Raw genomic sequence first — 134,963 nt, 5'->3', positions numbered from 1 at the left:
CACTGCCTGTGTGCCGGGACGGTCAGCAGGGCCTCCTCGTGCTGGCCCACGTGGGTCTGCAGGGCTCAGACTTGGCACCGCCCCGCCAAGGGCATCAGCCTTTCTGCGGGTCATGGCCGCGGGGCGTGGGGAGGCCGCCGCCTGTGGGTGGACACCAGGCCCGGGAAGGGGAGGACACTCATCGGGTTGTACATCTGCCCGTGGACTCCACTGCCCCGGGGCAGGGATGGACGCGTGCGCTCCGGGGGCCGTCCAGGATCTGAGCCCGCAGCTGGCGCCCCAGCGAACGACTGTCGCGAGGCCTTTGCTTCAGGCGACAAACCCAGCAGGAGCCTCACCCCAGGCAAGGTCCGGCAGAGGTGCCGGCCAGCCCAGGGGCCAGGCGGCCTGGGAGGGTCCCCACGGGCTCCCTGCCCATAGGACGCGGCCTCTGCCCCCGCAGAGTCACCCGCGAGGTGACGCCAGGACAAGTGTCTCTGCAGGGGTCCCCAGGGTCACCCGCGGGGACCGCCCAGACTGCCGGCCGGCGGGGCTCTGCAGGACAGACGTCAGGACTCGTGCCCGTCCCTCCGGGAGGCCGCAGCCACGCCCGGCAGGGGCCCCGCCTTGCTTTCACTTCTCTTTTCCTTCTGGAAGGTTCTGGTCACGACTTCCTGCTTCTTCTCGGGCTTAGCCAAGCCCAGATCTCAGGAAACGTCTGGTCTTGGGCGAGGAGAACCGTCACCTTCAGAGGACGAGCTCCGGTTCCTGGAGACGCCCCGGAGGGAGAGCCCCCTCCGGAGGGCCTGGGGGGCCGCGGGGCGGGGCCGTCTGGACGTGGTTGGGGGGCAGGAGCGGGGGCCGAGCCGGGGCCCTGTGCCGGCCCAGGTGGGCGCGAGGACAGCGGCTCCCAGAAGTGCCTCCGGCCAAGGGTGAGGACACCTGGTCTCTGGGGCAGGCTCGGCTCTGCCCACAACCGGCCCTGGCTCCGCGGCCCCCGCCCCTGCAGCCGGGTGTGGAGCTGCTGCAGAGGGAGGCCCTGGGCCCGCGCGCTTCTCTCCCCTCCCGCGCCCGCCCCCGCCCTGGACAGGGCTTCAGGGGGCCTGGCCTGCCCGCGCAGTAGGGAAGGACAAAGAGGGAGGGGCCGCTGGGCTCGACCCCGACCCCACTCCCACTGGACACACTGCGTCCCGGGCTGGGAGGCCGCCCACGGCACCGGGCGCCCTGACCCTGCAGCTGCAGCCTCAGGGCCAGGCAGGCGCAGGTGCTTCCCGGGAGAAGCCCGCCCAGCTGGAGCTGACCGCGGAGACGCTGGGGTCGGGGTCTCTCCTGGCCGGCAGAGCAGGGGCGGGGCCGGGAGGCGGCGGTCGGGGCCTCGTCCTGAGAAGACCTGGCTATTGGCGGGCGCGGGCGGCACGTGGCTCGGCCCCGGGGAGAGGGGGCTCCGCAGGCTTCCAGCACACAGGCTGCGCCTGGCGGGGGGCCGTGGGGGGCCGTGGGGGCCGCGGGGGTGGGCAGCTGAGCACCAAGGGTGTGGCTGGCGGGTCGCTGCGCCACTGCGTTTATTGGGGAATTCACAGTCTCTGTGCCCGGCTGGCGGCCACTTGCGGACTCAGGAGGCCGTCAGCGGACCGGCCTGCATGCCGCACCGCCAGACGGGATGGCGTCGGGCCGCCTTGTCCAAGCGTCCTCCCCGCTCTTAGGACAGCGGCGAGAGGCGGGGCTGGGGCTGCGGCTCCGGCTGGCCCGGCCAGGCCCCGGATGCTGCTCTCCGGGTCCGAGGCCTCAGAGCCCTCGCGCACACAGGCCTCTGCCGCGAGACGCGGGGCTGAGGTCAGGACAGAGGCTACGTGCACAGCGAGTACCTGTGCGGTGTCCCCGTGGCCGGCTGCCCCGCGGGGACGCTGCAAGGTCCAGCCCCGAGCTGTGGTCTCCAGAAGCCGGCACTGACCGGGCCGGCCCGTGGGACCAGCACCCTCACATCTGCATCTGCATCTGCGTGGCCCCCTCCCCGGCGGCACGGGTCTGTGTGCCCGCGGGCATTCCGCTGGGCCTCCGGGCCTCCAGATACTCCACGGTGCCGTAGGCCACCATGGTCACGCACAGGACCGCCAGGAGGATGTACAGCTTGACGTCCACGCACAGGAAGGTGCTGTAGCCGAAGGCGACCACGAAGCCCAGCGCCTCGCCCAGGCGGTAGGTGGCGAAGGCGGCCTCCTTGTTCCTCTCGAACAGCACGCCGTAGAGCGCTGGGGGAGGGAGGTGCAGAGTCTCAGGGCTGCCCAGTCCTCTCCCCCTCACAGGGCCCCCCACAGAGAGCTGGGGAGATCAGCACAGCAGGGTCCTCCCCCTCCAGGCGTCCCCCACCGCCCGCCCAGGCTCCTCTGCAGAATCAGGCCCTTTTCTTTCCGGATCAACCATGTCCGTGGCAGGTCATGGCGTGTCCCCTGGCAGCAGAGTTGCCCCACAGTCAGGAGGCCTCAGCCCAGGGGGTACGGGGCCTGAGAGCAGGGGAGGGAAGCAGAGGCATGGGCCTCCCGGGTCCCACACCCCAAGACAAGGCAGCAGCGATGGGGCCTCCCCTAGGAGCGTGTTTGGGCACCCCGTGTTTGGGCAGTGGCTGTGGCTGGCTGCGTGGGGGGACAGCTGCCCTGCGCTGCCACCCGCTGTGTCTGGTCACGGGCACCCTGCAGGCCAGGCCAGCCTGGTGGAGACCGCGCGGTGGTGGAGGGTGACTCTCGGTCACTCCTGGATGAGAGTGGACCTTCCAGAGATGTCTGGAAGTTCCCACAGGACGTCCAGCAGAGGGTACTTCCTAGGACAGCACGGGGCTGCCAGCCTCTGTCCCGCGGCACCATCCTGACTCCTCTGTGCCAGGAGCTCCAAGTCCCCAGTCCTGCCCCTGGACGCTGCACCAGGTGCCCCGCCCCAGGCCCACCCCTGGCCACTGTGGCCTGGAGCCTGCTGGCCACCCCCCAGACCCTCCCCTGCACCTCACCCTGGCCCTCCGCCCCTTCCCCTGCATCCCCCGAGCGGCTGGAGCCAGGACACCCCCCACACCTACCCTCACATCCCACCCTCAGCCCCTCCCCGGCATGTAGGAGGCGCCGGCCTCGAGGCCCTCACAGCTCGGGTGCCAGAAGCACAGGCTCCGCGTGGCCCCCGGAGCTCACGCCTGTCCCTCAGACGCTGCCTCCCCACCCGGCCCGGTGCAGGGTCCTGGCTCATGTATCGAGAGGACCCGCTTGCTCGGCGCTGGCCTCACCATACTCCCAGTGATCCCCGCTCGGTTGCCAGAATCTCCTCAGGGAAAGCCTCCTGCGCTGGGAAATGCAGGCGCCCGGCCCCTGGGGGAGACGACCCCAGCCCCGGCCTGCGTCGGCCGCCAGGCCCTGCTCCTGCACGCCACCTCGCTGCCCAGCCCCATCCGCTCGGCCCCCGGCCCTGCCCCTGCGCCTCTGCCCGCGAGTGCCCCTGGCCATGCCCCGCACCTCGTCCTGCGGACGCCCCTGAACCATCGAGAGTCGGCGAAGATGCCCTCGGAGGACCGGTTGTGGGTGGGAGGGGTGGCTGTCGGGTGGGAGCTGGGCGCCCTGGACCGACCTCAACACGCCGTCGTGACAGCACCAGGCACAGCCCCTCAGCCGTGGCCCCAGCCGTGGCCCCTGTCTGTCCCGTGATGGACGGGCCCTCTCTGAGCACCAGCCTTGCGCGGTCTGCCCCTCACACCTCCTTCCTGCACCCCGGGGTGCTTCACCCCTCGGGGCTCCTTCCACCCCAGACGCTGCCTTGACCACCCCCTCACCTGCAGCCCCCCACAGGCCCCCCACAGCCCCTGCTCCCGCAGCCCCCCTGCACCCCCAGCCTCCCAGCAGCACCCCCGCCTCCCCCTACAGGCCCCTCAGCAGTGTCCCCCCCATAGCCCCCTGCACCCGCCGGTGCCGCGCCCCCTGCAGCCTCGTCGCCCGTGTCACTGTAGACGCCCTCATGCCCGATGGCCTCGCCGGACTGTGGGGTAAACCACAGCCCTTCCCCAGCAGGCCCGGCCTGCGCAGCCCCCACCCGCCACCTTCCTCAAGCCTAGTGCTCCCCGCGTCCCCCCGACACACAGAATCAGCCCCCCCAGGGATGGAGTCAGAGGTGGGTCTCGAGGGGGTGGGCGCCCTTATCTGAGGGGCCCAGGAGCAGCTGCCCACCCATGGGCACGTGAGTGGACAGCCCAGGATGGTCCGGCTGCGCGGCTGGGCCCCCGCCTCCAGAAGCGGCATGAGAGCAGGCTGGACCTCCCAGGCGGGGGCTGTCACAGCAGCCCTGGCCCCAAGGCTCAGGCCCGGCCTCCCGGGCCCCCACCTGTCCAGGACAGCCCCTGGGCTGTCCCCCCACCCCCGCCCCTTTAGGACAACCCCTGGGCCACACCCCCGTCCTCGCCTGTCCAGGACAGCCCCTTGGCCACCCCCCGCCCCCTGCCCACCCTGGCCCGTTCTCTGAAGCCCGAGCCCCAGCTCAGAGGCCGTACTGGAGCCCGCAGGGTGCCCCGGCCCAGTTGCTGGAGCCCAGTTCGTCCTCGGAGGGACGTCTGCAGGGCAGAGGCATGGGGGGGGCCCCAGGGCCCTGCCCGGGATCCTCCTGAGGGTGCTCCCCAGGCTCTGGGAGCTGAACCAGAGCTCAGAGAAGCCGCAGGGTCCTGGAGCCAGGCCTGCCCCGCCCTGCCAGCACACCCTCCCTGAGCGGGAGCCGCAGCTCCAGACCCCGGGCCCGCTCTCACCGCTGTTCTGAGTCTGCCAGACGGCATCGGCCAGGCCCCAGAGGCCAGCGAAGACGAAGAACACAGCCAGCTGGTCAGGGTGGGGCTTCCAGAGCAGCAGGGCCACGATGCAGGCCACGTTGGTGGCCGCGCCTGCGGGCAGTGGGCCGGCGTGAGCCCCGGCTCCCATCCGTGGTGTGAGGGGCAGCCTGGCCTGGCCCAGCCCCCCGGGGCAGTTCCCCAAGTCTGATGGGGGTGTCCCCCAGGGCCGGCCCACAGCTCCCAGCCACCTGGCCCGCGCGGCCTCCTACCCAGCACGTAGAGCGCGACGCGGCCCGTGTACCGGGAGAGCCGGCCGAACAGCGCGGAGCACAGCGAGTCGGTGGCCGCGAAGCAGATCATCACGTACCCCACGAACTGGATGCCCAGGGCGCAGGTGACGTAGGACTGCGGGCAGGAGCTCGGGTTGGCCAGTGCAGGGGGCCAGGCGGGGGCAGGAGGGGTCCTGGACTGGCCTCAGGGGGCCAGTCAGGGGCGGGAGGGGTCCGGGGCTTGGCCGCGGGGGGCAGGTGGCTGGCTCTGGTCCGGGTATGGGTGGAAACGCTGCCCTGGACCTTGGCGCGGCACCGCTGGCCTGAGCGCTCCGTCTGGGGGCCAGCTCCGCGTGGGAGCCCCTGGAGGGCCTCTCTGGGCTCAGGAGTGAGGAGGACGGGTGGGCAGCGGGCGGGCAGCGGGCGGGCAGCGCTAGCTGTTCTCGGCGGGGCTGCTGACTCCCTCTGACCCCACCCTGTGACCCCACAGCCACACTGGCCACCCCCAGCACACGCTGGCCACCCCCGGGCCAACACCAGACCCCGCAGACCCGGCCTGCCCGTCGGGGTCACCAGCTCCTCGCTGGGCGGGGACACGGGTCACGGTGCGGCACGCGTGGGGCAGGGGTGGGGACACACGCGCTTTCCTCTCCGTTCTGCTGGGAAACCCAGTTGTTCTGAAACAACATCTCGAGGAGAGAGGAGCCGGGCCCTGAGGGAGGGAGCTGCAGGGGGGCGAGGGCAGGCCGTGGCCCTGCGGCCAGGCCCCAGGGCGTGTGAGGACTGGGGTGAGGGCAGCCCCCCCACCAGGGCCCCAGTGGGGTGCCAGGGAAGCTGTTGGCCTCTCGCAGGAGGCCGGTGGGCTGACCCAGGCTGACTGCCGTCCGCCTCTACCCGCTGGAGGGGGCAGAGCAGGGAGGTGTCCTGGGTGGGGGGCTGGCTGGGTGACTGGTCCCCCTCCTGCTCTCGACACCCTGCACCCCAGCTCCCAGGACGCTCCTGAGAAGAGGGTGCTCCGCGTGCTAACAGCGCCCTTGCGGCGGCTCATCCCAGCCTCTCCAGAAGGCCCTTCAGACGGGCCAGCTCCCGGCACCCCTGGTGGATGGCGGCCACCCAGCGCCACGGGCGCTCTGTCTGTCCAGTGCCCCGCCCGCTCTCGCTGCCCCCAGGGAGCGTCCTGGTCAGCACAGTGGCCGCTGGGCGGTGTGGGGTGGGGAGTCCCAAGCAGCTGAGGCGATTGGTGGGAGCCACGGCCACACCCTGACCACAGGGCAGTGGCCGCCTGGACCACGGGGAAGGCCCATGGCCGGGTGCTCCCTAAGCCGTCCTCCAAAATAAGCAGGTCGGGCAAGACGCCTCAGGAGAGCAGATGCGCAAGGCCGGGGTCGGCCGCAGGGCCCCGGGCCCGCGCTGCTGCTACGTGGGGGCCCTCCCCTCGCCAGCCCCGACCCCCAGCCCCTCCCCCCCCAGGCCCCCAGACCCCAGGCCTGTCCCATCGCCTTGCCCAGCCCGGCTGGCCGGTGCCCGCGGTGCTGCCCACCTTGGTGTAGTCCCCGGCCAGGAAGGCCTGCTGGAAGCCGCTGTACACGGGCAGCAGGGTGAGGAGGCACAGGCGTCTGTCCCTGAACAGCCTGAAGGTCGACAGCAGCGAGGAGCACACGGAGGCCGTGCCCCCGCTCTTCTGCAGGCCGCCCCCCGAGATGGGCTCCAGGAGCACGGCCACCAGCAGCACCCCCAGGACTCCGCTTCCTGGGGAGAGAGGACGGCTGGGGCCGGCCCGCGCCTCCCCCTCCCTGCCCCGAGGGGTCACTCCGCATCCAGGCCCGAGGGCAGCTGCACACGTGGGCAGCCCCAAGGCCGAGAGCTGCCCGCCACGTGGCCGTGACCACTGCCACCCTCAGCGCTGTCCTGGTGCCCAGCCGGACCCCCGGGGCCCCGCCCTGCCCCGGCCCTCGGCGCGCCCACCCGGTCACACCCGTCTTGGGGGCGCGGGGCTGAGGCCACCCGCCCAGCTCCGCCTCGGCCTCTAAATGCCCGACTGACCGCGGAGCCGCGCCGGCTGTGAGGGAGCAGCGCTGCGTCTGCTGGCCAGGAAAGGGGAGCCACCGCGAGGGCAGTGCGGTCGGGGGGGCCCGGGGAGCCCCGAGACAGGTGCTGAGGGGGAGGCACGCGGTCCCCACCACGCTAGTCCCCAGCGGGGATCTGGATCGCAACAGCCTGGGCGGCGTGCAAGCCCCCCGCCCCCAATGCAGAGACCCCCAGCTCCCCAGTGCAGAGCCCCCCGGTGCCCCAGTGCAGAGACCCCCCGCCCCCTCAGCGCAGAGCCCCAACCCCCAGCGCAGAGACACCCCCAGGCCCCCAGTGCAGAAACCACCGGCCCCGCCCCTGTGACCTGGGGCGCCCCTGGCGCCTGTGGCTCTGTGGCCCACCTCCTGCCCACCGTCAACCGGCCCCCGTGCCCGTGCCCCAGGCCCAGGCCGCCCCCACTGCTCCCCCAAGCCCTCTCCGGAGTTTCAACCAGCCCCAGAAAGGAGCCCCAGGCCCAGCCCGCTGCTGCCTGAGCCCCAGCAGCCCCACGCCCAGGACGCCGCTCGGCCCTCAACAGGGGACACGCCCCGGCCCCGCAGCTCCCACCTGTGTAGATGCCCAGCAGGGTGTAGACCAGCTCCTGGGAGGGGCGCTGGGTGCCGTTGACGGGCGCCTCGGCCATCAGGCAGTCGCTGGCCCCACAGGACTGCAGGAGCTCCTCCGGGATGGGCTCTGAGGGCGCGGGGGGACGCCGGGTGAGGACACGGGTGGAGGGGGGTGAGGGCACGGGGGAGGGGTGAGGACATGGGGGGCGCAACGGGGAAGACACGTGAGGGAGCCCTGGGGGGGTAGACGTGCCGGGGAGCGGCGCCTGGGCGGGCCGCACCAAGGTCAGGGGCTCAAGCAAGGTCGGAGGGTCAAAACGGGCACAGGTTATTTGACCCAGAATCTCAAAAGCCCTTCGTCCCGGACAGTCTGCGGCCCTGGCCAGGACCCATCACGCGCCGGGGGCACTCGCTGACCGCTCTCCTGACACGAGGGGCAGGGCCCGACCTGCAGGCTCCTCGGGGAGAGCGCGCGGCTGGGGTCATCCCTCCAGGCCGCAGGCGCCCGCTCCAGCCCCGGGCGGGGACGCCACGGCCTCCTGTGCGGGCCCCTTGTCGGCTGGCCACGAGGCCTGCGTTCCAGGCGCTCGCCGGACTGGGAGGGGACGCCTGGCCAGCAAGTGTCGCCTCAACTCAACCCAGACCCGCCGGGAGCCCTGCTGGGGTGGCCCAGGGTGTACGGGTGCCTGCAGGTGGGGTGCCCTGGCGGGAGGGGTGCCCGCAGAGGCTGCAGCCGGCCTGTGCCCGCCGGCCCTGCTGGGCTCTCCCGCCCACATGAGCGACAAGCAGGGACGCCTGCCCGCCGGCCAGGCCTCCGTGCACAGGCGCCTTCCGCGGGGCGGGTCCCGGGCCGGGCCCAGGGCCCAGGGGCGACTGTGCGACAGGAGGAAGGCGCCGCCGCGGCGGAGGGATGTTGGGCCCCGCAGCCCTGGCCAGGCCCGCAGCAGGGCAGGCGCGGCCGTGGGCACGGGGCCCGATGGCGGGCTTGGGGGAGGGAGAGGGCTGAGCCCGTTCTCAGTCTTGGGGCTGGCGACGCTGGCCGCCAGCTGGCCGCGGTAACCTCCCTTTCCTGGCCGCTCTTGCGTGGCCACGTGCTGGCCCTGGGAGGGCAGGGCCGGAGGCGGCCCCTCGGACGCGGGCTGTCCGGGCACCCGGGGACCCCGGCTTCACCTTTCGTGGGCGTCTGGCCAAGCACCAGGGACGAGATGAGGTTGCCCCAGACCCCGGACGACTGGATGATGAGGAAGAAGATGCCGAAGTACTGGCTGACCACGTCCTTGCCGACGCCGCCCGTGGCCTCCGCCCGCCTGTTGCCCACGACGGTGAGGTAGGTGCTCTGCGCCGACCACAGCGGGGCGGCCCCCAGCCCCAGCAGGATGGAGGTGGGGACCAGCGTGTACCTGGGGGCGAGCACGGGCTCCTGGAGCTGGGCCCACGGCGGCCGCTGCCCCGCGGCGACCAAGCCAGTGACTGGCAGGAGGGCTGTCCTCAGGACGCCCGCGGGTGCCGGGAGCTGGACGTGGCCAGCACCGGGCTGCAGCGCCTGACCACCTTCCATGACAGCCCCTGACTTTGCCCTGAACGGGCCGCGTGGAGACTGCGGCCTCAAGTCAGACCACGGTGGCGCTGCCCTGAGGGGCCCAGGGTCACGGGGCGCCCGCCGCTGGCCCCTAGGGTCCCCCTCCCTGGGCAGCGGGCCTCGGCGGCCCCCGGACCAGTCCTGCACCCACAGTCTGAGCTGGGAGCTCGGTCCTCCCCTGGCGTGGCCCGGGCCCTGGAGCACTGGCAGGGCGCCGGCTGGCCTGCCTGGGGCCGAGGGGGACCCCGCAGAGGGGCAGGGCAGCTTGGTGGGAAACGTGGGCGGCGAGAGGTCCTGCCCCAGAGGGTGAGGGGCGCAGGCGGGGCCTGCAGGAGGAGCCGGCTGTGGCGGCCAGGGCAGGGGTCCAGGGGCTGGGGCCAGGGGTGGGGTGCCGGGGCTGGGGCCGGGCAGGGGGCTGGGGCCGGGGCTGGGGCCGGGCGGGGGGCGGGGTGGGGCAGGGCGGGGCGGGGCGGGGCGCCGTACCAGCTAGGGTAGAAGTTGCCCAGGGAGAAGGCCACGTAGCCGCACATGGAGAGGACGATGGTCCACTTGCAGCCCAGCCTCTGGATGAGCAGGGGCGGCAGGAGCATGGAGGACAGCAGCACCCCGCCGTACAGCGTGCTGAGCGTGGTCACCCCCAGGCCCTTCTCGCTGTGCAGGCTGCTCTGTGGGGGCCCCGGCAGGGTCAGAGGCTGGGCTGCCGGGGCTGGTCCCCTGGCGCCCCTGGACCCCGCGTGGCTCGAGGGCAGTCTGCTCCAGCCGAGGGCGGGCGCGGGAGGGCTCGGCCTGGGGGTCTGGCGGGGAGCACCGCGCTGGGCGTCAGCGGGGCCGGTGCGGAGAGACCGGGGCGAGTGCAGGGTCGAGGCTGCTGCTGGGGCCCCCGGGAGGGGAGGAGATGGGGAGGGGGGAGGCTCTGGGAGAAGGGGGGTGAGGGGGTGCAGGGGAGGGAGGGGTAGGGGGAGGTGGTTGGGGGATGGTGTGGGAAGGGGTGGAGGGGAGGAGAGGGGCAGCGGGGAGGGGAGGGCGCGGGGGACAGGGAAGCCGTGGTGGTGGGAGGGGCGGCAGGGCTCCACCGCAGTGGCTTCTCCTGCCCCCCATCTGCCCATCTGCCCCCCAAGACCCAGCGGGCAGGGGAGGGGGCAGAGGAGGGGGCCTTGTGGGAACCCCCTGGGGGGCCGGGGCTGCGCCGCCCCCTCCCGCGGCTGGAGCCGCGATCCCCGATCCCCGGGAGTGAGTGCTGCGGAGCCCAGGAGGACTCGGGTCGGGCCGCGCCTCTGACGATGCGGGGCGGAGGAGGAGCAGACGCCCCCGAAGCACAGCGCCTGCGGAGGCCGGAGCCGGCCCCATGGATCGCCGGCCACCCCGTGCCGTGACGTCAGCCGGGCTGCCGCAGGACGCCCGCAGGACACCCAGAGGACACCCGCAGGACACCCGCAGGACACGGTCGCCAACGGGCCCCTGGGCGCGGCCGCCAGCAGCGCTGAGCTCCGGCTCGCGGCCTGCGCTACAGCGTCCTCTGGTGGCGGCCGTCACTCCCCGGCCGGCGCGCAGCCCACCTCTAGCCCCCCCGCCCCGCGTCCACTCTCCTAACACAAGGCCCCGCGCCCCTCTGGAGGCGACGTCCTGTCTGCACAGACATCCGGCGGCCCCGACCCCTCCTCACCCCAGGCCGCCCACCCCCGCCCGGCCGCTCCGGACGCTCCTCGCTGGTCTCAGCCCCACGCCCTGCCCAGCAGCGCTGGCCAGCGAAGCCCGATGCGCCGGAGGGTGGACGCCCTCTGCCCGGAGGTGAGGGTCCTGGAACGACTGCTCTGCTCTGCAGGCGCCGGCCTGCGAGCCTCGGTCCACTGCACATGGTCGCCACGCTCTCGGAAGCCGAGGCCCAGGGGAGGGACTTGGCACGAAGGTCCTCGGATAACGTCCCGGCCGGCCGGCCGGCGGCCGGCGGCGTGTTCGCGGAGGGCGCCCGGGAGCTCTGAGGAGACCAGCTGTGCGGGCCCCCGCAGGGCTCTCCCCGCCGCGGCCAGAGCTGCGGGTTTGGGGTGGGGGGTCGGCCACCACAATGGGGTTTCAGCGCGACCTGCTGGGAAGGCCGCAGCTGTGGGCTGCCAGCCTGGAGGCCAGGCCCAGGAGCAAGCGCCTTTGAGCGGGAACAGCCCGGGCCAAGCCCGGCGGAGCCCACTGCGGGGACGTGAGCAGACACGGCCACGCTCCACCCACGGGGCCACCCGGGCCAGCCCAGGACGCGGCTCAGCGAGCGCCTGCCAGGCCCGGGCGGTGGGGGGCTGAAGCCCAGGAGGCGAGAGGCCACAGTGGAGGCAGGAGGGCCCGTGAGGTGCAGAGGGGGGCCAGGAGGTGGGGAGCCCCACAGGCCCTGGCTGGGAGGCCAGCGCAGTGAGCGCTGGGAAGAGCTGAGGCTGGACGGACCCTTCGTCTGGAGCTGCAGCCCCAGAGGTCAGCACCTACCCAGGGTCCACCCCCAGTCCACCAGGTGCCCAGGGGCACTGCCGGGGGCGGGGGGCGTGAGGGCCACAGGGCACGGCCCTCCTAGGGGGCGCTCCCCCAGGCGGGGACGGCGAGGGCAGAGCTGACCCCACCTGAGCTCCAAGCTGCAGGCTGAGGAGACAGCCAGGCCCCTGCTGCTAGGTGTGCCCCTTCTCATGCCCAGGTCCTGCAGCCACGACCTTCCTCAGCCTAAGCAGTGGTCAAAGGCACCATGGCTGCCCCTGTAGACCCGCCCAGGGACTGCCTGCACCCAGGGGCTGCCCAGCGGTGCCCAGAGGACAGGCCACGCAGCACGGGCTGCTCCCACCAGGGAGCATGGGCGCTGCAGGAGCGGGGTGGGGGCAGCACCGAGCAGCCCTTGTGCCGGGACACACCCACCACCACTCGCAGGCAGCGCCGCCGCAGCCTTCCTGCAGGACACAGGCGTCCACCTGGCGTCCACCCGCCTTGTCCTCGGGAGTGAGGAGAGAATGCAATCCTGAGCGCCCGAGGCGCGGGGAGCTGCCCTGCCCTGGCCCGCCCACCGGCCCACGCCTGCCAAGTGTCTCTGGGTCACTGCCCTGCAGGGCGTCAACGCCCAAGTCCTGCCCCTGACCCACCCCGCCAGGCCCGCTGACGTCGTCAGAGTGAGAAGGTGGCCCCCTGGGGAGGCCCCGCACCACCCGGAGAGGCTGTCACCGTGGAAGCCAGACCTCGCCTGCAGCGGCCGGTGTGCCGGGCCTTCGAGGCACCGGCCTTCTGGTCTCCCTTGCAGAGGCTGAGGGGAGTGCCCTTGTCCCTGCAGCGGCCACCTGCTGGGCATCCACTGCGCTGAAGTCTGGCGTGGAGTCCTCAGGGCAGGGGCCTAACAGATCCACATTCCGCACCGGCCACAAGCCCAGGGCTGCCTTGGGCTCATCGCGCTGGCCTTGCGGCTCCTCCCAACCAGGCCTCCGGGGACCTGGCGCCTCCGTTTGGGCCGCGCACATGCCTGGGGGCCATCCAGGGGCCAGGACCCCAAGGGCCCTTGGGGGAGAGGTAGGCAGCAGGAGACCCCGCCCCACACAGTGCGACTGGGCAGCTGCTGAAGTGGGGGTTGGGGGGACCTCACCTGCAGGCTCTGCAGCGCCCCGTAGGCTGTGAAGAGCAGCAGGAAGCCGAAGGACACCACCAGGACGTTCCTCAGGGTCGGGTCCATCGCGCGGCTGAGTGCAGACCACCCGCAGACGGGGCAGCCCGGCGTGCCCTGAAAGAAACCAGCAGGCTGGGGAGAAGCAGTGGAGCCAAGAAGCGGCCACTCAGGCCGGAGCACTGAGCTTGGTCATCTCTGCCCAGGAGGCGCCGCGGGCGCGGTTACTCATTCACCACCACGAGCCCCAGCACAGCTCCTGGCAGGGCCCGGGGGATGCGCCCCATCTGTGATTCACTAGCGGGGATGTTCCGTGCACAGTGGCCGTGCCCACAGCGCGTGCACCGTGGGGTGCGGTGAGCCCCTCGCTGAGGGAGGTGTCTGCGGAGCCCCGCGCGGGGCGGCCTTTGGTCTTGAAGCAGCAGCGCTGGCATCTGGCCGCCTCGGAGGCGTGAGCAGGATGCCAAAGGCCAAAGTCCCGGGCTCCCAGGGCGCGATGGCTTTACAACCGCGGCAATAAAAAGCCGGCGATAGCAGCCGGGCCGCACCTCCAGGGCACCCCCGCGCCGCCCCCTGCCCCCGCAGCCACCCGCCAGCTGCCCGGCCCTGCGTCGGGGCTGCAGAGGCTTGTGGGGAGCAGCTCTGGGCCGGGCCGCGCTGCTCGGCATGGCGGCCGCGAGTCGTGGGTGGCCGGGGAGGCGGAGAGACTGCGCTGTGCCGAGGGCTGCGTCCCGTCAAGTGTGCGAGCAACAGCGGAGCCGGCAGGCCGGGCTCGCTCCCAGCCCTCGCGCTGACGGGTGAGCCAGGCCGAGTCCGCTCGCTCCCGAGCAGTCTGCGGTGTGGTAAACTCGGTGTTCGCAGGCGCGAGCCCGGGCGGCCCGTGTTGTGCCTGGGCTGACGTCGGGGCGTCCCGCGGGCCAGAGGAGGGGGCGGGAGGCCCGGCAGAATGTTCTCTGCCTCTGCCCTTGCGGCTGATGAGTCCACAAAAACGCACTTCCGGGGAAAACGCGGTTTCTGTCGCCCCCTCGGGGATCACTGTGTGGTGGAGGCAGGCGTGGCGCAGCCTGGTTTGGGGAGCCCCGGGCCCCCCTTCGTGTGCACACCCTCGGGTCCTGCCAGCTGAGCATCTGGGGGGCTGGGGCCTCTCGGAAAGGGGGCGTGGCCAAGGCCCCAGAAGCTGGTCGTCGCCGAGCCACGGAGCAGTCCTGGGCCAGGGCCACGGCCGTTCACAGGGACTGGTCAGTGGCGTTTCAGCGCCCGGAGAAAGCGCCAGCCCCCATCTTGCCCTCGGCCGAAGAGTGACCCTGCTGGGCGGCCTTGGCGCACACCACCTGGCCTGTCCACGCAGCCACCACGCTGCGTCCTTCGCGTCAGGCCCTGCGCGGCTGCTGGCTGGTGGCTACTCCAGCTCCCGGAGTCATCAGCCGCGCAGAGGCTTCTCCTGGGTCTGCCCGTTGGGGAGCAGCTCTGGAGGCCTCTCCCGCCCGCTCGCGGTGACCCGGGTGACCCGAGGGGCCCGGGCTTGGCAAAGAACCCGAGGAGTCGCATGCCCCGTCACGTAGGCTGTCCCCCCGCAGGGTCGATCACTGACCTCTGTTCGGTCCCCATCTGTATTAAGAGGGGGTCTTAAAATGAGCAGACGTTTTCCGGCGGGTTTGGCTGTCCAGCAGGACAGACGGCCACGTCCACCCTCCCAATCAGTGAGACGAGGGCCTCAGACATGGCCACAGCACTTCCCGCACCGCCGGGGGCCGAGGGGGGCCAGGTGTGTGTGCCTGACCATGGCCGCTGCGTCCTGGCAGTGGGAATGGAGGCCGGCAGGCTCGGGGTGGGGGAGCTGCGGACAGGGAGGTGTCCGGCCCTGGGAAGACACCAAACCCGCTGACCCTGAGCAGCCAGGCCAGCGGGAGGACACCGCCCTGAGAGGGGACGGCGCTGCGGGCTTGACGCGGGGGAGGAGGGTCCGAGGGCCACAGGACAGGCTGCGAGGCTCTGCCCCGAGGCCACTGCTCTGCCGCCAGAGCCCCCCCACCTGCACACGTGCTGTGGCCGGGACTTCCTGCCGTTTAGGGAGCCCGGTCAGAGGCCTGGCCGGTTCGAGAAAGGGGTGTGGACACGAGTAACACCCGTCCCTGGTGTTCAGGGCTGTCATCGTCCTTAAAAAAAGCAGCACCAAGTAAACTCAGACGTGCCCTGCCCACCTGCTCTAGCCCGACCTGCGTGGACGTGGAACGCCTGTGCTGGTGGGTGACCCGCAGCCTCCGTGAGGGGCCTCACACTTTGGGGGTCAGTGGACTCAGGGCTTGGTGTCTTGTAAGGAAAGGCGGCCCCCGGCCTTCCCAACAGCCACAGGCCCGGAGGGTGGGCGAGTCTCCCGACCCACGTCAGCGGCTAAGGGACCAAGTCGTCGGGGATTCGGGCCTGTCCTTCCTCGGCTGAGGTCCCTTCCGCTGACCCCAGCACTCACCAGAGCGGTAGGGACCCTCCTCAGAGCAAACCCAGCCCGTAAGGGACCCAGAGAGAGATTCACACCCCCAGACCCTCGGAGTGTCCCCAGAGACCTCGGACACGCGTGAATCCCAACACGGGGGTGCTCCTGGGGCCTGCCCCGCCCTCGGGACCCATGCCCGCCCGTGGCCTTGGAGCGGCCGTACTCTGCCGCTCAACCCCCTGGGGCTGCAGGTCCCCAGACCACGCTGCTGTGGGGCCGACCCCTGTGGCCTGCCAGCCTGAAGGCGGCCGGGGCCGTCCCTGTCAGAGTGTCCTGCACTGTCAGGCGGGGTGAGTGAGGGGGGCAGCCCTCGCCCCCCTGGCGTCAGGAAGTGGCGCTGGCTTGGCCGCATCTGCTGATGGTGCCCCCACCCACACGTCGTTGCTCCCCGCGGGAGGCTGGCGCGCACGCTCACCCCAGCTCACCCCAGCCGGCGGCAGCGCAGGTAGGAGTGCGGGGTCAACGGAACAGACCGGTCAGCTCACAGCTGGGTGGACACGGCACATTCCAGCGCCAGCTCAGCTGGCCCTCCGGCCCGGCCGGTCATCGCGCCCAGGAGCCAAGGGCTCGTGCTGTGGAGTTCCCGAGAGTGCAGCCCGCGACGCTGCTGAGGGTCCCGGAAGCCGCCCCTGCCCACGCCCACGCCGCTGCCCCGCAGGATGCAGCCTCCGCTGCCCAGGGCTACCTGGTCCCTTTGTCTCGGCTGCGCCCGATGGCGGCGCCCGGCTGCTCAGAGGCTGGGCCGCTGACCTGGCTGCCGCGGGCAGGACGGCTGCTCTGGACGTGGGAAGCTGGTGGACAGGAGCAGTTCTGCTTCAGCGAGTGGCCCAGCCTGTTCGCACGGCGCCATCCCCACGCGCCGGGCCGCTGCGCCCACTGTGCGGAGGACCTGCTGGGAGCGCAGGCAGGGGCCCCGCTCTGAGGGCCTGGGGGCCAGCGGGGCCAGCAAGCCCCAGCTTGGAGGAGGCGGAGCAGCAGCTAACGCGCTGGCACGGCACCCCCTGCTCAGCTCCCAGGCTCTTACTAGCAGAGCACGGCCCGGGGCGGCGTCCAGGGGGGCAGCCGCAGGCGAGGGGTACGCGGGGGGTGCACACCTGCTGCCACCGCACGCTCGGGGCCGCGTGGCCTGGCGAGAGGAGCGCGCCGGGCAGGGCCGAGCATGCCTGCCCTGCAGGCCCGGGCGGAGGGAGGGTGTTGGCCTGTCTGAGGCACTGTGACTTCCACACTTCCAGCAAGAGCATCTAACGTGAAAGAGAAAGAACTTTAAAGGGAAACGTACTTTTATAATGAAATTTGTATGTAGACGTTTACAAATCAAACTGAAACGCCGACTTGTTTCCAGGCCTCTGATACGGGACGTGCTGGGCCCCCCGGGACTCCCGCCTCGCTGCCCCCCACTGCCCTGGGGCGGCACAGCCGCGGCGGGGCTCTCTGGTCAACTCCAAGCGGTCACCTCCTGCTCTGGCGGGCACGGGCCCGGCCCCGCCTCCCCGGCCCTGCCGCCTGCCTGGCGGCGGCTCCGTGAACTGCCCACGGAGGATCAGGTGTCCGAGCGTGCAGCAGCTCTGGCCAGCGGAGGCTCGTGTGTCCACCGCTAGCTTGTCTCCGCAGCTCTCGGAGGCCCCACGCCCCTGTGCTAGAGAGCAAACAAGCTCCCACGACCCGCTGCGGCACCAGAGCCCACCCCGTGCCCCCAGACAGCCCGCGGCCCCTGTGCCCGCCCAGCCCTCCCCCACGGCAGCCTCAAGCCCTGCCCTCCGTGATGAGGTGATGAGTGGAGCCTGTGGGGTGGGGCCAGGCCTGCCCAGCCTGTTCTCCCAGAGTTCTCCGCCCACTGCCCAGGGCCAGGGATGGACAAGCCAGCTCAACCTGCAGCCCCAGTGCCCCCAGAGGGACCCACAACCCGCTCCTCTGGGCCCGGCTCCCCCCCAGGGCGCCGGGGAGGAGGGCCGGGGGCCGCTCTTGCTCGGGGAGAGGCCCTGCTGACGTGCGCTTGAAGGACTGTGACTCACAGTTCTGTGCTCACGGTGTCGCGGCAGGACTGGCCGCCGGGTGTCTGTGTTCTCGTGTCCGGCTTGCCCAGGCAGGCCCGACTGGTGTGACGCCCAAGCCCCCCAAATCTGCCCTGCAGGACGAGGGCCCACGGTCCTAAACTGCCACGGAGGGGCCACCCATGGCCTCGGAGCCCAACAGCAGCCCGGCCTGGACAGGACCCAGGATGGGGGCCGGCCTTCTGATTGCGCCAGCCGCATCGGGCGGGGGCCTCACACACCCACACCGTGGGTGCCCCGTGGACGGCATGGAGCCCGCCTGGTCCCCCGGGGCCCTGAAAGCACCTGTGGGGCCCGAGCTCTAACGTGTGACATGGAGACCAGCTGGAGAGGAAGCGGGGCCTGCAGGCATCCAGCACCCGCGTCCTTGTCCCTCGGGCCCCGGCGGCCGCCCCCAGCCGCCTCTGGTGACCTGCACACGCCGTCACCGGGCCCTGTGCTCGCACGTGTCTGAGCCTCATGTGGACAATTCTCAGTTTCTCCTGCTCACTAGCATGTGTGACCAGCGATGTGCAGAACTGCTGGTCGAGGCGCGAGCTGAACTGACCACCTTGTGTGCCCCACCCCCGCCCCCAGAACCCCACCTCCTGCCCGCCCCACCCTACATGGCCCCACCCCATGTCTGCCCGGGACTCGCGACCTGCACGCAGGTCCCCCTCCAGGTGACCGCTGCCCAGCCCGGCCGGTGCCCAGCCTCTCTGCCGGGCCGCTCAGGCACTGTCCATGCAGCGCTGTCCAGCGTCAGGGCCCGCAGGCCGCAGAGGCCTCGCCCACTCAACCCAAGGCTGAAAACCTGCCTTGGTCACTGCTGCGGCCCGGGGCCTCGCGGCCAGTCTCGCAGCGCTGGGCCTGGCCAGGCTCCCTGTGTGCCGGCTGCGCCGCCTTCTCGCCTCCCCCGGCTGCCCCTGCGCAACGCTGCGGTGAGCGGCCTCCGCCGGCCGAACCGAGCTGGTCCGAGCCCGGGGCTGGACGGGGCTTAGAGCCAACCCCGTGGTGCTCAAGATCTCTGCTCCCTCTTGGTGTCGGGACAGGACTCGCGGGGGACAGCCCCACCCCACGCACTAAACCCGTCCACCTGGCCGGGCCCGCGCCTGCCGTCCGCTGACGCCGGGCAACCTCGGGCTCATGGTTGAGTCACCAGATCGGAGCCCCGTGTCCCCTGCGGCCAGCGAGGCTCAGAGGAGGGGGCCCGGTCAGCTGGGGAAGGCTGGAGATGCCCCCATGTGCGGCCACCCCCGGCGCTATGTGGGCACTTTGCCGCGGGTCTCACAGAGACGAGACGTCACCAACCGTCATCCCCCAGAAAAGAGAGGGTGTCGTCCAGCAGCTGGGCCCCAGTTCCCGCCCTCTCCCACCCCCTCCTGCATGTCTAAGCCCCGCGCCTCCCCCGGACCCCCCTCTCCTGGGCCGAGCCCCGGCCGGCTGCACCCCTCAGGTGGCACGGGAAAGGGCCCTTGGGGGTGTCGCCCCCCTGGCCTGCCCTGGACGCCCCCCGCCATGGCACCTGCGTCTCCCCTGCCCTCAACAGACTGCGCAGGGAAGGGCGTCTCCTGGGATCCGCGGGCTGGCTTACCCGAGCGGCTGGGCCGTCACGAGCCCCCCCCCTCCCCACGCACCCCCAGGGTCCCCACCCCGTGGCCTGGGCGGCCTTCCCGCGAATTCTGCTCACCTCCTCCCGCTGCTGCCCGGTCAGTGCAGACACGAGCCCTGGCTCAGGCCTGGCCTGTCAGAGTCGGCAGCCCCCTGGGCACTCCCCTCAGGCCAGCCTCGGGCCTGGGGATGGGCGGGTCTGGCCCCTGATAAACAGGCCACGTAGGCGTCCAGTGTGGGCAGGTCCTGCCCCAGATGCCGGAGATAAGTCCAGTCCCCTCGGGCCTTGGCCTTGGCCTGGAGCCCAGGGCCGGGCTGGGGGGCGGGCTCCGTGGTTCCCCCAACCAGAGCCAGCTCTGCCATCCCAGCACCACTTCTGAGGACCCAAAGGCAGCCGGGAACTGCCAGGGCACCCGGCTGGGGTGGGAGTGGCCGGTGTCCAGCACACGCAACTGCAGGGGCCGTGGGGCGGTGCCCAGAGAAGGGCCCACGCGGCTTCCTGGGGGCTGCCCCTCCTCCTCCCTTCCGTGAGGGGCAGGCCCTCTCCGGGGCCCCCGAGGGATTCGCAGGGTCTCCGCTCAGCCCACCCGCCCGCGCGCCAGCCACCGGCGCCGGGGCCCGAGCTCAGACAGACTCCTGGCGGCTCGCGGTGGGGTCTGGGCCGGCGCCGGGGCGCGTGAAGCATGTGCCTTCCTTTAAGTGGCTGCGACCTCCCCGCCAGGCACCGTCCACGCGCTCAGCGGGCCCCAGGTCAAGTCCGCTCGGGAGGGCCCGCGGGCCGCAGCTCCGTCTTTTCCGCGGCTGGCTTTGCTTGTTCTCTGCTGGGCCCGGGACCCTGCCCCTGCGTCTGGCGGGGGCTGGCCTGGGCCGTGGTCTCGACGGCGCCCGCCCCCTCCCCCCGCCTCGCCGTGGGGTCTCCCGGCACCCGTTCCCGGAGCAGGTCCCCAAGCCCGGTGCTGGCGGCCGGAGTCTCAGTGACGCCGAGATTTTGTCCAGTCGGAGCGAGGATGAGAACCAGGGTCGTCAGCCCCGGGGAGGGAGCCAGGCATGAGGCCGAGTGGCCAGGGCCCTCAGGTGGGCCGGACAGAGGTCCTGGGGCCCCGGGGGTGCCTGGGCTGGCCCGAGGAACAGCGCGGGATGGGGTGACTCTCGCAGCCCGGGGGCGGGGCTGAGAGCCGGGGCAGCAGCGCGGGGCTCACGGGCCGGCAGGCAGGCTGGGTGCAGCAGGTTGGGAGGCGGGGACGGGGCAGGGAGTGACCGCGGTGACCTTGCAGCAGGAGCCCCGCCCGGGCCGCCCTGCCCGCCTCCGGCTGTCCCCGCTGTCTCGGCCGGACGCAGACTTCCGAGTGCAGCTGGGGCGCCTGCGCGCCTCTGCTGTCCCGGTCTCATCAGCTGGCCCTGCTCTGACGGGAGCTGACGTCGAGCTGTTGTCGCCCGAGGCGCAGCCCCACCGGCTGCTGAGCAAAGACCCAGTGGCCTGAGGCCCCGGCAGGGGAGGGGCCAGGAGCTGACCCCATGGGCGGGGTGGCGCTGACTGGGGCCGGGGACCCCAGAGACCCCAGGGCGGGGGCTGAGGGGCTGCTGAGTCCGGGTGTCACTTGAACTTGGGTCCCGAAGGGCGTGCCCGTTCCCGAGTGCTGTCCCCCGGCCCGGGGGCCACGGCTGCTTCCACGCCCCAGTGAGCGGTCATCTCGCGGTCATCGCTCGGACAGCAACCCTCTTGGGCAGGTGCTCAAGCCCCGCTCATGGGCCAAGGCGAGAGGAGGCTGTTCCGGCCCCCTGTGAGCTGCCCGCGGCGCCGCAAGACGAGCAGAAGCAGGAGGAGGCCACCGGCCCCCCCACCGCCCGGGCCCGGCGCTGGCCTCCCCCGTGGCCGCTGCACCGAAGACCCGCCCCTGGAGCTGCAGCCGCGGTCAGCGCACCCGGCCGCTCTCAACGTGCCGAGTCCGTCTCTGACCCAGAGCCGGCCCCGGGCGGCTCCTCCCGTCCTGGGTGTGGCTTTGCCAAGTGTCTCTCTGACCTCCGCGTGCCCCGCGGGGAGGCGGGCGAGGACCTTCTGCTCGGGGAAATAAGACAGACCAATCCTCAGGGTCCTCTTGGCCGAGGCCTCCGACGCAGCCTGCGCAGGGGCTGCGGGAGCAGAATGGGGGTCAGCAGGCTGCGGGGCGGGGGGCGGGGGTGAGCCCGGGCTCCACCGGCCACGTGGGCTCCTCCTAGCAGCGAGGAGGGGGAGGGGAGGCGGCTCCCTGCCACCCCAGGACCCCGCGTGGATGCGTCCCCTCCACAGACCCGAGTCCCACGGCGGCGCCTGGCTCTGAGGGACACGGGGAATCCAGATTTGTTTCAGGACGCCCAGAGCTCAGCTCAAGTGTGGAGTCCTGCTAGGCAGGAGAACCTGGCGACCAGCCGCGGGCCCGGACGCTTGCCCTGGACCCGGAGAGGCCCCGCGGTGGGCCCAGAAGAGGCGCCAGAGGGCCAGCTTCCGGAGCTGTGGGGCTGGTTGTTTAACCCGGCGCTCCCCGGCGCCCCAGTGCCAGCCTGGACGGTGCCCTGGGCAGAAGCAGCACCCACGGGCCAGGCTCCGCCTCCAGGGCCTCCAGCTTGGCGGCCCCCAGCCTCGGCCACAGAGTCCGTGCCCTCGCCCAGCCCACCCCTCCATCCGCGGGTCTGCCTGAGCCGGGTGGGGTGGGTGGTGACGGGAGTGGCCCCTGCGGGGCTTGTCCGGCAGGTTCCCTGCTGGCCTCAGCCCCGCCCTGGACTGCGTCTGGGGCTCTCCCGGCCCCTCTCCTCAGGTGCGCTGAGAAAGGACCTCTGGAAAGGGCTGGTCCCCGTCACCTGCCAGGCGGAATGAAAAGTCGGATGTGGAAGCTGCGTCCGTTATGAGGCGCCGGGAGGGCGCGGACACGGGTCCTTTGTCCCGGTGCCATCCGCGGCCCCTCCCTCTCCCCACGTTCTCGGAAGCTGCCTTCCCTGGGCTGGGCTCACCCTGGCTTGCTCCGTGTCTCTCGTGTCCACGTCTTTGTCCCCAGGATGCTCCTGGACGTCCCGCTGGCCGCCCACAGAGCCCTGTGCGAGGCCGCAGCCCGCCCTGCCGTCCGGAAAAGCGAGAACCGAGGCTGCGCTCGGCACACACACGGGCCGGGGGCCTGGCTGCGGCTGGTTTCCTCTGGTGTCCAGCTAAGCTATGGCTCTCGTCACTGGCCCGTGACTGTCCGTCTCCTTGACCCACCCGCGGCCCTCACCCTGGCCCCTGCCGCCCGGTGTCCACCCCCCTGCGGACGCCTCTTCAGGGGCGTCTGCTCTGGGCCCTCCACGAGCGAGTGCTGGCGCTGCCCGGGCTGGCGTCTGCTGCTGCTTCTGCCTCGGCGCTGCATCGGCGTCGTCCTGGTGAGTCTCGAGGGGGCGCAGGCCCTGGCCTGGAGTCCCAGACCAGCGGCTACTTTTCTCTGAGCTCTCTGGGGACCGCCGGATTCCTGTCGCCCTCGGCCTGGCTGCCCACGGCCGCCTGCTCGCGTTAGAGTTTTCTAAGATATTTGACCTTCTCTGGGCCTCCCTGGTGGTGCAAGGGGTGAAGCACAGCGCTGGGAAGCTGCCCGCAGCCTCTGCAGTGCGTGTTCGATCCCCAGCCAGGGAGCTGCCCGCAGGGCACAGCAGACCCCTCCTGTCTCCTGCTGCTCCCCTCAGCAGTGGATTTCATCAGTCTGCCTGTTCTGCTCCCCACTCATCTCTGGGGAGTCCTCTCACCCTCTCACCTGCCCCCCCACAGCTCTGGCCTGCACCCCAGCTCTTGGATGCATAAATAAATAAATCTTTTCTTTTTAAAAGATATTTGACTTTTCCTCTCGCTTTGTTTTTCCTGCAGCCAACGCCGCGCGCGGGACCTGTCCGTCCCGGCCGCTCCTGTTTTGCTTCCGGATCTGTGGTTCGTGTCCCTCAGCGATATTCTTTTTCAGTTTCTCCTGCTCTGGCCTCACAGTCTTACGTGCGTGTGGTTTTGTGACCTCTTTTCTTTCCCGAGATGGTCCAAACTGCCGCCCTGCTCTCCCCGCGCCCCGCCGCCCCCCGCACGGGCTGCTCCCGGCCGCCTGGCCAGCCCGACGGCCCGCCGCCTCCCTCGGCGCCCCCGACTCTTCCACGTGTGACTTCACTTTTTCAGTGGTTTATTTTACATTCGACCCCTTCATTTTTATAGCTTCCTACTCGGCTTTCACCCACCTTCCACTCCGCAAGCGTTCTGGGCGCGTCGTCTCCCACCGCGGCTCCTGATCTCGGGGATGCGCTCTGCGTCGCCCCGACACGCCGCGGCTCCTCCCCACGCCGCCCTGTGCTCCCAGCTCGCGCCGGCCGCCCGCCGCCCGGAGGCATCGCTTCTCTGCAGAAGGACTCGCTGGGGTGGAGTTTCGGGGCCGGCGAGGGCTGGGCGGGCCACCCCGGCGCGGGCCTCCACGCTCTGCTCCGTGTCCCCCTTCAGAGCCAGTCACCCTGGCAGAGCCCCCACCCCACACTCCGCTTGGAGCTCAGCTCCTTTTTTTCAAGAACTTTACTTTTTGCTCGTGCACAAGTTCCCTGCAGTAACCCGCTGCTAGTAATTGAGGTCATTTTTGGAGACACTGGGTTCAAGAGCGGGGTCCTTCGGTTCACCCCGAGAAGTGTCCCCAGAGGCCCTCTCAGCGGCGCTGGCGAGTCCCCTCGAGTCTCCCCAGGGCACAGACGCCGGCCTGTCCGGAAGGGCAGGTGTGTCATGCAAGGGACGCTCCCGGACACCGGCGGGCAGAGGGCTGGCCCGAGGGGGCGGGTTCGCCGAAGGGGCCTGCGCAGCCCCAGGGACTGGCCTGGGGGAGCCGCCCCTGCCGAGGGGTCAGCGAGGAGAAGCCCTGGCAGGGCCACAGGGCCCGGGCGGGGGGGGGAGGCCGCTGCCCCTCCCAGGGCCGGGATCGCCCCGCTGGAGTCCTCTCTTGGGGGGGCCGCGCCTCGTGGAGCGGCTCGTTGTGGCTGATCCTGCCACGGTGCAGGGCGGGAGAGCGGGGCGAGGCTGCACCGGCTCCGTCCCTGCGTCCTGCGTCCGGGCTGCGCTCAGGGGCACCTGTCGGCTCTTGCCTGCGCTCTGGACACTGGCGCCTGAGATCCCGCAGAGGGGCCAACAGCTAGGCCATCCCGTCCCCCTCCAGCCTGGCCGCCCCTGAGCCAGGTTTCTGGTCCCGTGGCGCCTCCTTCCCTACCCTTCTGTCCTCATCCCACAAGGGGAGAGACCAGGGAGAGGCAACGAAGGGGCAGGAATTTGGGGGCTGACACTTAGAAACGGTGGACGGTGCTGGGTGCTGCCCCTGGGGGCCCACGGGAGCCTGGTCCTCCTCTGGCTGAGCGCCACCCACTCCTGGCCTGAGAGGAGCTGAGCCCGGAGCCCTGGGGAGGGAATGGCCGGACACGGGCAGTGACTTCAGACAATGCGGGGACGGAGGAGTAAACAGCTCCCTGAAACACCACGCCGGCTGACGTGCGCAGGGCGGCCCCGTGGAGCACCTGGTCATGGGACCCTCGGGCCAGAAACCCCCGTGAAGCTGCCGACGCCCAGTGCCATGGACGTCAGCGTGAGGGGCTGCGGGAGGACATCTGAAGGACCCGGTCGTTGACGGGCTGGGTGAGCCGCTTCTCCTGGGCCCTGCTGCCAGCAGAGCTGACCTCTCGCCTCGGTGACCGGCACTGGCACACTCTCGCCCCTGGTGTGGCGACTATGGTCCCTCAGCATGAGCCCACGTTCCCAGCGTCCACTCTAACAAGTGCCCTCCACCCCCCGCCCTGCCAGGTCCACTCAGCAGACAGGGGACAGACAAAAGCCTCTTCTTCCTCCTTGAACACGCCAGGCTAGTCCAGTCGGAGCCTGTTCTCGGCCCTGACCACGGGCACAGACTGACCGCTGCCTCGCCCCCAGTCCCGTGAGGGCGGACCCGCCCCTCCGGCAGCGCAGGGCTCGCTCTCCTGGTGCCCGCCCCCTTGGTGGCTCAGTGCTGTGGGGCCCCTCAGACTGGTCGTCAGTCCTAGGGCCCCCCACCTGCCAGCACTGGGGGGACACGGCCCTCTGGCTCCCTCGAGTGGTGGCGTGGGGCCGACAGCTGCCTGCAGGGGCCTGTGGACACGGACGCGCAGGACTGGGCTCTCCGCCTGGACAGGCACCTGGCTCTCTCTCCCCCAAGAGGGGTGATGGAGGCCAGGCCAGTCTCCAGGGTGAATGTGCCCCGGGCCCCACAGCTGCGGGGGGCCTGCCGTGGGGGGCAACGAGGGTCAGAGGACAGGGACCCCCGGCTCCCGGACAGAAATGGGTTTCGCGAGCTGACGAAGTCCCAGAAGGGAGACCCCAGGGGGAGAATCAAGCGCTGGGGGGCCGCAGGGTCACGGCGGCGGAGGGACAGACCGGTCTTTGCTGAGGGAAACAGCAGAACGTGAAGGCCAGGGCAGCGCGGACGCCGGGAGCGCAGGTCAGGCGCAGAGCCGGGAGGCGCTGCTGCCAGTCACCAGCAGAGGGCGCCGTGGGCCTCTCCATGCACACTTGCTGCACACGCATGTGTGCTCACACAGCACATGCAGAAGGAAGCTGCCGCCTGTCCAGACCCCTGCGCCGACATGCAAAGCAAGATCTTCTCAAATGTCAGAGAAGCTCACTGTTGGGAGAGAGAGCGGGGGTTGCACCTTGAGGTCCTGAGTCACGCTCCGCCAGAAGCAGCAGAGGGACGGGGGACTCAGTGTTGGGGGGGGAGTGGGGAGGGGGGACTTGGAGTCCGGGTGCAGGGGGGTGTGTGGGGGGCCTGGTGCCCAGGGGTGGGGAAGGGGCAGGTGGGGTGGCGGGGCGGGTCCACCCCCACCCCAGCCCCCATGAGAGGCTGTGCCCTGGGGCAGGAGGAGGGTTGGCCTTAAAGGGACCACATTTCCCACACCGGCGACTGAGGCAGCAGCTGGGCCTTGTTCTTTCTTTTAGATTTTTTGTTTTAAGCCCCAAATAAAAACGAAGAACAAAACACCTGCCACTACCCCTAAATCTTCACTGTTTCTCCCTCCTCAAGTGGTCTTCTTATCGTCAGGAACACAGAGGCCAGAAATGGGCATTCCGGGTCGAGTGGACAGGCAGTGGCACGGGACACTAGTTTCCAAACTAGTTCAGAAAGTGGGACATTCCGGCACACCTGGGCACACACCTGAGCACACACTCTGCAACATAGCTGGGACACACACAGGCACACACGTGGGCACACATGTGGGCATACACCTGGGCACACTCCTGAGCATACACCTGGGCACACACCTGGGCATACACTGTGGAACATAGCTGGGCACACACCTGAGCACATACCTGGACATACACCTGGGCACAGTCCTGCGCATACACCTGGACATCCACCTGGGCACACTCCTGAGCATATGCCTGGGCACACACCTGGGCACACTTCTGAGCACACACCTGGGCACACACCTGGTTAGGGACATTTTTAAGTCCATAAACATGCACATGATTCATCGGGACAGCTCAGACCCCACATGTGTCGTCCACGTGCTCCCTCCCCAGAGAGCAGGGCCATGGGTCTGGGAAGTGACGGTCACAGCAGACCTGGCACGGATGTCCTGTCCACAAACGCCTTGGGTCCACTGAGACCTACCAGCTTTTCACTGATGTTGTCTTCCCATGACAGTAACAAATGCCGGGCATCAGACTGGAAGGAGACTGGCAGACCCCATTCTGGAGGGCATCTGTCAGCCCCCGGGAGAGAGACCCCAACTTCCCGGGCACAACTGCAGGCTGCCCCAGTGCCAGCAGTCCCCAGTGCCACATGCCCCAAATCCACGTGCTAAGCCTGGCCCTGTGGGTTTTTGGATGGGGCAGGGCAGGGGATGGGTCTTGAGGTCAAGCCTGACATGGTCGGTGCCCTTCTTTGGGGAGTGCTCCCTGCATGCAGGGGAGGACCAGGACTAGGGTCCTCACTGGAGGCTGATCCCGCGAGCCTCCAGCTGCCAGATGAGAGCTGAGTGTCTACTTACAGACGGCCCGTCTGGCACTTGGTTGCTGCCTCCAGATGGACCCAGGCGGGCCCTTATTGGGACAAAGAAAATCTTTCCTTCAAATCTCAACTTAGCTGTGACCCCGCAGAGATCAGGACACGATCACGTCTTTGGAGTCCCGGTCAACCCACCACGTAAGGACGAGGAAGTGTCCAAGCCGAGTGATGATGAAAATACAAAATACCAGAGTCTGTGGGATGCAGCCAGCATGGCGACGAGGGAGATGAGCTCCGGCGCTCGGCTCGTGGAGAAAACAGGCCTGGATCGCAGGCCCCACCCTGAGAAGCCAGAAAAGAGAACAATGTGGCCCGAAAGCAAGGAAGTGGGGGGAAGTGATAAAGGGGGAACTGGGAGCTACAATGGGAAAATTAATCAAACCTCAAGTTGATTCACTGGAAGGAGCAATAAAACCGACAGTCCTCACCGCGCCCGGGGAAACGGACGAGCGCAAGGCCCAGCGTCGGGCAGGAGGGCGGCGTGTCCGCAGACCAGGGTCGGGAGGAGCCGCGTCAGACCCCCGCTGCAGACAGGACGGTCCTGAGGCGCCACACGCCCGGGAAAGGTGAACCCCATGCCCCCCGCGAGGCCCTACCGGAGGACCCGAGTCTGAGGCAGGAGGGGCAGTGCGGGGGGCAGCAGGGGCAGTGCCCGCGGGCGTCTGAGGGCAGCCACCCCTCCCGCTCGCGCCATCCGAAAATCAGAGAGGAGGCCACGGCTCCGTCGTCCGGTGAGACGCGCGACGTGCTCGGTGCCCACGCGACACGCCGTGGGAAGTAAAGCTGCACGCCGCATGGCTGAGGAACACGAAGGCAAAACTCCTCAGCCAAACGTTGGCCGGCCGAAGCCAGAAATGCACTGAAGGACACGGAATGGGGCCGCCGCGAACCGTCCCCCAGAGCTGTGCCTGCAGCTGCCTGCGGCGCGGGGCTCGCTCCAGCTTGCCGGGTTTCCCTGAAATCACGTCTTTTTTTGGTGCTGCGAGCTGTGGTTTTGTGACTAGGTGTGAGGCGGGTTTCTCTCCCGGAGGACGGGGGAGACCAAGAGCCACGGAGCCGTGCGGCTCCCGCAGAGGCCGGGCCAGGTCCCGCGTGGCCACCTGGACACCTGCCCCCAGGCTCGGGGTCCCCGAGGGAGCAAGGCAGCGGTGGCAGGCGCTCGCCCGCGGCCCGGCTCCCCGAACTTCCCCGGGTGAGAGCCCCGGCCCCACGTGCTGGGCAGAGCCCCCCTCGGGCCCCCAGGGCCTAGAAGGCAGAGCCCACCCGGAAGAGCCAAGTCGCGAGACCTGGCGTCACGAAGGGGCGCGCGCAGCCTCTGGGCCAAGCCCACCCCAAGGTTCTCCCCTGACTTGTCCTTCTGGGGATGCCCCCACTCAACCCCCCCAGAGCCGCCCCATAGGACAGACGGGGCTCTCAGCACACAGTGCCAAGGGGCCTCAGGGCTGCTGTCAGCGCCCACCAAAGGGCGGACGCCAGGCCGGAGCCGCTCTGCCCGCTGTGGGGGTTTGCCAGGATGGAGAGAGGGAGGAGACACCCCCAGGTCAAGGCCAAAGGGCAAGTGTGCAGACTGCGGGGGGGCCTTGGCTCAGCAAGGTGACAATGAGCAGGGAAGGGAGCTGGGCGTGATGGGAGTGGTGAGCAGTGTGGCTATGCAGGTACAGTGGCAGGTACAGGGACAGGCACAGGGACAGAAACAGGGGCATGTGCATGGGCAGGTACGGCAGTAGATGCACGGGCAGGTACAGGGGCAGGTGCACAGGCAGGTGCAGGGGCAGGTGCACGGGCAGGGGCGGGGCAGGTGCACGGGCAGGGGCAGGGGCAGGTGCACGGGCAGGTGCACGGGCAAGTAAAGGGGCAGGTGTACTGGCAGGTGCACAGGCAGGTAAAGGGGCAGGTGCATGGGCAGGTGCACAAGCAGGTGCATGGGCAGGTGCACAGACAGGTGCATGGGCAGGTAAAGGGGCAGGTGCACAGGCAGGTGCATGGGCAGGTAAAGGGGCAGGTGCACTGGCAGGTGCATGGGCAGGTGCACAGGCAGGTGCATGGGCAGGTAAAGGGGCAGGTGCACAGGCAAGTGCATGGGCAGGTAAAGGGGCAGGTGCATGGGCAGGTAAAGGGCCAGGTGCATGGGCAGGTGCGCAGGCAGGTACGGTACTACTAAAGCAGTGGTGGTGCAGCTGCCCCCGTGGCCAGTGCAGTTGGCACCCATGGGAGATGGAGTCCCTTGTCTTATGGCTATTGCCTGGGGGCGTCTGGCCAGGCCCAGGGTCCAGGGGAGGGACTGGCTAGCCCTGAGGGAAGCCAGGGACGTGCAGTGGACGAGAGGAAGGCCAAGCTGGAGGTAAACTGTGGCACCGGAGCCCCAGAAGGTAGGATGGAGCCCACCCGCTGGACGAGGGCCTGGCCCGCTGCGGGGCTGCTGCCAGGACGCCACTGGAGAGCTCTCGCGGGCTCAGCACAGCCGCACCCGGGGAGCTGCTGCCCAGCTCCTGCCCGGGGCTGCTCAGTCACTGGGCCCTGCTCGCGAGGCCTGGGGCAGAGGGTCCTGTGCCGGTGCTGACCAGAAGAGTGTCCCTGGCCCAGCCCTGGTGCTGGCTCCTTCTGGAAGCCTCCCGCGCAGACCAGACCCCTCCAGCATCCCCGCCACCTCCCAAACACCTGGCGTGGGTCTGGAGACGGCTCCCTCTGCTCGGGGCCCATGTCCAATAAAGGGGCGTCCAGGGGAGCCCCAGGGGAGCCCCGGGCACTGCCATACAGTCAGCATCAGGAGACCCGGAGTCGAGCTGACGTGCAGAGCACCGCACGGCCAGGACCACGGAGGCTGGTTGGGGGCTGGCGCCGCGCCCAGGGGTGTGGTGCTGTCGGGCACAGGCCTAGCAAGCACCCCACACCCGGCTCCGAAGGCCCCTTGAGGCGCTGCCAGCTGCGGTCTGCGTGCGGGGCTGGCGGCTGTGGACGCGGCTGCCGGCCTGGAGTCCTGACCTCCCGTCTTGCCCACGCCTGTGGGCCCTGCGCACGCCGCCCTGCACGGCTTCCAGCCGGGGGGGAGCAGCGAGGCCCCTGACCCCTGGGCACCCCCCGGCGCTGCAGGAGTCTCCAGGGGCTTCCTGCCAGCACAGAGCAGGCGGCAGCCCCTCCCGTGCTCCCCTCCTCCCCGGCCCTCCCCTCCTGTCCTCCCCTCCTCCCCTGCCCCTCCTCCCCTCGTTCCTGCCCCTCCCCTCCCCTGCCCCCTCTCTCCCCCCTGCCCCCTGCCCCTCCTGCTCCCCCTCCTCCCTGCCCCCGGGGAAGGTGCCCCAGGGAGCGGCATGGGCACTGGGACTGTCCCGGGAGGGGCCCGTGGCGCCTCCGGCAGGGAGGACAAAGCCTGGCCCCGCACGCCCGCTGCAGACCGCTGGGTCGACTGGCTGCTGCGAGGACACGGGACACTCACCTGAGCTGCACCTGCCCCCCAGGACTGGAGCAGCCCAGGCGCAGCGTCCCGGGCCTCCCTGGCAGGGGCCAGCCCTGCCCCCCTCCTCCCCCTCCCTGCCCTGGGTCCCCACATGTCACCACAGCACCCGCCCTTCTGGGCTGGGGCACCGCCCTGCCCGGAGCTGCGTCTGGGGCCGCCCGGCCCGCCCCCCCCCCGAGTCCCAGCCCACTCCCCGAGTCCCAGCCCGCCCTGCAGCAGCCGCCGCCCTGCCGGGGCTCCCTCGGCTCCAGCTGGGGGGTCCCGGGGCCGGCAGGGTGGGCCGGCACATCTGGCCCTGCGGCGAGGACACCAGGCCGAGGGGGACCCGAGGGCCCGGCGGGCCCGGCGGTCTGCGGCTGGTGTGGGAGGGATGGGGGCGCTCCCGGCTCTGCCCACGGGCCCAGCCTGGACAGGGCAGGGCTCCGCGCTGGCCCCAGGCCCGGCTTCCCGCGCTTCCTTCCTAGAGTTGAGCTCACGCGTTTCCCCTGATTTTGAGCAGATCTGAGTCAGCCTTTCTGTTTCTGGGGCTGAGAACTCCTCCCGTTTCCTCCCAGGGTCGAAGCCCATTTATTTTCAGTCCCGGAGCCCCAATCCCCGCCCCCCACGGACCTCGGGCGCCCCAGCGCCCGCCCTGGGAGCCCACAGACGAAAGCCCCGTGGGGCTGACCCCTCCGCAGCCTGCGCGGGCGGCCCCTTCCCGGCGCCATCCAGACGCCCAGCCGCGCGTGGTCCCCGGGGGGCGGCTCAGGAGCGGGGGCAGACCCCTCCCCACCCACAAACACCCCCACGGCGGCAGAACCCCACGCGCTCGTGGGGCACCGCCACCCACTGCGCGTCTCGGCGCGGCCTCGGCCAGGCAGTCGGGTCTGTGGCTCGCAGGCGCGGCCTCAGAGCACCGGCCTCGCGTGAGGCGGGCGGGAGCAGGGCCTGCGCAGGGAGTGGGTTGCACGGAGGGATCCCCGCGGCCCAAGCCAGCGGCCCAGACACCAACGAGAGGCCCCGCATCGAAGCCCGGGTGCACCTGGAGCTGGGGTGTGGGGCACGGCCCCCCCTCGGCCATCGCGCTCTCTGAGATGTGAACATGCCACGCGCAGACCCGCGGCCGCTGACCAGGGGCGGGAGCCAGGGCCCTGGGCGGAGACCCGCGTCCACCGGCCATGGGGCTGGCCGGGACCGGCTCTAAACAGGGACAAGCTTTTTGAAGTGGGGGAGCCCTTCCCCTGGGGGGGAGGCCGAGCCGCCTGGCCTCGCACGCCCAGCCCAGCCCCCAGGAAAGGCTACTGCCAGCCACGGGGTGCCCGAGGGCGCCCCCACTTCTGTCTGCGGGCTGCCCGGGGCCCTGGACGCTGGTACCAGGCCGGGCTCATGGCCAAGAGAGGGCCGTCCACCCACCTCCCCGCCCAGGCCCCCCCGCCCCGCACTCGCCCGAGCTCCAGGCGGAATTAGTGTTGACAAGAGACGGCCACCCCCGGACCAGCGCTGTGGACCTGCGGCCAGCCCGCCCGGCCCACCGGCTGCACCTCCTCCTGCCCTGACTGCCGCGGACACTCAGCAGCCCCCGCCCAGCCCCAGCGCGGCTCCAGGGGCCCGAGGAACCCCGACCTTCAGAATCGAGTAAGCCACGCGGAGGCCGGCGGAGCCGCTTCCTGTCTGGCCCAGCCCCACAGAAATCACTGATTTTTATGAAATGGCCTCAGTCTTCCCCGTACGAGACGCCCGCGTCCAGAAACCCCCGTGTTACAGGCAGGGAGGGGGCACCCCAGAACCCTCCAGCCTGCCCACCGTGAAGTTCTGCCACCTGCCGCATCACGACAAAACCGTCGGCCCTTTGGTGGAAAGGAACTTCAACGCGTGAACAACACGGAAAAAACAATGACGTCTCCAAATCAAGCCCCTGGAGTCCCCCGTCCCCTGGGGGTAAACGTCCACCCAGCGGGCTTGGCCCAGAGCAAGGCCGGCGCTGTCCAAGCCCCCCCCGCGGGACCCGCAGGACAGGGCTGGAAGCGGCCAGACACGCCTGGGAGGAAAAGAGCAAAATCAAAACCAAGATAGAAGCTGCCCCGTCGCCTCCCCTGGGTCTCGCCCGCGTCTGCTCCAGCCGCCAGGGTCGGGGAGGCCGGCACAGCCGCCTCACGCGTGTCCGTGCCACACGCCCGCCAGGCCCTCCCGCCGCCCCACTCCCCGGCTCCTCTCCAGAGGCTTCTCCTCCCTGCTCAGCTCCACCCTGCCTGGCACAACCCCCCTTCCTGGGTACCCCCGTTCACCTGCAGCGTGAGCAGGAGTGATTTCAGGCGTGGGGCCCCTCCTCTGTCCTGTTAACATCCTTGTAAGCACAGGTTCCTTTTGGTGCCCGCCGATGCCCGCCGAAGCCCGCCGCGCAGCCCTTCTCCACCCCGACTAACATGAGTCCACGAAGACCCCGCGGAGAAGGCTGCCATGTGGGCCAAGATGGTGCCCCCGCCGGGCAAAGGCGGCCACGAGGCAGCTCCTGGGTGGCAGCGCTCAGCAGGAGCCTGGCAAGGGGAGGCCAGGGTGGCCACAGCCTACCTGGAACCCCGGGCCAAGCCTCCGCTTGGCCCCACCCAGGGAGCTGTCGTGGAGGGGCCGCCACGGCTGGGGCAGGAACCCCCAGGACCTGAGGGACCCTGCCTGAGGGCGCCGCACCCAGCCCAGGCCCAAGGGCAAACAGGATGGTCCAGCCAGGCCCAGGATGGTCCCTGGCACACGGGCCTCAGTGGGCAGGTGCGCGATTCTCCTCTGCCCGGCCCTCTCCTGGGGCCTGTCCACGAGAGCTGGGGAGGGCTGGGTGGGAGGAGGAGGAGCCGTGCAGCAGACGGTGGGGGCAGCTCTGTTCTCGCCCAGCAGCGGCCAGCCTGCCTTCCCTGAGGCCCAGCCCCTCTCAGGGGGAGCAGTGACAAGCTTGCTGCCCGCCCCCCACCCCCAGCTCCCGCAGCAAGGTCGGCCTGAGCCACAAGAAGCTTCTGCAGGCCTGGGACAGCTGTCTACGGCCTAGTCCATTCAATGGAGCATAGACGTGAGGGCCAGAGCTGCAGCAGCCACTTTGTGACCATGAGGCCATGTGGGGCTGACACTGCACCCCGAGGACTATGAGGCAGAAAACATGGGGTGACGGGGCAGGGAAGGGAACCTCCAACTCCACACAGCCCCCCCCAGGCGCGCTCCCTGGAGAAGGGGAGCAGACCTCTGCCGGTTAAGGCTCGTCCGCCTGGTTTCTGCTCCCTGCGTTGGAGCCACCTGTGCCTGCGCGAGGAGGCCTCTGCAAAGTCAGCTATTTTTAGCCTGATTGTGATCATGCCTCATTGTTTCCCTTTTCCTGAATTCCTGCAGTGCTTAGACGTGGTGCTACGTAATTTAGCCTAAGTTATGTGCGTATTTATTATTAATGAACAGCAGCGGCGTGGCGGTCATCCCCGCCTGGCCATGCCCTTCGGCTCTGTGCGTGGCCTGGACACTGCACCAGCCTCCTGGCACTGGCTGCACCGGCCGTGCTTGGCTCAGCTGATGGTGGCGGGTGGGGAGGTGTCGCCTCTGCAGCCACGGGGCTCATGTCCCCTTGCGGATGGAGAAGTGGGCTCAGCGATGGGCCTTCTGGAGCCTGCCGCAGCCTGGCTGCCCCTGCGCCATCAGCGCCTGGACTGAACCTGAGCTGCTCCCACCCCTGCCCGCCCAGCGCTCCCCAGGAGGGATCAGCAGCGAAGCCGGGAGAGGAGGCGTGGCCCTGGCCAGGGCTCTCAGGCCGGTGGAGAGGAGGCGCTGAGGCTGCTGCTAAGCTGCAGGTGCCCAGCGGTTGCCCGAAGCTGTTCGACCCTTCCAGATGCGTCTCCCTAGGAAACACAGGAAAGCCAGGGTGAAGGGCCTCACAGCTGTCTGCAGGCTAGAGTCTACCCTGAGTCCACAGGAATGCGAGCCCTGCTAGGGAGGGCACGTTTGCAGGACGCCGTCCCGAGGCCAGGCGGGTGGCGAACCCAGCTTCTGGTGATGCCCACACCCAGCCTGTCTCGAAGGGTCCAGCAGAGCAAGCCCGGGAGAGCTGAGACAAGATGCGCCCGTGGCTCTCGTTGCGGCTCGGGGGCGTCCTGTTAAGTGGGGGCTGATCAGCGTGTCCCTGGAGCTGTCCTCGCTGCCGGGCCGGGGTGCCTGCACCCCTGGGGCAGGTGGGCAGAGAGCCCGGGCGTGGGGTGGGGCGGGGCGGGGCACACGGAGCGTGTCCTGCCTTCCCTCCTGCCCTAGCGCTTCCTCGCTCTGCTTTTCCCAAGAAGAAACCAAAGCAGAGACCCTCTGAACAGCTTCCCGTGTGTTAGGCCAGAGGCGTGTCCATTTAACAGAGACGGTCCGCACAGTCAGCGCTGGAGGCACCAGCTGGAACAGAGCTGGTCACGCGTGTAGCAAGGACCTGCTGCCCTCGGCCCTGCTCCCTGGCCCCCCCTCACGCACCCCATCCTCTACCCCTCTTCCTCATAACTAAGATGCAGGGTGAAGGGGCCCACAGGGGCTGGGCGGTGCGGCCCCTTGGGGCGCCAGGCGCAGACAGAGGGTCCTCCAGCGCCCGCTCGCCCTCCACAGCAGCCAGGGACCGGGGCCAGCTCTGCCCCTCTCTCTGCCCCACGCCCTCCTCCCTCCAGCCGCAGGCGGGCCTTCGAGTCAGACCGCGGCTCATGCAGCTCTCCACCCCGCGCCCGCAGCGCGCCCCCCCTGCAGCCTCCCAGGGCCCAAGTCACCGCCACCAGCTCCGGCCCAGCTGTGCTCATCCCGTGGACCCAGCCTGCTCCCGCCCGCGAGGCTGCCTGGCTGCACGGCTGGGGCCCAGGACCTGCCCCCTCCACCCCCCGCCACCAGCTCCATCTACTGTCACCCCACAGGCCTGCACCGCGCCTGCTTCATCTCCCCACCCTCCGGGCTCCGAGATCACGCCCTCCACCTCCCCTGGGAAGCTGGGACCCACGGCACCTGTGCCCTGCACCCCTGCACACACTGCCCGCTGTGGCCCTGCATCCCTGTACCCCACACCTCTGTATCCCTGCACCCTTGTACCCCATACCTCTGTATCCCTGCGCCCCTGTAGCCCCACACCTCTGTATCCCAGTGGTATCCCCACACCTCTATATCCCTGTACCCCTGTTCCCCCTCACCTCTTTATCCCCGCACCCCACACCTCTGTATCCTTGCCCCCCAGCACCCCTGTGCCCCTCGTGCTGGCAGCCGCGCCCCTGTGCACTCACTCTGTGGGGCTGGCAGCTCACACTCTGGGCAGAGCTCTCAGCCAGAGGAAGGGCGGGGCGAGACCCTTTGATCCGGCTCCGGGAAGGCAGGGGTGTGGAGGGATGTGAGGAGGGCGGGTCTCAGCCTGAGCCAGGCCGCCCTGCCGGGCGCTGCGCCCCGCCCTCCTCCCAGTGTTTGGACAAGCGTGGGCTTTCTGACCAAACACTCCTTCTGAACAATGGCCCAAATTCATGCCAGGAGCTGACATTTGACCGGCTGTTTGCAGTCCTTGAGACCGGCAGGGCCGGCGGCCAGCCCGAAGTGGCACGGCCATGACCCGGGAGCCCGCTGTTCGGATCCCTGTTCCCAGAGCCACACAGCCCACGCCGCCTCCGCGCCCTGACCTCCCCGTGCCCCGGCCGCGGGCCTTAACCACAGCCCTTTCAGAGGCTTCCAGGCCTGAGACCGGAAGGAAGGCTGTGCCCTCCCCCTCCGGCTGCCCAGCCGGGCCGGGGACAAGTCCCGGTCGAGGGCCAGGGCCAGGCCTGGGTGGGCCGCCGTGCTGCAGCCGACGCCCCAGGAGCCCGCCCAGCAGGGGCCAAGCTTGCGGGAACCGCCCTCCCCACCGCCTGGGGGCTCTGTGGGCCCCACGCCCAGCACCTCAGCCTCCAAAGGGCCCCACCTGTCCCCAGGAGGGCCAGGACCAGGCCCGCAGCCACGCTGCCCACACTCACAGCCCGGACACCCTTGCGGGTCATCGGAGGCTCCCGCGCCTCCTCGCAAGCCCACGCGCCACTGAGCCCCTTTCGGGGAGCCTGGCCGAGGAGGGGGCGGTGGGTCTCGGGCTGCGACTAAGATTGAGTCTCCAGGCCACGCCCAGGAGTGTGTGCCTGCCGGGGGCTCCGCCTGCACCCCGGCATCCTCTGTGGGTGCGTCTGACCAAGCCAGCAGAGCCCCCACATCTCCGGGGGAAGTGGAGCCTCCTGAGGGCAGACGCGCTCCGGCCACAAAGAGGGAGGCCCGGGTGGCGTCCGGCGGGCTGGCTTGCCCTGCCCCTCTGTCCTGCTGTCCTGCTGTCCTCCTGGTCCTGTCCCGGATCCCCAGGGGGAGATGGTGAGACCCGCAGGGCCCCCGCGGTCTGTCTGCCTTGCGGGACCCCAGCACCTCCCCTCGAGCCTGTCCCGAACGGGGTCACCCCCTTTCCTCTGGACGCCTCCTCCGGGATCACTTCTGGCCCTGAAGACCCCGTCTGGCCCCGCACAGCTCTGCAAACCTCTCCTTGCCTGAGAGCGTGCTGGGGACGATGCCGCAGCTCCGGGCGCTCAGAGCACCGCTGCGCCCCACCACGTGGCCCCGAAGAGGCGGCGCCGGGGCCTTTCTCGTGGACCCCAGGGGCCCCGTGTGGCCAGGCCCTGCTGGGTGCCCACGTCTGAAGCCGCGTCTCTGGGGGCAGTGAGAAAACGCCCCTCTGCAGGCCTTGAAGCTCAGGAGCTGTGGCTGCTTCCCGGCTCCACGAAGGGCGCGAGCCCCGGCCCCCCGGGAGGAGCCGGCCACGCTGGAGAGCTCGTGGGCCAAGGCAGCCCCAGGACCTCCCCTCTCGGGAAGGCAGGAAGACAGAGGTGCTGCCGCCTCCCTGGCCACAGAGCGGCACCACGCCGAGGTGGACACAGACGCTCCTCCACGCCCAGTGCCCAGCACCAGAGGGAGGGCGGAGGGAGCCTGCAGCGGGGGCTGGGGGCCAGGGCCCTGCTGCGTCTGTGCCGGTCACCGAGGCCCTGGGTGCTTGCACTGCCAGGCGAGGTCGGGGTCTCCGTGCAGAACTGCCGGGGCTCACGGGGCTCCAGATGCCGGGGCCCAGTCTCCTGGGCCTGCCGAGTCCCCCTCCTTCCTGAGTCTCAGATGAAGCAGCTCCACCTGGCCTGGGGCTCGTGCGCCCGGCCCGGACATGGGGTGGGCGGCTGGCCTGGGCCCACCTGGTGCAGGGGCCCGCCCAGTCTGAGGAAGGTCTCCACAGCGAGCACAGGGCTGCACGGTCCAGGCCCAGGCTCTGCCCCTGGGGCCCATGCTGTGTTCAGCCGCCCCGCCTGTGTCTTGCCTTAAAAACAAATAGTGAAAAAGAAAGAAGAAGAGGCCAGATGAGCCCTCTTTGTGGCCGTCAAGGAAAGGAAGCCCGTCTGGGAGCAGAGTGAAGGTGCTGCCCCTGTGCCCGCCGCGCCGCCCGCACTGCAGGCCTGGACTTGGCGCGGTCCCTCCAGCTGGACCCCTGGCCAGAGGCCCGCTCCCTGGAGAGGCGCTGAGCCCCGGGGGAGGCCATGTGGCCGAGCCACCTGTCCAGGCCTCGCTGACCCTGGCTGTCCAGGCCCAGTCGCCCATTGGGTCCCCCGGTCCCGCACATCCTGCTGCTCCACAGCGAGGACACCCTCAGAGGCCAAGCGCAGAGCAGAGCAGCATGGCCGGAGGCCCAGGACCAGGAGGGGAGCTGGCTCCGAACTCCATCCCCATCTGAGAACCACCCCAGGGCCCAAAGGCAGGGAGGCAGCGAGGTTCCTGCTAGCAGCGGAAAAGCCCAGAACATTCTGCCACTCCTGCCACTGACACCTGTGCCGGTCAACAGCTCTGGGGTCAGATGGACGCCACCTGGAGCCCCGGCTCTGCCCTCACGAGCTGCTGTGATGCTGTCCCGCCAACAGACATGCCTCATGCCCGGAGCTCCGGCCCCCAGGGAGGCCACCGGTGGGCCAGAGCCGGCCCCCAAAGCCCCGGCCCTCAGGAGGAGCGCTGCCCGCACGGCAAGGGTAGGACCTGGCCTCCGCCCAGAGGGAGGTCCCTGGGGAGCCACTGTCCAGGAGGGGCCCTGGCGCCCCGGACGCCACTGCAGTGAGCACAGAACTCAGGGTCCGACATGTGTCTCTGCGGGGTCAGCGTCCACGGGTTTGCACCGCGGAAGCAGCTCCACACAGAGGCAGCGCCCCAGGAGGGAAACCGAGTCAGAGCTGCGGCTGTCCACAAAGAGCACGCAGGGCTCCGGCCACCCTGGCCCAGGCCTCTGGGCGGCTGCCCCACATGGGCACCAGCTCCAGGTGGGCACGGAGTCCACGCCTCTTGTGAGTACCCACACCCATGCCCCTGCACCCGGCACTGTGTGAGGTCTGGCCTTCCGCTGCCGTCCACTTTGATTTGGGGCACAGGCTGGGTAGTTGGAGGGGCAGGGGGCCCAGATGTACCTCCCGTGAGAAGCAGAGCCTGGGTGGAGACCCCGGCCTCAGGCCCAGGAGCTTGGAGATGCCCTTGTGGCCATTTGCTCCCCAGCATAGGGAGGGCCGGCAGGAGGGAGGGCCAGCTGTGACCGCCCTGCGGGAGTGGGAAGACGGGGTGTGAGCTGAGGGCCCCGCCCACCTGCCCTGCCTGGATTCCAGGCGTTCCGAGGATTCCGCGGCCTCCTTATCACTGGCTGTGGGGCCTCCAGGCCTCCTCGGCTCCATGTGGAAGTCCGGTGGTCCCTGCCTTTCTCCCATGGGGAGGGCATCCCTGGGCCTCTGGTGATGGCCAGATAAGAGGGGACGGGGCTTAGGCTCTATGGCACCCCCTGCCCTCCCCTGCCCAGCCGGCCGGGTAAATGCAGACTCCCAGGTCCCGCGCAGGCGTGAACTGTGTCTCCAGCACGAGGCAGACACTCGCCCCTCACAGCCAGTGCAGCCCCAGCGCGGCCTCCAGCCGGGCCTGAGCAGGGACCCCCAACACGCGCCCCTGCCTGAGGCCATGTCCCGAGGGTGTGTGTCAGGGGCACCCAGAGCCGAGCCCTCAGCCTGGCCGGCGTCACCGGGTGGCCCAGCTGAACCCCAGCCTGCGCGGCTGCCCCACGGGCTGTCGGCAAGGCAGCACCGCAGCGTTCCCAAAAGGTCACGTCAAACCGCATTTCTCGCTTCTCATTTAAGAAAACAAACAGCAGGAGGGGGTGCTCTGGCCAGGCCCCCCTTCCTGCCCTGTGGCCAGTGAGTCCAGCCCCAGAGCCCTCCCCACCCGCGGCTGCACCGTGGTGCCCAGGCCCCAGACCTCCTGGACTGTGGGGGTCCCCGCTGGGCCTCAGCAAAAAGCAGCAGCCGGAGTCCTGGGAGCGGCCCGTGCCTTCCCCGGGGGACCTGGCGCAGTCGCGAGAGTGGGCGGCTGAGCCCCAGAGGGGCTGAGCGGACTGGACGCCTCTCCCACTGCACAGCCCAGGGGCCCGGTGAGGGCGCCATCCCCGCCTGCAGGAGGAGGCCCGCAGCAGCAGCCGGGCGCGCACCTGCACCTGCTCTGGGCACCTGCCCGGCGTCCCTCCGCCCTCGGGATGGAGCTGTCTCTAGGCAGCGGGTCCAGCGGGCAGCGGCAGCCAGAGGCGGCGGCGCAGGCCCAGCCCCGCCGAGAGCACAGCTGTGTCATGCCGCGTCCCGTCTGGAACATTTTAATGACGGGTTTCACGAGCCCGTGCGCTGCGGCTCTCCAGGGAAGAGCAGCCCTTTTAAGACAGTGTCCATGTGGGGGAAGGACGCCGCTGGCCACGCTCACCCCCACCCGCGGGGGCCCCCGCCCCCCAGCAGGCCCAAGGGCCCAGGAGAGGGGGCTCGCCCACAGAGCCCTCCCCCACGGGCCGCGCGAGGAGGTGGCCGTGGACACCGGGCCGCCCGCGGCGGGACAGCCAGGGTCCGGCTCGGGTGGGGAGGCTGCCGTCCTCGGGGCTGTGGGGGGGGCGTGGCCTGGGCAGTGCCGCTCCCCACATGGCGCTCTATTGATGGGGCAGCTTGTGAATTTTTAAACAAAATAAATGATGCATTTGGAGCGGGGCCGGCCGCGTGTGCCAGCTGGTGGCTCACCGTGCCCGCCGCGGGGCTCTCTGGAGACATGCGTTTCAGGGGTTCAGTGGGTGCTGCGTGCGGGAGCTCTGGCTGTGACGATGGGTGTCACCACACGGCGTGGGGGTGCGCTGGGCATGGGGCCGCAGGGGGTGACGGGAGCACATAGGGCACTGGGGGGGGGCGTGCAGAGGGGAGGGGGCTGTGGGCTGCGAGGGGCGTGGCGGCACCTGAGTGTCTCACACTGAGCCCACTGCCCGCTGCTGTGGAGCACTTGTCCCAACCCGGGGTGCCCAGGGCCAGCTCTAGGGGCTCCAGCCTGGCTCTGAAGCTGGGGTTTCAAGGGGAAGGGGATGCCCCAGGGACATATGCCTCCCATCTCCCTGCAGCATGGGGCCTGCTGGCCTTGAGTCCCAGCCCAGCTGCAGATCTGGGCCACACAGCGCCTGGGCTGCACCCCGCTTGCCTGCGCCCCCTGCAGCCTGGCCTGTGGAGCCGGAGCACAGCCAGCCTGGCCGACCCCCAGAGTGTCACCTGCACGCCGCAGGCCAGAGCAAGGCCCCTGGGCAGCCTGCACCCAGCAAGGGCAGCACTGCCTCCAGGTCTGAGCCCGTGGGGCCAGGCGGACGCTGGGCAGCAGCACCAGCCGCACCCCAGCCTGTCCTCCCTCCCTCAGGTCAGAGGGGAGCACCCCACTCAGGTGAGGCCCGAGGCCAAGCTGGCGGCCCCAGGGCGGGTGAGGGAGGTGCAGGCAATGGGGGATCCAGGGGGATTTAGAGGCATCTGCAAACCCCTGAAACGCACAAGAAGTTCGTTTCCTATTTTGGAGTTTGTGAGCAGTCGGGGCCTCCTGGGGGCGCAGGGCTAAGACGCAACCTATGAGGCTGTCCGCAGCCTCTGCAGCGCGAGTTTGATCCCCGGCCAGGGAGCTGCCCGCAGGGCGCAGCAGACCCTCCTGTCTCCCCGCGGCTCCCCTCAGCAGTGGATTCCGTCTGCCTGTTCTGCTCCCCGCTCTGTCTCTGGGGCGTCCTCTCACCCCCCCGCACCTCTGGCCTTACCCCAGTTGTTTTACACAAAAATAAATCAGTCTTGAAAGAAAAAGTCTGTTGCCTACACACTTGTCAGAGTTTGCTGTCCCGCGCGAGGCAGCGGCTGTGGGGGTTCCCGCGGGAGGGGGCGGGGCGGCGGGGGGGAGCCCCATCTCAGTCTGAGCCACGGCAGCGTCTCCGTCTGGCTGTGGGCGCGACCTCCTGAGACCCGCGCCCGTCCCTGTCCTGGCTCCTGGGGCGGCCGCAGGGCGGGGCTCGGTGCCCAGGGTGGCCCAGCCGGGCACCAGCGAGGAGGCGACAGCCTGTCCTGCGCTCCACCGGGGCGCCCCTGGGTGCCGACCAGCCGGCTTTTCCGGAAATGCGCTGGCAGAAGCCGGGCAGTGGCCGGTCCTGGGTCTGCTCTCCCGGGCGGGGGCTGTCGAGTTAGTCACGGCAGAGGCGGCCTCAGCTTATCAGGCGCCAGGCAGGTCCACGCTGGGCGCACGGCCGCCATCTCCAAAGGAGGCGAGAGAGACGCCCTCGGAAGCCGGGCGTGTCCCCAGGGCGCGCGCAGCCGCAGCCGCAGAGAGGCCCGCTTGGGACAGGACGCCCTCGCCCCAGCTCCTGGGTGGAGGTGGCGCAGCTGCCCTTGTCGCTCCCGCCTGCCCCTTGCCTGGCCGCCAGCCCCTCCACCAGGGGCTCAGGGGGCCCTGTGCTGCTAGGGGCCCCCCATGGGGGTGCGAACCAGAGCAGATCTGAACTGGCCTCTCTGCTCCTGCCCCCTGGGCCGGGGCTGGGAGGGGCATCTGGCCACTGGGTCTTCCCAGGCCTCCTGTGCTCCCTGAGTTCTCGGCCTCGCTCCCTGGAGGGCCACCGATTTGCAGAAGAAGCCTGCAGTTTCCAGAGGCCTCGGAGGCTGGGCCTGTGATTCTAGATGCCCTCCCCGTGGATGGAGAGGCCAGGGCACAGCGGCCAGCAGCAGGCGGGCAGCGGACAGGGCCAGGACCCTGTGACCCAGCTGATTGTCTTCAGCCTATGGGTCCCCAGGCCTGGCCTTATCTGCAAAAGGGCAGTGTCCACTCCAGGTGGGACCCTCCAGGGTGGCCCAGGGCGGGAGCCAGCCTGTGGCCGGCGGAGGCGTGGCTCGCAGGTGTGCTGGGCACGTTGCTGTGCTCAGCACACGTGGCGGGGCCAGCGGTCACAGCAGCAGCCAGGACACGCTCTGCCCAGCAAGAAGGGCACCACGTCCAGGAGCTGCCAGCTCCTCAAGCCTTGTGGGCGAAGCTCAGGCGTGAGGGCAGCACTGACCAGCACCCCGACAGCCAGGTGTGCCGGTGCTGAGGGCCTCTGAGGGAAGAGACCAGACAAGCTCCGTGCACCAACTTGACAGCCCCAGGCGCTCGCCCATGCGCAGCACATGCAGACGCACGCACACGCGTGCGCGCACACACACACACACACACACGTCACACTTGCCTGCAGGTGCACACGGCCCGGTAGGGCCTGCGCCCCAGGACCAGTGCTCCGGCTTTTCTTCCTGGTTGGACTGTTCTTGCCATGGCGACGCCGGTGGCAGCGCCACCCAGGGCGCACGCCCACGCCCCATGTCCTGCAGCCACGACCGCGTCAGCCTCTGCCCCGCCCCCGAGCCGGAGCTCTAGGAGGGGATGCGCCAGTCACAGCAGCCTCTGCCCTGGGGGCGCGGCAGCCAGCCAGTGAGGCGACCTCCTGCTCAGCCTGTTCTGGCCCGGGAGGGACCTGCTCAGGCCACCGCCTGTCTGGCTCCGCCCAGGAGATGGCAAGAACCAGGTGGGTCCGGTGGGACTGGACGTCCAGGCCGGGCCGTGGGGAGCATCAGAGCCAGGGTCAGTGGGCCACCGGCCGGCATCAGGACACAGGCCATGGTTTCCTCACTGGCCTCCTCCACCTGGACAAGTCCAGGGGCTCCAGGGACACGAGTGTGGGCCTGTGTCTGGGGCAGAGAGCCGTCCCTTGGCACTCAGGAACATTCTGGAAGATGCAGCTATGTCCTTGGGCCTCCCTTTCCTGGCCCGACAGGTTGGGCCTGCTGCACCGGCCCTGTCCTCCCTTCCAGGCGTCCACCCTGATCACTACATTAAGCCGGGCGGCCCAGCAGTCCAGGAGGCCAGCCACAGACACTCCGTGACCCTCCGTGACCCTCTGGTGACCTCCGTGACCCAGGCTGACCTGGCCCCACCCAGGCGGGTCGCGCAGGCCCGTGTCGGCTCCAGGGCCCCACGAGCTCCTCTGCTGAACAAGCAGCCGTGTCCCCCTCGAGCAGCCGTGTCCCCCTCGAGCAGCCGTTAGGGCAACCTAGGAACACGGCCAGCCCCAGTGTCCCGAGCAGCCCTGGTGTCCAGGGAAAGCCATGGCTGGCCAGTGCTCGGGCTGGGCCAGCCGCCAGAGGAGACCCGGCCTTGGCAGGGACGCCCCGTCACCCCCAGCTTGGCGCCGGCACCCCAGTCACCAGCATGAGTCAGGAGGTGCTGGGAGAGCCCCGGGCAGGACCTGGAATGCAGCTGGCCGAGTGCTGGGCGCCTCCTGAGTCTGTGATGGGCCTGGGTCCCCGGCCAGTGCCCCAGAAGAAGGCCAAGGCAGCAGGCCAGGCGGGGGGTGTCAGGGCGGCGGGGTGTGGGGACCCTGCTGCGTGTCTCAGAGGTGGGCCCTGCCTGGCCAGGTGCGGGGTGCCCAGCCCGTGCTCGGGCCTGAGGCCAGCATCTCGCCTGTTTGACAGAGACTCTGGGGTCTTGGTCACTACTGGCCTGTTCGCGGCTCAGGCAGCTCAGGCCGTGAAGGTGCCACCGTCGCGCCGGGTCTGACGGCGCATGGGCGGGAGGTGGGGCCCACCTGGGTGTGGCTCTCTGGTCCTGACCGAGCGGGGTGGCCCCGGGGCCGCTGCACAGGCGCCGGCGCCCACACGCAGGATGCATCCGGCCCCGGAACGGGTGTCACGGCCGCTCCTGAGCCACTCCGGTTTCCCGGGCCCTGCAGGGGACCCGGCGCTGGGCCACAGGCCTGTGCGCTCCCCCGGCCGCCCGGGAGGCTTCGGCACGCGCGGCGAGGAGAGATCCGCGCAGAGGCCAGGCGGCTGCCAGGGGGACGGGCCCAGAGCGCAGGCGGCCGGGGCGGCCTCCTCCGCCCACAGGGCCCAGGCTCTGCGCCGTGACCTGGGCGCACCGGGGCCTGGCGAGGCGGCCCGGGAGCCGCTGAGGGTGCAGGGCGCCCCGGAGCCGCCTCCACACCGGCCCAGACCCGGCCTTCCTCCGGGCCCGGCAAGACCCAGCGCGGACCGGGGCCTGCGTCGCACTGTCCTTCCTGCTGCTTATGCTCAGTCAGGAAAATTACATTTTTTAAAAATCTGGACGGAATCTCCAGAGTTTTGGGCCGTGGAGACACGTGGTGTAGACGGCAAGTGAGATGCGAAGGCCTTTGTCCTTGAGGGGACAGGAGCGTTTCCGGGGACACTGCCCAGAGGGCCTGGCCCCTCCCCGCCCCACTTGCTCACAGTCGCACCAGGCGCGGGCGTGGCCCGGGGCCCTCACACCACTCTCAGGCGGCAGGGGGGGTCCCGTCGCCCACTCAGGCACGCTGAGGCCGGGAGGCGCGTCCCTCGCGGGGCGGCCTGCTCAGAGCCACAGCCAGGCTGTGACGCAGACGGAGCCGCGGGGGCGGGGGGCGGGGGCTGTGAGCTGCCCTGAGCCGAGGGAGCCCGGAGGCCCGGTGGGGTCTGCCCTGCCCCTCCCCCCAGCCCCGGCTGTCCCCGCTCTGCCCCCCGCTCTGCCCCCGCTCTGCCCCCCGCTCTGCCCCCGCTCTGCCCCAGCTCTGCCCCCCGCTCTGCCCCCCGCTCTGCCCCAACTCTGCCCCCCCGCTCTGCCCCCCGCTCTGCCCCAGCTCTGCCCCCCCGCTCTGCCCCCGCTCTGCCCCCCCGCTCTGCCCCAACTCTGCCCCCCCGCTCTGCCCCCAGCTCTGCCCCAACTCTGCCCCCCGCTCTGCCCCCGCTCTGCCCCCGCTCTGCCCCCCGCTCTGCCCCAGCTCTGCCCCCCGCTCTGCCCCTCGCTCAGCAGCCCGCCCTGACGCGTTTCCCAGGCAGCCCGGCCCTCCCAGGAGCCGGGCTCTCCGAGCGCCCCGGCAGGCGCGGGCGCCATGGGCAGCGTGACCCGGCCAGGAGACCGCGTCTCCACTGGTGTGTCCGCGTAGGCCAGGGCTCGGCCCCTGCAGCCAGCGGCCTCGAGCTTTGTATCATTTGCTTTCCCGGGAGCGAAACCGAAGCTCCTCTAAGTTCCGGCTGCGTTTATTCTCCTGGAGGAGACGACAGCCTCCCCCGCGCACCCCCACAGAGAGCTGGGCCTTCTCCCGCCGGGGGTCAGGCCAGGTGCCGTGCGGCGAGGCCCCGGCCTGCACAGGGCCAGAGTGTGGACACAGTGGCCTCCAAAACCGCGGGCAGCGCCTCCAAGGCCCCACGGCAGCCGGCCAGGTGACCGCGTCCTCTCCTCCGAGGCAGGGTCCTCGCACCTGGGGCTGGGGGCCAGCAGAGAGGCCCTGGGGCCCCTTGTGCGCCTGAGCCCGTGGCCCCTGTGTTCCCCGCCTTTCAGGGTGGGGGTCGACACAGGGGTGCTCACACCACCCCGCCCCGCGGGTCAGGATGGACTGGGCTGTCTCCAAGGCAAGGTCCGGTGGAGACTCGGAAACACGGTCATGGAGCTCAGCTGACCAGACTGGCCCGGGGCTCTGGCGGCGGCACTGCCCGTGTCAGGGGCCTGGGATGTCCACTTGGGCTCGTCTGCGTGGAGTTGTGGGCCCGTGGGCCCTGCCGCCACTGCCGGCGCCTGCGGGTCTGGGGACTCTTGCGTAACCCCGTCCTGCCCACGGGCACCGGGCAGAGCACTCGTGACCCCTCCCAGCTCATGGCTCACGCACACCCCAGCGAGCAGACGGGGAGGCTCCCGCCCCTCAGGCCCCGGGGAGCACAGTCCTTCCGGGAATCGCTCCTTCCGCGGGAGCTCGAGGAAGCCGCGGGCACCCACCAGGGCCACCGGCCGGGGCGATGGGGAAGGCCGCCGTCCCACCCCACGACACGTGGCCCTCCCCCAGCCTCAGCTCCGATGGGACCCGAAGTCTCCCTCCCCCGCCCCGCTGGCCGGAGAGGACGCGAGGCCCTGGCTCACATTCATTTTATTTCATTTTATTTTTAAAGCTGTGTTCACCTGTGCACGCGCGAGCCAGGCGCAGGCCGGAGGTGCGGGCGGAGAGGACTCCCCAGAGACAGAGCGGGGAGCAGCGCGGGCGGACCCACTGAGACCCACCGCTCAGCCCGGGTCTGCGTGGGGACAGACAGGCGCCCCTGCTCGTGGGCAGCCCCCCGGGGGGTGAAGAGAGGGCTCTGAAATCAGACGACGCGGCGCCGCACGACTCCGATGCCCTGAAAATCGCTGCTTTAACGATGCCTTTTACTGTCGCTCAGGGAAGCTGCTCCTGGAGAAGGCGGCTGGGCTTCCCGAGACCAGGCTGCTGTCTCGGGCCTCTCCTTCTCGAGCGGACGTTCTCCTCCCCGTCGCTAGCCCCTGCGGACAGAGCTGATGGTAAAACCAAGACGCGGCTCTTTGAAAAGATCCAGAAACCCGCAGACCCCCGGCCACACGCCCGCCACCACGTGCAGAGGCGGCCGCGGACGCCTCGCACATCGTCGCTTGCTGAGGACGCGGCAGCCGCTTCAGCCGGTGCATTTGGAAGCTTAGAAGCACTGGGCATCCCTTCAGGTCAGGCACAAGGAGAAACAGAAAAAGTCAGGTTGGAAAGAGACAAGCGGCTGCCGTCGAGGGCAGACCCTGCGGTTGTGGAAAACAGCTGTCGGGGCGAGCGAGCGAGTCAGGCCGCGGGGTCACGCCCCGTCCCTGCTCCGGACTCAGCTGCGTGTCTGTGCTCCGGCAGCCACGGTCTGGAAACGGCTGTTCACTCACGTGTGGGAAACACAAGCAGGCGGAGCCAGCAAGCCGGCGGGCGCGGCAGGAAGCCCTCCCGGCCTCTGGGAAGCCGCGGTGACCAGCGGGGCTGCCGCGGGGGCGGCCCGGCAGGGGCGCGGGCGGTGGGGACGGGTGGCGGCGCGGGGGGCAGCGCAGCCGCCCCGTGACATGGCTCTGTCGATGAGTGGTCGGGTAATAAAATTCAATTTACAAAACCCAATAAAACGAGCATCATGACGATCACATCCCACATCACGGGTTCGGCACGGACGCCTGCAGTGCGGGCCACGCGCGACACGGCTCACCGTTGGGGGACCTAGGACGCCCCGTGAGGTGGGGGCGCCGTGCACGTGGCTCGCAGGTGTTTGGTTACGAGGAGATCAGTGCTCCCCACGCCACGCCAGAGGCAGTGCCACTCCAAGAGACGCCCCAGTGGGGTTTTTTGCGGTCATTGACAAGTTGATTCTGAAATTTATAAGAGATGAAGGCTCAGGAGGAACCAACTCTAAAAATCAAACGTTTTCATGACGTTTCGGGGCCGAGGCAACGCTGCGCAGCCGTAGACGGAGCTTGGGGAACACGCCGCGCGGAGCCGGCCAGGGCGCGGACCCTGCCCACAGCGCGAGCGGCTGGCATGGAGCCGAGGACAGCGAAGCGTGAAGCCGCTCCCCCGAACCCCGGCCGTAGCACAGCTTGGGGCGCGCTAGCTCTGTGAACGCCGAGGCTGGAGCGAGGAGACTTGGAGCCAATCTGCCCGTCGCGCGGGAGGACGCCCGTCAGCCTCGGGATGGAAAAGCCGCCTCGGCGAGACAGCAGGTGCCGGCCGGCGAGCTCGGGCGCGAGGCTCTGCAGCGTTCTTAAGTGAAGGCTGCGCCACAGCTCTGGGGAGGGGCCAGCCGGAGCCCGGCACGGGTGGGGAGCGGGGTCCCCGGGGCCGCACGAGCCAGCGAACAGCAGGCGCCCCCGGAAGCAAGGCGAGAGGTCTCCAGGGGCCCCGGGGGCCAGGAGCCCGCGGGGAGAGGCTCGTCCCCGGGCAAAGCAGGGGCAGCTGAGCACACGGGGGAGGGACGCTGGGTCCCCTGCTGGCGCCAGCCCTGGCCCTGCCTGTGCGTGGACGGGGAGCACGGCCCGGGGCTCCCCTCCCGTTGCACACAGGACACCCACAAACCACTCTTCGTAGCCTGGATGTTAAAAGGCGCACTCGCCGGCGCTCGCTGGCCCGACGCAGCGGGGCCGGGCACAGCACCCGTCGCGGGAGGCAGCAGCAGGGACGTGACAGCCCACGTGGCAGTCCCGGGCCAAAGACGGGCGGCTCCAGCGCAGGCCGCAGACGCTGCCCCAGGGGCCGTGCAGGGGGAGGGGCCGTGATGGCGAGGCCAGGGGTGTTCGCGGCAGCTGCGGCGGGGACGGAGGACCAGGGGCTCAGGCGGCACGGGGGGCCATGCGCTTTGGGGGCAGGCCCGGAAGAGCAAGAGGTGGCTGATTCGATGCACCTGTAGTCGCCCACGCCTGGCAGAAATGATCCGCGGGCCCTGCCCGTGTCACACCCCTGCAGCCTCGCGGGGGCGACCTCGAGGTCGGGGCGAGCGGGGCTTGTGGGCGTCACTGGGCCCCGCCCGCCCCACAGCCACCGTGACCACAGCAGAAGGGGCCTGGGCGGGCGCTGGAGCCACACCTCTCGCGCGCCCCTGTGCCCACGCGGCCTGCGCAGGGCGGCGCTCACGCCGGTCCCGAGCGTCCAGCGGCTGCTGCGTCATGCACGTCCTTGGCTCCTGCCTGTCCGAAGTTTTGGTTTTACTCCATGGCCGGTGTAGTAATAAATGATCTTGAAACTAGAATCTTGAATTCTTTACTTAATAACGCTCTGGGAAGTTAATGATGTGAAATGGCTCCTTGAGAAAAACCTCATCACGGAGGCAACGAGGTTGGCGCTCGGAGTTCCAGCGCCAACGGAAGCACACCCGGAGGGGGCCCGAGCGCGCTGCAGACGCGCCTGCAGGGCACGGACGATGGCCGCCCCGTCTCACGGCAGTCACAGCCCCAAAGCACTGAACCCACACGGTTCCTCGCACGTCTTTGCTGATGATGCGCTTCTAGCCGCACGGGCTCCGTGGCCGACAGGGGGCCTGGGCTCGGCGCGCAGTGCTTTGGGGTTAGGCCCAGGGAGCAAGTCTCCAAACCAGAAGCTGCTTTCGTCTAGCTTAAAAAATGTTATTCTGCAATGGAGGCATATTTGTGCATTTTGTCCTTGATACTTTCAAATAAATAAATCTATTTTGAAAACTGACCAAGGGCCTCCCTGGTGGCGCAGGGGTTAGGTGTCAGCTCTGTGAAGCTGTCCCCAGCCTCTGCAGCACGAGTTCGAGCCCCGGCCAGGGAGCTGCCCACAGGGCGCAGCAGACCCCTCCTGTCTCCCCGCTGCTCCCCTCAGCAGAGGATTTCAGGGGATCCGCCTGTTCTGCTCCCCACTCTGTCTCTGGGGAGTCCTCTCACCCCCCTCGCCTCTGGCCTGCACCCCCCGCTCTTACATGCATAAATAAATCTTTAAAAAATACTAACCAAACAAAACACTCTTAAATGCAAAAATTTTCATGTATTTCAAGAGTTAAGGTGCTCAAGCCAAGGGCAATTAGAGGTCACGCAAATCAAACCTATGATTTTCAACTTTTCTGGCAACTGGGTTTTAAATTGATTTTTTAAATAAAATTCAATCTAATATTTATTTTAAAAACCAAGGCTATTGCTATGCATAATTTAATCAAATCATATAGTTGTTTTTCCTTACCTATATTTTATAATAATGTAACTTATTACGTAGCTGTGTATTTTGCGTTACGGCCATGTAACAGTTACCACACAGTCACCATCATATATGAAGTTGTATCACACTTACCGTCTTAACTGTAGCGGTAAAGACATGTCTCGGACACATGTACTTCATGCGTGGACTAGGCAGTGCCCACGCCCTGCCCTGGCCCCTGGGGCACCGCAGGCCACGCTGTGCGGAAGGGCCACGTGTCGCTCGGTTTCCCGGATCGCGGTCGCCGTCGGGAGAGCCAGGCCCGGCGCTGGCCGAGCCGTGGGGAGGGGGAGCGGCAAAGCGAGCGGCGGGAGAACCACCAGGAGGAAAAATCACAAATGCAGCCACCACCGGGCCCGGCTGGCCCTCCCGGGCCTGCCTTGCAGCGCCGTTCCCGGCCCCGCCCCACAGCGGGAAGGGTCCTCCCTGAGCCCAGCTGGGCTGCTTCTCCGCCGAGGAGGGGGCACGGCGGCGCGGGCGCTCTGTCCTGTGCCCCCCTGGCCGGGGGTCCGGGTGCGACGTCTCCTGGCGTGGTCACTGGCCAGCTAAGGCCAGCGGACTCGGGACCAGGAGTCCTCTTGCTTTGCATTTGCTTGTTAAAGCGCGTGACCTGTGTCCGCGCAGCGAGCGGCCACCCAGTTTCCAGGCCAGGCTGGCTTCCGGGCGAGGGAAGAGGGTTTTCCATGACCTCGAAGCTTCCACACCCCTCCGTGCCGAGGGGGCGCTGCTCTGAGACTGAGCGGAAACGCGTGCAGCTGCTTCTCCCCAGGCCGGTGAGGGCTGTCCCCACAGAGGGAAGGCCAGCGTCCTTTCCGCCCCGCAGTGTCCACGCACCAGCGTCCAGGGCACTGCCAAGACATCCTGGCGAGCGCCACTCCCTCCCCACTACTGTGGCAAGGGGTGGGGCCTGGTCTCCGCCAGCCAGAGTGCTTGGCACAGTCGGGCGTGTGGCTGAGCCGGCGGGGTGGGTGCAGCGTGGACACGAGCTGAGGGCAGGTGCCCTCCTGCTCCGCGGGGACAGCCCACCGGCGCAGAGGCCCTGGCCTGGCAGCTGCTGGCATCTGAGCCAAGAGAGTCTGCACTGCCCCTGGTGTCAGGCACCCCGCCCCCAGCAGTCCTCCAGGGGTCGCTGAGACCCAGGGGGGGCTGGGGACCGATCGGACCTTCAGGGCTGCAGCGGAGAAGCGGCTGGGTCACCTTCCTCAGGCCCACCCAGAAGTGGCCTCCGCCTCATGCCGCGTCCCTGCCAGGCAGCCCTGCGCGGAGGGTCAGTCGGTCACTATGTGCGCAGAGGCGGGAACGGCAAGGGCAACTCCCAGCCTGTGCGGATCGGGGTGTCAGCGGTGGGTGAGGGGCCCGGGAGCAGGGAGAGGGGAGAGGCTGGGGGGCTGGGGCCGCGGGTGCGCAGAGAGGACTTGCCTGGACTTCACGAACCTCACACGTGGACTGTTGGAAGCCGGCGGGCGCAGGCGCGGGGCAGGGCAGGGCAGGGAGGGCCGGCGGGGAGGCGGCGGACCGCCGGGCGCGGGGCTGCGACAGAGACCATGTCCAGGGCCAAGCCTGTGGGGCGGCGGGGAAGGGCCCGGGCTGGGCGCACAGACGGCTCCGCGGGTCAAGAAGGGCGGGAGGCCGGCGGCCCAGGAGGCCTGGCGCTGGGAACAGCCTCGGGATTGGGGCGCGGCCAGGGAGCGCGCCCTTCCCCAGCGGGGCTGAGGACGTGACAGGAGCACGTGGCTGCCGAGGGGGGACGGTCACGTGGCCTGGGGGGCGCGGGCAGCCCGCTGCAGGCTGAGCCCACACGAGGGCTGGCGCAGAGCGTGTCAATAATAAAATACTCATAAAACCTTCAGATTCGGGGTTTCCTCTCCCGCCCGTGAGCCGCCCGGCCTTCGCGCCCTTTGTCTGTCCAGGGCCTCCTGCGCCCTGCGCCCACCGCGGCCCCTGGCATCTCGGGGAGTCCAACCCGGAGGCGCTGCTTGGCCTGAAGACCCCACGTTCAGATGTCCGGGGAGTTCAGCTCTGCCGCTCTGCTGGCCGCGGCCTCGGGCGGTCTCCCGCCCCGCACGCTCTCCGGGGCTCGCTCTGCTGCTATTTTGTTGTTGTTTTTTTTTAAAGATTTATTTATTGATTGATTTATACAAGCCCTGGGCACAGTCAGAAGCGCGGGAGGGTGAGAGAATCCACCAGAGCCAGAGCGGGGCGCAGAGCAGGCAGAAGGACCGAAGGACACTGCTGAGGGGGGCAGCGGGCGGCAGGAGAGGTCTGCGCGCCCTGGGGGACCCTCGCCCGGAGGCTGGGGATCGAACCGGCGCCGCAGAGGCTGCGGGCAGCTTCGCCACCCAGCGCTCACCCGCTGCGCCCCGGGGCGGCCCACTGCTGCTATTTTGGGCGTCAGCACTGACCACGTCTGGGGTTTCCAGCTCGTTCTCTCAACGTTTCTTGCTGTATTTCGTGTTGCGAAGGCTCCGCTGCAGCGCTGAGGAGAGGAGCAGGCGTTGTGGGGCGGCTGCAGGACGCGGGGTGCTCCAGGGCCAGATCCCGGCTCGGGGCTGGGAGAGGCGGGGGGCTCGCTGAACGGGGGGCTGGGCTGCAGGGAGCCGGTCCCCCCCGCACCCCGCTCTCACCCTCCCAGCAGGCGCCACTGGCGAGTCCCGGGCGCAAGCGCATCCGTCCTGCCCAGGGCGGTCAGTGCCCCGCGGTGGGCACACCCACGATTCCTGCCCAGTCCCATTTCACGGCCTGTCGCCCCGCCATGGGCGTCACTCGCGCGCGCGCCTCTAGGACTCTAAACATGTCCGCGGATTCTGTCCGGAACGTTCCAGGGCCCACCGTTCGTCCGGAGGGGTCCTCTGGCTGGTGCTCATGGTCTCGGCCCTCATGACCCCGCCCGGCCTCCCGCCCCCCGGTGAGGGCTGTGGCCGTCCCAGGCTCTCGACTGCTACCCCGGCCTCGGTCCACGCCCAGCAGGAGCCGCTCCAACCGCACCACAGGCCCAGCCCCGTGCTGAGAAGTGCTGATGTCAGCAAGGCCTGTCTCTCCCGCTGCGAACACACACAACACCCCACACCCCCACACCAACAAACCACACACACAACACACCACACCCCCCCACATGCACACCCCCCACCTCACACACACCCCACACGCCACACCCACCCCACACCCTACACACAAACACACCCCCCACACGCATACCCACACCTCCAAACCACACACACACACCACACACACACACCATAAACACACTGCACACACCCCACATACCACACACACCCACACAACACACACCCCACACCACACACACCACACACACACCACACACACACCCCCCACACACATACCCACACACCCCACACACCACACCATACACCACACACCCTACACACCCCACACACCCCACACACACATACCCACACACCCCACACCACATACACCCCACCATACACCACACACACCACACCACATACCACACAACCACACACACACACCACACCACACACACACCCACACCACACAAACACACCCCACACCCCACACACAGCCCACATACCACACACACCCACACAACACACACCCCACACCACACACACCATACACCACACACACACCACACGCACCCCACACACCCACCCACACCACACCCACACACCCCCACACCACACACACCCTACACACCACACCCACACCACACAAACACACCCCACACACACCCCACATACCACACACACCCACAACACACCATACACCACACACACACCCCACACACCCCACACACCCACCCACACCACACACACATACCCCACACACACACACACACACCAAACACACCACACCATACACCACACACACACCCCATATACCCCACACACCCATACCACATATATATACCCCATATACCCCATATACCCCACACCCACCCCACACACCCACCCCACACACACACCACATACCACACCCCCCCACACACCAACACACCACACCACACCACACACACCACACACACACACCACATACCACACACACCACACACACCACACATGCATTACACATATATCACATACAGCCCACACAGACCACCTACACACCACACACACGTTTACTGGAAATTCTACTCGTAGCCTAAAATTTCACTCAATATCAGGAACGTGGGAACACAGTTTTACCGCATTTAATAAATTCAATCAACGTATCTCCTCCTCACTCAGGGGCCGCGGCCCACTCCTGAGCGCCCCACCTGCCGGCACCGCCCGCTGGGCACTGAATCAGGACGGGCCGCCGGCCTCGGGCAAGGACAGGGGCCCCTGGCCGTTCTCTCTCTGCCCGGCCCTCCCGGCCCTGCCTGGCCTCGAGCTGCCACCGGCTCCCACGGCACGTCCCAAGGGCGTCCTCTGAGTCTCGTCTGGGGTGCGGGTCCGGCCTGGGGGTCCCGCGGTGCGGCCGGCGTCACCCCTCCCGGCGGCCTCCCCCTCGCCTTTTCTCCGGCGCTCCCTGTTCTCCAGTCTGTGAGAAAAGGAGCGGGAATAAGTTCATTCCGTTTGGCTCGTCTTGGAACCTGGTTTTCATATTTCAGAAAAACACGAGCGCTCGGAGCGTGGCCAGAAAGCGCAGAGCAGGGCGAGCCGGCGAGCGGGGCCCTCAGGCCTCGGGGCGACTCGGGGCGGCGGAGGGTGCGGACCTCAAGGGCGTCGTTGTCCTTAGCAGTGTAATAAAACGGGTTTCTAAAGGGAAACCCACCAGTGAGTGTAAAGCGGGAAACACCTAAAAACACTCGAAGATGAAAAAAACCTAAATTCACAGTCAGATAGACATGATCTGCAAAACCGGCCCCGCAGGCACGTCCAGAGCCAGAGCTCTGGTGGGGGGAGCACCCTGGGCTGGGGGCACGGGGAGCAGTGGGGTGGGGTGCACTGCGGCGCAGACCCCATGGGGCACCCCGACATGACCTCAGCTGAAAATAAACAACTGAGTGAAACTCTTGGCACCTCCGCTCGGCACAGCCGCGTCCTCTCCGTCCCCGCGGGTCCCGCGTCTGCTCCCGCCCGTGAAGCGGGGTGCCCGGGAGCCCCGGGTCTATCTTATCCAGCATTTCTGGGGTAACAGATTATTTTTCAAATACAGCGAGCGCAGGAGCGGAGCGCAGCGGCTGCGCGTCCACTCACGCCCCGGAACGCGGTGGGGCCCACGCGCGGCTCGGGGGCGCGGCTCGGGGGCGCTCGCCCGCACACCCTGCTTGGCCCCGTCTGACGCGGGAGGACCCCAGGATTGTGGGGGCGTCGGGCTGCCGCTAAGCCTCCGTCAGTGAGAAGGCGGCCCGCCGCTCCGCCAGGGGAGGGGGCGCGGGGGGGGGCGCGCAGGGTCGGCCGGCGGGGGGCGGCTCCCCAGGGCGGCGGGGCCGGCCTGTCCGCGGCGGGGCGCGCGCGGGGGGGGGGGTGCTGTGGGGGGCCGGCGGAGCCCCCTCCTCTGCGCCCCCAAGGAGTGGGGTGCGGGGCTGCGCGGGGACCGGCCTGCGGGCGGATTTGCCCGCCGCGGTCCCGGGAGGTGGGGGGGGGACGCCGGGAGCCTCCCGAGACCCCAAACTTCGCAGGGGCGTCCCGGGCGCTGAGGCGGGCGGGGCGCGCGGGGCCGGGCCCCCCCGGGGCGCACAGCGCGCGGCGCGGCGTCGGGGCCGCGGGGCGCAGGGACGCCCCGACAAGGGCGCGCCCGGGCGCAGGAACTCGACGCCCTCGAGCCGCGCGCGGGGCGGCCAGCGGCCGGCGCCCCTCCGGGTCCCGGGCGCGGGGGGCTCTGCCGGGCGGGGACCCCCCTCCGGGTCCCGGGCGCGGGGGGCTCTGCCGGGCGGGGACCCCCCTCCGGGTCCCGGGCGCGGGGGGCTCTGCCGGGCGGGGACCCCCCTCCGGGTCCCGGGCGCGGGGGGCTCTGCCGGGCGGGGACCCCCCTCCGGGTCCCGGGCGCGGGGGGCTCTGCCGGGCGGGGACCCCCTCCGGGTCCCGGGCGCGGGGGGCTCTGCCGTGGGGGCGCCCCTCCGGGTCCCGGGCGCGGGGGGCTCTGCCGGGCGGGCCGCCCCTCCGGGTCCCGGGCGCGGGGGGCTCTGCCGTGGGGTCCCCCCTCCGGGTCCCGGGCGCGGGGGGCTCTGCCGGGCGGGGTCCCCCGTCCGGGTCCCGGGCGCGGGGGGCTCTGCCGGGCGGGGTCCCCCGTCCGGGTCCCGGGCGCGGGGGGCTCTGCCGTGGGGGCGCCCCTCCGGGTCCGGGGCGCGGGGGGCTCTGCCGGGCGGGCCGCCCCGGCGCCACCTGAGCGCACCCCCGCCCCCCCCACCTCGGCCGGCCGCGCCAGAAACCGGCACAACCGGTTCGCGCCGGGCCTCGCCCCGCCCTCGGGCCCGGCCCCGCGTCGACCCGGGGTCACCGGCCCGGAGCCGGCGCGCGTACCGACCCGGCCGCCCGCCCCCGGCCCGGCGAGCCCGGACCGCGCGGACCCGACCCCCGGCCCGGCCCCGCGCGCCCCGCCCGCGCGCGCCCCCGCCCCGCGCCGGCCCGGCCCCGCGCGGCGGCTGCGGGAGGGGCGCGCACGGCGGCCGCGGGCGGGGCGCGCGCACGGCGGCGGCGGCGGCGGGCGGGGGCGCGCACGGCGGCGCGGGCGCGCGCACGCGGGGCGGGCCGGCCGAGGCGCGGCGCGGCGGGCACCGGCGGGCACCGGCGGGCGGCGGGCGGCGGGCGGGCGGCGGCGGGGGGCCCGCGGCGGGGGCGCGAGGATGTCGGCGGGCGGCCGCGACGAGGAGCGGCGGAAGCTGGGCGACATCATCCGGCACTGGAACGCCAACCGGCTGGACCTGTTCGAGATCAGCCAGCCCACGGCGGTGCGCACCTGCGGGGGGGCGCGGGGCGCGGGCGGGGGGCGCGGGGCGCGGGGGGCGGGGGGCGGGCGGGGGGCGCGGGGCGCGGGGGGCGGGCGGGGTGGGGGGCGCGGGGCGGGGGCCGGGCCGGGCGGGGCGGGGGGGCCGGGCGGGCCGGGCGGGGGCGCGGACCTTTGTCGCGGGAGCACGTGACGCGGGGGGCGCGGGGGGCGCGGGGGGCGCGGGGTCCCGGGCGGCTCCCTCCGCGGCTGGTGGCGCCGGGCCGGGCGCGCGGCCTGGGGGGGGCGGGGGCGGGCGCGCGGGGTCGGGGCGCGGGGTCGGGGCGCGGGGTCGGGGGGGGGGGGGCGCGGGGTCGGGGGGCGCGGGGCGCGGCGGCGGCCGGGCGGGAGGGGGCGGGAGGGGGCGGGGGCGGGGGAGGGGCGCCCGGGGCCTCCGGGGCCTCCGTCCCGCGGGTCCACCTGCGGCCTCCGCGGCCTCCTGGCGGGCGCGCCCGGCGCTGCGGAAGTGGCGGCTCGGCCCGGCCCGGCCGTGGGGGGCCGCGCGTGTCCGGCAGCGCCGTGTCCAGGCAGCGCCGTGTCCAGGCAGCGCCGTGTCCGGCAGCGCCGTGTCCAGCAGCGCCGTGTCCAGGCAGCCCCGTGTCCGGCAGCCCCGTGTCCGGCAGCCCCGTGTCCGGCAGCGCCGTGTCCAGCAGCGCCGTGTCCAGGCAGCGCCGTGTCCGGCAGCCCCGTGTCCGGCAGCCCCGTGTCCGGCAGCGCCGTGTCCGCGGCAGAGCCAGCGCGGTGACCGGCCTGTGCTCGCTGACCCGGCCGCGCCCCGGAGGAAGGGCAGGAAGGGTCCCTGTGCCCAGCCAGGCGCTGACGCCGCCCCGCCCGGCCTGCCCCTCTGCCCGCGCCCCGCGTGGCTGCCGTCGGGCCGGGCGGTCTGTGGCCCCCGCGGCCGGCTGTCCTCGTTTCTCCAGGGACCCGGCGTCTGGCTGGGAAGAGGCCCCCAGCGCGGCCATCGGGGTTCACTCTGGGTCAAGCGCGCCGGGCTTAGGATGAGGGCCGTGGCGTCGCGGGGATTTCACCTCCCCAAGCGCCCCTGGAGCCCAGGGTCCGCTCAGGACGCCCCACGCCGGCGGTCACCACAGGCCGAGCCTCGCTGCCGGGCCTCTCTGGAAACCGTGGGAGTGCGGGCGGCGTCCACTCCCACCGAGGGCTGCTCGGAGAAGCGGCTGTCGGGGTCGTGGAGGAGACCGTGTCCCGTGTTGTTCGCGCGTTCGGCAGCCTGCACTCGCCCTTTCCTTTCCAGGGCGCCTTTGCGCTCGGTGGGCTGTCCCGGGCGCCCGCCCTGTCCCCCAGTGGGCTGGAGCTGGCCGGCAGGCTGGGCAGAGGCTTCAGGTGTTTTGGGCCCCACATGAGGCCTCCTGTGTGCCGCTGGGCTCCACTGCGCGGCCAGTCAGGCCTCCTGCTTCCCTCCAGGCCACAGCACCCTGGCCTGGCCGTGCGTGGTGACCATCCCCGATGCCCGCAGAGCTTGGGTTCAGGAATGAAATGTCCAGCCTGACGCGGGGCATCTCTGCACAGGGGTGGGGGCGCTTTGGGGCACAGTTGTGGGGGAACCCCAGACATCGATGCCCCATAGTGCGGGCCCGTTGGGGAGACGACAGCCAGCCTGGCCTCCGGGCACCCCGCGTCGAGGTCAGGAAGGTCAGGCCTGTTGTAAAGTCAGGCGGCGCCGGGCGCACCTCAGCAGCTCCCCGTGTGCACCCCAGGGCGCGCCTGCACCCTCACCCCGCGCCCTGGGGCCTCGCTCGAGGACGCTGGAGGCCGCGCCCGGGTGGGGGCTGCTGTCTGGGCGCCGGATGCCGTGAGCGGCTCTTGCTGGTGGAAATTACAGGCCGCGATCAAAGCCCTGAGGACCTCGCCGCCCTGTCCGTCCCCGCTGCTAATGACAGGCCCGCTCCTGGGGCTCCGCCGTCGCGGGGGGTGCCCTTGCTGGTCGCGCCCTGTGCCTTTCCCGCGGGCTGGTCTCCCTCCCCGCGGCGTGGAGGCGCGGACGGGCCGTTCCGTGAGCGCTGCCCGCGCCCCTCTGCCCTGCGTGCGGGCGCCCGTGCTCGGCTGCTGCCCTCGAGCGCGTCGCCTTTTCTTCAACTCCTGGGAAGGACGTGGCGGGATGTGTGTGTGGACGCCCACGCGCCCTTTCTTTTCCGGGGGGCTTCCGCTATGTTCAGCGCTGGGGTCACCGGCCACGGCGGCGGGATGCTCGCGGCGGGGCCGAGCCGCACGCCTTGGGGGCCGCCCTCGGCCTGGCGTGCTGGTGTCCCCGGCGGGCGGGCGGCCGGGTTCGTCTGCGGCTGAGCCTCCCCCGCTGCCGGGGTCTGCGCGCCTGCGGTGGGAAGTCACTTCACTTGGTGCCATTTACAGGCTTACCGGGAGGTAAATGTTGCGACGATGGGCTTTTCTAGAAGCGTCACATCTAGATCGTGGCTAATTGTGGGCTGCGGTGGAGGCGGGTCTTTCCTGTTGCTGAAAACCCGAGGCACGGGAGGTCAGGCCGTTGCACCAAGCTGGTGGAAGACCCAGGGAGGGAGGGTGCGCCTTCAGGGACCGGCCAGCGCTGGCCTTGCGGGAGCCGCCTTCCCTGGCCGCGCAGGGAGTGCCCCGTGGGCAACGCCCGCCCCAGCTGTGGCGTGGCATCAGGAGGCGCCAGTGGACAGCAGAGCAGTTACTTGACGGGGCCTGCTCTCGGGTGAACGCCGGGCGGCTGCGTGAGCTCAGGCTGGTCTCTCGGTGGACGCTGTGTCGGGGCTGGGGCGGCCCCTGTGTCTCGGCTGAGGGCGCGCCGTCTTCACGGCCCCCGGCGGCTGGCGTCGGGGCTGCTCGTTCGCCGTGATGCCCGGGGCAGGGATGAGAGCCGGCTCGACCTGCGCCTGCCGCCAGGTCCCACGGGCTCCTGACCTGCGCTGGCCGCGGCCCAACTGTCAGCCGCTCACCCGCAGCCCAGCGGGGCCTGGAAGCCTGCAGGCGGGTCCCCAGGGGGACGGCGGAGGTGGCCGAGCGGTCGGGGGGCCCCCCTCAGCGGTTTTCCCTCCAGTCTGGTCCAGATGGGCTGCCCCGGCAGGCTGGGCCAGGGGCCGTCTCAGGTCACCTTGCGGGGTTGTCCTGCAGCAATAGCAGCGCAACCCGCACTCGCTGGCGCGGCACGTGTGGCTGACCGGGACCCCGATCTCGTTGTGCTGGTGAGCGCGCTGGGCTCTGGGGGGCGGAGGCAGGCCCGTCCCTGCGCCGGGCGCTCCAGGCAGGCTGCTTCCCCGCCCGGCCCGTCTGAGGAGCCGGCCTTGCAGCCTCGCAGGGCGCGTCCTGGGCGGAAGGACTTGGAGCGGCTGAGACGGGTGGCGTCCTGACCCAAGCAGAGCCGGCACTTCCGTCTTCTTGCTCGGGGCAGCGAAGCGCCAGAGGCAGCGGGGCTGACGGGACGCCGGCGGGCTCCCGGTGCTGCGCTGCATGGTCCTCTCTTCCTCGGAGGAGACCGGGGCGCTCAGGGCGGTCAGGGTGGCCGTGGCGAGCCCTCGGTGTCGATGCAGGAGAGCGGGAGCCGGGCCCCGCTGGCCGTCCCTGCCCGGGGAGGTTCTCTGTGTGGCGGCAGCCGCAGGCCGGCAGACCTGCCCCCCGGCCTCGGCCTGTTTCTCCTGGTGGCCGGGCGGACACCCAGGAGGACAGGCCCCTCGCCCTGGTCGAGGGTCGTGCCGGGAAGAGCGCCCGGGCTGCGGTGCTTCTCGCCCGCGCCTCTGGCTTCCCGTGGCTGGAGTTCTGTTGGGGGCTGGACTCGTGCTCCCCGCGTGCCTCCCGGAGTGGACGCTTCCCGCCGGGGGTGGTGTTTCCCTGGCGTCCTCATCTGCTGACCTTCACGGGAGGGCGAGCAGCATTTCTGTCTGATAAAACCCCCTGCGCCGCTGTCGCCAGCCTCTGGCCCTGAGCTGCGACCCGCAGCTCCTCTTCTGGCCTCGGGGCTGGTTACACACGTTTCGCGGAGAACGTGAACCGGAGCAGCAGCGCGGGTGTGGTGGGGCGCCCCGAGGCCGTGAGCCCGCCGTGTCCCGCTGCCCGCGCCCCTCCCCATGCCCAGGTCTTTGGGGCGGCCCCTGGGCAAACAAGCTCTTGCTGCAGACCCCAGAGCAGCGCGTGTCGGACACCCTGAAAGCTCGGGTCCCCCTTCGTATCAGTGGCCAGACTTTGGGGTGCTGGGTGGCTGCTCCCAGGAGACACCGGTGGTAAAAGCGAGACGCGCGCCCTCAGCTGCTCGATGGGGCCCCAGGTCCCAGCCTCCGGCTTGTGTCTCGGCGCCTTCTGAAGCGACCCCCCCGCCCCGGCCCGGCTTGCACGGAGTGGGGCTCCTGGCGGGTGTCCCTGCCAGCACCTGCTGGAAGGTTCCGGCTCACCGAGGAAACGTGGACCTTTTGAATTTCGTTTAGAAACCCTAAAACATCTCGTTTATTCATTGCACCGCCGCTGGGAAGGCGTGAGGCTGGAAGCGTCACGCGCAGGTGCCTGCAGGGCCAGCGTCTTTCCCGCTGGCAGCACCTGCAGGCAGGCGCGTGTCACTCTGAGATCGCAGCCCCTGATCTGAGATCGGGCCCGCCTGCTGCCCCAGGCCCTGTGTCCGGCGTGGTGTTCCCTGGGGTGAAAACAGATCCCACAGCACCTGGCGTGTTCGGGCCCCTGCAGGTGCGCAGGGCTCTTCTCGGGCTTGGGGCTGGGTGCGGCCGCGGACATCGCGACATGCAGGGCGAGGGGCCGGACGGGGCTCAGGCGCGTCACCGTGGGGCTCATCGGGCTAGTTCTGGAGTGTCGGGGCCTGTGTTCCGCGCACGAGTAGCTGCGGCGAGGCCGGCTGCCCCGGGCAGAGGGTCTGTGCCCTGCTGGCCTGCTCGTGTGACCCGGCCTTTCCGCGAGGCCGTCAGGGTCTCCCTCAGACGCTCCGTTTCCACCGTGAGCGCGGGCTGCGTCGGGACAGAGGGCAGATGCCGCATGGGGTGATCCCCACGTGCAGCACGTGGCTGCCGCCCTCTGCGTTCACAAGTGGCCCTTAGTGACCGGGTGCCAGGTCAAGTCCTGTCGGTGAGGACTCACTCGCTTGGCAGAGCACGCTGGGCGGTGGCCCCTCGTTCCCCGGGGCCTGGGCCTCCTGTTCGTGGGTCAGCGTCCCGCGCGGAGGGACGGGCCCACTTGGCCTCTCGCCGTTTCTTCCCCACATCAAGCCCCAGGTGGTGCCAGCGTCGCCCTGCGGGTGTCCTTTTCCTGCTGCTCTGCTGTGCGCGCTCCTCGCTTCTGTTTAGGTTCAGAGCCCAGGAGGAGGAACGTGAACACGGGGAGCTCTGAATTCCGCGTGTGCACCTGGGCGATTCTGACTGCAAAGTAGCACGAGCCCTGACCGCTCTGCAGCCGCGGGCAGTGCTGAGGGGCGCGGGAGATAGGACACGCAGGCCGCCTTGCCTGCTCGGGGAGGCCGCTTCCCGGCAGAGAGGTCGCCGGGCCACCCGCGACGGGCACGGGCACCTCCTTCCAAGGGCCGTCGCGGCGGGGGTCCGGGAGCACGGGCCACGGCGCCGCAAGCACGGAGTCCAGCAGAGGCTGCCACAGCGCGGGCGGGAGTCAGGGCGGCCAAGTACCGAGTCCGAGTCCGGAGGCGGAGCGCGGCCGGGCCTGCCGGTACCATGGACAGTGCCCCCTCCTCACGCCCGCCTGGGACACGTGTTTTCAATTCAGGCTTGGCACAGGCGGCCCGTGGCGCTCGTGGCACGGTGACTGTTTTTATGCCAAATGTGCTGATTTTGGCTTTTAGAATTTATTTTTTAGTTTCTCTTGTGAACCTGCTGCCTTGAGAATGTTGAAGACGCTCGGGTTAAGAACGTGAAATCCGGAAAGGCAGTGAGAAGCACTGGCGAGAGCGTGGGGTTTTGGGGGTGTTTTCGGCGTGCGTCCGTGAAGGGGCAGCTGGGCACGAGAGCGGAGCGGCTTCCCGCGCGGCGTGGCGAGGCCACAGGGCAGCGTCGGGCTCTGTTTCGGAAACGTGCTTGCCGTGGGGTGTTCGGGAAGCAGGAGAAGTGCAAGGGGCCGGACTCCCCGAGTTAACCTTTCCCTGCCTTCCAGGCTCTTCTCGCCTGTCCCAGCTGACGCTCCTGGGCGCGCGTCTCATTGCCCCGGTCGTCACCGTGCTGTGGGGGTGCGGGTCACGCTCTCCCGCAGCCCCGGGGCCCCAGAGGCCCCCGGCGCCTTGGACCGCGCCTCGGGGCGCTTCCCAGCGTGGCGGGCAGGGCTTTCCGCGCACCTCTCGGGTCTCAGCAGCTGTGCTGGCGACGCGCGTCCGTCAGCCTCATTTCTGGATGAGGAAACTGAGGCGGGGGAGACGGAAGGGCTTGCTCCAGAGTCCGCAGACCATGAGGCGAGGGGCCGTGATCCACACGGGGAGTCCCTAGAACCTTCCCACAGCCAGTGTGTTGTGGAATTTGAAAATTCAAGACAGTGGAGTAAAAACCGCGTTTGGACGTTTACAGGAAGGTAACGACAAGTGGAGTCGCCCAGAGTGTAAAGTTCAGGGGCCCCGGGCAGGAGAGACGAAGCCCATGTCCCTGGCGCGCGCCGGCTCGAGCGCGGGCCCTGCAGAGCCCGGGCCGCTCCTGTCTTCGGGATGGGGGTTGTGCCTGTGGCCGCAGGGCGCCCTCCACTGCTGTTTGCCCTGCCCAGTCCTCTCGAGGGGAGGGGCAGCCCACGCCTTCCAGGCCTCCTGCCGGTAGCCACTGCCCTGCGGTGCCGCCCGCCACGCCCTTCCGCCCCTTCCCCTGCCCTCCTCTGCCCCGCAGGGCCGCCTCCTGGACTTTGCTCTGTGGGCCCGGCCCTTCCTGTGCACAGTGGCCGCAGCGCACAGGCCTCTGCGTCCGCGTCCCGCTTACACATTAACCAGCGCCTCTCCCGGGCGGCTTGGGTTCCAGCAGCCTCTGGACCGCGGGTCTGGGGTCTCTGGGCGGCCTCTCCCGCCTCGCGTCTGCACCTGGCCAGAGGGCTGGGGCAGTGCAGGCTGAGGACGCCTCCCAGAGCCGCAGCGCCCCGCTGGCTGTGAGCCGACTCCCCGGAGAGACTGGGGAGCGGGAGGCGTCTCTGCAGGGCCGCGGGCCCGTGCGTGGCCTGGCCTAGGCTCCGCACAGAGCCGGGCCGAGGTCTACACACGCCGCTGTCGGCGGGCGGCTGCTGCGGCCCGTGTCCCTGCCGGTGCCAGCTCTGCGCGCGGGGCCTGCCGCCGTCACCCAGCTGCAGCGTTTCCTGTCGCGCCTCCTGGTGGCGCCCAGACGCCTGTGCTTGCTGCCGCGGCTTGACTGCCACACGCGCTGCCTGCAGTGACGCTCTGGGAGTCTGTCTGGGGAGCCACCCCCTGCGTGCCTGGCGTGTTTTAGGGCCTTGCCCTGTGGGGTGCGGGCGGTGAAGCAGCGCAGGGTTGCCGTGGCGGCTCGCGCTGGGCCAGGCGGGGCCGCTCGTCAGCGCTGCACATGTTGTGGCCCCTGCGGCCGGCATGGACTCCCGGGCCCTGGCCTGCAGGGGAGGGAGCAAGCAGGCTCCTTTCAGGCGCTGGCCGCGGCGTCCGGAAGCCTCGGCGGGAAGCAGCTGGGGGAGAGCGGGAGGCGGGGACCGCGCAGGAGCATGGTGGCGGGAGCACGGCCCCAGCCCCACCTCTGCCCCAGCCTTCCAGGCGCTGGGCGTGCGCTGCGGCTTGTGCTCTTTGCTCTCAGGCCATTCTGTCCCGATGTCAGGGTCCCGCTCCTAGAGCCCCCCAGCCCGAGTCGCCTTGCGCGCTCTCCTCTTGGCTGCTGGCCTCGTCTGGGGGTCCTGGCGCCGTTCAGCTGTGTCCAGGCGCCCCGGCCCTCGCTGTCACCATCCAGTGTCTCCTGCTGTGTTACGAGCTCCACGAGAACAGACTGTGGAGTTCTTCATTCTTTCCCTGTAGCCTGGAGTTAGGGGTGTAGCAGGGTGGTCTCAAGGCAGAGGGGGGGCACCAGGTCCCTACCCCCCCCAGAGAAGCTGGAGACGGGGAGGAGGCGGCGGGACGGGGCGGGAGGAGCCGGGGAGGACCGGAGCAGAGACTCGGGCAGAAGCTGCGCTGGCGCCCGGTGCTGGCGGGTGGGAGCAGACGGGGGAGCCCCGGGGGAGGGAACGCGGAGCCTTTATGGTGACTTGGATTTTGCGCCTCCTGTCCCAGACATGCTGGGCCCTTCTGCCCCTTCCCTGTGGGTTCCCCCCACGGGCGCCTTAGGCCGTGACAGGCTCGGGCCTCAGGCCCTGCGTGGGCAGCCCTGCCTGTCCGGGCGCTGGCCGCGAGGGGACGGGCGGCTCCGCGAGTTTGATTTGGAAACTTGACGCTGTCCCGCCTCTGCCGCGCGCCAGCTGCACTGACGCCCCTTCCCGCGAAGGGCTGACGCGCTGGGGTGTGATCCGTGCTGGCGCGGCCGGCGGCACAACTATTTAGAGTGAGCAGGTTTGGGGTTCTGGGGTGCCCCTCCCCCTGCCATGTAATGGGGGAAGCGGGAAGCTGGTGATGACTTAGCTGGAAGTAATTTGGCAGCTAAATTAGTTTTTATTTCTTCGCAAAACAGTTATCACAGGTTGCTGTTCTCTGTCGCTGAAGCTCGGGATTCCACGTGAACAGCATCTGCACGGAGCTGGTCGCCGGCCTCTGTGCTTGAGAGGGCTTGGCCCCGGCTCTGTCTGCGTGGGCCTGCTGCCCAGGGTGGGGCGGCCCTGGGGGCATGGGCGTGGGGGGGCGCCTGCCTGTGATGGGACCGTGAGGACGGTTACCTGGGTCCGTTGACTGCTGTGGCCAGTCCCTTCTACCATTTAGTGCCGAGTGCATGAAGACTTGTCGTTACCTGTTTGCCACGTCTGCCTGAGGCCCGGAAAGCTCACTGTGGTCACGGCCACAGACGTGGCCCGGGCTGTCGCCGTGGCTCACAGCGTCCTGACCCGGGCGGGCAGCTTGGACTCGCCTGCTGGACACACGTGAATTCAGGACCCCCATGTCTGTGTCTGCGTCTGCTCCAAGGGTGTGTCCGCTGGGCCCTGGGCGCAGGGCGCTTTGACCTGCGGTCTCCTTGGTGGTCGGGAGCTCCTGGCACCTGGCACACCCTCCCGCCTGGTGTGCACTGTCCCCCCGAGCCAGCGGGGTTCCCAGTGTAGCCGTGGGCGCCCTGCCTGCTGGTGCCCTCGTGTGCCGCAGGCTCGCAGTCCGCTCCGTCTGTGGCTTCCCCGGGCGCCGCCTGCGGCACAGAGCGCACCAGCCTTCGGAATGCAGCCCTCCACCAGTCCCTCCGTGCATTTGCTTCTGGTTCGGTGGCTTTTTCCTGCTGTAACCCCAGAGCTTCGTGGTCTTTTCACACAGGTGGGCGTTGGTCCAGATGGCTCTGCGCCCGCCCCCACAGGCCAGGCCCGCCCACCCGGTGCCCGAGGCCCGCATGCACCTGTTGCTTGGCCTTCCCTCTGGATGGCTTCTTTTTACGGTTCGGCGGTGTCGAGAGCCTGTTTCGTGTTGCATCTGGTACAGTTGCGTGGCCTCTCCTGGCCCGTCCACCCAGTGTTGCCGGAGCTGCAGAGGCTGCGTCCGGCGCTGAGCATGGCCTCAGGCTCCAGGTAGCTGCTTCCCTGCTGCCAAGGCCATTGCGGGGCGGCTGCCGAGCTTTGTGCCACGTCACCGTTGCCCCCGCGGGCTGGGTTTCCCGCCCTTTGCGCGGCGCACCCCCTCGGCGCACTGTGGCAGAAGCCCCACCCGGTGGCACTACCCGGCCGAGCGCTTTCCGGGCCCGCGTGGCGCTTGCTGGTGGCGGTGGAGGCGGGCTCTGCGGGCCCGTGTGTGCGGGAGATGTTCCCAGTGGTGGCTGTTTCCTTTCGGGGTGATCACATCTTCAGAAGTGTCCTTTAGTGAGCTGCCCTGGCAGCGTGACTGCGTCTGTGAGGCCTGGATCAGAGACTGAGGTTTTCATTTGACGAGCCCCAACGCTTTGTTCACATTCGTCTGTCTGAGTCCCTGCCGGGGACAGGCGCCACTGACTGTCCAAAGAACTGACCGCAGGATCCCTTTGGGGGTCTGTGTGAAGGTGTTAACTTGGCCCGTCGCTCACCTGGAAGTCACAGGTGAGCCCCGCAGCGAGCAGTGGGCCCCGGGGCGTGGCTTCCGTGGCGTGTGTGTGGCCGTGCCTGCCCCCAGTGTGCTATTCAGGCCCGCCGGGGCGAGGGGCTCCCGCCCCCCTCTTTCCCTCCCTCTTGACTGGTGTGGCCCTTTCCAGGGGCCTGCTGTGAGTGGGCAGCGAGGGCCTGGCTGGCCCCGCGTGCGCAGGGCTGTGGCTGGGCCCCCCGGGAAGGGCAGGCGCGGGCCCCGCTGCAGGCCGTGAGGAGGGCCTGTTCTGCCGTCTGTCCCGGAGTTACTTTATTCTGACTTGTTCTTTCCTCCTTTGTCCCAGTCTCTCTTGATCTCCTGGGGCGCATCAGAAAGGCTACATCAGGAGGCTGCTGGGGATGCAGGGGTGCAGCGGGCTGGAGCAGGGCGCAGGCAGCCGGGGCCGCTGCTGGGGGCTGGGGTGGGCAGGGCAGGCCTTGCCGCGCCCCCTGAGGCTGAGGCCTGCCCTGGGGGCCCTGACTGCGGGACGCGCACTTGAGTCCGGCCGGGGTTCACGTTCTTGGGTGTGGATGCCCGGGAGTACCAGCCGGCCTCAGTCCCCGGCGTGTGCGGTCTGTGTGCCGCTGCGGCAGCGGCGTCGTGCCCAGAGGCTCCCCTGTCACGCCCGCCTGGAGGGAGAGCCGTGCGTCTCAGAGGCTGCCCTGCTCTCTCCCACATTCCGCCGGGGCCGCGGCAGGAGGCCGGCCTGAGAGTTACAGCCTTGGCACGGGGAGACGCGGCCGAACTTTGCAGGGGCTGGTTCGACTCAGCTCGTGGGAAATGCTGGGAACCTCCCCCGTGTTCGGGAAGTGGCTCACAGGGGTGTGGCGTCTGCAGGGCGCGTGTCCGGACCGCCCGGACCGCCCGCCCCGTCTGCAAGCACGTCCCTCCCGGACGAGGCCTCGCCTCCCCGGGGCATCTGGGCTGGGATGACTGAGTTCATTTCCAGTGGGGGTTGGGCCCTGGCCTGACAGGTGGAGGAGACGCCCGGTGGGGCCGGCTGGGGCAGAGCAGGTGGCATGCACGGCCCCACCCTCCCGGAACCTTCTAGCCTCTCAGCCGAGGGTTCATCTAGGCTTCCCCCGAATCCCAGGTTGCAAGGTCACCGGGCGCCCCATTTTCTGACTGTCCTTTTGTTCCCGTGTGCAGACTGGAACGCTGGGCCGGGCGGGAAGGAGTGTTCCTCCTCGAGGTGACGGAGGCAGCGGATTCCTTTGCCGGAGCTGCTGACCTCTGAGGCCGGGGGTGCCCTCCTGTGCGCGGGGCGGGTGCCTGTCCCCCAGCTTCCGCCCCTGCCCCAGTGGCAGCCCTCGGTCCAGCTGCCGGTGCCCGGATTGGCTGCGGGGCGCCTCTCGGGTGAGCGGGCCAGCTTGGAGCTCCGTGTGTTCTGGCGTCAGGAGCCGGCCCAGCCGCCCGTCCTGAGCGGCCCCTCCGGGAGCCTGGCCCGCGCCCTCCCTCCCCAGCCCGCCCGCGTCTGCCCTGCGGGAGGACGAGGAGGCGCTTCTTTCTGTGTGGGGAGATGGCCGGGGCTTCTGCTCATGTTCCCAGGTCCGCGCTGGTCTTGCACGTTAGTTTCTTTGTTTAAAAAACCTTCCCCTTAAAAGGAGAGCGCCTTGGTGGTGCCCAGGGGCCGTGCCGGGCTCCTCCCAGGGCTCCTGGGCTGCATGGCCCAGCCTCTGCCTCGTCCAGTGAACCGTCGGGGCCGTGACGGCACCAGGGCGTGCTCCCCCGTGGCCCGCTCTGCCTGGAGAGCCCCGGGAGACGCGTCCGCCGCCGTCGCTGTCGCTGCGTGAAGGCGCTTTGTGATGGTGCCGGCCCCCGGGAGCTGTGTCGGGGTGGCCTCCTGCCACTTTACAGCGGGTCCCGATCCTTTTCTCTCACCTGCGGCCCCGATGGGGCGGCGTCTCCCCGGGCCCTGCGTCTGGGCCGTGCCGCCCGTGTGCTTTGTTCCCCAGCCGCGTGCGTGCGGGTTTCTGCGGAGTCACACGTGCCGCCGTTTCCTTAGCTGCTTCACCGTGGCACGTGGCGTGGCACGTGGCGTGGGCTTTTCATGTGTTTTTGTGACCCGTGGCTCAAGCCAGGAGACTGTCACGGGGGTGCCCCTGGAGGGGTGCTGCCCCAGGAGAGGCTGAAGGGGGGTGGAGCGACGGGGGAGTGATAGACGCAGCGGGAGGGCTCGGATCGATTCTGTCTGCGGAATTCAGCGTGTCAGGATTTGGCAGTGGGCTTGGGCCCCCGCCCTGGCAGGGCTGGGCCGGCGTTGTGCGGCGTCCCTGGCTCGGTGCGTGGCCCTGTGGGCGGCCAGACTCTGGTGCACGCGCGCCATGGGGCTCCTCAGACCTGGCTCCAGTTCTGGGTCCGCCTGAAGCTGCTCCCGCAGGGAGTGTGGTGTGGTCACTTCGCAGGGCCTAGTCTGGGGGGCGGCTTCAAGGCAGCGCTTGCGGGCCTGGAGGTTCCAGGGCGGTGGTGGGGCGGGGCGGGGGACCTGTGTCTGCCAAAGGCGCCGCTGTCACCGCCCCCGATGCCGTCCAGTTTGGGGCCCACCCTGTTGGCACTGAGGTGTTGGTGACGACGAAGGGTGGCGAGAAGGCGGAGCGGCCTTTGGTCTGCCGCCGTGACGGCTGGGACGCTGCCGCCTGCGGGTGTTCGGAAACAGGCATCGTTTTGTTCTTTCAGGATTTGGAGTTCCACGGAGTGATGAGATTCTATTTCCAAGATAAAGCTGCCGGCAACTTCGCGACGAAGTGCATCCGGGTCTCCAGCACCGCCACCACCCAGGATGTGATCGAGACGCTGGCGGAGAAGTTCCGCCCGGACATGCGGATGCTGTCGTCGCCCAAGTACTCTCTCTACGAGGTGCACGTCAGCGGAGGTCAGTGCGCTGCCCGCTGGGCCTTCCCCGGGCGTGGCTGGCATGTGGGTGTGGGGAGGCCCTGGCGGCCCTGGGCGGGGCGCTGGGACCAGGTACTGACCCCCCAGTGCTTCTCCCAAGATGTGCAGGCCTGGCGTGGGGTCAGCCGCCCCTGCAGGCTGCCTGTGGCTGGACGGCGCCCACGGGATCCTGCCTGTCCTCAGTCACCGGCCGGGTATCTCCAGACGTGCTCCCGGCAGCTAGGCCTCCCCGTCGCACGTGTGATGCTCTGGGGGCAGCCGCACGTCCACAGCGAACGGCAATTTAAGTTGGCTCGGTTAGAAACTTATAAAACTTTTCGAGTGCTTGGAAATGAGTCACCTGTCAGGAAAGAGTTGTGTTCGTCGAGCAGAGGGAGGGTCGCCCTGTGCAGGCCGGCGTGGATGCCTGCGAGTGCCCCTGCGAGTCCTCCGCGTGCGGGACTCACGAAGCTGTGGGCCCGCGGGGTGGTCGCCCGCAGCAGCAGCAGCAGCAGCGGACGCGCCGGTAGCGGCGGCTCAGGCTGGGTGTATTTTCTGAGGCTGAGCTTCCCTTCACCTCAGAGTCATTGTGAATAGAGGAAGAAAACGCCCCCAGCCCTGTCCTGTCCGCACGCTTGTTCCTGTGACTCCCAAGCGAAGGCTCTGGAGTGGTGGGGTTTCAGGGCGGGGCTGGATCTGGAAAGGCACTCCGCTGGCGTTGAGAAGAACGTCTTGCCTTTACAATTTTTTTTTAAAGATTTATTTATTTATGCGTGCAAGAGCTGGGGTACAGGCCAGAGGTGTGGGGGTGAGAGGACTCCCCAGAGACAGAGTGGGGAGCAGAACAGGTGGTTTGACTGAAACACACACCTGAGGGGAGCAGCGGGGAGACAGGAGGGGTCTGCCGCGCCCTGTGGGCAGCTCCCTGGCCGGGGATGGAGCTCGCGCTGCAGAGGCTGCGGACAGCCTCATAGGTTGCGTCTCATTCCCTTGCACCCCCAGGGAGGCCCTTACCTTTACATTTTTGACTAGATTTGTCTCTAAGTAAAAAGTATTACTTGTGAGGGGAGAACATAGTCATGGCTCTGACGACAGAGCAAGCGGCTCCCCATCAGCCGACAGCGGACCTGCCCCTGCCCCACGCCTGCAGCCCCCACGCCTGCCCCTGCCCCACGCCTGCCCGCACGTGTGGTCCCAGGGAGGCCTCCTGTTCGCAGGCCGCATCCTTGTTGGGACACGGCCCTTACGTGTTAAGCATCTCTGAGGGCGCCCTGTGCCAAAGGCCGTGCCCCGCGGTGGATGTCGCGGGGCAGTCGGGTTCGGGCGGGCCGGCGCTCCCAGGGCACGTCTGCAGACAGCCCCATACGGGGAGGAAAACGGGAGTTTCACCCCATTCTCTGGTTTCTCTTTTCTTTCCTAACCCCAGCCCTTTCCCCGAGACCGTCCTGGCCTTGCCACTGGCCTGGGTGCCTGCTCCGGGCTCGTCTGCACCGCCCCCTGCAGGCGCAGCCCTCCCTGCTGGCCTGCGCCCGCCGCCTCTGGGCTGTGCTGCCTCCGTGGCCCTGGCCGTCTGGCTGCGCCGTGCGAGGGGCGCGGGGCTGCCGGTGCTGCTGGTTCCCTCGCGACGTCAAAGGACTCCTGGGGACGAGCCTAGAGTCGAGCGTGAGTGCCGCTCGGCGCCGAGAGGCCCCGCGACCCTCGTTACTGGCTGGCCCCGGGTCCAGTGGTCAGCGGCTGGGCGAGGTGATAAGAAATAGCGAGGGGTTGCCAGCTGCCCCTGCCGGACTGGCACCGAACCTGAGGACGGGGTCTAGCCGTCTGAGCAGATACTGACACGCAGGGGCATGGCAGAGACTGCGAAATTGTAAAAATGCCCGACAAAATGCAACTCGGGGCCACCGGCGCCGGCCTCGTCACGGCTTAGTGTTTCCAGTGTGCAGTCCGCTGGGGAGAGGCAAAGTATGCGGCTCGTTTTTTGCAGATATGAGAGTCCCACAGAGCCAGTGTCCCCAGCGCCTCCGTAGCGGGCCCGGTGCCGCTTGCGGCGGGGCTGACTGTGCTCTGGCGGCTCCCAGGATGCGCTGCGCCTTGACCCCCACGGGCTCCGCGTGGCCGAGACTTTGTGGTTTTGGTTTGTGGCGGGAATTCCACACTTCTTGGCCCAGTCCCTAATTTTCCCTCTTGATTTTCATCTCTCGTGTGTTCAGTGATGATGTTCAGTTGGTAGCTGGGAGGTGGCTGCTCCTGTGTTCCGATGGCTAACGGTGCCGCTCACGCAGCTTTCGAACCCACCCTTAACAACCACTCACTTTGCCAAGTCACCCCAGGTTGCTCCCCCTGCTGCCCTCCTGGCTGTGGGCGCCCCTCTGGGCACAGCCAGGCGTGTGGCCCACCTTCTGGAGACTCGCTGCTGAGACGGAAGTCGTGCGCTAAACTTAGCCTTTGTCCAAGCGCAGGGAAGGGGAAGGGCAGCCCGGGCCGAGGACGGTGCCCTCGGAGGCTGGGTCAGAAGGGCAGGGACAGGCAGGGGGCAGTGGCCACTTCCAGGACACTCGAAGGCCCTGCTGTTGCCGGTGCTGTCCCTGGCACGTTACCCCGAGAAGGAGTCTCGGCGCCTGGGAAACCCCGTGTCATATTCACGCCTCCCCCTCATGCCAGCGGCCTGTGAGATCATTGGGTCCAGACATGGGCTTGTGGCCTCAGTCCCTCGGCCCCGCCGCCCGGGCTGGCCACCCCGTGTTCCCCGTGGCTGTGCACTGTGGGGGGCTGGGCACGGCCTCTCTAGAGTCCAGCTGCATTTCTGCCCAGCTGTGCTGTGGGTGGGGCCTGCGCGTCTGAGGGAAGCGTGGGTGGCGTGTGTCCGCTGACGGCGTTAAATGATCAGACTTAACTTCTGTCGTTTCATGTTTTGAAGAAGAAAGAAGACTGGAGATAGATGAGAAGCCCTTAGTCGTGCAGCTGAACTGGAATAAAGATGACCGGGAGGGCAGATTCGTTCTGAAGAACGAGAATGACGCCATTCCTGCCAAGGTGGGTGGCCCGGCTGCTGCCCCTCCAGGCCTGTGGACCAGATGGGGCCCCGGGGCAGCCGCTGGCATGGGCGGGCAGCAGAACGGCCCAGCTGCCCATACGAGACCGTCACAGGCGAGGTTTTCCTCAGGACACTCTTCACCTTTGTGTTTGCCATCGTGTGTCCTGGGGCCGCGTGCTCAGGCATCCTCGCCTTGTCTGCCGCCCGGCCCAGTGGCCCGGCACACGTGCAGGGTGGTCGCTCACGTCTGCTCTGCACGGTCACGCCCCCGTTTCCGCACCACAGTGGGGGGGTGGCCTCCCTGGGCCGTCTTCCTCACTCTCCCTGCGCTCAGGCGGAGTCCAGAAGCCGCTGACCGGGGGTGGGGTGGGGTGGGGTGGGGGAGGGGTGCTGCCCACGGAGCGCATGCGCATCCCAGGGGGTGCCCTTCGGTTGGGTTGGCTCTTGGCCACTTGTGGAGGGGCACGTGGTGCTCCGTGGGTCACTGCCAGCAGGCCAGGGCGCGGCCCGGGTGAGGAGGCAGACACGGCCAGGAAGCCGTGGTCTGTGCGCACACGCTGGTCGCTCGGTGTCGAGTGTCTGCCGTGCCACCGGCTGCCTCTTCTGAAGATCAAGGACACGCGCGTCATGGGGCCGTGGCCTGAGTGCTGTGGCCTGAGCGCCGTGGCGCATCTGCACGCGTTCCTTTGACTCGAGTCACTTGACATAAACCTTGTGGGTTTTCACTTACGCCAGTTCAGATCCCGACCCCCCCTTTTCTTTCTCACGGGCTATTTCTCTGTTTTCCTGCTTGTTGGACTTGAATCGGGGTGAACTCCACCCCCGTGGAGTGCACGGCTCTGGGTGGTGGCATCCCTTGAGTGTGGATGAGAACACGCATCCAGCCCGGTCAGGCCCCCCCGCCTCTCCCTGTCCAGCCCCCCGTGTCCAGCTGTAGCGTCCATGGGTCAGCTGGTCTGGCCACAGCGAGGGCGTCCGGGGCGGCGGCCAACTTGCTGATGGCGTCATTCTCATAGAAGGCTCAGAGTAACGGGCCCGACAAGCAGGAGAAAGAAGGCGTCATCCAGAACTTCCGGAGGACGCTCTCCAAGAAGGAGAGGAAGGACAAGAAGAAGAGAGACAAGGAGGCACTGAGGCAGGTGCCCAGCAAGGACGAGGGGCCTCGGCCCGGCGACGACAGGTAGGCCCGCTTGCAGGTGTCCCTGCTTCTCTGGGCTCTCAGCCGTGGTCTCAGTAGGCAAGCTGCCACCACAGGGGGAAGAGAAGGCGGTCTGGGTGGGCTCGGCCTCCGCGGGGGCAGGATGCACGTTCTGCTGCTCCCGGCCGGCACGGCTTCTTCCCAGGCTGTGGGTGGCTGCTGCTTTACGGGGTGTCGCTTTGTGGGGTGGCAGGTAACACGTAAGGAAGGTGAGCGCCTTCAACTGACTTCTGAGGCCGAGTGGCTTCATGATCCGATGACTGGGACGCGCCTGCTGCACCTGAGCGTGTGCAGCTCCTTCCCTCACGCCCGGGCGTCGCCTCCTGACGCGGGCGTGACCGATGCGTGGTTTATGCGCCAAGCCGCAGGCGCTCTCGGAGTCACAGCAGGTTTCTCCCCAGGCCAGCCGTGTGGCAGCGCTGAGCGGCCTCCCTCGCCGCGCGGCCAGGACAGGAGGGGCGGGCGACCCTGCCGGCGGGGGCCGCCGTCACGCCTCACCCTGGCTCCCCACGGCCCGAGGCCGCTGTCTCTAACTCCACACGTAAGTGTCTCTCTGGCCCCGCCCCTTGCAGCGAGAACTCTCACCTGGCTGCCGAGGTCTACAAGGACATGCCCGAGACCAGCTTCACCAGGACCATCTCCAACCCTGAGGTGGTGATGAAGCGGCGGCGGCAGCAGAAGCTGGAGAAGCGGATGCAGGAGTTCCGGAGCTCCGACGGGCGGCCCGACTCAGGTGCGGCTGCCGGGAGGGAGGCAGGGGGCAGCGGGGTGGGCCTGTGGGCGGCCCCTCCACACCCCGTCGTCTGGGGCCTAAGTGACCTCCCACGCATGCCGGAAGGGGAAAGGAAAAGGAGCAGGGAGGGAAAATTGGGGGACAGCGCGTCAGTGCTGTGAGGGGCGGGCAACGATTGGAGGATCGCAGGGGTCCCCCGGCGCCCGGGCCACGGCTGCATGGTGTCGCCGGCCGGCAGGGCTGCTGCTGCGCGCCCCGTCCCAGGAGGTGGCCCCGGGGGCGCCACCCGCGTCCCACTGTGCTGCCCGCCCCGGGGCCCAGCCGCCCTCCCAGCGACGTGACCTGGGCTCAGAGGATGCAAATGTTCTTGCAGGAGGAACGTTGAGAATTTACGCCGACAGTTTAAAGCCCAACATTCCCTACAAGACGATCCTGCTGTCGACCACAGACACCGCGGACTTCGCCGTGGCCGAGGCGCTGGAGAAGTATGGGCTGGAGAGGGAGGACCCCAGGGACTACTGCGTCGCCCGGGTGAGTGGGGGCGCCTGGCGGGGCCGGGCGGGCTGGCAGCGCGGCGCCTGGGCCCCAGCTGAGCGGCGGGGAAGGCAGGCGAGGCGGGCGGGAAGCCACGCGTGGGCGTCATGGCGAGCGGGTCACCGCGCTCCGACGACTCGTGCGGGGGTGATGTGAGTCGAATCTGCGTCTTTACTGCTCTCCCGCGGAGTTACCGAACCAGGGATTCGGAGCTACTCAGGCCATCTCAGCTTGCGGCCAGAGGGCGTCTTGTGGCCGGGCCTGGCGGTCGCCCTTCGGGGGCAAAGGCTCATCTTGGAGCCGCGGGGCACCTGAGAAACGAACGGGCGGGAGCCCCTGCCCCTGCCCCAGCCTCGCCCACCCGCTCCGCGCACCCGGAGCGCCCCGGCCTTCTCGAGACAGCTGCCTTTTCTGGAGCTTCCCCGTAGGAGCGCTGCTTCCCGGCTCCCTGCTGCGCGGGTGTCCTGCTCCGGGCACTCAGGCTGAGGTGGTTGTGTCTGGGCCGCGCCGGGCCTGCGGGTGGACGGCTGCGTGGGTGTGTGCGCAGCCCCTCCCTCCGGTGCCGCCTGCCCCAGGGCGCGCCGGCCTCACTGCACACGGTGGGCCTCGCATCGGCACGGCTGTTCCGGGGCCACGTGCCGCCCTCACGCCCACCACAGCCTTTGGGGGCTCCAGGGCGCCTGCCTCGTGCCCCCGGGGCGTTGACTGGCTTGGCAGCGGCTCTGGCTGGGCGCAGGCGCGTGGCGGTCAGCCCGGCCTGCAGAGCAGCCACGTGGCCCCCTGCGCGCCGCTCGTCTCAGCAGCCTGTGCTTGCTGTGCTCCGCGAGGGGGTTTGTCGCTCCAGGGTGGCAAGTGCCTTCCTATGTTTTTCTTTTTCTAGAAATTCGGTGTCAGGATGTGGAGTTAGGCCTGCACTCTCTGTGTGAAGCTCCTCTTTGGGCTCGCTATGAGATTAGGGTCCTGTTCATTTTCCCACATGTGCCCGCTGGCTGGGCAGCGTTCGTGTGACACAAAACCAACCCCCCGTGCCTTGTCCCCTCCATGGCGCTGCAGCGCCGCGGCCCTTTCCGGGAAACGCCGCCCGCCCGCCCCCAGGTCCCGCGCCTCGGGCCAGCACCCGCGGTGTGGCCTCCAGGCGGGGGCAGTTCTCAGCACGTGCAGTGGGCCTGCTTTCAGCTTTTGTTTTAAAAAGTTGTTTTGGTTGTTCCGGGTGGTTTACATTTCCGAGTACGTCCCAGACTGTGTGCCAGGGTCTCGTGACAGCTGCTGCGGCGCGACGGCGCGTGCCCTCCTCCGAGCGCCCGCCGGGCTGGCGAGCCGATGCACGTCCCCTGTTGGCTGGCGCCCGAGGCCTGGGTGGCGTGGCGGCGAGCATCGAGCTCCTCCACATGCAGGTCAGTCCAAGGCTGCCTCGATTTTATGGCTCTCCTGTGTCTGCTGAGGAGCTTGAGTTGCATCCGCCCAGAAGCTGTCTGCTCGGTCTGTACCGTTCAGGCTCTGGCCCAATTTTCAGTTGAAAGTAGGTGAGAAAAGAGCTGTTTTTCTCCCATAAAAGTGACGGCAGGGGAACTAAAAACCCCTGCAGGTGCACAAAACAGTCCTGAGAGGTGGCAGAAGCAGCGATCCTGAGGGTGAGCGAGGCCCTCTGGCTCCTGGGTCACAGCACTCCTGTAGGGAGGCAGCAGGCCTGTGTCCTGTCCCTGCCCGTGCCCTGTCCTGCGGCCTGGCCGGGTGCACCCCAGAGCACCAGCCTTGGAGGCGCAGAGTCCTCCAGAAAGCACTTCCTGGCTGGACGAAGGGTCTGTGAACTGACCTTTGCAAGCTCTGGTCCAAGAGCCTGCTGCTGAGGCCAGCCCGCTGTGCTCCTGACCCACGTGGATGGCCTCCTGGCCCTCTGGAGGGAGGCCGGGGCCAGCAGTCACGGCCAGAGAGAGATGGGCCTGCAGAGCCTTGTGAAGGACCCAGGGCCAGAGCCGGCAGCAGCCCAGAAGCCCAGCGAGGGGTTGGGTGGGGGCCGTGAGGGGACCTGCTGGTGCGGCACGGGCGCGAGGGAAGACGGGACGCTGCCGTGGGTGTGGAGTAGCAGGCCCTCGGTGAAGGAGGAGGGCAGAAGCGACAGGAGGTGGCGATGGCCTTCAGCGAGGAGACAGCGCTCGCAACCCCCATGCCAAGGAGCTGCGCCGGCCGGAAGACCCACCGGAGAACGGCCAGTTGCTGAAAAAGACCCACGACAAGGCCTCTTGTGTGGGGTTTGCAGAAAACTGCAGCAAAGAGAGGATGGTGACTGCGAAAGACAGGATTCAAGTCCCCAGAGCGGAGGCGGGGTCGGTCCCTGCAGCCGCACAGTGCGGCCGGGACCTGGGTGCGGGCCGGAGCGCCCGATGCAGAGGTGGGGCACCCCTGCGGGCTGGCCCCAGCGCTGAGGTGGGGCGGAACCCGACCAGGCCGCCTCCTCAGAAAGGGAGGGCAGCCAGCGGAGGGCAGGGCGGCATCCCGGGTGGGAAGAGGACTGTGGGACGGGGAGCCTGGGGGCTCATCCTGGGTCGTCCGGGCAGCCCCACCCAGGGAAGGGTCCGGCGGGGGCTCCTTCAGGGCAGCGGTGAATGTCCTTACCACAGCTGAACGGCCAGTCCACCCTGCGTGTCTCTTGGGGGCGTCCTCGGTGCGTGCGCGAGGGCAGTGGTGTGCGCTGGCACCTCCCCGGGGGTTGCACCCGGCTGCCTCGGCGCCGGAAGCCGTGGGAGCTCCCCCGCCACCTCCGGGCGATGCGCGCGTCTACCGAGAAGTCCTGATTTTGGAAAAACACAGGACGAAACAGCCGCGCAGCAGCCTGCCGAGGCCCTGCGCTGAGGCAGGTGGCAGCCGGTGCAGCCGGGCAGGCGCCCCGGTGCCGTGTGAGGCCAGGCTCTCAGGTGGGACACGTGCAGATGCGTGGCGCGCGCCTGCGCTCGGCCGTCTCCCCTGCGCCGCCAGCCCTCGGCCGGCCAGCAGGGGCCGGGAAGTGGCCGTCGTGAACTTGAAGGGAAACGGAGAACACCTTCTCTTGGGCTCCGCACGCCGGGGGCAGGTCCTGGCGGCAGCCGCGCGGGGGCTGAGCTTGCAGGGGTGCGGGTGGCCACGCCTTCTCTCTGCAGAAGAAACGCTCGGGGGGCGGGACACTCCAGCGCACCCCGCTCCGGGCGGGCTGTGCAGAGGAGGCCCGGCTGTCGTGCAACGCTGGGCCGCTGCTCTGTCCGGGAGCCCCCGGGCCAGCCTCACCGAGTGCTTGGGAAGTGCGGTCGGGGCCGTGGGCCGCCGGGGCCGTGGCTGGCACTGGGTAACTGCTGTGGGCTTCCCTGGCACGCGGGAACATGCGTCTGCGCCACTGACAGGGCCACCCCACCGCTAGGCTGGCGCGTGAGGGACAGCGGGGCGGGGCGTGGCACGGCTGTGTGGCGGCGACTGGGCGACTCTTTCCTTTCGGTGACTTCTTTTACTTTTACTGGTAAAAGCCAGGAAGCGGGAGAAACTTCTTGACCAGGGTCTCGGTCAGAGCTTGACCGTGGCCGCCTCCGGGCTTTTGTCCCTTTTGCGGTCACTGTTGGCTTTCTTGAGGGTCTCCTCACTTTGGTTTCCTGTTTATCACGTCCTTGCGCGTTTCCTCTTGCGCGTCGCGGGGTGCGGAGAGTGTTGATCTTTTGCCTTGAATTAGAAGCTTTTCTGGGCTCGGTCCCTTCAGCCACGTAACACGAAGCTCTTTCGCTTCCTTCCCTCGTCTGCCATGTCATCACTCAGTCAGGCATTCAGTAAGTATCTCATTTCCTCCTGCCTGTCGGGTGCAGAAGGAAGAGCCGCCCTCACGTGCGCGGAGTGCAGGGCGGGGGCGAGACCGGGGAGGGAACGGGCCCGAGGGGAGCTGGGGCAGGCGCCTGGGGAGCCGGGCTGGAGCTGGCGGCGGGGGTGCCCGAGCCCGAGGGCCGGCCGGCTGTCCCGGTCAGGCCAGGCCAGGGAGCTGCATCGAGGGATGGGTGGCGGAGGGCAGGGCTGGCGCGTGACGAGGGGGGCGGGTCCCCGAGTGTCCGGAGCCGCTGCCTGTGGGCCGGGGGCCTGGGCACAGGAGCGCGTGGCGGTGACGTGTCTGCTGCAGACCACTGGCAGCCGGGGGGACCAGCCGTTCGGCCTAGAGGGGCGCTGGCGGGTGGGAGGCCGTGCTCAGGACCGGGCCTCTCCCGGCTCTGCCCCCTGCTGTCGGGGTTGTTTTGGGCGACTAAGAAGATGGTGTGGCCACGTGACAGTCCAGAATGAGAGCCGGTGCCGTTGGGGGTCCTCAGAGCATCTGGACGGTGCTTAAAGCCCAACTGACTGACTCGCCCGTCGCATTTCTGAGTCGCCCAATTAAAGTCCAGTCGTAAAACGTGTTTCCTGCAGCGGGAAGACGGCTGCTTGTTGCCGCCCACAGCAAACCTCGCGGGGCCGTTTGGCTGCCGCTGCCTCCGGACTGGCGCAGCTGTGGGGTCAGCGGCCCTCCCCAGGGCCCCGGCGCGGTGTCCTTCCCAGCAAGTGCTCCGGCAGCACTCAGACTCGTTCTCTTCAGGGCCGGAGAGGCGGGTGGATGGAGGTGGCCAGCATCTGACCCGGCGTCTCCCCGGGAGGCTCTTCCTGGCTCCCCGGCCGGCCTGGGCGAGGCGCTCCCGCGTGTGAGGGCCTGACGCTGCCGCGGCTTCCGCACGCTCCAGTCGGTCATCACCGCCCGCGCCCGCGGAGGGCTAGCTGCCGCCTCTCTGTCCTTCAGGTCACGCTGCCTCCCGGGGCCCAGCACTCCGACGAGAAGGGCGCGAAGGAGACGGTCCTGGACGACGATGAGTGTCCCCTGCAGATCTTCCGGGAGTGGCCGAGCGACAGAGGTGAGTCGCCCAACGCCCTGTGTCGTCCCTTCCCAGAGCACGTGGGCCGGGGCGTCCCGCGGTGTTTGGGGTGCTCCCTGCCGTGCAGCAGTGTGCGTCCTCCCTGGGCCCCGGGGCTCCCAGGAGGGTCCACCTGAAGCCGTCAGCGGGGTCCCACCTCCCCGCGCAGCAGCCACGGTGCTCTTGGGCAGGGCGGCGCCGTGGCCTCAGCGAGGGGTGGACGCCCCCCGACCCCAGGGCTGTGGGGCGGCGCCCTGCTTGCTAGCCCTGAATCAAGTTTCACTCGTTACAGTTTCCCGGTTCTCCTGCTCACCCGCCTGCGCCGGGAGAGGCCCCGCCCTCCGCACGGCATGGGGCGGGCGCCTGTGAGCGCTTCTCCTGGTCAGGCTGAAGTGAACCCGCTGCTCTGGTTCTGACTTCTTTTTTTTTTTTTTTTTTAAGATTTATTTATTTATTTATACATGCACTGGGTACAGTCAGAAGCGCGGGAGGGTGAGAGAATTCACCAGAGCCAGAGCGGGGAGCAGAGCAGGCAGAAGGACCCAAGGACACTGCTGAGGGGAGCAGCGGGCGGCAGGAGAGGTCTGCGCGCCATGCGGGACCCTCCTCCGGTGGCCGGGGAGCAAACCGGCACTGCAGAGGCTGCGGGCAGCTCCACAGCGCGGTGCTCAACCGCTGCGCCCCCGGGGAGGCCCTCGCTCTGACTTGTTAGTTAGCTCAGTTGAACGCCATCAGAACGCATCCCGCAGAAAATAAGTCTTGGTGCGCACCTGCTCCGCGCGCCGGCCGTGTGCGAGTCGCCGCGCCCGTGGGTCGCACCAGTGCACACGCCCACTCTCTCCGCTGCTGCGTCGTTCCCCGCGTCGTGTGCTTGGGTGGTGATCGTGTAACCTGACCTTGGAGATCGCCTGCCTGAGTTCTCAGGCCACACCGGGAGTCCGGGGAAGCCGGCGCGTCAAGGATGGAAGCTCCCGTTGGCTCTCCCGCGGCTCAGCTGCTGATCGCGCGCGCTGTTCCTGTTCCAGGGGTCTTGGTCTTCCAGCTGAAGAGGCGGCCTCCGGACTACGTCCCCAGGAAGGGCAAGAAACACCCCGACGGGCGGGCTTCGAAGGGGAAGGAGCGCGGCGAGGGGGCCGGCTACGGCGTGACGCTCCCGCCCGAGAAGCTGCCCTACCTCGTGGAGCTGAGCCCAGGTGAGCGCCCGGGCACGTGAGCAGGGGCACCGCGGCCCTCCGGTCCTTGCTGCTGGCAGGTGGCATTTCTTCAGCCTTTTATTTAAAAGAAGCGAGCTGACTTCCGCGAGCGGGACCCAGGACCTGGGGGGCGCAGCGTGCGCGTGGCCGGAGTGGTGTCGGAGGCCCAGCTGCAGGAGCCCCGTGCAGAGCTGCGGGAGAGTGCGGGGCGCTCCGCGCACGGGTCTTCGCGGTCACCTTGCGAAGCGCTTGCCTTGCGGGGGCGGCTGACCGAGCCGGGGTCTGGGGTGGCGTCCCAGGGTTGATGGTGCTGCTGCTGCCCAGGGTGTGCCAGGGTTGGACAGCGCGCCTCTCGTTCCACACACCCACGCCCTCTGTGGAGAAAGGGCCGCTTGGCGTCAGCCCTCTAATAAGCTGCGCTTGCTTCGACGTCCGCCCCCGCACGCTCTGCTGGTCAGACTGTGAACCTGGACTGCAGGGAGTCAGCCGTGGCGTGGCGGCCTCGTGCGCTCCGCGTCCTGTGGCGTGGCGTGGCGTGGCGTGGCGTGGCATGTGTGAGTGCCTCCATCCGGCTCCCACCACGTGTGCGTGTGTGAGAGGCAGTGGTGTTGGCCGAGCTAGGACGCCAGGGGAGCCGGGCTGCTTCCCCCAGCGGGCGGCTCCCAGCAGGGCTCCGCGGGGAAGGACACGGGTGCGGGGGAGCTGGCCAGGCCACAGAGCCTCGCGCTTCTGTGCACGGGACTCTCGTGCACTCCTGACTCTCAGGTGTTCCTGTTTCGGACTGAGTTTTGTACATGGGTACCCCGGGGGGCTGGCTCCCATCCGCCGGCCCGGCCAGTGCAGGAAGGCAGCTTGGCAGTGGTGGCGGTCTGACTGGCCACGGGGTCAGAAGCCCGGCTCACCCCTGGGGGGGCGCAGCATGGCCTGGGCCTCTGCTGGGGTGGCTGGCGAGGTCAGTTCTCCTGCGGCCGGGGCCCCAGGCGGGGTGCGGGGCCGTCCCCGAGCAAGTGGGGGTGGCCGTCTGTGTCGGGCCTCGGCCTCTGCATTGTGTTTGCACGTGGGGCCTGCGTGTACGTGCTGGAGTGAGCGATTGTTTCCCCACATCACCCTTTTCAAGAATGGAGGACGTGAGCCTGGAGAGAACTGGCTGTTGGTAGCAGCTGGCATGGCGGGTCTCTGGCCGGGCTGGGCATCTGCTTCGGCGCGACAGGACCCGGACTCCTCACCGTGGACTCTGGCAGTCAGACCCCTGGCTGGCCTGGGGGCCCCCACAGGCTCCACCCTGGCCGGGGACTGCGGCTCGACCGCTGCCTGCGCTGGGTGTCCGGGTGAGGCGGGCAGCGCTCTGGCGCGGGGCTTCGGCACGGGACATGGGTCCTGCTTCCTCCCCCGGCCTGCCCGAGCTCTCCGGGCTCAGCCTGTGGGCGGCGGTGAGTAGGGGAGCCCCAGGGCTCGCCCAGAGCTGCTCGCGGCCCACACGCCCTCCCGGGACCTGCTTCCCTCCCTGGGGGCTGCCAGCAAGGCCCGGGGCCACTCCAGGTCTTCGCGCAGGTGGCCGCGGGCTCGGGCTGGCGGGCGGTGTACAAACGTTGCCTCTTGCCAGGGCTCCGTGTCCTGCCCCCAGCCTGTCCCTCGGGCCTGTCCGGGGCGCGCTTGGGGGCCGTGGCTGTCCGGGGGGAGCCTGCTCTGTGGGAGGAGGGGCGGGGCCGCCGCGGGCGCTGACTGTCCTCTCCTGCCTCCGGTGACTCACCTGCTGTCTTGGTGTTTCCTCAGCCGTCCTGCTGCTCTCAGCGCTCGGCCTCGCAGCCCGACAGCTGCTGGCTGGACGCCCCTCTCCTCCCCTGACCGTTGTCTCACTCGGCTCTCCCTCTCCTGTCTCTCCGGCTCCCTTCTGCTTGGCCTCTGTCCTGCGGACGCCGCCTCACCTGGGTCCTGTGCGTGCGCTCGCCGCAGGGAGAAGGGGTCACGTGGCCTACCTCAGCGGCCACGCTCTCGAAGGTAATGCCCCGCCCGCGCCCGCCTCCCGCGGGGGAGCTCGCGCCTCGGTGGATGGTGAGGGCGGCCGGGCCCTCCGCGGCGGTGGCCGGGAGGTGCTGCTGTGCGCGCGTCCCTGCCCGTCGGCGTCGCGCCAGTCGGCGGCCGATGGTGCCGCGCCAGCGCCCCTCCCTCCTCGGCCCGGGCTGCCGCGGGCGTCTGGACGGGGGCGGGCGGCAGCTTTTCCCGCCTCCTCCTTCCCCTTCGCCCCAAAAGAACATGTGGCGGCGGCGGAGCGAGGAGGACAGAGGTGTGGAGGGACGGGGGCTCCCGGGGCAGCCCAGGTGGCCACAGCGGGGCGTCCGGCCAAGAGGAAGGCCAGCCACGCCCTGGCCCTTCACTGCCGCATCCACACAGTGCGGCCGCTCGTGGGTCTCGGGGAGATACGTTTCTTCAAGAGCCGGGGCGCGGGCCAGAGGTGGGGGTGAGAGGACTCCCCAGAGACAGAGCGGGGAGCAGCGGGGAGACAGGAGGGGTCCGCTGCGCCCGGTGGGCAGCTCCCTGGCCGGCCGGGGATGGGACGCGTGCTGCAGAGGCCGCGGGCGGCCGAGCGCGTGCTTCAGCCCCGAGCCGCCGGGGAGGGAAGCCCCGTCCTGTGTTGTAAATGTTTTTCACGTGTCAGGCGTGACGACAGGCGCCTGCTGTGCCCCGCGAAGTCTAGTTGCCTCTCAGCATTTCGCGTTGGCGCGGCTTCTCTGCACTTAGGATTTTCGTGGGATTTTTGGCCAAACTAGGGTTCTGGTCTTAAAACTATAAACACGTGACGCTGCTGTTGGCTCTGCCCTTTCTACCCGCAGAGCCCGAGGCGCGTGTTTGTTGTTGTTTTCCCGGGGGGACGCTCACGGTGTGCCCACGCGTTGGCTAATTGCGGGTGTGAGTGAGAGGGGGCAGGCGCGTCCGCTCCCCGGCCTGCAGAGACGGCCCCCGGCAGCCACCCGCTGCTGCCCATGTCCTCGGCCCCCGGGCAGCCGACGCCCCGTCCTTCCCGCGCCGCAGCGGGGACGCCGTGCAGATTGGCCTCCGTGAGCCCCGGGAACGTTGGCGAGTCGCCTTCATGGGGCTCCCTGGACGGGCGGCCTGGGGGTGCTCTGACCGCAAGCCTGCTCCCCCTCCTCAGGCGTGGGGCCAAAAGGGGCCCTGGGCGCCACGGTCAGGCTGACCTCGGGGGCACCTGGGGGATGGCCCAGGGAGGGCACAGGCGGGCTTGGCCGCGCAGATGCCGGCAGAGGGCAGACGGGCCGGGAGTGTCTGCAGAGAGGAGGAGAACGCGCTTCACCCCAACCAGGGCAGGACGGCAGACAGGCGAGGTGCGCGTGCCAGGAGGTCGCGCTCTGTGCCCTGAGCGTGTGTGCGCTGGCCAACACGCACCTCACGGGCACAGGCATCCCCTCGGCACCAGGACGGCCCCCGATGCCGGTGTGGAGAGGAAGACGGTGTGGGCACAGCCGAGGGCGCGGCTCTGGGGGTGGCAGAGCCAGGCAGGCGCGAGGAACGGGCAGCCGCTGTGCCCGCCTTGTGCCCGCCGAGTCTGCAACGCAAGAAGAGATCGTGTGTTTTTGAGGCAAAATGATAAAATCCAAGGATGAGCGAACCTGCTGGCTCCGTGTGCCTGTGCAGGCGGGTTCTGGAAGCTGCGCCCGCTGCCTGGGGCCGGCCCCGAGAGAGCGTGCGGGCCCTCGTGCTGCGCTGCCCTGGAGGGTGCCCGTCGGGCGCGGGGGGAGAGTGGGGGCGCTTCAGGGGCCAGTTGTGTCTGCCGTTGCTGCCCGCAAGGACCCTCAGCCGGTAGCGAGGCCCGGGGGTGGGCCTGGAGGGGCTGGCGGCAGGTGGAGCGTCCCCGCACCGCCTCTGCCTCCCTCCAGCCCGAGGCGGCGCTCACCGCGGTCCTGCCGGCCTGTGCCGCCGCCGGCCCCGAGCCTGTCTCCCGCCGCCCTCGCGGTCGTGGACAGGACGGTCACGGTGCCACGTCCCCCGGAGAGCGCCTTCCGGAGCAGTCGCAGCGGAGCGCGCCGGTGTGGCTCCCCCGTCCCCCTGATCGCGGCCTGTGCTCTCCCGGCCGCCGCGGGGACTCGTCCTGACCCCCAGTCTCTGCTGCTGCTTTCTTGCGGCTCGCTCACGTGGCTGTTGTGGGTGCGTCTGTGTGGCCAGATGGCCCTTCATGCTGTTGCCTTGGTTTTCCGCCGACAGTCGCTTCTGCCAACACGCAGCCTCTGTGGGCAGCAGCTGCGGGCCGGCGCCGCCTGAGGCCAGGGGGCTCTGAAAGCCTGGCCGGCGAGTGGCTCGAGCCGGGGGCCAGGAGTGGAAACGCTGCCGAGTGGCTCGTGGAGACAGGAGGCGCACGCCGAGCCGTGCGGGCCGCCCCAGGTCCACGCCCTCGCAGGCCTCCTCGAGGCTGGGCTCGTAGCCTGGAAAGCGGCTGCCCGTGTCCAGGGAAAGCCCAGGCCCTTCCGGCACTCATTTTAGGTCAGGCCATGGCGTTGGCGCTCAGCAGGCTTCTGCTGCCACCGCACAGGGAGGGACGGTCCTGGCAGACGGGAGCAGCACAGGCAAGAGGACGTCCGCCTCCTCTTGCCTCCACCCGTGTGGAAATTCTCCAGGGGCAGCCCGAGGCGTGGCTCCGGCTGTCACTCCGAAGTCGGCTGCAGCGGCTCGGCGCGCGCCTGTCGCCGGGCCTCTCCTGAGGGAGGCGGAGGCAGCAGCCTCGCACCCTGCGCGCCACACGCCAGCTTGGGCCCCGGCTTATGCTCCTGGTCCTGGGGACTGGAGCCTCCAACTGGCAGGCGCTGAAGCTTGTCATGGTGCCGGCGAGGTAGGTCAGGGCGTCCGCTGGACCCTGGGAAGAGGCTTTGGCCCAGGCCGGGCCAGCCTGGGGCGTCCTGCCGGGGAGGCCGTTCCTGTGTGCCCGCTGCGCTGGGGCCAGCGGGAGGCGCCGACCCCGCACGTCCCCACCGCGGAGCGTGCGCAGGGAAGCCGCGGTGTCCCTGTTCAGAGAGGCGTGGCCCGACCCCAAGGCAGCTTCCCCGCTGCCCTCGCCCCAGCTCCCTGCCCCCAGCGGGGCCCTTGTGCCGGCGGCGTCTCCGTCTCCCGGCGACAGCGGACACGAGGCTCACGTGGGCCTCAGCTGGTGTCTGGCCCAGGAGACGTGGGGTGAGCGGCAGGGCTGTGCGCCCCCCGTGCCAGGCTGTCCGCGGCCCTGCGTGCCCCGTGGTCTTTGCTGGCAGGACTGTGCCGCGGAGGGCGTCGGCGATGGGGGATGTCGGGAGGGAGGGTGGTCCCTGCCTCTGAGGGCATTAAGTGAAGGCCGGCGTGTTCGTTTCCCACTGAATTTTCTCTGCCCAGCGGAGTTGTGTGACGGAAACTCGGGAAGTTGTGCGGAAACCGCGGAGAACGGGGAACGGCGCGTCCTTTCCGAGGCCGCTCCCTGTTCTGCGCGGCAGCCGCGTGACGGGGCCTGCGCTCTCCCCACAGACGGCTCCGACTCCAGGGACAGGCCGAAGCTGTACCGCCTGCAGCGCAGCGTCACCGAGGTGGGGACGGAGAAGCTGGACGACAGCTCCATCCAGGTGCGGCCGCCCGCCCGGGAGCTCGCGGGGGCGGCACCTCCGGGCCTGGGCTCCGGGGCCTGGGCCGCGCTCTCCCTGGGCGGGGGGTGTCTGTGCCTACCCCAGACGTGTGGGCTCTGGCGACGTCTTCCTGGGACCAGGCGCTTTCCCTGGAGGTGGGCACCGCCGGGGGCCTGGCCCAGGAGCAGGGCCGGCACGTCTCCGGGTGCAGATGGCCGGCGCGCCCCTCGTGCCCATGGGCGCAGCGGCCCCTCCCTCTGCAGTGATGGGGCAGCTTCTGCGCGTCCTCCCCCTGCCTCCCTCCTCCCCCGCTGAGGCAGAGAGTGGGCGCCTGTCGGCACGGCTGGGCCACGCTGGGCGAGAGCCGCGTCCGGATCGCGGCGCTGGCTCGTCTGCAGGGTGTCAGGGGGCCCCTGGAGGGAGGCGCCCGGGGGCAGGCTTCCCCTCGTCACGGGGGTTGCAGGCTCCCTAAGTCTGCGTGGGTTGTGACGGAGGCTCCTTCTCAGCTGTTGGGAGCAGGGATTCAGCCCCATCACTGCGACCTCACCAACATGGACGGCGTCGTCACCGTCACGCCGCGCAGCGTGGAGGCGGAGACCTACGTGGCCGGGCAGCGCATCTCCGAGACCAGCATGCTGCAGAGCGGGGTCACCGTGCAGTTCGGGGCCACCCACGTGTTCAAGTTCGTGGACCCTGGCCAGGACCACGCGCTGGCCAAGCGGCCCGGGGAGACGGACCTGCCACCGAGGGGCTCCCGGCCCCAGCCTGGGTAGCTGCCCGCGCCGCGCTGGGGCCTTGCGGGGATGCCTAGTGTAGCCTGGTTGGGGGGGGCCGGGGCTGGGGGCTAAGTTTAGCTTTGTTTGAAGTTTTAAAATTTCAAAGTGGGGCTTGCGGTTCTGGTTCTTGTTGACTTGGGCGGGTTTCAGGGGGTCGAAGAGACAGAAGCTCTTGACGTCGGCCTAGTCCCCAGTTCCCTCTACTCTGGCTTACGGCCGGCGCTTTCGTGGCTCCTGCGAAGGCCCACGCGCCGTGGGGCCAGTGAGGGGCCTGCTCGGGCGCCAGCCCCGCTGGAAAGCGCTGCCTCCCTGCTCCTCCCTTCTGTCCGTCCTCCCAAAGCCACGGGACCCTGAGGACGCGGCGTCTCCCCCAGCGGGAGAAGCTCATGAACTTACGAGCGTGTCAGCCTCCAGCGCGCACGCTGCGGAGACGCCGCCTGGGACCTCCCGGGGTCCTCGCCCGCTGCCCGGGCCCGCTCACGCCTGTGCTCTCTGCCCCGCAGGGCCCTTCAGGAGACGACCTTCGCCTTGGGCGGGGACGCTCACGGTGGGACGTCGCTGCCGACCAGCAAGGTGGGTGGGGTTCGCGGTGTGGACGGGCGGCCTCCGCCGTGGCGCACGGGCAGCCAGTCTCCTGGGCGGGGCCTGGGCTTGGACGTGCACCCTCCCTTGCCCTCCTCCCGGGGCCCGTGCTGGCGGCAGGCCTTGTGGCTGCACGGCCCCGTCCTCTGTCAGGCCATGTGGGCGGTCAGGCTCCGGGCAGCTGACTGACCGCCCCGATGGTGGTCACCGGGGCCGTGTCCCACGGCTCCCTCCCTCACCTCCCTGCTGCCACCCGCTGCCCCTCGGAGAGCCCGGGGGCCCCTCAGCAACCGTGGACTTGGCGGGCTCCTCGCCTTGAGCATGGAGCGGGCGCCACACCCGCCCTCCCGCCTCGGAGGGGCAGCACGGACTCGGCCTCAGAGGGCTCTCCCCTCTGCCTCCAGCCTGGGGCCCTGGCCGCCCCTGCCCTGAGGTCGTGCGGGCCTGCCGGCGGCCTGTGTGCCCGGGGTGGGGGCCGCCTGCGTTGTGGGCCTCTCCCGCCTTCCCTCCCCCACAGCCTCTCTGATGCGTGCAGGCAGCGCGCTCTGCTCCGCTGGGGCCCGGCCTCCCGGCCCGCGGCGTCTCCATCGTCCGCCTGCTGCACGGCTCCCGCGCGGGTCCCTCTCAGCCTGCCCTGTGCGGCCTCACCGGCCGTGCCCGTCCACGGGCTTCTGGTGCCCACGTGCAGGCCGGCCCTGGCCGGGCTCCAGCTCGGTGGCTCTCCCTAGCGCGCTCATGCCTCGGCTGTGACCCTGCGCGCTCGGCGGCCGGTGGGCACCCACAGCCCTGCTGCGCTCCTGCGTGAGCCCTCCCGGCACTGGGCCGTGTGTTGAGGGAGGAGGCAGGTGCCTGCTGCCTCGGGGGCCTCGGAAGGGCCCCCACAGCTGAACACCACTGAGTCAGAGAGTTTAGTTTCTTAAGAAAACAGGTCGTTGACCTGGAATGCTCGGTACGCTGAGGAGAGAACCAACACGCTGGTGCGCGGTCTGTGTTTGCTGTTCGGGACGCGGCGGTGGGCCCTTCTGAAGCCCCGTGGGTGTCGGTCCACTGGCTCGCTGAGGCCATGCGTGTGTGGCAGTCTCCGCAGCGAGGACGCAGCCACTGCGTGTGACTAGCCGGCCGGCCTGGGGGCTGCATCTTGGGTGGAGGCGATGCTCATGGGGGCTGTGGCTGCGCAGGGTCGGTTCCCCTCAGCCCTCGCTGTCCTGGGCCGGCCATGCACAGACTGGCAGTTGTGGCCTCTGTGCCGACGGGCACTTTAGGGCACACGCTGACCCGGTGAGACCGGAAATGCCACGCAGATGTCCCGCGTCTGTATCGGGAGGACGATGGTAGGATGTTTAAGACACACAAAAGGCTCATTTTACAAGGGTGGTTCAGATACATTCACAGAAAATGTAAAAATCTGGACAGGTTCATGCAGCCCAGCGTGGCCTCTGGGGGGACACGGGTACACTGACCACACTCGGTGCCCAGGTGGAGCGAGACGCTGCTCTTGGTGCCCTCCCGGAGGCTTTCGCATGCATCGGCGGGCACTGTCCAGGCTACTGCCTGCGCGAGTTGGCGGAGTGGGCGCCGTCACCGCCGTGCGCGTCTGCCCGTGTCGGTGGAGGACACAGAGTGCTCCCCAGGTGTCGCGACGCCCTCGGCCAGGCCGGAGGAGAGCCCTGTGAGCCGCCTCTGCCCGTCTGGGGCCAGCGTCCAGCTGAGGGCGGGCGGGGTGTCGAGGGGGTCTCGGGTCCTCGCTGCACTGTGCACAGTCGCCCTGTATCCTGCTCCTCCGTGCGCACCGCCCCGCCTCTGTCACCTGACCTGCCTTCTCTCCGGTCAGAGCACCACGCGGCTGGATGGCGACCGCGCATCCTCCGCCTGCAGCACGGCCGAGCGGGGGATGGTGAAGCCCATGGTCCGCGTGGAGCAGCAGGAGCGCCGGCGGCAGGAGAGCAGGTGGGCCGTGGCGCTGGGTGGGGCTGGCCGCGTGTCTGGTGCTTACGCACACGTCCTGGTCGTGTTGGGGTTCGGGAGAAAGCTGCCCCCGCAGCTGTGCCTTGGCCTCCCTGCGCTCCCGGCGGGCCCCTTGGCCACCCGCCGCTGCCACCCTGTGCAGACCCGAGGCGGCTCCTGCTGGGCCGGCACAGGGTCATTTCTCTGCTCAGGTGGCACTGCCCCTCTGCCCGCTCTGGCGGAAACTCAGGTGCTTCAGCACCCGTGGTGTGGGGCCGAGGCCCGGCCAGAGAAACAGGGTCCACTCGCATCTCTGCGGCCTCACTCCAGGCCCCACAGGCGGGCTCAGGCCTGCATCGCAGCTTAGGTCTGCTGAGCAGCGCGTCCTAAATACGCCATCTTGCCCCCTGCCTTGCTGCCTGTGACCGGTGACCATGGACGCCGTGTCTGGTGGACGGTGAGGCGCCCTCTGCTGCTGGCCCAGAGGGGCCGGCTTCCTCCGAGGCCTATTGCAGACTGTCCATGAGGCCCACCTCACTGCCCCCGTCCAGATCTGGCCACTGAGGCAGGTGGCCAGCCAGGACAGGCCTCTCGGGCAGGCCCGGGAGGAGGGCATCGCTGCTCGACGTCCCGCAGAGGGCGTTCCACGCCGCGGCGTTTAGTAGGAGCCTTTCCACGGGGGTAGTTAGATTCATGTGGGACTCCTGGGCCTTTTTTGGGGGGGTTATTTATTTATTGTTTGTGTGGGGCTCTTGGTTACATTCCAGGATTTGTGTTTGCTGTGTGAGTTTCATTAGATGCAGTAAGTGGCCTTTCTGTGTCTGGCAGGTAGATAACACCTGATCTTGGAATGACTTGGACCCTGACTACCGGGCATAGGTCAGACGGTGCTGCTGCTTAGGCGCCCCCGATGGCAGCTGCTCTGTGTCCAGGCTGTGGGTGGTCGCTTGTTGAGGTCGTGTCGGGCAGCATGCTGGAAGGTGCGGGCCCACGTGGCTTTCGGGAGCCCTCAGCGTGGACAGGTGGCAGGAAGGCGTCATGCTGCCGGCCGGAGGGGACCACCGCGGCCAGCTCTTCCTCTGGCGAGAAAGGCGGGGTCGGGCTCTTTGCCGTCTCTCCGCTGTGCAGGCTGACAGGTCCTGGTCCTCCTTGCTTCACTGCAATGTCCTCGCTGCTGCCCGAGCCCCGCGATGGCAGGTGTGCTGCGTCCTGGTCCCTGACGAGGCGCGTCGTCAGGTCTGCTCTCGGGGGAGCAGATACCGTCCGCCACGCCGGGCCTGGCTGGGCTCGAGGCGCTCTCCCGGGGTGTCCTGGCTGCAGCAGCGGCCGGCAGACAGGGTCGGGAAACCACCCAGGAAGAAACCTGGGCACGAGCTGCGGCGCATCAGTGATGACCGGCTCACCTGCTTTTACGAGCTGGTCGTCTTGCTTCTTGCAGGACTCAGGATGCCCCTGGGCCGGAGCTGATTCTGCCTGCAAGCATTGAATTCAGGGAGAGTTGTAAGTAATTTCACTTTCCATCGTTAGTAAGTTATCTCTCGTTCCATTTTCCTCCATTTGACTTTCGTGATTGTTTCTGTTCTTTTTTGAAATCCTTCACAGCTGAAGATTCGTTTCTGTCTGCCATCATCAACTACACCAACAGCTCCACGGTCCACTTCAAGCTGTCGCCCACGTACGTGCTGTACATGGCCTGCCGGCACGTGCTGTCGAGCCAGTACAGGCCGGACGCCAGCCCCCCGGAGCGCACGCACAAGGTGGTCGCCATCGTCAACAAGATGGTGAGCATGATGGAAGGCGTCATCCAGGTAATTCGCTACCGTGACGGTCGTGCTAACAGCGCCGACAGCTGTCAAGTTCAAAAGTTGGAAAGAAACTCCACGCTTTCGGGTGTTTTTCCTGTAACTTACAGCGTAAGGGAACGGACTGCACAAGCTGATGCGCTGGTCAGGACGGAGCCCTTAAAGTTGTAGTAGTTCCGAGAAGGTGGTGAGATGGTGTGAAAAATAATGTATGGGAATGAAGTGTGCCCACCACGAGCCCCCCTTGTGAAGGGCCGTTCCAGGGCCACGTGCCCCCACACGGCTGCGCCCCGCACGGCTGCCAGGCAGCTCCTCCCCGGCACCCGCAGCAGGGGCGCCCCTTCCCCAGGCCGAGACAGCTGCTGGAGCGCTGGCTGTCTTGCGCCCGGCCCACGCGGGCCTGGTGGTGAGTGGCGTGCCCCCTCCGGGGCGGCTCCAGGCGGGGTGTCCTCTGGCGGAGCGCCTTCCTCTGAGCACTTCTGTCACCGGGAGTGACGTAGCCTCTTCCCAGAGTGACAGACGCTGCACGGTGTCATCTTCTGGTCCTTAAAGTAAATGAGCAGGTTTTTAAAAATTCTTTCCGTCGCTTGTCAGTGCTGTCTCCACAAAGGCGGCCGGGCTTGGGACGTTGGCTGACTGGGCCGAACACGCCGCGTCCTCCCCGTCGGGCCCGCCAGGCGGACGGGCCGGTGCTCAGCAAGCCTTGGCGGGCTGCCCTCCCAGGGGCTGCGGGGTGTTTGCTCTGTGCCGGGGCTGGCGCGGGTTCGGGGGGCCGGGCTGGCTTCGCCCAGCTGAGGAGCTGGAGAAGGAAGGTCGTTTCATTGAGACGCGTTTTGTTACATTGACTTCCTCACAGACGGACGTGGGTCTCTTCGTTCAGAACCATTGTCTTGTCTTTGCGTGTGGATCTGTGGAGCCACTTTCTCGTGATGAACCTGCCTGTCCTCAGGCTGTTTTGATGGGCTCTTGCTCACTGAGCGCAAGCGAGTCTGTGGCGTCCCTGCCAGCAGAGCTGTTCTTTCCGCCTCAGATGCGGGGTCAGCGTGTGGTTGGCGGGACCCCGCGCCCCACAGCAGAACTGTGGTGGAGGCCGCTGTGGGCGCCGCGCTGGTGAAGATCTGGTTTCCACCAAGCACAGTGTCACGCTCAGGGCCAGGGGACGCTGTGACAGAAGCACATTTTGGAGTTTTCACTGGGTCTGATGGTCTTTCCTGAGTCCTTCACCCCCGTGAACGAGCCCGGGCAGGGGACGTGAGGAGACCGGACACGCTCTGGTCCAGGCGACAGAGGCCCCCCGCCGTCCCGCATGGTCTGGGTGTGCGGGTGTCCGTCCTCCCGCCTTTGTAGAGGAGCCTGGGCCACCGGTCGCCGCGGGGTTGGGAACGTAGATCCAGCCCTGGCGTCGCCTCCCAAGCTGCTCAGAGCCGCTGCGGAAGGGAGCCTGGGGGCCGCGTGACCCCGCGGCCTTACGTTGTGCGTGCATGTCAGTGTTGTGATTTTTTTTTCTGACTGTCATGATTGTTTACAAGTGTCTTTCTCTCGTTCTGCTTGATTCCCCTTCGTCTGTTTTTCTCCAGGAGCTAGACCAGGGTGACCAGGTAGGCGTGCTGCTGGGGCTGCCCCGGCTGCGCTGGCTTGGCCAAGTTTCTCATGCTGCTTCCATGTCCACACAGCACCCGGCCACTGACCGAGCAGCCATAACACTCATTCGGCACCTCGACATGCAGCACCTAACCTCTGACTGCAGCCTTCTCAGCATTTCATAACTCTGCTTAACGCACTTCAGTGTGGATATGAAATGACAAAAGTTCTGTTTCTTCTCTTGATTGTTTATCCTCGGCTCCCACTCTCTGGATCTCATCTGGGGTCGCCCTGCCTGACCCGTGGCTGGGCGACAGGGTGGGGGCAGATGAGCGCCCGATGCTGAGTTGTTAGGCGTCCGGCCAGCAACTGCCAGAATCGGGGCGGTGGCGGGTCCCACGGGCACATGCGTGCCCGTCACAGACTACCAGATAGCGCGTGCCCACGCGGCGGCGGTCTGCGCATGTCGCTTCCCACCGACTCCAGCCACGCTGGCAGTTAGAGCCGTGCGTCTCTGCCCACGGGCCCCAGCGGGCAGCGGTGACCTAATGGCCACCGCGACCGGGCTCCCAAACCCCTCTGCGAGTATCTGGTATCTGTGGTGGCCGCCTGGGGACGCGGGAAGGTGCTGGTCTGTCCTCAGCAGCTTTCCAGACGCGCCTTCTCACTTGCGTGGCATCCGTGTGTCCTGAGCTGCTCACGGCGGGGCGCTCTGTCTACAGAAACAGAAGAACATCGCGGGGGCACTGGCCTTCTGGATGGCGAACGCGTCGGAGCTCCTCAACTTCATCAAGCAGGACCGCGACCTGAGCCGCATCACTCTGGATGCCCAGGACGTCCTGGCGCACCTGGTGCAGGTGGCCTTCAAGTAAGGAGCCTGCTTTGGGGTGCCCTGGTCCGTGCAGGATGGAGTCGTGTTCTGATGGGGTCTGTAAAGCGAACTGTGAATGCTTTACGTGGCCTCGCTGAAGAGGAGCATCCAGGAGCGTGCAAAATGCTGATTTATTCCATTGAGCTCGGTGACAGGAGTCTATTTCAGGGATTCAGAGGTTGATGCAGCCACGTATTTTAAATATTTATTTATTTATTTATACAAGCACTGGGCACAGTCAGAAGTGCGGGAGGGTGAGAGAATCCACCAGAGCCAGAGCGGGGCGCAGAGCAGGCAGAAGGACCGAAGGACACTGCTGAGGGGAGCAGCGGGCGGCAGGAGAGGTCTGCGCGCCCTGTGGGACCCTCGCCCGGAGGCTGGGGATCGAACCGGCGCTGCAGAGGCTGCGGGCAGCTTCGCAGCCCAGCGCTCCACCGCTGCGCCCCCAGGGGAGGCCCGCCATCACGTTTCTTAAAAGGAGAATATTCCTAAACAGCCAGATTGTTTTACGTCATGTGGGGCCACACCTGGTCACAGCCCCGTCACGCTGAGATAATCTGTGTTGTCTCCATGTTCTCAGATTCCTGGTCCACTGTCTGCAGACGGAACTGAGCAACTACATGCCGGCCTTCCTGGACGACCCTGAAGAGAACAGCTTGCAGAGGCCAAAAATCGGTTAGGATGCCCGCGTCTCCCCTTCCGCCCCGCATCTGACTGTTGGGGGGCCTCCTCCCCCCGCCCCGCATCTGACTGTTGGGGGGGCACTTGACGCAACGCAGCCGTCCTGCTGGACTTTGTCTTCTCTCTGCGGTCAGTCTGTCTGAGCCCCGTGTCTCGTGCAGAAGAACAGTCTGAGACGAGCACTTGGGCATGTCTCGCTGTGGCCTGGGTTCAGTGGGCTGCCGCCCGGGCTCCCCTGCGCGAGGCCGTGACAGTGCCCCCCCCCGCTGAGCGCCTTGTGTCCCGCAGATGACGTCCTGCACACGCTCACGGGCGCCATGTCGCTGCTGCGGCGCTGCCGAGTCAACGCGGCACTGACCATCCAGCTGTTCTCCCAGCTCTTCCACTTCATCAACATGTGGCTGTTCAACCGGCTGGTCACCGAGCCCGAGTCGGGGCTGTGCTCCCACTACTGGGGGGCCATCATCCGCCAACAGCTGGGCCGCGTGGAGGCCTGGGCAGAGAAGCAGGGCCTGGAGCTGGCGGCCGACTGCCACCTCAGCCGCATCGTGCAGGTGGGTCACTGCCGGGCCTGCCGGAGTCCAGTGTGCTCGCGGGCGGGGCTCGGGGGTGAGCGTGAAGCAGGTCCCCGCTGGGGGCTGCGCCGAGCAGAAGAGGTGTGTTCTCTCCTGGGGCCGCCACGCTTGGGTGCCCTGTCCAGCCTGGGTGCTCTGCTGGCCCTCGCCAGCCTCCTGGGGCTCGGCACACAGCACCCCGATCTCTGCTCTGGCCCCACAGGGCACCCCACATGTCCACCTTCTCATGGAGCATCCCACTGGGCCTGCTGGCCTCTTTTTAGCCCCCACTTCTGGGGTGATGGCGACCTGCAGAACCCACATTCCTTAGCAGCCCTGTTTCCTGAGTGCCGTGAGGCCCCTTTCAGACAGCTCCCTCTGGAAGCTCAAATCGCGGTTTGCGGATGGGTAGTAACGCGCTCTTCAGACCGACGCCATAAGATGCAATTGTAGGAGTGTCTGGATGACAGTAAATAGCACGGACAGTAAAACAACAACAGTGGATTTTAAAATTGACAGATGCATTTGTTTTGCCGTTGTAAATGCTTCACAGTTAAAACTCAGACACTGTGGTACGTTTCTTAAATGTGTGTTAACGCATCCCAGAGCCAGCAGCCACAAAGCAGACGCTGCAGTGGATACAGAAAAGTTACCCCTAAAATGTAGAGACGAGAGAGAGAGAAAGAGAGAGAGAGAGACGGGGGCAAGCTAACCCAGAGGACTCCGGGCCAGGACAGAGGGCGAGGGCCAGGAGCCTGCTGGTCTGGCGTCCCGTGCTCAGGGGTGTCTGAGATGCTAAGAGGTCAGAGGTCCCGGAAGCTGCCTCGGGGCGGTGTGCTGAGCCGCTGCTGCGCTGCGTGGCTGCTGCCGTGGACGGGCCCTGCAGGGCGGCTCTGCCCAGACACCCCCCAGCCTTAAACGACTTCGTGACCACGAGTGGGAGGTTCTCACTCCACATGTGTGTGAGAGGCCTCCGGGCACTGGGCTGCGGGCAGCATCGGCTGTTGGGGGAGCCGAGCCCTTGACAGTGCCTGGCTCCCGCGATTGAGCTGGCAGATTCCTGGCTCAGGGCACCCCACGGCAGGGACTGGTCACTAAGTCCCTCAGGCCACGAGGCTGCGTGTCGCTCTTTCTTGAACAGGCGACCACTCTGCTCACCATGGACAAGTACGCGCCGGGCGACGTCCCGAACATCAGCAGCACCTGCTTCAAGCTGAACTCGCTGCAGCTGCAGGCCTTGCTGCAGAACTACCACTGCGCCCCCGATGAGCCCTTCATCCCTGCGGTGAGTGGGTGCTGCCGCCCTCGGCCCGGCCCGAGGGCGCCATGGCTGCCTCAGGAGAGCACCTGATGCCAGGGCGGGGCAGAAGCCCCACATTCCGGGGCAGAGCATTCCACATTCACGGGGTTAGTCCAGGGCATGGGTACTGGGGGTGTCCTTGGCGGGGGCTGCTGGGATGCTGCCCTGGAGCCCCGTGTGTGGTGCGGCCTGGGGCTGGGTGCAGGCCGCACGGTGTCCATGGGCCTGGGGTGTGGCCCGAGGCCACTGCACCCTCGAGTGTGTGGCCATAGGTGCATAGCATGCCAAGGCATGGCCTTGATGCAGCCTTGGGGGGCAGGTCACGTCGGGGTGGGCTGGAGGGTCGGCCCCAGGGTGGCTTCGTGCCAGCGCAAGGCGAGAGCAAAGGCCCTGGCCCCTGGGGCCCACGTTGGCCATGTCTGTCCTTGGGGTGTGCTGCGCTGCCAGGGGTGGGAGGGCCACCGTCTGCGGTGTGCCCAGCCACGGGGCAGGAGCGGGACGCTGGTGGAGCCCATGGGAGGAGGGGGCGCCCGGGCCTGAGCAGTGCGGTGGGGAGCCAGCAGCTCATGGTGTGGTGTGGTGCGGTGAGGAAAGGGCTTTACGGCGGCGTCACCTGTGACTCGGAAGGAAAACCTGCGTGGCCTGGGAGCGTGGGCGCGTCCGTGCTGCCTTGGTCACCTTCAGTGTCCTGTCAGCTTCCCTCCGGGTGCTACAAACATGCAGTTCTTAGCCCCTGGGAGCTAAACAGCTGTGCAAGGGCAAAATCTTGCTTTCGAAAGGGAGAGAAGCACTTTCTTGCGGCGGCCCCGGCACTGTGGCGAGGTGCATGCGGAGTGGGTGCGGGGCCTGGGTCGCGCGTGGAGGCGCCTCGTGCCCGACGTCCCGCGTCACAGCCACTTCGCCCCTCCACCGCCCGCTCACGTGGCCTCTGCCCCCAGGACCTGATCGAGAGCGTGGTGGGCGTGGCCGAGAACACGGCAGACGAACTGGCGCGCAGCGACGGCCGGGAGGTGCAGCTGGAGGAAGACCCCGACCTGCAGCTGCCCTTCCTGCTGCCGGAGGACGGCTACTCCTGCGACGTGGTCAGGAACGTCCCCAGCGGTCTGCACGAATTCCTAGATCCTCTGTGCCAGAGAGGTAAAGGCCTGTCGGGACTGCCGTCTGGACGGGCTGTGCGCTGGGCATGTTTTGGGACCCCAAGGGTGCGGGCAGGGGTGGTGGCTGGCCCGGCCAGTGGGGGCCCCTCTGCAACAGCGCGCAGTGTGGGCTGAGTGGTCAGCAGGACAGTGTAGCCCTGGGGGGACAGGCACCGCCCCGGCCCTCTCTGCACCAGGCTTGTGTGGGCTGCACAGGGGTGGCGGTCCCCTGACAGCGGTGACTCGTGTGATGGCCGCTGGCATGCTCAGCTGCCCTCGTCTCCTGACCTCCTTTGCCTTTCCCTGGGCATGTGTCGTGACAAAAGGCCTGAGTACTGGACAGCTCTGTGTCTTTCCCGCTTCTCGCTGGGGAACTTCAAGGGGTGCAGGACCCACTTTGGCAAGCGCCAGCACTGGAAAGGCAGGATTAAGCCCAGGGCCTTCGCGCGTCTCACTGACCACACTCCCTCCATCGCGATCCTCCAGCCCTTTGGCCCTTCGGCTCACGTTCCGAAGCAGCTCCTTACTCAGAAGGCAGGGGCTCTGCACCTGCCTCCGGCCTGGGCCTCGGGGGCAAGGTGGTGGGGCGGGGCCGGCTCTGCTGTGGCCCAGGACAGGACAGAGCCTGGGGCGGCCCCTGACCAGGCTCTGTCAGGAGCCCCCAACCCCAGAGTGGGCCCGGCTGCGCTGGCCTGGCACGCCTGGCGTGTGTCCACCATGCACACCAGCCTTCACACCCCCTAGATGTGCAGTCCACGTTTCCTGCAGACACCCCACCCACGCACAGGGCCGAGGGGAGAGCCCACCAGGAAGGACCTGTGCTCAGGCTGGGCTGGACCTTCCTGCCCTCTTGCCAGTGCACGCACCGTGGGCTCGGTGCCCTCCGGCTTCCGGGCTGGGCCTCCGCGCCCTGGGGCGACTCAGCTGGGCCTCCCCACCTTCACGGGGCTGCCGCCTGCTGGGCTCCTTCCAACGCGCGGGGTCAGCACTGGGACGGACAGCCCTGCTCGGGTGTCCTTTGTCATGCGCACAGCTGCTGGCTCGGGGTGCGGGACCGGCCTCTGCCAGGCTGAGCACAGTAAGGTCTCCAGATGTAGTTTCTCCCAGACCTCGCAGGCTCCTGTTCAGGCGCATGATAGAAAAGTGACGCATGGCGCAAAGACAGCGAGGATGAGACGTCTTCTCGCGATAGGTGCACGGAAAGTGTTCCATAAGGTCCCGCACCCTTGATGGCGACGAGACCTCGAAACAGGGTGGGAGCAGCAGGGAGCCCGGCTTGGTGCAGTAAAGGTCATAGCCACGGAGCAGCGGCCAGTGCCACACCCAGCAGGAGAGTGGGGTGTTTTCCCCTGGGGATCGGGAACAAGACCAGGGTGCCCGTGGTGACTTCCGTTTCACCTGCGCTGGACGTCTCAGCCGGAACCTTCAGACAAACACAGGAAATAGAGGGGGTGGACGCCACACGGACGCGGGGCCATCGGTGTCTGCAGAGGGTCCTTCGACCCTGCTGACGCTGGTGGGGACGCAGCAGAGGGGTCGGGCACAGAGCCAGCACCCGAGACTGTGACCTTTTATACACAACAGCCCCCAAGAAGCGGAAGTTAAGGAGAAAGCTCCATGGAGAGTTGCTCCAAAAGGGCTAAATACCTCAGCGTCAGCCTCCCAAAGGAGGACACACACCCCAGCGAAGGCCACACCAGCTCGGTGCTGGCAGCACTGCCCGGGCCCGTGGGGGCGCCTGAGTGGCGCGTTGCCCCTGCTCCCCGCCAGAGGCCAGCCGTGCTTCTACGGAAACGGAACAAAGCGCTGACATTTACGAGGAGACACAGAAACTTCGAACTGAAAAGCAGCTCCAGAAGACCAGGAGGGGAGCGAAGGTGCCCGTTGCCTGACTCCAGGCTCGCCCGTGACGCGGGGCTGTTGGCGCAGCAGCGGGTGCCCGGCCCAGTGGCCTGGAAGAGGATCAGCAGCCCAGAAATAACCCTGCATCTACCCACATCTCGCCTGGGGTGAGACACCCCAGGCCATCAGATGGGCGAGAGCCACATGTGAGGAAAGAAACATGCGTTGCTCGCCGACACCACGCATGAGGACACTCCAGGGGGACGAGGGACGTAGAGGGGAGACCGAGGGCAGCAACACCATGGGCCACGGCGGCGCGCCGCATGGGGCCGCAGGGGCTGTCCTGGCGACTCGGGCCCTGTGAGGGGAGCTGCATGTAAACCGTTCAGTGGCTGTGCGGTGGAGGCTCCTCTGCAGGGAAAGAGAAGACAGAATGATTCAGTAAACACCCCGTTGGACGGGAAGCACGTTCATGCGACATGCAGCTGATAAAGGGATCAATATTCAAGATCTATTTTAAAGACTCATGCAGGTCAGCAGTAAGAAAAGATTGCCCGGTTAGCAGATACGCAGCAGAAATGGACAGATCCTTCCCCAAGAGGAGACCCAGAGGCCGAGAGACGTGAATGCTCATCGCCCCTGCGGGAAGAGGTGCGGACCCCACCTCGCTCCGAGAGAACCAAGCCCCCCAGCAAGCCGTGCTGGGAAGGGTGTGGAGGAAGGGCGCCTGCTGCAGCGTGGCTGTGAACGGAACGGGAGAAATCGTTGTGGGAAATGACCCGGATTTACCTTAAAAAGCTAAAAATGGAAATACGGCACAACCGGCAACCCCGCTCCCGGGCGGATTCCAGAGACCATGGAACCATCAATTTACAAATCCCTCAGCCCCACAGTGGTCACAGCAGCAGTGTGGACGACAGCCAGGACGGGCCAGCAGCGTCAGTGGACACTTGGAGCAGGAGTGTGGTAGCTGCGTGCCGTGGCGCACCACGCAGCCGGGGAAGAGAATGCCGTGCGTGAAATGCAGCTGTTTTCAACACGAAGGAGGGGGTCTGGGAGAGCCGTGCACGGCGCAGTAAGTCAGAGCAACAGGAGCAAACGCCGCCCAGCCAGCCACGCGAGGACGTAAGACACTTCAGAGACCAGAGGACGTCCCGAGCCCCGGGTTGGGGGGCAGAAGGGGCAGGGATGGGGAGCAGTGGTGGGAAACATAAATGGCAAAATAAGGGGAACAAGAAAATGCTCCCTGGGACAAGTTAGATGGGAAGTCGCTTCACCCTTCCGCCTGGTCTGGGAAGTCGCTGCACCACGATCAGGGACAGGACTGCATGTCCAGGGGGCTCTTCGGGGGCTGGAGAAGCTCGGGGTGTCAAAGCGCAAGCGCTCGAGCGCGTGTGCCCCTTGCTGGAGGCGGGGGGCCGGCAGGGACACTGACGGCGCCCTCTCTCCCCAGGCTTCTGCAGGCTGGTGCCCCACGCGCGCTCCCCGGGGACGTGGACCATCTATTTTGAAGGTGCCGACTACGAGAGCCACCTGTCGAGGGAGAGCTCGGAGCTGGCAAGTACCGCGGGGTGGGCGCCGAGGGGTCCGCAGCGCCGCCCACGGGCAGAGCGCCTTCCCGTCTCCTTTCAAGCCCCAGCTTGTGTGAACGTCTTCACCCGTAATTTATGCCGGTTTTTAGCGGTGGTGTCTGAACCGAAGGTCCTTTTAAAAATCGAGCTCATGCGCGCTCACGCGCAGCAGCCGCGACGCTGCCGGGTCTAGAAGCGAGTGCAAGTGGTCGGCTAATGCGTCTCACCAGAAAGTGGTTTTCTTTGGGAAAAGCATTTTCTTTCCGCGCTTCTGCCCTCTCGAAGCGCGTCGGGGCGCTGGCTGCCACCCAGTCTTTCAGCGGGGTCAGTCCCGGCACTGACTGCCGCTCGGTCATAAGGGACACTCCGCTTTGCTCCGCGGAGACTTTCCACCAAGTGAGGACACTCCGGCCTGGCAGAGCGGGAGCAGGCCCAGGGCCCGGCCCGCCCGCCTGGCGTGTTTGCTGTGTCCGTCCAGGGAGGTGCCGACACAGCACCGCTGCCTTTTGAACTGCCTGGTACATTTTATTTACTTCAAATATTTTTCTGTAACTGCCATTCTCGGCTCCCAAGCCAGTCACGGGGCCAGCGAGGGCCGAGCAGAAGTGAGCACACGTCTGTCAAGGCCGCCGTGGGTGACCTCGCTGTGGGCGTGGCAGTCGGTCGCCTGTGCCCTCGGCGCCAGAGTGCAGTGTGCAGGCCGCTGCTGGTCCCGGAAGGAGGGGCGAGTCTCCTCAGCGGGTAGGCCCAGGCTGGCTGTCCGGAGCCTCCACGTGGCCAGGCCAGGCCTCGCCTCGGACCCAGAGGAGAGAGGTGCAAGGCAGCGCCGCGGCCCTTGGGCTCCACAGCCTCCGTCCCGCGAGCGGCCCCTGACCTGAGCACGCCGTCAGCCGCGGTGTCTGCGCAGCGAGGGGCCGCCCACGGGGGTTGCGCCACCCCCAGCACTCCGAGTGGGTCCTCCAGAGGCGGCTCCTCCAGCCCCAGGTGACAGCAGCAGTTCCCCTGCCGGGCTTGGTAGGGACACTGCCTTGGAGGGGAGACGCCGGCGCTCTGCGCTCTGCGTGTGTGCAGGGCCCTCGGGAGCGAGGCCTTGGCTTTAAGCAGTTTTGACGTCCTCTCGTCTTGCTTCCCTTGAAGGGTGCTCTCTCTGGCTCTGGCCCTGGGCGGGCGAGTCGTGTTAGGGCCCTTGGCCGTGCGCCCTTGTGCGCCCCAGCGTCCCCTCCGCGCCGCTGTGGCCACGGTGGCCGCCTCGCTCCCATTCGTTTGCGACCGAGAGCCCCCCCCCCCCACCAGGCCTCACGCAGCCCCATCGGGGCCGCCCGGTGCCTGGCTTTGCTCCCTGCGTGGCCCTGCTGAGGCCGCCACTACCGAGAGCCAGAGGCGCGGGTCGCTTCTGTCGCTGCCCTCCCCATCGGGTGGAAAATGGGGCTCAGTTTCTTTGCAGAAGCCCGGGCACTTCTTCCTGGAGGTAACACAGGCAGATCTTTAGTTTCGCTCCCGATGATGCTGGGGGTGTGGTGGTGTAAGTTCGGCCCTGGGAGTGTCGTGTGGCCCAACGGCGCTCGGGGTCACCTGTCAGGCTCCTGGCGCGTGTGTCCCCCCTGCTCTCCCTGCTTCCTGGCAGCTTCCCCTCTCCACGGTGAAACAGCCTTTGATTCTGTCCTTAGACTCACCCGTTGAGGAAAGAGCCCGAAGTCATCACCGTGACCCTGAAGAAGCAGAACGGGATGGGCCTCAGCATCGTGGCGGCCAAGGTGGGTGCGACACTGCGGCCTGCGTGGGGCCGGCGCCTCGGGTGCAGCTGTGGGAGGAGCGTGTGCCTGAGGAGACCCGCGCCAGCCGGGTCATTCTCGCCTCTGGGAGGGCGGGGCCCCTGGCAGCAGGTGTGAGCGCCGTGGAGAGGGGCCAAGGGTGCCGCGCCTTGGGAAACTAAAGGCGCTGCCAGCCCCGTGCGTGGGCAGAGCCTGCCCATCCCGGCGGATCCTGTCCTCGGCAGGGCCTCCCCGCAGGCGCACGGCGATGTCCCAGGGGCGTGGACAGTGGCACCTGCCGCACAAGTGTGGACCCGCGTGGCCTGAGACGCGGGTCTCTGGCGCGGTGGCTGGCTGGGGTCCGTTTTCCTCCCACTCACCTGCAGTGTCTTGGGTCCGCGGGCAGCAGCATAAGGCCCAGAAAATCACTCACCCCGTGTCCCCAGTGCCGACCTCGCTGCTCATGCCAGGCAGCCAGCCCTGGTTGGCGGCCCCCCGAGTGCTGCAAGCTCGAGGCAGGGAGAAGGCTGGGGCTGCACCCCTGCCCCGAGAGCTGTCCCTCTCGCCCCCGCACGTCTGCCCCCGAGGCAGTGGAGGACATTGCCAAAGGCTTGGAGCCTAGCAGGGCAGGGCCTGCCTTTGCCACCCGAGAGCTGTGGGCCTGGCTGTGGAGCTCCCCTCTGCCTCTGAACCGTGGGGGGAGCAGGCCGGGGCGGCGGGGCGGGGCTGGCCCCTGCCTTGTACTGTGGGTCCGCTGGGGAGCACGTGCTGTCCTGCAGCCCAGCCCGAGGCCACTGATCCGGCGTCAGCCCGTAGCCCTGTGCTGGCCACGCGGTTTCCTGTCCTGCTGGCGCCGTGGTCTCTGTTGGCCCGTCCTGCGGCTCTCCCGATTGGCGTAGGGCTTGGCTGCGCACGCAGCCTGCGTCCCCTCTGCTGTGGCCGGCTGAGGGAGTCCAGGCGGCCTGGAAGGGTGGACCTGCAGTTTCCCTTTGCAGAAGTTGCTCTGGGAAAGTGTCTGTGCCGCTGCCTGCTCCTCTCGGACAGCCCAAGGCTTCCTGTTTAGTTTGGGTTTTAAGGTTACAAACAACTGCCTCCTTTTTATTTTTCCAGTTCTTTTTAAAGTTTAATAAAGTACAAAGTGCAGGCAAATCGGAGCCGCCTGGTTACGTAAGAGTCGGAGTGCTCCGTGGCTCTGGGTCGTGTTGATAGACGCCCTGCGGTCGCCGCGCCAGCGCCGTGTGGGCCCGCGCAGGCCCCGTGTGCAGCGCCCGGGGCCGAGAGGCCTCGGGCCGCGGGTCAGGATGTGGTTCTCCGTTGTCGGGAGGACCGAGCTGGCGGTGAGTCGAGCGCGGCGTGGGGGGCGGGTGGCTGCGGTGAGTGGGAGGAAGCCTCTCCCGGGCCCGCTCGGGCCTGTCCGTGAACGGGGCGGGGGTGGGGGGGCAGCGGCCGGCAGCTGCGCCCTCGCTGGCTGCTCTGTGTGTCGGAGCTGCCGGTTCTCAGGGGCCGGGCGGGCGCAGGGAGCCGGCCGCTCTCTGAACGGAGAGACAGCCCTGCCGTGAGTCCTGGAGCTCTGGGGTGGTGGCCACCGCCCTCGGCCACGTCGGGCAGGGGGCGGGTGTTCACACTCGGCCTTTTCTCAGAGTCGCCGTGAGGACGGCAATTAGAACGTACGGGGGTTGGTTCTTTTATTTTATTTGAAAATGGTTGCGGGAGGGAGGAGGTGCAGGCGTGGAGCCTGTGCTCCTGGCGCGAGGGGGCGGGAGAGGCCCCGGGCTGCGGGGAGGGGCGCGGGGGGAGCAGGGCCGCCAGTCTGAGTCTGAGCGGGGGCGCTGCTGGCCCTCCAGGCCCTCTCACGGCCACGTGGGAGAGACCAGCGAACAAACAAACGAGGTCAGGAAGTGCCGGTTCCTGCCGCCGGGGCGCCCGCGGTGGGGGCTCTTCCTGGCCAGCGCTGAGGTCACCGTTCGGCCCAGCGGGGCCCCGGGCCCAGCCCATCAATGTGGAGCATTCCTTGTGTTCTTGTTACAAAGATAAAACCAGATTATAGAAAAGAGTAATATTTGCTGACTTAATAATGGCTCGAGAGCTGGAGCTCTGAGCGCTGAGTTCAGACAGTGCTGACGTGACGGGAGCCGGCAACGTCGGGGCGGCTACTCCGGCTGCCTGTCCCCCCCGTGGGCGCGGCTCTGCTGGGCCGAGGCAGAGGGCGGCAAGGGTCACTCCCCTGGCCCAGCCTCTCCAGCTGCCCTCTGGGCAGTTGTCCCTTACTGCTGCCTGTCAGGTCACCAGGAGGCCCCAGGGCCACTCGCCCAGCCGGTCACTGCCTGAGCCCCAGCGTCTGCGATCCAGCCCCTGGCTGGGCGCCGGGGAGCAGAGGCCGGCCCAGCCTGCCCAGCAGCCCAGACTTGTGCGGCCCCGCCGTCCTGCTCCCCCGCGCTGGGGCCCCTGGTGGGAGCGAGTTGTGGAACTGGTTATTTCAGAGCTGAGGCAGTGAGAGCTCTCCAGAAGGAGGGTGCTTTACAGCGTTTCTGAAACCGGAGGCTAGCTTTTGTCGTTTTTGATTTAGAATGAACTTGGGGGACCAGGGAAGCGATTGCCCAGGCCGGTGGGCAGTTCTCCTGGGGCCTGGTGGCTTTTCCTGGCCCACTGAGGTCACCCCTATTGTCCCAGCGGCTCCCGGCAGCTCCCGGCACAAAGGCTGGCGGGCCCTCCTCCGCCCTGCCCTGCCCCTCCCTTCTTGTTGACTGTGCTGGGGAGGCGCCCTGCTGCGGCCGACTGTCCGCCACTGTCCGCTCCCACGGCGCTGAGCCCCGGCCTGAGGACTGCTCTCCCTCCCAGAGGCGAGAATGACAGTGAGGTACCAGCAGCCCCTCCCCCAGGCCCTGTCGCGTGCGCTTCCCCGGCCGCGTGCCCGGCGGCTTCTGCCTTTCGTCCTCCTCCTGGAGCCCTTTCTACCTGCTCTGACCCCTTCGCTCTCCTGCGGCGTCCCGGCTCTTTCCTCTCCTCTGGCTTCTTGGTCCTGCCTCCCCCAAGCACCCCCCTTCCACACCCACCTGCCCTTCCTCAGGAGGCGCTCCCCCTCCAGGTGAGGCCCGCCCGAGGCGGCAGCCCCTGCTGCTCTTAGGGACCTGGCTCCAGGCTTTCGTGGTCTCCCCCCCTCCAGTTGCCACCGCCGGGCGGGCCTGTTCCTCGTGCGCAGTCCGGGGGGTCGAGGGCCAGCTGCCCGCGGCGCAGCACCGTGGACACTGTGCTTCCTGGGGGACAGTGTGCCTGGAGGTTCCAGAACTCACTTCTAGCATTGAAGCTTGTGGGACTGAATTCAGAGATAATGTAGTGAAATTCGTGATTCCGGATGCCTTGAAACATGTCACTGCTTTCCAGGGACCTTCTGAAGAGGCTTTTGTTGAATGAGAGAAGGGTCATTCTGAACCGCTGCGCTTCCTGCTCGTTTCCACAGACAGCAGGGAGACCACAGGCGCGGTTCCAGACGCCAGCGTACGTGTCTGTAGGCTGCCTGGAAGGGGTGGAACAGAGAATCGGAGCTTACTTCTCCCGTCCGCAGGGAGGGGCTGCTGTGGCGGCGGGGAGGTGAAAGGTGGGAGTGTCTGGAAGAGCTTTGGGGACCACCTTGAGGGCACCTGGTGGAGATGAGTCCTTGTCGATCGAAACAGTGACGGGACTGGTTTGCAGAGGGGCAGCGAGCATCCTGGCATGAGGCCGCGTGCCATCCGCCCTGTCCCCGGTGGCATCCACCGAGCGGAGCCCAGAGTCTCGCAGACAACCCTTAGGCCACAGGCTCCGAGTCCTGGGGTGCTCTGCCGGCTCGCCCGGGTGGGGCGTCGGCCTGGGCACTGTCGTGTTACAAGGTCTTGCTGTTCTCGGTTGCCTGCCTGATCACACACTTTCTCCCAGAATAGGCAGCGTGTCAGCCACGTCACCCGAAAGCTGCTGTTAGCTGCGTGTAAAAAAGTTTAAAAGAAAAAGCAGTGAAACCAGCTTGTACAGCGTGTTGCTCCATCGCGCGTGGCGTGCCCAGGGCGCCGTGACGTGGCAAGAGCCGGTGCAGGTCCCCCCTGAGCCGTGGCCCGGCCGCGCTCACGCCTGGCGGGGGCTCCGGGCCGCTCAGCTCCCGCATGTGGCCTGTGGCCCGGGCCAGGCCGCGGTCGCAGAGCGGAGGGGCCTCCTTTCTCGGCCCGTTTCCCGGGGTGGCAGGAGAGGAGCAGAGTTGCCGTGAGTCAGCCTCGTAGGGTTAGATGGTTTTCTGCATCGCTGTTCAGAACGAAGGCCGCAGCTGAGTGTTTGTGACGTGAGTGAGTTTGCGGCCGCCCCGGGCAGCTGCCGGGCAGCCAGGGGCTGGAGGGCCCACACTGCGTCTCGTCCAGTCAGGATGATGTTTTAGGCGCGGCCGCGAGGCTGGGTGAAGACAGGGGGTCCCCTTAGGGTGTCAAATTTAGGGGTGTTTGGGTGAAAAGCCAAAAGTCTTCAGAGCGAGGGGCGCTGCAGTGGCTGATCTCCACGCCGCGCTGCTTTGCTGCGGCTGCTGCCAGGGTGTGGCTGGGCGTGTGTGCGGTGCGGGGGTCACACAGGCGCGCGGGGGCCGGGGCGTCTGCAGACAGGGGCGTCTGTGGGGGCTGAGACTGGCGAGATGGTGACGTGTGAGAAGGGAGACCAGTGATGGAGAGCAGGGGGTTGAGACCACGCCTCGGAGATTCAGCTGTCAGCCAAAGCCCGAGTACCCCCAAAATATTCTAGATCAGAATTTTTTGCTTGTGCAGTCTGCCCTGCACCCCGAGTGTTTTTTAAAAACATTTAGTTCACGGTGCACTGTTGGCGACGATGCGTTGTCACGAGGCCCTAAACCAGCCGCGGAGGTGACGGTGGGTGGGGGCTGGGCGGGGGCGCGGCCCGTGGGGCGTCCTTGGGGCTGAAGGACGTGACTGCACCTTAGGCCTCAGGTCCGCACCCGCCGCGGGGAGCCGCTTCTCAGGGCCGTCGTGGGGGTGACAGTGGGGTGCAAGTGCTGCCACCAGGCTGCGGGGGCCCGACTCAAGACCGGCACGCGGCCCACTGAGGGCACAGGACACTCGCCTCCTTTTGCTGCATCTCTCCGGCTGGGGCTTTATGGAGGAACGGCTCTCCCGTTGCGCTTGTCTCTCCTGTTGCAGTGGGAGTTCTTGTCTGTATTGAAAAGTAATTTCGAGCCCACCAGAAATGGGGGGGCCGGGCTTATTGTTTCAAAGTATCCGGTGTTTGCTGCGCTAACACCAGGAGACCGCGTCGCTGGCGTTGCTGCTGGACGCTGTCGGCGCCTCCTCGAAAGGCTGGTTTTCTCACCGGAGTCACAGGATCCTTCCAGAAGCCCCCGGGGTGTGGGCGTGGCCACCTGCCCGGAGCTGAAGCTCAGCGGGAACCTCGCTCTGATGTCATTGAAAGCCCAAGTAAGAAGCAGCTGTGCTTCGAGGGCCTCCTTGGCCGGCCGTGCTGCCGGGGTCCCGGGAGGAGAAGTGGGGGTCTCCAGCCCCAGCCGGAACGGCCACTGGACAGGGCATGGCCCTGAGGGTGGGGCGGTCTGTCCTGTCTTGTTCAGTGACTTTCGCTGAACGTCCATCGAGGAAGACCAGGCGGCTGCCCCGCGTCTTCAGGGCCTCGGGGCTCCGAGCCCTCCAGTCTCTGGTGGGTTTCTGTGTCTGAAGCCCCTGGCTTGCCCCGAGGCAGCTGTTCCAGGGTCTGCAGTCCCTTCTCAGGCCGCGGGGACGGACCCCAGGGAGGGAGCAGCCCTCTGCCTGCTGAGCGTGGCTGCCGGTGCGGGCCTGGTGTGCCCCAGAGCTCAGCCCCGGCCGGGCCACCAGTGTTTGCTGGGGCACAGCCGAGCCTCACAGCGGAGGGCAGGGCGGCGACGCCTGGCCCGTGAGGGCATCTGATTGGGGGCTGGCGCCCTGGAGTGAGTCCGTCGCGTGCCCAGGCTCCCGCAGGCCCAGCGCTGCCCAGGGAGCCAGGCCAGGGCACCCCTGCGGGTTGCTGCACGTTGGCTTTAATTTGAAATTCCAGCTTCACGTGAAGATACCGGCTGATACGCCGACGCTGGTGGTGGTTTTCTGTCGAAGACCAGTTCCGGCAGAATGTCGGGTCAGGTGTCCCTGAAAGGATGAGACGGCCGAGGCCAAACCTGAGGGCTGGGGCGGGGGGTGGGGGGGTGCGGCAGACGCCGACACTCTTATTTTGGTGCCAGCATCGGCTGCGGAGGGTCTCAGCGGGTCTTTACACGTTAAGGCCAGCGATGGGATGACATCATCGCATGCAAAACAAAAACAATCAGTACGTTCCTTTCCCATAGACGTTTTGGCGCCTACGTGTTTTTGGGAAAAGAAACGACCTTAAAAGTTGATAGATAATTAAAATTTAGACTCATGATTTCAGCCTAAACAACTCCGTGGGGCAGCGAGCAGTCCTCGGCCCCGCCTGTCGCCAAGGCTGCAGTGTCAGGAGACGGCGCTGTCCGCGTGGCCTGCAGCCAGAGGCCAGTTGCTTCCTGGTTATCAGTTATTAGAACTTTTTCCTACCTAGACGCTCCCGGCGGAATCAACGTTATGAATCATTTCAAGGCTTCTTTACGGAACGTCCATCTAAGGAAAACTGCGGCCAGCTCGGGGCTGCTCAGCGGGCACATGCCCGTGCACAGTGGTCATTTCCCATTGTCAAGTGGGCCCAATTATTCAGGGTTTCATGGTTAAGCAAGTAATTCTCTGTGCCACGTACTTACAATATTCTTAGACGTATCTTTTATTGCCCAATGTATTTACTGAGAGGTGCTTTTCTTACTATGACCAAGGACAAAAAACAAAGGGATGTTCCGTCTTCAGCCCCACGACGTGAGGCCCTTTTCTTAGCTGCTTGCCAGTGTCTGGCTGGCTGGGACAGCAAGGCCCCCGCAGCAGTTTTCTTTAATGGGAAAAGGAAGCGGCCAGGGCCAGGCCGCCCTGGTGCCCGGTGGGCGGGACCTGCGGCCCCCCACTCGCCACAGGCGCCTTGGCCCCTGGCTTTGAGGAGCGGGTTTTCTCACTTGGAGTCTGAGGCTGTGGACGTCCTGCTGCTGTCTGTTTAGTGAAGAGGCTGAGCTCCCCGGCACAGTGTTCGTGCGCCCGCGTGCTTTCTCTCTGCGTGGAAAGAGCCGGGCCCCAGCCTCGCCCAGCGCCGCTCCTTGCCCACTTCCACCTGTCTCTCCTCCCCCAGGGTGCTGGTCAAGATAAACTCGGAATCTACGTCAAGTCTGTCGTGAAGGGAGGCGCCGCCGACGTGGTCAGTACGCGGGCGCGGCTTGTGTGGCGCGGGCTGGCACAGGCCTGGGTGTCGTGGCGGCGCCTTGTCCCGAAGCCCTGGGGCACATTGCTGACGGCCCTATCCCTCCCTGCCCCTCGGCGCCTGCCTCCCGACACTGGCCCAGGATGGACGACTGGCCGCGGGCGACCAGCTCCTCAGCGTGGACGGCCGGAGTCTGGTGGGGCTCTCTCAGGAAAGGTACGCTTGTGTTTGCTCGGGGCCTCTGCGAGCGCAGGCTCTGGGCGCAGCTGACGTTTCCTTCACCCACAAATTGCCAGCTTCTAGCCTGGTCTGGAGCGGCTCCGTGCAGCCTGCAGAGCGCCCAGGCTCAGCGCTCCGATGTCTCACAGCATCGGCTCACCGGTTCTCGCGGGCGCGTGTCCTTGTGGGTGGTGGGCCTCGGTCAGTGCTGGTGCGGGTGGCAGGTGGCGTGCTCGCCCGCCCCCGCCGGACAGAGTAGGCCCTGAACTTCCTTTGCCTCCGGGGCGGCCCTCTCTCCCCAGGGCCGCAGAGCTCATGACCAGAACCAGTTCGGTGGTGACACTGGAAGTGGCAAAGCAAGGCGCCATCTACCACGGCCTGGCCACCCTGCTCAACCAGCCGTCCCCCATGATGCAGAGAGGTGAGGCCTGAGGCGGGCGAGTGCCCTGCGTGCCCGCCCCCCACGAGTGTCCCCAGGGACCACCTGCAGGGCGCTGGGCGCTTCACAGTCCTGGGTCCAGGGTCCAGGCGCGGCCAGCGCCCTAGCAGCCTGCTGTCACTCCCTAGGCCCCGTCTGGCCTCCCTCTGCGCAGGCTGGCGGGGCAGGCCACGCGGAGACCGTGGTCGGGTGGAGGCAGAGGAGGGCCAGTCAGCTGTGGGTCAAGTCCTCAGAGAACACGCGGATCTGCTCCTGGAGGGGCGGCGGTGGGCCGGCCTGCGCGCAGCACGCTGGCAGGGGCGCGTGTGCCGGGCCCGAGCTGGCCGACGCGCTCTCAGGTGGAAGCCCGTGTCCAGAGACACAGATCCCAGGTGTGGTCGCCGCCCTGCTGCGCGAGCACAGGAGCCCGGGCACCCGCGCCTGTGTCCGCTGAACCGTGCGGGAGCAGGACCTGCCTGGAGGCCGCACTGGAGCCCGGGCCCGGCTCAGCCTTTCGCCTTCCTCCTAGCGCTCAGCATGCCTGTCGGTCCCAGTCGGGGAGGGGCCGGGGGCTGCGGGAGGTCAGGGCTGGCGGGGCCCAGGGCCCTCCGCCCTGACAACCCAGAGCTGACCTGCTGTAAGAAGTGGGGGAAGTGCATTTATTTACCTTGGGCTTTAAAAAATGAGAACTTTTGCTACTTGAAATAGGTAAGTTCACGTGAAAGTCAACTTTGAAAAAGTGCTTTTTCCACCAGCTCCAGTAGAACGTGGCGTTAAGACTTGTGCGTCCTCAGGGAAGTCCTCCCTGACGTGGAGATGCTGTTCGTTCTGCTCGAAAGATCTCCCTTTGGGAACCTTCGGTGTTTGAAGCCACGTCTTCTCAAACTGAGCGGGGTGCTCAGAGCGGCCCGCACCCCTGACGCGCCCCCGCGCCTTCCCTTGCAGTTTCAGACCGTCGTGGCCCAGGCAAACCCCGGCCGAAGAGCGAAGGCTTTGAGCTCTACAACAACTCCGCGCAGAACGGGTCCCCCGAGAGCCCCCAGCTGCCCTGGGCCGAGTACAGCGAGCCCACGCGGCTGCCGGCCGACGACAGGCTCGTGAAGAACAGAGCCGACCACCGCTCCAGCCCCAACGTCGCCAGTAAGCGCCCGCCCTGTGCGGGGAGCACCGCCCGCCGCCCTGGGGGGCGGGCAGACTCCTGCGGGAACGCCGCGGCCATCCCACTCCCGAGGGCCGCGCGGGAAGGAGCGCGGGGTGTGGGCGGACACTCGTGCCCAGGCTGCCGTGTCGCTGTCCAGCCACCCTGGATACGCTTCAGCCTCTGGTCATGGGTCAGGCTGTTGGCCCTGGCGCTGCGATCCGGGCCCCAGAAAGCACCCGCTCGCCTGTGCCCCGGGACGCGCCGTGTGGGTGCCCCGCCCGTCGGGACCACGGGGGTCGCGGGCTTAGCCGTCCTCTCTTCTCCCTGACTCCACAGATCAGCCTCCCAGCCCCAGTGGGAAGGGCCCACCCGCCCCCGGAGCAGCCAGGATCACGTCCGTGTCCACGGGGAACCTGTGTGCAGAGGTCGGCAGATGAGCCAGCTCGTCTCGCCCCCAGGCCCGTGGCGCCCGTCTTCCAGCGGGTGGGGGGTGCGCGGCGCTCGGCCCGCTCACGCGCGATTCTCGGCGTCGCGTCTCCGTGTTCTAGCGCGACGGGCGCAGTGGCGGAGACGGTTGCGTCTGGGCAAAGCAAAGCGGTTTTCGCTACCCTCCGTGTGAGACAGACGCTTGTCGTTTCTAACCGTTGTTCAAGTATTTGCCGTATTTTTAAAACGGCTCTTTGGGATTCTAATTCTCCCACTGTCCAAACTGAGGACTCTTCCTCCCGTGCGCAGGAGCAGACGCCCCCACCCAGACCCGAGGCCTACCCCATCCCCACGCAGACCTACACCAGGGACTACTTCACCTTCCCGGCCGCCAGGGCCCAGGACCGCTCGGCTCCGCCCGCCACCCAGTGGCCTAGTTATGAGGAAAAGGCCCTGGCGCACCCGGATGGCAGCCCCACCGCCGCCGCCCTGCAGGTGAGGCCGCAGCCTGGATCACCACCCCGGGGCGGCGGTGGGGGGCCACCCGAGGCTTCTGGGCAACTCTGCTGTTGCTCTTTCTCTCTGGTGGCTTGGGCTGGAGTCTGGAGAGAGGGCGGCAGGGAGCGCACGACCGTGAGGAGCCCCTGTTCTCGCGCTGAGAAATGCCACCAGCCGGGCCGAGAGCTCCCCGCGGTGCCCGCAGAGCCTCTGGCTGCCGAGGGCTGAGGCTGTGGCCGCCCCCTCCCCGCGGCACCGAGGACCCCCATAGCCACTCCGGGATCTGCTGCCCCCGGGGAGGATGCGTGCGTGGGTCTGCAGCCCTGTCCGCGGGAGCAGTGACGTGCCGTGTCCTCTCCCCGGGCAGCGCGCGGCGCACTCGCAGGAGGAGCTCCGGGACGACCTCGCCTTCCCGCTGGGGCGCAGGGGCGACAGCGACGTGTGGGTGAACCCCAGCTCCTCCCTGGGCTCCAGCGCGTGCAGCCAGGAGCACCTGGCCCCCTCCTCCAAGGCGGGCACCCCGGCCTCCACGCTGACCAAGAGCGGGCCGGGCCGCTGGAAGACCCCCGGGACCGGCGCCCCGCCCCCGCCCTCCGACCTGCCCCCGCCGCCCCCGCCGCCCCCCGTGCGCTGCCCGAGTGACTTTGACGGGGCCCCCCCAGATCTGCCTCTGCCCCCGCCGCCTGCTCCCGGCCCGCTGGGCCCCCCGGCGGCCCCCGCCCAGGCCCAGGCCCAGGCCCAGGCCGCAGAGCGCAGGAAGCGCGAGGAGCAGCAGCGCTGGTACGAGAAGGAGAAGGCGCGGCTGGAGGAGGAGCGGGAGCGCAGGCGGCGGGAGCAGGAGCGGAAGCTGGGGCAGATGCGTGCGCCCCCCGCGCCCGGCCCCGCGCCCGGCCCCGCGCCCGCGCCCCTGCTGAAGCCCGAGAAGCCCCCGGAGACGGTGATCCGGGAGCTGCAGCCCCAGCAGCAGCCGCGCACCATCGAGCGCCGCGACCTGCAGTACATCACCGTGAGCAAGGAGGGGCTGGCCTCGGGGGACAGCCTGTCCCCCGACCCCTGGAAGCGGGACGCGCGGGAGAAGCTGGAGAAGCAGCAGCAGATGCACATCGTGGACATGCTGAGCGCCGAGATCCAGGAGCTGCAGGGCAAGCCGGAGCGCAGCGCCGAGGACAGCGACCGCCTGCGCAGGCTCATGCTGGAGTGGCAGTTCCAGAAGCGGCTGCAGGAGGCCAAGCAGAAGGACGAGGACGACGAGGACGACGAGGACGACGACGTGGACGCCTTGCTGCTCATGCAGCGCCTGGAGGCCGAGCGCAGGGCGCGGGTGAGGGCCGTGGGGGCGGAGGGGCCGGAGGGGCCGGAGGACACGCGGTGGGCCAGCGCCGCTGGGGGCCAGTTAGAGCCGGAGCAGGTGGGCGGGTTTTCTTCCTAAGGGGCCAGAAAGTAAATTCCTCAGGCCTCCTGGGCCGCAGGGCCCTGTGCCCCACGCCCGGGCACCCTGCAGGCCGGCACCCCCGCCGGCCCTGGCCCGTCCCCAGCACGGCGAGGGGAGAAGGTGACCTCTGCTCGGGCCTCCCCGCTGCGCGGGCCGGGCCGGGCCGGGCCGGGCGGGGCCGGCTCGCTCTGGAGACGCGGGGCCTGCGGGTGTTCTCGACGCCCCCCGTCGCGACAGCGCTTGTTCCTGCCGTGTGGGACACGCGGAGAAAGGTAACGTCTGTAGCGGTTTAGCGCAGCCAGTGGCGAAAATGCCCAGCGAAAGGCGGAAGGAGGCTCTCGGCCGCCCTCCCGGGAGAATCGCCGCGGAGCCTCGCGCTTTACTCCTTTCTTTCCTTTTTGATCGAATATTCTAAAGGCCTTTTCACGTCGTGGATTTTCTTTAAAATTCCACCTTCCGGCGTGAAGCCTGGACGCCACACCAGCGACGGTGGTCGCGGCCACTCTCCCGCCCGGGCGGCCCGGCAGCGGGCGGCGGCCCAGAGCCTGGGGCCCTCAGGGCGGCCTCTTCCGCCCGCGCCGGCCGCCACCCGTGTTCTCGGCCGGTGCTGAACCGACCCGCCCGTCCCTCAGGCGAGGGCCACGGCCGGCTGTTGCCGTCCCGCGGGGCGTCCAGCAGGCCCCGCGGGAGGGCCGGCCTCGCCGTCCCGACGGTTTTCTTTGAAGGAGCCTGTTTTAAACGGCTGGTGCCGAGTCTCGTGCGGCACAGGAGCTCCCGAGAGGCCGCCGCTTTGCGGGCAGAGCCCAGCCCTGCGCCAGGCCGCGCCGCGCGGGAAGGACGGCCCCTGGAGTTAAGCCCTGACGCCAGAACCGGGGTCTGTGTGAAAAAGCAGGCGTCGTTCATGTTTTGGGGCGACCCTGTCAATGACAGAAGAGCCGGCGGCTCCGCGAGGACCCCCGCACTGTCCTGCCGGGCGGCCCCGCGTTCGCGGGGAGCGCTCTGTCCAGACAGCCAGAACCCCGCGTCCCGCGGCCTCTGCGCGAGAAGCAGCGTGTGCGCAGGGGTTTCCGTGACCGCGTAGCTCCAGCCGCCGCGTGTCTCTCGACTCGCGGTCGGGTTAACGTCTCAGTCCCCGAGGAAGAGTCGGGAGCTGACGTCCTCCGTGTACGTGTCTAACGCGGGAGCTCGCCTGCCCGACGCCCGGCGGACACTTGTCTGTTCTGAAGCCTGGAAGTCAGCCTGGGGTCCCGGCTGCCCCTCGGGGAGCCCTCAGCGGCGGCGGCTGAGCTGGTGGAGGGACAGGGCTAACCCGAACCCGTTTCACACCTCACCTTTCTTTTCTCCCTCTCTGTCGCCTGCAGCAGACTGCTCTGCCAGCAATCTCTGTTCTAGATTTGGTATGTCCTCGTTTCTTTGCCTTCGGTCCTTCCTCCTGTCCTGACCTCCTTCCTCCGTCGTGCTGGTGTGTGTGCGAGGGCGTCCGGGCCGTGGCCCAGTGTGGTGGCCTCGCGCCCGCCTCTCCGTCCCTTCTCGTGTTCTGTTTGTTCATGGTTTTGACCTTTTCTCTGTGTTAATCATAAGTTGATTCTGCGCATCTCACGTGGGCGTCGGCGCACGCGCACCTGAATTTTGCGACAAATGACCTATTTTGTTCTTGTCGCTGAACGGGCCTGCCCGTGCGGGGGCCCGGGGCTGGGGGGGCCCAGATCCCTGGGCGGTGCTTGCGGCCCCAGCGGAGGGGGCGCCGTCCTGCCTGAGTGAGCCCTGACCGGCGGCAGCCCTGGCGGCCCCTGTCTGGGCCAGCACTGAAGTGGCCGAGGCGCGCGTCAGAGGTCTCGGGGCCCCTGGTGCAGGCAGCTGGGACTTCCTGGGCCCGTTCCCCCAGTGACAGCCCCGTCTTTGAGGGGGGACGTCACGGCGGCAGCGTCCCTCCAGAGCACCCTCTCCCGGACGAGTCGCCCTCCATGGGGACTGGAGGCATCTTCTCTGGACTTGATGTCGTCCCGCTGCGGGTGAGACGCGGCAGCTGTGTCTCTCCTGCCTCCTGCTGCGTGCCGGGCGCGGCCCCGCCAGCTGGGCAGCTCTGGCGGAGGCTGTGTGCTGGCAAGAGCCCGTGAGTCCGCACCAGGCTTTTCTTTCACAGAAATAGCTCATCACTTTTTTTCTCTGAAAGATGGTGATTCCCGGCATTCCCACGGATCTCGACTGCCACACCTCAGGCCCCTGCAGCAGCCTCCCCTGCCGGGGCAGAGCCAGGGCCTCCTGGCCTTGTGCGGCGTTGGAGCCCCTGGGGCTCCTTGTGGGTGCGATGGGGGGTGAGGCTGGCACCTTGCCAGGTCCCAGAAAGGAGGTGAGCCTGCAGCTCCCCCAGGAGCCCGGGGCCCAGCGCCACCTGCCGCCTACTGTCTGCCACCTCCCGGGCGTCTGCTGTCCCCACTGACACCCTCACTCAAGACCCCGTGCAAGCCTCCGGGCTGAAGACTCCCTGCCCGTCCTGCTGCTCACGGGTGCCGCCTCAGCCTGCCGCTGTGCTCTTCCAGGCCACCCTGTGGCCTCCCGTGCAGTGCTGGTCCGCACCTCAGCTCTCCAGGAGCCCCAGGGGCCCGAGGCCCTTTCCTGCCCGCGTTCACCCTTCCTCATGGTGCCCAGCCCTCTAGAGAGCGCTCCCCCCACCATGTACCCGCCTGCCGGTGGGTCAGCAGGCGTCCAGAGGCAGCCGTGTGTGCTGGCGCGGGGGTGGGGGGGCGGGGGGCTGCCTGTGTGCCCACTCCTGGCGGCACGGGTTGTGCAGGGACATGTCCAGTGTTCAGGGGGTCAGCCAGCACCCCGAGACTCTGGGCTCCACAGGCTCCTCCTAGGGGCCCCTCCACTGGTGTCCCAGGCTGCGACCGTGTGGGCAGCCCGCGGGCAGGCTGCCAGTGCCTGCAGGGAGGCCCGAGCCGGGGAAGCAGCGGCCTTCGTACCGGCCCGGAAGGCCCAGGGCCTGCGGACAGACGGCCCCTGGGAGGGGAGCAGGTGGGCGTGAGTGGGGAGTCCGGCATCCTGCAATGCCGCCACCCCGCCCCTCCTGCCTCTGCCGCGCGGACTGGCAGCCCCCGGGCCGCGGGCCCAGCTTCGGAGGGGCCGCCGGTCGCCCTTAGCTGGGAAGTCGGGAGCAGGCCAGTGCCGCGCGTCCCAGGAGGACTTGTCCTGCTGCCGGGCATCCCGGCCAGCCCTGCGGCGGGCGACAGAGTGGTGTTCGCGGGCCTCGCGCTCACAGGCCCGGGTCCGCTCGGTGGGGAGGGCGAGGAACGGGGCCCGGCCCCGGGATTGTCACCGCGAGGACGTTCCCTTTCCCAGGAGAGAAACGCGTCAGTACGTCGTCGTGGGGCCAAGTCACGGACACAGACCTCGGTGTCCATCTCGGGGACGGGCCGTCCGTGGCCACCCTGGGGCTGCCCGCGCATGCCGCGGGGGTCCCCGCGCCTCCTGGGCTCTGCGGTCTCCGCTCGCCGTCGGCGCTGCGGGTCCATTCTGAGCTCCTGCAGACGCGGCAGCTCAAGGCTTTTCTTTGACTTAAAACCAGGAACCGTTGCCTTGCAGCTCAGCGGCCGCGGGAGAGTCTGCCGTCCCGCGCGGCGCCGCTGGGAGCTGGGAGGGGTGGAGGGTTCATCTCTGCTTCCTGCTTTTTTGTGGGGGGCGGGGGGAGAGCATCGCGCGGTCAGAGCACAAAGCTGGAAAGGGAGGTGTGAAGCCGCCCCCAAGGGGAGGGGGCTGACCCCGGGGGCGGGGCCCTGAACACGGCGGGGGCACGGGAGGGGCTGACCGCCGCCCCGCCGGAGAGCAGGGTCTCCGGAGGACACGCCCGGCGCCGGGCCGCAGGCGCCTCCGTGCTGGGACCGGGACCGTGACGGCGGCTGTGACTGTCGCCTTCTGTAAAAGGTGCTCCGCGTGCGGGAGGCGCCTCGCCGGCTCTTCAGCGCGAGCTGCCTTCCGCGCTCGGAGCTTGTTTTCCTGAGGCGGAGGGGCTCGCCCCGGCCCGCGCGTGCCGTGCCGGGCGCCGGAGGGCCGCTTGGGTCTCCCCGCGGTCCCTCTCTGCACGTAGCGTTGTTAGTTGTGGCTTCACGGCGTCTTTCGTTTGGGGGCTGCTGCTCCTCGGCTGTCTGGCGGCTCCTGAGTTCTGGCGACGCGGCCGTGGGCGTGGGCCCCGCGGGGGGGGGGGGGCCCTGGCGTCCCCGCCTCGGCTGCTGCCGCTGCCCCACGCCGCTCTCCCCCCGCCCCCGCCCCGACTCCTTCTGCCTCAGGGAGCGAAGGTGTCTTCTCTAGAAGCACTTCTGGTTCTGGAACGGCGTCACCGTGAGCCGGCAGCCGGTGCTCGTGTAGCACCCGCTAACCCGCTGCTTCCCCGCGAGGCCCGCTCTTGTTTCTTTAGCAGTCCGGCGAGCGCGAGAGCCTGGGTTTTGGGGGGTTTCGGTCCAGGCAGACACCGTTTGGGCCAGAAGCCGGCGCTTCCCGTGTGTGCTCTGAGCAGGTCCTGGGCGAGGGCCCGTGTGTCCGCCTGGCCTGTCTGCCCTGCGGCGCGGAGGGTGTGGCCGGGCCGAGGCCGGGCCGGCGAGGGCGGGTGTGCTGGCCTGGTGGCAGAAAGGCGGGTCCTGGGGCCGGGAGAGGACGTGGGCGGGTCGTTCCCGGGCGTGTTCGGGCCGAGGTGGGCAGGAGCGGGGAGGGAGGCCCCGGCCGGGGGCGAGGGCCAGCGCTGCCCTCCCGGGGCCCAGCTCGCGTCGCCGGGGTGATGGGCGTTGAGCGTGTTTGTCAGCCGGGTTCTGTCTCTCCGCGCGTCTGTTTGTCCCTCTTCGCCTCGGGTCTGTCCGTGTGAGAGTCGTGCCTGTCCTGTGGCGTGTGAGGCCCTCGTGTCCTGGGCCGCGCAGGCGGTGCCGGCCCGGGCGGGCGCGTGTCCTGGCGTCTGCGCCTGTGTGTGCCGTGGCGCGCTGTGGCCGTGGCGCTGTGGCCGCACCGACGGGGCTGCTGTTAGTTACAGGACGAGGAGCGCCGGCGGCGGCAGCAGCTGGAGGAGCTGCGGAGGCGGGAGGCGGAGGACCGGGCCCGCCAGGAGGACGAGCGGCAGCGCCAGGACGACGAGCGGCGGCGCCAGGACGACGAGCGGGCCAAGCGCGACGCCGAAGAGAAGGTCCTGGTCCTCTAGGCCGTAGCTGGCTGGGCAGAGGGGCGGGCGCGTCCTGGGGCGCGAGGCCGGGGCCTGGGTCTGGCTCTGCTCTACCCACCTCTCCTGTCTGCTGGGCCCTGCGCGGAGCTCTCTCGGCCTGACCTCGGGCCCCGGCCCGGCCGGCTCCCCGGGTCTGTCTTTCCCGGCCCAGGCAGGCCTGCCGCGGCGCAGGTTCAGCCCTGCTCACACGGGGTGCAGCTGTGGGGCCGTGGGTGCAGCGGGGCCCGGGGTGACGCCTGCGCGTTCCCCGCCGATGCCCAGAGGCTCCTCCCTGCTGGCCGTGGCCAGTGGAGGTTCGGGGCTGTCTGTTCCGTGTGTGGGTTTTCTCATTCAGGTTGTCCTAGCTGCATCTTCAGACGCCAGCTGGCCTCACTGGTCCCGGGTGGACACGGCGGCGCCACCTGTGCGGCCCACGCCGCGGTGCCCCAGGCCCCGGCCGCCTGCCGCTGGCCGCCGCGTCCCTTCTGTGAAGGTGGAGGCGCCGCACGGCGGGCAGCTTTCGTTTTTATTGCTCCTCCTCTGCACTAACTCACGGTGCCCCGCCCGCCCAAGACTGCGTGGGGGCCTTTCGTGGCTTGTGGTCTGGCAGGGACAGGCCAGCGGCGACCTGAGGCGGCAGACGTGCACCCGCGTCTCTGCGCAAGAGCGAGCAGAGGAGGGGCGCTCGGGCGCGGAGACCGCGGCCTCCCTCGCGCCGCCGCCCCTCCACTCTCTTGCCACGCGGCTTGTGGGCAGGCTCAGCCGGGCCCCGCGTGCCAGCTGTGGGGTTGGGGCGCCTTGCCCGAGGGCGAGTCCCGACCTGGCCCTCCCTCAGCCTTCCTGGTGTCCACCGTGCTCCTGCTGCGTGCACAGCCCGGCCCTCCAGGCCAGGCCTGTGGTCAGGTTGCCCGCCCTGCGCCCTCGGCCTGTGGGCGGCGTGGGGACGGCTGCTGCCCTCCAAGCCCTCGGCGGATCCGGTGTCCCGTGCGCTCCCAGCCCGTGCTGGCATCGCGTGCACTGTGGCCAGTCACTGCTTCCGTCCCTGAGCGGCCATGCCAGACACGCCGAACATCCTGTTTTCAGGCAGTGTCCGTGGACGGGCTTGCTTGGCGCAGAAACGTGCTCGCTTGCGTGTCGGGTGGCGTCTTCGGGACTTGCGCCTCTGTGCCTGCTCCTAGCGTGCCCGCGTGCGCCCCAAGCACCGTCAGCAACTGCTGTTCCTGTAATTTCTAAGATTCCTGGTCCCTCCACTGAAAAGCCACGCGGGTCATTCCAGATTCCACTTCCCGCCCCGAGCGAACTCTGGTTTTGTGTAGAAAGTACGTCAGGACGTTTTCCTGCAGGACCTGGCGGACCCAGTAAGAACAGAGAGGCGGGTCCCGGGGCTGGGCCTGCCGCGTCCCCTCCAGGAGGAGGCGGTGACTGGCGCGAGGCCAGAGTCCCCGGAGGCGTGAGGAGGAGCAGGGGCCGCGACCTCCACCCTGCGCCAGCCAGCGGGGCCCCCGGGTGGGCTCCGGGCCTGAGGCCCCGTCTAACTCCCCCGTTTCCTGCTTCTCGCGTCCCAGCGCCTGTCCGTGTCGAACCAACTGTGCTGTTGCCTTTTTCCATGTTAAAATCCCTTGAACGCTGTCGCCTGTGGTCTGTGCACCTGTGTCGGGGCGGGGGGCTCCTGCCCCCGGGGGCCGTCCTGCCGCCTGGGGGCCGCCGAGGCCTGGGGGCGCTCGGGCAGGTGCGGCTCTGGGACGGTCGCGGCGGTGGTGGATGGTCGCGGGCGCTCCCCGAGGAGCTGGACGCAGGCGGGGCTCCCTGCGCCGCGAGGCCGCCAGCCCGGGAGCCACGGGGCCCGGCCGGGTGGGGTTTGGTGTTTGTCCTCAGCGGTACAGGTGAGTCACCTCCCTGCCGAGGCGGAGGCGGGTCGGGAGAGCCGGGAGGAGCAGAGCCCAGCGCGGCCAGGCGAGGGAGGGCGGTCGCCGCCTCAGGAGTGGGGTGTGGGGCTGCTCCCCCTGGGGCTTCAGTGTCTTGCGGGGCAGGTGCGGGGCCGGTGGGTGCGCGCGAGGCCCGCGACCTCTGACCTCACCTGGCGTGTCCTCCCGCAGAGGCGCCAGGAGGACGGATACTACAGCCGCCTGGAGGCCGCGCGGCGCCGGCAGCACGACGAGGCCGAGCGTGGGGAGCCGGGCCTGGGCCGCCCCCCGCTGCCCCGGGGCTACGGCCCCCCCAGCCCAGGCCCCCCGCCCCCCCCGCCGCAGCGCGGCGCCTCCTACCTGCAGGCGCAGGCCCTGTCCCCCGACTCGCTCTACACCGCCAAGTTCGTCGCCTACGAGGAGGAGGAGGAGGAGGAGGAGGAGGCAGCGGCCGGCAGCCCGGCAGGTCAGGACGCGCCCGCCCGCCGCAGACCGTCCCCCGGGCGCCCGCCCGCCGCCCCTAGGCCGCGCCCCGTCTCCGATGGCATCGTCCTCGCCAGGTCTTCCCCGCCCCCCTCGGCCGGGGCCCACGGCGCCGCTCGCCCCGCAGGCGCACCCCTGCCCCCGCCAAAGCCGCCAGGCCTCCCGCAGCTCGGGGGGCCCCGAGGGAGAGGTAACCCCCCGCCCCCGCCACGGCAGCCGCACCCCTGCGCTTTGGCCTTGGGTCTCACGCTCGCAGCCGGCGCGGAGCCTGCCCGCCTGGGTCTCCTCCGGGGACGATCGGCCCCCTGATTTCACGCCTGAGAATTAAGCCCCGCGTCTCGATCACGGCCCGGCGGCCTCCCTCGGCCTCAATCAGCGGCGTCCGGGCGGCGGCCTCTCCGCCCTCCGCGCCCCAAAGATGATTCTCTGTCCGCTGGCGCATCACGGTGCGGGGCGCGTGTTCCTCACTTGACGCGCGCGGGGCCTCCTGTCGGCCGGGCGGGTGGCAGCGGCTCCCGGGACGCCCCGGCCAGCGGCGCCCCCCACCCGGCCGGGCAGGCGGACCCCAGCGCCATCCCGCTGGGCCTGTCGGTGTTCGGTCAGCAGCTGTGTCCGCTGGTCGCGGCTTCATCTGAAAGGTCTTGTTCTCACGGTCATGGTCGTTATTCCGAAGGAAAAGTCGGCGCATCTCCCGGAAGGGGGCGCCTCAGGCTTGGGATTTGTTCTTCGTCTTTGGGCCTCATTTGCCCGTCACTTCAATGATTTTGTAAAAAAAAGTCTGTGGGCAGTGCCCGAGTGGCTTTGCTGACCACTGAAGTCCATCCCCTGTGGACTTTTCTTCTGAGTTAATGATCGTGACCTTCTCGGGTGGCCTTTTAGCTGCGGCTCCTCGGACATCCCGCCCTCCCTGGGCCTGGCGCTCGTGGGCACTGCGATGGGCCTCGGCGGGAGGTGCGGCCAGCCCGGCCCCGCCTCGCCACGCCCCTGCCCAGGAGGGCTCTGCAGGTAACGCACCTCAACTTTGACTCTTTCTTTCACGGCAAAGGTCCAAACTCCTACATGGGATCCACGGGGACTCTTGCCGGTGCCCACGACGGTCATCGCGACTCGCGGGAGAAACTGTCTAAAAGGTACCTCCGCCGCGGGACGGGCAGACCCGGGGGACTCGCAGCAGGTTTGCGTCCGCAGCTGGACTGCGGGTCCGGGCCTCGGGCCGGCCTGGGTGGTGGTGTGACGCCGGCCGGCGGGCGGGCGCTCTCCTTCCGCGGCTGGTGCCCCTGCTGCTCCGCCGGGGTCCAGGCGGCTGCGGCGGGTGTGTCCGCCCAGCCCCCGGCTCGGCCTGAGAGCCCCGGGTGCGCCTGCTGGAGAGCCCCGGCGGCCTCTGTCGTGGCGCACCTGGGCTGGGGGGCGCTGCCGAGGGACCCCACCGTGGGCACGCCGGCCGGGGCGCGGCTCTCCGGGAGGCCTGCCGGCCGTGCATGAGCTGTTCCTCTGGCCCTGACCGCGCTTCCCCCACGCAGCCAGGAGGCGGGTCTGCCTGGAGCCCCCGAGAGCCTGACGTTCCGAGAGCGGCAGCGGCTCTTCTCACAAGGCCAAGACGTGTCCAATAAAGTGAAGGCCTCGCGGAAGCTGACGGAGCTGGAGAACGAGCTGAACACGAAGTGAACGGGTGGAGGGTGGCGGCACCCGGGAGCGGGGGAGGGGCGCCCTGTGCCGCCTCCAGCGCTGCTTTTCCCAAACACGGGGTTCAGTGGTGCCCCGACCCCAAGAGATTATATTTTGCCGAGATTGCCATTTATACGCCCTAAAGAGTCTGATTCCTCGTCGCCTGACTTACACGAAGAAGCCTTGGCTAGCGGCTTAGGAGTCTGAAGCGGAAGGGGCAGGGCGAGGGGCCGGGCCGGGCACCTGGCGCGGCTGCCCACTCCCACGGAGCCCAGGGTCTTCGCCGAGACGGGCGCGCGGCCACGCGGCGGGACAGCGGGGCCCACGCCCCTGTAGCGCCTTCTCAGCGTGTCCAGGCCCCGCTCCTCAGAGGACGCGCCCTCCCGACCGGCTCTGAACGTTTGGTTTTTAAGACTTCTGCCGGGTAGACAGCTGCGAGGATTTCAGCTTAAGGAATTTTATTTTTATAAAGACTGGACTGCAGTAGGCTAGTAAACCATTGTTGATCGTGAAGGTGGCACTTCAGTGGGAAACTACTGAGTGTTTTAGATGCCACCAGGGGGGTCTGTTAAGGGGACCCCTGGGTGTCGGAGCTGCCCCGAGCGAGAACCGGGCCGGGGCGGGGGGCTGCGGGCGGCGGGGACCTGTCCGGACGCACAGGCTGCCCGCCCCAGGCCGGGACTCGCCGGGTCGCCTGCGTCCGCCGGGGTCGCTCCCTCCTCGCCCGCTGGGCCCTTGGTCACCCTGTCGCGTCTTGGGCTGCGGGTCCGCGGCTGGTGCTGGGGAGACGGCCTCACCGCGCCGCCCGGGGGGGCAGGACAGCGGCGCCCCTGACTGCGAGCGCATCACCCTGACAGCCCGGGCGTGCGGTGGGGCAGCCGCCTCTGCCGCCCGCGCCGCGCGGGGACCGCGCGCACCTTCCACGCGGTGGGGGGGGCGGCCCCGCCCGCGGCCGTCACTTTCGCGAGAGCCGCCTGCTGAATCACAGAAACGCGAGTGTAGATATTTTTCAATGTTTATCAGGGTTTTTACTTGAAAGCGTGTTTTCACCGCGTCCGTGGCTGGGGAGAGAGCGCGGGGGCCGCGAGCGGGGCTGGGGGCGGCAGGGCAGCCCCGGGCTCTGCCCGTCCGCTCTGAGCCGCGGGTGAACTACTGTGTGGGGGCCCAGGAGGGGCGGCCGGCGGAGCCTGGCGGCCGGCGGAGCCTGGCCGCGCCCTCGGGCGAGTGTGAAAGCGCGGGCGCCCGGGCGCGTCTGCGGGGGACGGGTCCCCCTGCCGCTCCGTGTCTGCTGTATCCCGGTCGCCGCCTGTTTTTAATAAACTTTGATGGATTTGGTGCGTCTGCCGTGACTCGTGCCGGGAGGGCGGCGTCCCCAGCCTGCGCGCTGCGTGTCCCCGGGGCGGGGGTCCTGCGCGCCGCCTCCGCAGGGGTCGGACGTCCTGGGCACGGAGGGCCCCGGCTCCTCGGTCTGACCCCAGGGCCCGCCGGAGCCGCCCCCCTGCCTGCCGCGGCTGCCGGGAGGGCACCCAGGGTCCCGGCCCCAGACTCGGCCCTGCCCTGGTTGTGGGCGCCCCCGGGCCTTCCCCGCGGGGCCCCAGAGCAGGGCGCGGGCTGGCGCAGTGCGGGGAGCCGGGCGGGCTGTGGGGAGGGCGGGCAGAGACCCGCCGGAGCTGCGGCGTCCACGCCAGGGGGGCAACGCGCGGGAGGCTCGGGAGGACAAGCTCAGGGAGGGCGAGGTGCCCTCTGTGGGCCGGGCCCGTGGGGTCCCGCGTCTCCTGCCCGGACCCCAGCGGGCAGGGTCTGCCCAGGGCCTCGACGGGAAAGAGGATTTGCCAGGCGCTGCCGTCGGGCCGGGGCGCCCCGCGCGGGGGGTCAGGCGCCGCCTGGGCGGGGGGGGAGGGGGGGGGCGTGGGCGTCCAGACCGGCGCTGCCCGGCCGGCCCCTCGGCAGGCCCCGGGGTCCCCTGCGCCGTCGTGTCCCCGCGGCGGCCCCCCGCGCCCTCCCTACGGCGCCCGCCCCGCCCCGCCCGCGAGCCCCGCCCGCGCGCCCCCCGCGCCCCAGACGCCCCACCTCCGCCACGCGCGGGGAGCCACGCGGCGAGCCATGCGGGGGGCCGCGGCGGCGCGGGGGGCGCGCGGGGGCGGCTTCTGGGAGCGGCGCGCCGGGCAGCTGCGGCGGCAGGTGCAGGTGAGGCGGTTGGGCCGCCCCGGGGGCGGGGGGGGGCGGGGGGCCCTGGGAGCCGGCGGGGGGCGGGGCCGGGAAACGGTGGGGGGCGGGCGGGGGGCGGGGTTGGTCCTGGAAACGCCGGGGCGGGGGCGCGGGCTCCCCAAAGCCGCAGGGTCGGGCCTGCGGGAAGTGAGATCCGGACCGGGGGCCGCAGTGAAGCCCCGGCCCGGGGGGCGGAGCCCAGGCCCCCAGGGGTGCCGAGCTGGACCGCACCCCCACGCGTCACAGGCCCGGCCCGGGCCGCCCCGGATTGTCTCAGCAGATACCCGAGCCGGCCAGCCCGCGCCGCCCCGCCCCGGGGAGGGCCCCTGCGCAGCCCGGGGGCGCTGTGGGTTCTCCTGGGGAGACGAGCACCGCGGGGGCTGGGGGAGGTGACGCGCCTCTGGGCGCACCCAGGCCCCGACTTGCCCCCTCAGGGACGCCGAGGGGTGCCTGAGCTCAGGCTCGGGGCACTGGGATGTGGCCTGAGGGTCAGTCCAGCCGGAGGGGGCCCTGGACGTGGGGCTCCTGTGGGAAGTTGAGCATCTGAGGCGACTGACCAAGCGTGCCGGGGGCTCTTGCTGGCCCAGATGCTGCTGCGGTGACCAGAACCACGATGGTGCCCCGAAACGTGACCCTCGCGGAGGCTGCCCTGGCTGGGGCCCGGCTCTCCCCAGCCGCCAGCCCCTCGCTGCTCCCCCAGGGGGCTGGCACAGCCGCCAGCGTCCCGCTCGCCCCTTGCGCCTGTCTTCCCGCCAGGGTGCCCACTCAGGCCTGGCCTGCCCACTGCTGCCCAGGGCACCTGCCCAGCACCAGCAGCAGCACAGGTTTCTAACCAGCCCCTTTGACTGGGCCCCTGGCAGGAGGGAGCAGGGTCCGCCGGGGCCCCAGCGCTGGCCCACGGGCACCTGCTCGCTGCCACCACGCTGGTTGTCTGCGCTTCTTCACAGGCCAAGGAAGAAAGGATAGTTGAGCTGGAAACGGAAAATGCCATTCTCCACGGGAAGCTGGCAGAGGTAACCAGGTCCTGTCTGAGCGCAGGCGGGGGCCGTGGCTGGGGCGCAGCCCCCCTCCCCGGGCTGTGTGCCCTGGGCACCCGAAGCTGCCCATATGCCGGGGAGTGGGACTTGCAGTCATGGCGGGTTGATTTTCAACTGTTCTGCCTCCTCCTATCATTTGTGGGGCTGTCCTCACCCCCAAAGATCCCTGAGCTCCTTGTCCTCAACTCCCGCCTTTCTGGACACTGACCAGTGTGGCCACTGGGGCTGCACCCTGAGGCTTGCTGCTGTCTGCCTCACACAGTCAGCGCCCCTCAGAGACAGCCCCCCATCTTGCTGTGGCCAGTTCTCGATGCATGCGGGAGACGGATCTGAGGGGAGACAGCAGGTGGGACCACCTCTCCTGTGGGCCAGCCACCGCTGCCGCTGTAGCCAAAAGGGAGCCCAGAAGAATCTGGGGCGTGACCCTGCTTGTTGGCTCTGCGGGTGGGGCGGGCAGCCGGCGGGTGGGGCTTGGCCGTGCCCACCCAGGGTCGTGGGAAGGAGGAGGGAGCAAGCCCGCAAGCTGTCCTCTTACGTTGCCTGCCCAGAAACTGGCAGTAGCCCGTGCCGGCACCTCACTGGCCAGCACCGGGTCACGTGGCCGCCCCATGTTCAGGGAGCTGGGAGATGGGTCTCAGCAAGATCTACACCCCAACTGAAAGGGGCTCTGATAGCGGAGAGGTAAAGGTGGGACGGTGTGGTTGAGGGGGGCAGGCGGAATCGCGTGGGCCCCAGGGGCCTCCACCCCCAGTTGGCTTTTGCCCAGAAATCTTTCCCAGCCTGGAATTTGCGCCCCTACACAGGCAGCAGGTGGGGTCCTCCGTGAGAAGGGCACTTTCAGTCTCGGGGGTGGGGGACACTTGGGCGGTTCACCACGGGGGTTTAAGCGTGCGGGGTTCAGGCTCGGAGGGTTCACACGCAGAGAGGTTCAGGTGCAGAGGGGGTTCGCATACGGGGGCTTCAGGTGCGGGGCGCTCAGGCACTGGGGGGCTCACTTTCAGGGGTCCTCGCACAGCAGGGCAGCCTCCCCCATCTGGTTTGCTCTCAGGAACAGACCCCGGGAGCGCACACACGTCCCATTTTGGAGCTGCTTTCCAGGATACTCTGGATTCTGGACTTTTCCATCTTTCTAGAGAAGGGGTCGCTGCCCTTCGTGCCCCCGTTTCCTTCTGGCAAGCGGGCAGGGCCGGGGTCTCCTCCTGCCGTGGCCCGGAGCCTCCGCCCTCCCGCCAGCCCTCACGGCCCTGCCGTCTGGCCCCGCAGCTACTACCTGCTTGGGTGGCGCCGTCGGGCAGCCTCGTCCCTGGACATGGTCAGGGCGGCCAGCGCCCACCGCAGGACGCCGCCTCCCGCCAGGGCCTCAGACTCAACTGCCTGTTTCTCCGCACAGCGCCGCCGCGAAGCCGCCTGGAGGGGCCGTGGGGGCGCTGCAGGGCCGGGGCGTCTGCAGCAGGACACGCGGGTGGCCTGGGGCCAGCTCCGCCGCCAGGCCCAGGTGAGAGGGTCTGCAGTGGCCTCAGGCTCCCGCGGCCACCCAGGGGGCGGGGGGTGCCCGCAGAAGCCAAGAAGAGGCTGAGGCCAGGAGGCCGCGGCGGCTTCCTGGGAAGCTGGTCCCAGCCGCGATAATCCCAGGTGCCCCCACAGGCGCGCGGAGCCGCCCCGGGACCGCCTGATCGCCGGCCCAGGAGCCCCGCTCGGCCCTGACTAGGAGCTTGGGCCTCAGGCCCGGCCGGCTGCCCGGCCATGCGGCAGTGACCCCTGAGCCCACGCTGCCGTGTCCGGCCTCTAGGAGCTCGGAGCCGAGACGCGGGAGCTGCGGGCCGCGGCGCTGGGGCTGCTGCGCGGCTGTGGGGACCAGCTCCAGGCCTGCGCGGCGGACATAGCAGCGGCCGTCCAGCGGGCCCAGCCCCACATGGAGGCTCTCCGGGGTGAGCCTGCCCTCGCCCGCCCCCAGGGAGGCCCCGCTGGGTTCCTCCGCCTTCTGTTTGCTCCCCAGGGGCTCCCGCCCCGCCCCCTTCTCCGTCGCGCAGCCGAGCCCTGCCCGCTGCCCTCCCAGGGCTGCGCACCCCGTCCCGTCGCGGAGCTCAGCGGCCGCGGGGCCCAGGGACTCTGGCGGGCGGCCTGGTGCTCGGGTCCGGCCACAGCCCACCGCCGGGAGGGCCGCTGCTGAGACCCCACCGGCCGGGCCCGCAGCGCAGCGCCTGCAGGAGCTGGAGGAGCGGCGAGGGCCGGAGAGGAGGCGGCGCAGGCCTCCGCGCGGTCGCTGCGTGGTGAGCCGGGGGTCAGCACCCTGTGGGGGCGGGGGCGGGGCAGCCCCGACCCCCCCCTACGCCGCCCCTCGGCTGCAGGCTGGGAGGCCCCGCGCGGCCGGCCAGGCGAGCCCACACCCGGGACCGGGGCGCGAGGAGTAGGGTGCAGGCCGTGGGGGCCAGCCAGGACCAGGTGCCCCGAGGGAGAGCGCTGTCCCTGTCCGTGTCCCGCACGTCCTGGCCTCGGCTCGCCCCGTCCGCCGTGGAGCCCGCGAGGCTGGCTGGGCTGCGGGTGCGGCCGTGGGGCGGGCATGGCCTGAGCGGCCCAGGCCGGCCACAGCAGCAGCAGCCTCCGCTGACGGGCTTCTGGGCAGCTCCCCGGACTGAGGGACGCTGCTGCCCCTGCGGCTGCGACGCGTCTCCCGGATGGGAGACATGGGTGTCGTGTGACCCCCAGCTGGACGGCACCCTGGCTCACGGCTGCCCCCTCACAGGAACCGAGGGGGGACATCCGGGTGCACTGCCGCGTGCGCCCCCTGCTGGCTTTCGATAGGGACGTGGCTGGCCCCCATGCACAGAGCAGGTGATTTGCTTCTGCTGGGGTGTGCGTGTGTGCAGGTGTGTGTGCATGTGCAGGTGTGCAGATGCGTGTGCAGGTGTGTACAGGTGTTTGTGCAAATGTGTGTGCAGGTGTGGGGGGGCATGTAAGTGCATGGGCAGGAGTGTGTGCAAGTGTGAGGGTGCAGGTGTGTGCAGGTGTGCGTGTGCATGTGTGTGGGTGTGCAGGTGTGTGTGTTTCAGAGTGAAACGCCCAGGAGGGGGGCCCCCCTCTGCTGCCCTGCCCCTCCCCAGGAAGGGTCTCCTCGGAGCTGCACTGTCTCCTGGGGTGAGGCCCCCTGCTTCGCCAGGGGCCGGTGGGCAGTGGGGCACTGACGTGGGCCACTGACGAGCGGTGCTCAGGCGGCCTCTGAGTGCCGCGGGGCCGGGCCACCTGCCTCCCGGCTCTGTCCCTCCTACGGCGGCCTCTGGCCCACAAGGGGTCCCCGCTTGCCTTCCACCTTCATTGAAGGTGTTGCCCTCCAGCCCCAGCCGTGGTGGCCCTGTGAGCCCTCCTGGCATGCCGGGGCCACGGACAGGCACAGAGGGACGGAGGAAGGCGGAGGGGAAGCGGGGAGGCTGGCGGGCTGAGCGAGGCTGCACAGCAGGGGCAGGGCCTGGAGGCGCCCGCGGGAGGCTGAGCAGGAAGCCCCGGCTGCCCGTGCGGGGTCGGGCGGGTGGGCACGAGCCAACAGGCACGTCCCCTCTGTCTTCCAGCTCTGCCTCCGGAGAAGTGACCCTCGCAGTGGACGATGTGAGTGGCCTTCCTGCTCGAGGCCAGGCGCTGCCCAGCGCAGCAGGGGCTGCAGGGTGGCCGCCCTCCCCTTTTCCAGCTGTCTCTGCTCCAGCCCGAGGCGGTGAAAGCACAAGCGAACCATCCTGGGGTCTGGGCCTGAGCAAGGCCAGGGGAGCCGGGCGCCCGGCCGCGGCCATCCCCGTAGGCGGGACCCGGCAGCTCCTGGCCGGCAGCCACCCCCCCAGTCCTCACGAGTGCTTGGGTGGCTCGGCCTGTGCTGGGAGCAGGGGGCACTGCAGCCTCCAGGGCGGCCTCTCAGGACACGCGACCCCGGGCAGCTGGCGGCGGCGAGGGAGTTTCCTCCAGGACAAGTCCGGGGACGCCCGGCGTGAGCGCAGCCAGATACCCCGCCGCACCCGAGACGCGGGTGGGGTGGGGTGGGGGGCTCAGGGCCCCAGCACGAGGTGCCGGGAGCATGCTGGGCGCGGGCCCCACGGAGGAGGCTGTCGGCCACCAGGTCTGGTGGACCTGCGTCCACCAGGTCTCAGGGCTGGACCCAGCTCTGATGGGGCGCCTCGGGCAGCATCTGGGCCTCCCTGGGTCCGGTGGCTGCTCAGCTCTCAGGCCCAGGGACGGTCCCGCTGTGGGACCCGTGCCCGGCGGGGACCGAGTGTGCTTGGGCAGCGGCTGTGGATCCATCAGTGAGGCCGACGGGGCGGTGGGTGGAGGTACCACCCCTGCTGGGCCGAGTGTCCTCCCCGCCCCTGCCGGCTCGGTCCACGGCCGCTGGAGCCCGGCACTGACAGCCACCTTGGGGCCTCGTGCTGCTCGGAGAGGCCACCGGCTCCCCGCGCTGCAGTAGGTCCGGGCTGCGCCCAGCCAGGCGCCCGCCCCGTGCGCTCCAGCCGGCTTGCTGGCCCAGGCACTTCTGTGCAGAGTGGCGGCAGCAGCGAGCAGGACACTGGGCCGGGGCGTCCCTTAGGCAGGGGATCGCTGGCGCAGTCTCCGCTGCCGGCATCGCCGAGCTGCTGGGGACCAGGCTGCTGGGGACCGGGCGTCCCTGACGGCCGATGCTGGACCTCCCCTTCGCTGGACTCTTCTTGTCCTCCCACCCCCACGAGGGGGGTGAGCAGAAGCACAGGGTCAGCCCCAGCCTTGCCTCTGAATCCTGCGTCCCTCCTGCGCAGTCTGCCTGAGGCTGATGACGCGCGGCTCGGCCACCCGTGTCCAGCCCGCCACCTTGACCTCGGCCGTGGCCCGGCCTCCTCTGCTTAAGGCACCTCCCAGAGTCCAGGAGGGTCGGGGGACACTGGCAGGCCTGGCCCAGCGCTGCCTCCCCCATTTCCGCCCCCAGCCCCGGCCCCCAGAGACGCAGGGGCCCGACCTGCGCACTGAGGGCGGCCCGGGCTGCCGGGTGCCAGCTAAGTCCCGGCCTGGGCCGCCGTCAGCGCGCAGGGGCGGCCTCTGGCTTCCTGCTCTGCACGGAGGGCCTGGGCTTCGGGGAGCCCCGGGCCGCGGTGGCTCCGGGGGTCTGTCTCGGGGTCAAACTCCGCATCTGCTGACACCGGCGAGTCTGGGCCGTGTCCCTGTGCTCCCGCCGGCGGGGCCGCGGGCCGCGGGCAGGGCACGGGTGCGGGCCGGAGCCGGCTGGTTAGTGCCCACACGTGCAGGCGCCAGCCCGGCCTGAGCCGCCGTCCCAGCATCGCGCGACCCGCAGCGGCTGCTGCTGTTTCTTGTAACGGCCGCAGCGTCCCCTCTGCAGAGCCAGAGCGATGGCCAAGGCGTCCCAGCCCCTCACGGTCTCCGGGAGTGCCGGGTGAGCGTGGGCGGCCCAGGCCTGAGGCCGGCCCCCAGCAGGCCAGTCACGGGCCAGCGGCTGCCCTCCCACCTGCTCCCGCTCACCCTCGGTGTCCCCTGTCAGGAGACGCTCCTGGTGCGATGCAGCCGGCCCGGCCACCCCCTGGTGGACAAGACCTACAGCTTTGAGCGGTGAGCGCTTTCCCCGATGCCCAGCTCGGGGGGACGCGCCTGGGCTCTGCGTCAGATTTGCTGACAACGCAGAGCGTGTCAAAAGGCTGACGCGTCCAGGCCAGCTGCCCACCGTGTGGGCCACCGGGCACCTGACGCGTCTGGAAACTGAAAGAAGAGAAAAGTCTGACTCGGTGGGCGAGGCCTGCGTCTGACCCGCGCCGGCCCGCGGCGCCCTGGCCGCCTCTCCCGCCGTGTGGGCAGCCCTGTCCCAAGCCGGCTGTCTGTCTCGCCAAGGGGACCCCTCGCCCTCCCAGGGACGGGCTGAGGGAGGCTGAGCCCGGTGACCGCCTCTGGGGGGCGGTGGGGCGTCCAGGCGCGGTGCCCCCCAAGCCACGCCCTGAAACTCCCCCTCGGCCTCAGGGTCTACGGCCCCGCGGAGCCCCAGGAGGCCGTGTTCGCCGGCGTGAGTCCCCTGCTCGCGGCTCTGCTGGACGGGTGAGTCTCTGGACGCTTGCAGGACCCAGGGGGCTTGGGCCCAGGGCACATCCCCTCTGCTCGACCTGCCCAGGGGACATGGGGACCCCTGTGCCCGCTGAGCCTCAGGAGGGACAGTCGGGGCCGCCCAGGCTGGAGCTGGACGGCAGGAGAGGGTCCTGTGGTGGGCCCAGGGTGGCGGCACAGGGGCGCCGGGCCTCGGGGTGGACGGCCGTGGCCCACGTCGGCGCATTCCAGGCACGACGTGTGCGTCATGGCGTACGGGCAGACGGGCAGCGGGAAGAGCCACACCATGCTGGGCCCGCCCTCCACCGAGGACCCCGGCGGCATGGGCATCGTCCCCAGAGCGGCCCGCGAGCTCTTCAGGTAAGACGGGCCGGAGGGGTCCTGTGCAGTGGGGGGGCCGGGCGCGGGCGAGGGGCCCAGCAGGACACCAGGTCACGCACGTCCCCACAGGACCCTAATGGGGCGGGGAGAGGGATGGGGGTCACGGCCCAGCAGGGACGCCAGGCCGTGCTTTCCCGCACCTCCCCACGGGACCCCGCGAAGGTGGGGGCTCCTAGTGGGGCAAGGGGCGGCGCATCTACCGGGGGGCCCGAGCTCCCCAGCCCCAGGCTCCCCGCTGGCTCCCAGAGGCTCTGGGCCCGGAAGCTGTGGCCTGCGCGGCCTGTGCCCGCGTCGGCGAGTGCGGCCGGGCGCCTGCGTGTCAGCGCGTCTGTGCGCGGGCGTCTGCCGGACGCCTCTGAAGCCAGCGCGGCCGCGCTTTCCCGCAGCTCCCTGAGATGCCCGTTTCCTTGGTGGCTTTTGAGTCCGCCCGTTTCCCAGACCCCCGGTCCGGCCGGGCACCGAGTCGGGGAGCAGGCCCCGGAGGCCAGGCCAGGCCGGGCGGGCTCCGCTGGGCACACACTGGTGTGTGCACGTCTGCGTGGGTGCCGGGCGGGTGTCAGTGCCCTCAAGGATGCAGCAGCTCTGCCCACACGCCAGGCGGCGTTCAGCCTCAGCGTTTCGGGGGGCTGAGACTTGGTGTGGCCCCAGTGACCCCGGCGTGCACCCTGGGGGTCAGGCCTTTGCTTCCGGCTTCGCGTTGTGGTGGACCCGAGGTGCCGGCCTCTGCATCAGGCCTGGCCACACCCACCTGTTTGTGGGGGGGAGGAAGTTGGGGGGGCGTGGGGTGGGGCGGGGGTGCGGACAGTGCTGGGATGAGACACTT

General features: G+C 69.0%; 3 protein-coding genes across 5 annotated transcripts in view; 2 read left to right on the top strand and 1 right to left on the bottom strand.

The window, feature by feature from the left end:
- Nucleotides 1-1,956: 1,956 nt before the first annotated feature.
- On the bottom strand, nucleotides 1,957-12,928 carry UNC93A (unc-93 homolog A; the record flags this gene model as incomplete). The annotated part of the gene is made up of 8 exons (XM_084228786.1): nucleotides 1,957-2,228; nucleotides 4,745-4,876; nucleotides 5,035-5,170; nucleotides 6,575-6,783; nucleotides 7,669-7,794; nucleotides 8,838-9,067; nucleotides 9,730-9,911; nucleotides 12,842-12,928. The coding sequence occupies 8 exons, from the start codon at nucleotides 12,926-12,928 to the stop codon at nucleotides 1,957-1,959; spliced, it is 1,374 nt and encodes a 457-aa protein (XP_084084912.1).
- A 44,162-nt stretch (nucleotides 12,929-57,090) lies between these two features.
- On the top strand, nucleotides 57,091-124,691 carry AFDN (afadin, adherens junction formation factor; the record flags this gene model as incomplete). 3 transcript variants are annotated; one of them, XM_084228517.1, is made up of 33 exons in its annotated part: nucleotides 57,091-57,195; nucleotides 70,045-70,240; nucleotides 73,154-73,269; nucleotides 74,287-74,450; nucleotides 75,041-75,201; nucleotides 75,575-75,732; nucleotides 80,507-80,618; nucleotides 81,644-81,811; nucleotides 87,311-87,405; nucleotides 87,912-88,174; nucleotides 88,685-88,754; nucleotides 90,595-90,710; nucleotides 92,146-92,207; nucleotides 92,310-92,515; nucleotides 94,087-94,107; nucleotides 94,813-94,958; nucleotides 95,542-95,636; nucleotides 95,931-96,196; nucleotides 97,338-97,481; nucleotides 98,435-98,633; nucleotides 101,928-102,031; nucleotides 103,713-103,799; nucleotides 111,027-111,092; nucleotides 111,238-111,311; nucleotides 111,617-111,735; nucleotides 112,678-112,872; nucleotides 113,210-113,298; nucleotides 113,609-113,794; nucleotides 114,165-115,118; nucleotides 120,238-120,393; nucleotides 122,505-122,766; nucleotides 123,841-123,925; nucleotides 124,316-124,691. In XM_084228517.1, the coding sequence occupies 33 exons, from the start codon at nucleotides 57,091-57,093 to the stop codon at nucleotides 124,458-124,460; spliced, it is 5,385 nt and encodes a 1,794-aa protein (XP_084084643.1). In that variant the 3' UTR covers nucleotides 124,461-124,691. The 3 variants fall into 3 exon arrangements, with proteins under 3 accessions (XP_084084643.1, XP_084084644.1, XP_084084642.1); XM_084228518.1 differs by having other exon boundaries at nucleotides 70,045-70,244; nucleotides 73,161-73,269; XM_084228516.1 differs by lacking the exon at nucleotides 94,087-94,107 and adding an exon at nucleotides 83,765-83,809 and having other exon boundaries at nucleotides 70,045-70,244; nucleotides 73,161-73,269; nucleotides 122,505-122,778.
- A 1,872-nt stretch (nucleotides 124,692-126,563) lies between these two features.
- KIF25 (kinesin family member 25) overlaps nucleotides 126,564-134,963 on the top strand; it is a gene marked incomplete at both ends in the record, with an annotated part of 10,605 nt that continues 2,205 nt past the window's right edge. The window contains 8 exons of the mRNA XM_084228785.1: nucleotides 126,564-126,647; nucleotides 127,616-127,681; nucleotides 129,096-129,200; nucleotides 129,495-129,633; nucleotides 132,475-132,701; nucleotides 133,050-133,276; nucleotides 133,679-133,753; nucleotides 133,991-134,119. Coding sequence (XP_084084911.1) covers nucleotides 126,564-126,647; nucleotides 127,616-127,681; nucleotides 129,096-129,200; nucleotides 129,495-129,633; nucleotides 132,475-132,701; nucleotides 133,050-133,276; nucleotides 133,679-133,753; nucleotides 133,991-134,119 — 1,052 coding nt within the window. The remainder of the gene's footprint in view (nucleotides 126,648-127,615; nucleotides 127,682-129,095; nucleotides 129,201-129,494; nucleotides 129,634-132,474; nucleotides 132,702-133,049; nucleotides 133,277-133,678; nucleotides 133,754-133,990; nucleotides 134,120-134,963) is intronic.

This window comes from Talpa europaea (assembly GCF_964194135.1).
Source record: "Talpa europaea genome assembly, chromosome: 2".
Classification (NCBI taxonomy): Eukaryota; Metazoa; Chordata; class Mammalia; order Eulipotyphla; family Talpidae; genus Talpa; species Talpa europaea.
Note: the sequence above shows the minus strand (reverse complement) of the source record. Positions and strands in the feature narration are given on the sequence as shown.